General features: G+C 38.2%; 3 protein-coding genes, 1 non-coding gene and 1 pseudogene across 9 annotated transcripts; 2 read left to right on the forward strand and 3 right to left on the reverse strand.

Annotated features, from left to right (window-relative positions):
• The first annotated feature begins 1,891 nt into the window (after nucleotides 1-1,891).
• LOC113914744 (thymosin beta-10) lies at nucleotides 1,892-2,347 on the forward strand. Its single transcript, XM_027580224.2, has one exon. It carries the CDS (start codon nucleotides 1,950-1,952, stop codon nucleotides 2,082-2,084), a length of 135 nt encoding a protein of 44 aa, XP_027436025.1. The 5' UTR covers nucleotides 1,892-1,949; the 3' UTR covers nucleotides 2,085-2,347.
• Nucleotides 2,348-8,187: 5,840 nt separating this feature from the next.
• CCDC81 (coiled-coil domain containing 81) lies at nucleotides 8,188-60,093 on the reverse strand. 6 transcript variants are annotated; one of them, XR_003517455.1, is made up of 18 exons: nucleotides 59,680-60,093; nucleotides 49,259-49,320; nucleotides 47,495-47,651; nucleotides 43,573-43,829; nucleotides 41,053-41,132; nucleotides 38,486-38,607; nucleotides 35,788-35,911; nucleotides 33,045-33,138; nucleotides 32,478-32,624; nucleotides 31,562-31,666; nucleotides 28,960-29,132; nucleotides 27,435-27,513; nucleotides 26,988-27,208; nucleotides 11,336-11,461; nucleotides 10,319-10,401; nucleotides 9,964-10,058; nucleotides 9,817-9,859; nucleotides 8,188-8,910 (listed from the first exon to the last, which is right to left on the reverse strand). XR_003517455.1 is itself a non-coding variant. In XM_027579646.1 (16 exons), exons 1-16 carry the CDS (start codon nucleotides 59,756-59,758, stop codon nucleotides 9,991-9,993), a joined length of 1,977 nt encoding a protein of 658 aa, XP_027435447.1. In that variant the 5' UTR covers nucleotides 59,759-60,093; the 3' UTR covers nucleotides 9,913-9,990. The 6 variants fall into 6 exon arrangements, 3 of the variants coding, with proteins under 3 accessions (XP_027435447.1, XP_027435448.1, XP_027435449.1); XR_003517456.1 differs by having other exon boundaries at nucleotides 8,188-8,940; XR_004819419.1 differs by having other exon boundaries at nucleotides 10,202-10,401.
• Nucleotides 49,407-54,041, forward strand: LOC113914369 (annotated as a pseudogene).
• A 36,733-nt stretch (nucleotides 60,094-96,826) lies between the features above and the next one.
• On the reverse strand, nucleotides 96,827-137,046 carry HIKESHI (heat shock protein nuclear import factor hikeshi). The gene is made up of 5 exons (XM_027580527.1): nucleotides 136,823-137,046; nucleotides 132,474-132,711; nucleotides 105,383-105,534; nucleotides 98,073-98,191; nucleotides 96,827-97,148 (listed from the first exon to the last, which is right to left on the reverse strand). Exons 1-5 carry the CDS (start codon nucleotides 136,850-136,852, stop codon nucleotides 97,094-97,096), a joined length of 594 nt encoding a protein of 197 aa, XP_027436328.1. The 5' UTR covers nucleotides 136,853-137,046; the 3' UTR covers nucleotides 96,827-97,093.
• On the reverse strand, nucleotides 128,962-129,123 carry LOC113915630. Its single transcript, XR_003517774.1, has one exon. It is a non-coding gene; the product is annotated as a U1 spliceosomal RNA (small nuclear RNA).
• Nucleotides 137,047-144,179: the final 7,133 nt, after the last annotated feature.

Consider the following 144,179-nt stretch of genomic DNA (forward strand, 5'->3'; position numbering starts at 1 on the left):
GACCCATAACCAGCAATGAAATTGAAGCAGTAATCAAAACTCTCCTGACAAACAAGAGTCCAGGACCAGATAGCTTCCCAGCGGGATTCTACCAAACATGTAAAGAAGAATTGATACCTATTCTGAAACTGTTTAAAAAAATAGAAATGGAAGGAAAACTTCCAAACTCTTTCTATGATGCCAGCATTACCTTGTTCCCAAAACCAAAGACCCCACCTAAAAAGAGAATTGCAGACCAAAATCCTTGAGGAACATGGATGCCAAAATTCTCACCAAGATACTAGCCAATAGGATCCAACAATACATCAAACGGATTATTCACCACAACCAAGTGGGGTTTTTCCTGGGCTGCAAGTGTGGTTCCACATCACAAATCAATCAATGTGATACACCACATTAATAAAGGAAAGGACAAGAACCACATGATCTTCTCAATAGACACAGAAAAAGCATTTGACAAAATACAGCATCCTTTCTTGATAAAAACTCTTTACAGTAGAGATAGAAGGAACATACCTCAATATCTTAAAAGCCATATATGAAAAATGCACAGGGAATATCATCCTCATTGGAGAAAAAATGAGGACTTTTCCCCTAAGGACAGGAACATGGCAGGGATGTCCACTCTCACCACTGCTGTTCAACATAGTACTGGAAGTCCAAGCCTCAGCAGTCAGACAACAAAAAGAAATAAAAGGAATCTGAATCAACAAAGAAGTCAAACTTTCACTCTTCACAAACAACATGATACTCTATGTAGAAAACCCAAAGGACTCTACCCAAAATTGCTAGAACTGATACAGGAATTCAGCAAAGTGACAGGATATAAAATCAATGCACTGAAGTCACTTGCATTTCTATACACCAACAATGAAGCAGAAGAAAGAGAAATCAAGGAATCAATCCAATTTACAATTGCACCTGAAACCATAAGATACCTAGGAATAAACCTAACCAAAGAGGCAAAGGATCTGTACTCTGAAAACTATAGAACACTTATGAAAGAACTTGAAGAAAACACAAAGAAATGGAAAAACCTTCCATGCTCATGGATTGGAAGAACAAATATTGTTAAAATGTCTATGCCACTCAAAGCAATCTACACATTCAATGCAATTCCTATCAAAACACCATCAGCACTTTTCACAGAGCTGGAACAAACAATCCTAAAATTTGTATGGAACCAGAAAAGACCCTGAATAGCCAGAGGAATGTTGAAAAAGAAAACCAAAGCTGGTGGCATCACAATTCCAGACTTCAAAGTTGTAATCATCAAGACAGTATGGTACTGGCACAAAAATAGACACATAGATCAATAGAACAGAATAGAGAACCCAGAAATGGACCCCCAACTGTATGGTCAACTAATCTTCGACAAAGCAGGAAAGAATATCCAATGGAAAAAAAGACAGTCTTTTCAATAAATGGTGCTGGGAAAATTGGACAGTCACATGTAGAAGAATGAAACTGGACCTTTTTCTTATACCATACACAAAAATAAACTCAAAATAAAAGAAAGATCTAAATGTGAGACAGGAATTCATCAAAATCCTAGAGGAAAACACAGGCAGCAACCTCTTTGACCTTGGCCACAGCAACTTCTTGCTACACACATCTCCAAAGGCAAGGGAAACAAAAGTGAAAATGAACTACTGGGACTTTATCAAGATAAAAAGCTTTTGAACAACAAAGGACACAGTTGACAAACAAAAAGGCAACGTAGGAATGGGAAAAGATATTTGCAAATGTCTTATCAGATAACAGGGTAATATCCAAAATCTATAAAGAACTTGTCAAACTCAACACCCCCCCAAAAAAAAACAAAAACAAAAACAAAAACAAAAAAGTCCAGTCAAGAAATAGGCAGAAGAGGTCTCTTGCTGCAGCGACGCGAGTGGGAGCACCAGGCGCCTGGCTCGGAGCGGAACTCCACGGATCGCTTTAAGAAAATGGCAGACAAGCCAGACATGGGGGAAATCGCCAGCTTCGATAAGGCCAAGCTGAAGAAAACGGAGACGCAGGAGAAGAACACCCTGCCGACCAAAGAGACCATTGAGCAGGAGAAGCGGAGTGAAATTTCCTAAGAACCTAGAGGATTCCCCACCCCTGTCATCTTCGAGACACCCCAGTCGTGATGTGGAGGAAGAAGAGCCACCTGCAAGATGGACACGAGCGACAAGCTGCACTGTGAACCCGGGCACTCCGTGCCGACGCCACCGGCCTGCGGGTCTCTGAGGGGATCCCCCCCCAATCGGACTGCCAAATTCTCCAGTTTGCCCTGGGATATTATAGCAAATTATTTGTATGTTTAATGAAAATAAAACACACCTCGTGGCAAAAAAAAAAAGAAATAGGCAGAAGACATGAACAGACATTTCTCTGAAAAAGGTATACAAATGGCCAACAGACACATGAAAAAATGCTGAACATCAATTGGCATCAGGGAAATGCAAATCAAAATCACAATAGGATACCACCTCACACCAGTCAGAATAGCTAAAATTAACAACTCAGGAAACAACAGATGTTGGTGAGGATGCAGAAACAGGGGAACCCGCTTACACTGTTGGGAATGCAAACTGGTGCAGCCACTCTAAAAACAGTATGGAGGTTCCTCAAGAAGTTAAAAATAGAGCTACCCTATGACCCAGCAATTGCACTACTAGGTATTTATCCAAAGGATACAAACATAGTGAATGGAAGAGGCACATGCACACCAATGTTTATAGCAGCAATGTCCATAATAGCCAAACTATGGAAAGAGCTCAGATGACCATTGACAGATGAATGGATAATGGAGATGTGATACATATAAACAATAGAATATTGCTCAGCCATCCAAAAGAATGAAATCTTGCCATTTGCAATGACATGAATGGAACTAGAGGGTATTATGCTAAGTGAAATAAGTCAGTCAGAGAAAAACAAATACCATATAATTTCACTCATATGTAGAATTTAAGAAACAAAACAGATGAACATAGGGGAAGGGAAGGAAAAATAAAACAAGATGAAAATTGAGAGGGAGGCAAACCATAAGAGACGTTGAACTCCAGGAAACAAACTGAGGGTTGCTGGAGGGGAGTGGGGTGGGGTGGGGGAAGGGATAATTGGGTGATGCGCATTAAGGTAGGCACTTGATATAATGAGCACTGGGTGTTATATGCAACTGATGAATCACCAAATTCTACCTCTGAAACTAAAATAAAAAGAAGAAGAAGAAAGAAAGAAAAAAGTGAGATAGAACTTGATCTTGAACTTCAAGATTTTGCTTGCTCAAAAAAAAAATATCAAAATCAAAATTTTCCTAAGGATTTTAAGAGGAAGCAGTGTTTCAAAACATAATATTCAAAATGTCCAAGATACAATGCAAAATTATTCAACACACAAAGAACCAAGAAAATGTAACTTCTTTACAAGGAAAAAGATAACAAATGCCAACCCAAAATCACCTCAATATTGGAATTCTCAGATGAAGACCTTAAAGCAGATATAACCATAATCCATGAGATTAAAGTAAACACTATGAAATGAATGAAAAGATAGATGTTCACAGGAGAGAAATAGAAACTATTTAAAAAAGGAAATTTTGTAACTGAAAAAATATAATGCAAAATTCATTAGGTTCAACAACAGAACATAGACAATGGAGGAAAGAATCCGTGAATTTGAAGACAAATTAACACAAATTATCCTATCTGAAAAACAGAGAAAAAAGTGAAAATAATAATGAATAAAGCTTTCAAGACCTGTGGGAATATATCAATAGGTTTAACATGCATTTCATTGGATTCTCAAAAGGAGAGAAGTGCAGAACAAAGATGTGAATAATGGACAAAACCTTCCCAAATTTCATAAAATACAAAATTTTAAAATTCAAGAAATTCAATAAACACCAAACATAGTAAACCTCACAGACCACACCAAAGATATATCATAATCAAACTACTGAAACCAAAAATAAAGAAATCTTGAAACAGCCAGATAAAGACACATTACATATAGAGGGACAATGATTCAAAAGGCTGAATTTTTTTATTAACATATAAGGTATTATTTGTTTCAGAGGTACAGGTCTGTGATTCATCAGTCTTAACACAATACACAGCATTCACCACAACACATACTCTCCCCAGTGTCAATCACCCAGCCACTCCATCCTTCCCATCCCCCTCCACTCCAGCAACCCTCAGTTTGTTTCCTGAGATTAAGAGTCTCTTATGGTTTGTCTCCCTCTCTGGTTTCCTCTTGTTTCATGTTTTCCTCTCTTCCCCTATGATCCTCTGCCCTATTTCTCAAATTCCACATATCAGTGAGATCCTTTGATAATTGTCTTTCTCTGATTGACTTATTTTGCTTAGCATAATACCCTCTGGTTCCATCCATGTTGTTGCAAATGGCAAGATTTCATTTTTAGATGGCTGAATAATATTCCATTGTATATATATACCACATCTTCTTTATCCATTCATTTGTCAAAGGACACCTGGGCTCTTTCCATAGTTTGGCTATTGTGGACATTGCTGCTATAAACATTGGGGTGCAGGTGCCCCTTCAGATCACTACATTTGTATTTTTGGGATAATTACCCAGTAGTACAATTGCTGGGTTGTAGGTAACTGTATTTTCAACTTTTTGAGGAACCTCCATATTGCTTTCCAGAGTGGCTGCACCGGCTTGCATTCCTACCAACAGTGTAGGAGGGTTCCCTTTTCTCCACATCCTCACCAACATCTGTCATTTCCTAACTTGTTAATTTTCACCATTCTGACTGGTGTGAGGTGGTATCTCATTGTGGGTTTGATTTGTATTTCCCTGATGCAAGTGATGTTGAACGCTTTGTCATGTGTCTGTTGGCCATTTGGATGCCTTCTTTCAAAAGGCTGAATTTTTCATCAGAAATGATGGAACCAGAAACAGTAGAATAAAGTCCATTCAAAATGCTATTTCCAGCAAAAATGCCCTTCAGGTGTAATAGCAAAATAAAGACACTCTCAGATGAATGAAGACTAAAATATACTGTTATAGACTGAAGTGTAACTCCTCAAAATTTGTATGTTGAAGTCTTAACATCCAGTGCTTCAGAATGTGACTATTTTAGGGCACCTGGGCGGCTCAGTTGGTTAAGCGACTGCCTTCGGCTCAGGTCATGATCCTGGAGTCCCAGGATCGAGTCCTGCATCAGGCTCACTGCTCAGCAGGGAGTCTGCTTCTCCCTCTAATCCTCCCCCCTCTCATGTGCTCTCTCTCTCTCACTCTCTTTCTCAAATAAATAAATAAAATCTTTATAAAAAAAGAATGGGACTATTTTAGACATAAGGCCTTTAAAGAGGTTAAGTTAAATTAAGTTAAAATGAGGGCAGTAGAGTGGGCCCTAATCCAGTAGAACTGATGTACTCATAAGAGGCAAAAATTAGGACACAAGATACAAATTCAAAGGCAAGCAAAAGATAGAAAATAATAAAGAGTAGAAATTAATCACGTTGAGAAGAAAAAGAAGGTAGGGTAGGGGCGTCTGGGTAGTTCAGTTGGTTAAGCGACTGCCTTCGGCTCAGGTCATGATCCTGGGGTCCCAGGATCAAGTCCCACATCAGGCTCCCTGCTCAGCAGGGAGTCTGCTTCTCCCTCTGACCCTCCCCCCTCTCATGCTCTTTCTCTCATTTTCTCTCTCTCATATAAATAAAATCTTAAAAAAAAATGAGGGTAAATTAATGGAACCAAAAGCTGGTTCTTTGAAAGACTAATATATATTTTTTAAAAGTTCTAGCCAGACTGACCAAGAAAAAAAAAAAACAAAAATGAATCCTTATATTGAGAATCAAAGAGGGGATTTCACTACAGACTCCACAGACATTAAAAGGATAAGGGAACACTACTAACAACTGTATGCCCATAAATTCAACAACAGCTGAGAGTCCATGATGCAACCTACCAAAATTGAATTCATCATTTAAACCCTCCCAGCAAAGAAGACTCCAGGCGTGGATGGCTTCATTACTCAATTCAACCAAGTATGTAAGAAAGAAATAATACCAATTATATACAGTATCTTTCAGAAGATAGAAGAAAAGGGAACATTTCTCCCCTCTTTTTATGAGGTCATCATTACCCTGATATCAAAACTTAAGACTCTACAAAATGCAAAAACCAAAACAACATTACAAAATAGGATTAGAACATTACAAAAAAAAAAACCCACATAATAAGCTTTTAACACATGAATTGTAAAATATCCTTCCTTCTCCCCCTCCTATCCTTCCATAATCCTGCAAAACCACACCCAACCAAACCCCTAAGAAAGCCCTCAGACACAGTTATACAGCCTTGACCCAAGGGAAAAATGCCAGTAGCTGCAAGTGTCTTACTACATGCCCTCTGATGCAGGGCTTGATGCACGGAGTGGAATTTGGGCTGAATTTTAGATCCCATTCACCCTGTGGTAGGCTGAATAATGGTCCCCCTAAACACCCATATCCTAACCCCTGGAACATGTGCATGTCACCTCCTATGACAAATAGGATTCTGCAAATGTGATTAAGGATCTTGAGATGGGGAAGTTATCCTGTAGTATCAGGTGAGCCCTAAAGGTAATCAAAACTGTGTTGATAAGAGATAGGCAGGGGGAGATTTGACTAAAGGAGAAGTGAAGGCAGTGTAACAACAGAAGCAGAAAGAGATTTGGAGATGCTACACTGCTAGCTTTGAGGATGGAGGAAGGGCCATGAGTTAAGGAATGTAAAGAAGGGCTCTAGAAGCTAGAAAAGGCAAGGCAAAGGATTCTCCTCTCAGAACTTCTGAGAAACCAGGCTTGCCAACACTTTGACTAGCCCAATGAGACTGATTGCAGATTTCTGACCTCTAGAGCTGTAAGAGAATAAATTTATATTGTTTTAAGCAACTAGGTTTGTGGTAATCTGTTACAGCAGCAACGGAAAACCGGGAACTGGGCACTTAAGTACACAGCCCAATCTGCACGGCTATTCAAGATGGCCTGCATATTGTCCACTGCTTCTTCTTCTATCCACAGACTAGTAAATTAAGACAGAGGCAGCAACTAGTAAGCAATTCTTCTTTCTTAAATTTCTAAGGCCTCCCCCAGCCTGACGTCTAGGCATGGGGGCATATGTTTTGACTCGTTCTATCTCTAGCTCCTTTCTCTCTGGTCCTCAAATGCACTGGAAATAGAAGTTCTGGGACTAAGCTTTTGTTTTTGGAGGGGGGCTGGCAAATAGCTACCCGCTTTTCTTGGGGTGCCTCAGAAGAAGGAAGTTGGCTTATGATGACAAGATAGGGCCTACACATTCCTCAGTCTCCTGGCTGAAGGCCATTGTAATACCATCTTAACCACTAATGAATTCCAGCATACTACACATTACTATGAGAGCACAGTGGAAGGAAGGATTATATTAAAAGTGTGTTTATCAGACTGATTATGATCTATTTACATTAGTGGATTTTTAAATCAATTTTGTTCAGTCTAATCAGAATTTCTAATGAAATAAAATAGAAATTATCAGAATGTATTGCAGATGGATGGGTAAGCATAGCTCTATAAAACCTTAGTCTCAATTATACACACAAGCACGAGTTCTGTGTTGCAATATGAAATATATTTCTTTTACTAAGTCTTAGTCAGAGGGTTTGAAAAATATTGGAATATGAACTTTCAAATAGCTATCCCAACTCTCATCTCACTGTTCTTATGAAGAGTCAAAGAGAAAGACAAAAATGGACATAGTTCTCTAAAACTGAAAGGGCATTTTCAATAAAGTCCTCACTTAACTCACTTTTGATAGCTTGAACTTGTAATGATACTGAAGGAAAGCTATTCAGAGCAAGAATTCTTAACTTATGTCCAGGTGGTCTAGGAAACCTCTGATTGTATGCAAAATGTTGTAGATGAAAATGGACATATTTTTAGGAAAAGGTCCACATTTTATATAAGATACCCAAAAGAGTCCACAAACTTTTGATACATTAATCTTGTCTGGCAGTGCCATAATTCTGGGAATGGCAGAACTTGATGATAGTAATTCAAATTGATTTAGGAAAAGACATTCTGATTGAGTCAGGCCTAATAACAGGGTTGGACTAATACAAGATGAGCGGTTGATATCAGTAAAGAAGATACCAGATTATGAAGACTTTTTCTAAAAAGAGACTGTCCTTTATTATATAAAATCAGTTGTGTTAATGATGGGCTATAATACAGGTTGATTCTTAAAATGGTTGATAGAAAAACATATTTGGTTTCATAACATAACTCATATAACCACGTCTCCATCTTTGTCTTGATAGGCAGGAACATAGGGCCTTGTCATCTCTTGCCATGACCTCTTGTCACTCCTCACCTAGCTATTTCCTATTTATCCTTACAAATTCATTTTAGGCCTCATCTCCTACAAAAGAGTTCCCTCTCCGTGCCAGGCTCAACTAACACAAGAGCTCCACCTTGCTCTTCCATAGCAACCAATGCACAGCACTATTAGGTACTTACCTTGTTACATGGAGATTGTCTAAGTCACATCCCACCTCTGCACCGCACGGTAAGTGCTCTGAAGGCAGACAGGGACTGATGAATCTTAATCTCCGGGTCACCAAAAATTAGCTGGGTGCTTGGCACACAGTAAGAATCAGTACTCGCTACCAATGACAACAAATTATAAGTTCAGTTCCTACAGCATAAACTTATCAAAATTGGCTAAAGTCTTTTTTTCTTTAACAACGCAGTATATATATTTTAAAATATATTAATACAACACTGTTATAGTAATTTGTTAGATATTTGAGACAGAGAAGTACTCCAAGGGTGTAGCAGGTATGGACTTCAGGCAAGTCAGGCAAGTACGGGGGAAAGGCTATGGTTGTAAATCTTGATTGGTGATGACTGGTCCGGCACGCAGTGATCTTCTGAGAAAACGGAAGTGGCAATGTAGGAAGCTTGTGAGGAGAGTTTCCAGACAATTCCAGCATATTTATTTCCATAGAAAAAGACAACATTAGCAACAAAATTTGCTTAACATCAATTTGACTAAATACCTTCCCCTTAACAATTCAGGGCTCCAAACATTCTTATTTTGTATCTGTGGTATAAACGATGTTTTGGATGTCTCACCACATATACTTTCCCCCATTTTCTAAGAAAGATGTGGCAGACAGAAAGTGAATAGTCTAAGAGACTGTATTCCTAGCTTTTGTATTTCAGAAATCTAGACTTCACTTGGCTTTGTTCATTGGTTTACCTGAGGTGGAAGGACAGGGCAGATGGAGCAAAGGTAAAGGATGAAGATAAATGAGTGAGGTTTTTGGGTTAGAATACCCCTGCCTTAAATGAACATTGGTCCTTTAGCAGGAACTTATTCCTTTTCCTCAGCACATGCAGCTTAAATATGAATGCTGGTGAAGCAATGAGAGAAGACAGCGGCACCTGGCAAGTCAGCCAGACTCCCCTCACAGCATACACTTAGCCCAACATAAACCTATAATGGAATGGTTAACTGGAAGGGCACCAAGCTGGGGGGCTCTGTCAGTTAAGCATCTGCCTTCGGCTCAGGTCAGGATCCAGCCCCACATTGTCATCAGGCTCCCTGCTCAGCGGGAGAGAGCTCCCTCTTTCTCTGCCCCTCTACCCCTACCCGGCCCCCATCCCCACCCCTGCTCATACTCTCTCTCAAATAAATAAATTCTTTAAAAAAAGAAAGAAGGGCACCAAGGGAGTGTGATCCCCTGAGGTCCCAACAAAGTCCCAGGTGTGTCTTCAACTAGAAAACTCAGAAAGCATTGCTCTGACCACTTGTGGCAAATAACCTGATTTACCTCTGGAATGATCCATCTCTGGAATGTTCACATAGACAGTTCTCTGGGGAGAGATAGCAAAATTTACCATGATGCATAGTCAGGTATGTAGAAAATATTTATTAGGACACTGTTCATTACAGATGAAGAAAAGACAAAGTTTCTTACACAACATCACGGAGTAGCAGGGCTGGGTCAGCAGCACCTCAGGAGCCAGAATGAGGCTGGGTCCCCCATTCCCAGCCCCCAGTGGCAGCAGGGTTCTGTGGGGACAGGAGGAAGACAGGGGAGACCCTGCCTGCGTGAATGCATTAAGAGGTGAAAAAGCAATCCTCTCCTGAAAGCACCAAAACAGTGCAATAACTTTTTCCCTCTAAAGTAAAAATAGGTAGTTTCACCATCATACCTAAACATTGAAACGATACAAATTTTCCCCAGGAAACCACGAATCCAAACTTTGGGTTTTATACAAACAACCGGGAGCCATGCAGGTACTTGTTGAGTGGCCACAGGTTGCTCTCACCCACACTGGAGGTGCGCCTCTGGCACTGCTTGCAGCGCCGATACTTCTCACACTGGTCCAGAAGGAAGAGCTTGTCTGATGCCCTGCGGAAAGGGGAAGCCGAGCAGTCATCATCAGGCGCTCCCTGAGGCCATGCCAGGGGCTGAGTTTAGAGACCAGCACAGTAGAAGAGACGGAAAGAGAAGTCACACCTGCTCCCTGCCCCCCAGGTGCTCACCACCCACCTGTGACGGCCCACCTGCCGTCCCCCCCACACACACTGCTTCCCACAGCTCAAGCCAGCGGGGCATCTCCTGCTTCCAAACCTCTCTTTATTTGATCACAAAAACTCCTCTGTTAGCTTAAGTCAGGCAGGTGTCTGCTTTCTTCATCTTACAAATGAAAAAAGTAAGACAAAAAGATGAGCCGCCTCTCCAAAGTTAGTGTTAATTCTCAAAGCCATGACTAGATTCCCTAACACTAGATTGTTGATCGATAGCTGGGGGCAGGGGGCACGGATCTAATACATGTCAGGAAGATGTTCTTGGTTGGTTCCATCGCGGGCACCTCAGTTTCCCAGTTGCCGATCTTACACACAACCCCCTGACTCTGCTCTTAAATGACCATTCTGTCAGCCTTGGATGTGTTCAGATGGAAAGTCCCTCTCCCTATTTCCAACTAGTTATTTCCAAGGAGAAGTCCTACCTCCCCCCTACTCCCACCCCACGCCTCCCTACCCTCCACAAAACGACAATAAAGCTAGCCTACACAGAGGCAAACATCGGGGCAGAGATGGCAAGTATGTAACATACAGCACGGCATTCTCCAATCCCATCCTCGTAACAGTCTTCTAATACATCACACAGTAGCTCCTACTGAACCCAGAATTCTCTTCTCCACCAGAGGTGCTAGGCAGCTACAACCAAAGACCTGAAGTTGGCCCTGGAAACCTGTCTGCCATGCCAGGATTTCAGGAAAGTCCACGAGGAGCAGAGGGAGTTTCTCTGCAAAGCCCTGGAGGTTCCAATCGGGAATTACCGCTCAAAAGCCTTCTCCTCCAGGTCCCGCTGCCTCTTCATTGCAGCACTGCTTTCCCAGTCTTCCTGCAAGCTCTGGTTGATTCTGTTCACCCGCTCGAGCTCAGCGTTTCTGTCCGCTGAGTGCCTGGAGAGAAGAGCATGATCTACTTCTGTTCACAATACAGGAAATGGCAGGCACCGACCTTGGGAGCCCCATTCCCATCATGGTAGATTAAACAGAAACATTCTGGTTTTGTTCACTACTCTTTGAAATATACTAAAAGGCATGAACACTGAACAAAGAAAAACACTAAAAACATTATAGCTCTCAAATAGTTTATGGGTCTAGGACCTTTCATCTTCAATCCAGGTTTAAATTAGCAGAATTGAAACCTTTTTCCAGTTAACAAATGCAGCCTTTAAAGCCATTAATTTCCTTTGAGGCTAATTTAACTAAACTGAAGAATCATCTCAAATGGATTTCCTATACTTTAGGTTTCTTTCCTTTTATTCCAGTCTCTCAGCTGTCAGTAATCAGCCCACGAGTTGCTACAGGCATGGTACAAGGCAAAGTAGACAGGAATACAAATGAATGGCTAGAGAGGGGGAAAGAAACAGAAGTGACTGGCAAAGGAAAATGAAATCAAGAAAATACTTAACATTGTGAGGAACATAAAAAAGAGAGAGAGAGAGACTGTTTGGTGAAGGTCATGATATCAAAGAAGTGATTGTAGTGTCTCTCTCTTCAAGTACCATGCCCCAGAATTCCCAATGGTAGGTGTCTCTATTACTGGTCTCCAGATGCTCAGCCACTGCTGTTGTGAATCATCTTAAACCTGGTTCAAATTATTTATATGTGTCTATTTCTTGCCAGACTGAAACTCTTACCTTCAGTTCTCATTAAAGTCCAGAAAGGACTTCACTAAATGTGACCATTGATTTAGCCCACTCTGCAGGGCTCTGTGTTATAGGCAGCAACCGCCACTAGGTGTCAGGACGCTCTGATAAAAATCAGCAATGTACTCTGTGCTGGTTCACTTGTCCTAAAAGAACATGGCCACATTTTCCTCTAATGAGCACTGATTCAACAATTCAGCTAGTGTATAGTCATTACAAAGTTTAAATGAAATAATATAGAGAAAGTGCCAGTGCCTATCACAATGGGAGCTCAATGACTGAATTGTACCTGTTACATATCTATCTATCTATCTATATCTCTTATAACCTTTTTTTCCTTTTCATTGTGTTTTTTAATAGTAAAAACCACATAGGGATGCCTGGATGGCTCAGTCCGGTAAGCGCCTGACTTGGGCTCAGGTCATGATCTCAGGGTCCTGAGATCGAGCCCAGTGGCAGGCTCCATGCACAGCAGGGAGTATGCTTGTCCCTCTGCAGCTCCCCTCTCCCCCTGCCATACTCTCTCTCTCAAGTAAATAAATAAATAAAATCTAAAAAAAAAAAATAGTAAAAATCACATAACATAAAACTGACCATCTTAAACATTTCTAAGTGTAGAGATACATAGTGTTAAGTATATTTACATTGTTGTGCAACCAATATCTAGAACTCTTTCCATCTTGCAAAACTAAAACTCTATACTCATTAAACAACTCCCCATTCCTCCCTCCCCCTAGCTCCTGGTAGCCACCATTCTACTTTGTTTCCATGAATTTGACCACTCTGAATACCTCACAGAAATGGAATCATACAATATTTGTCTTATTATGACTGGCTTATTTAACTTAGCATAATGTCATCAAGGTTCATCCATGCTGTAGCATGTCATAATTTCCTTCTTTCTGAAAGCTGAGTAATGTTCCATTGTATATGTATAACACATTTTGTTTATTCATCCCTCTGTGACAGCTTCCATTTCTTGGCTACTGAATGCTGTTATGAACATGGGAGGGCAAATATCTCAAGATCCTGCTTTCAACTCCACCAAAAAAAAAAAAAAAAAAAAAAACCCTACCTGAACTGATCAATGAATTCAGTAAGGTCACAGGATACAAAATCAATGTACAGAAATCTGTTCCATTTCTATACACTAATAATGAAACAGCAGAAAGAGAAATTAAGAAAAGAGTCCCACTGGGGCACCTGGGTGGCTCAGTCAGTTAAGTGTCCCACTCTTGATCTCAGCTCAGGTCTTAATCTCAGTGTCATGAGTTCAAGCCCCATGTTGGGCTCCACAATGGGCATGGAGCCTACTTTAAAAAAAGAAAAAGGAAACAATCCCATTTTCAATTGCACCAAAAAGAATAAAATACCTAGGAATAAACAACGAAGGAGGTGGAAGATCTGTACTATGAAAATTATAAAACATTGATGAAAGAAATTGAACACAAGGGCTCCTGGGTGGCTCAGTTGGTTAAGTGTTTGCCTTCAGCTCAGGTCATGATTTTAGGGTCCTGAGATGGACCCTGCTTAGTGGGGAGCCTGCTTCTCTCTCTCCCTTTGGCCCCTCCAACCATGCCCTCTCTCTCTCTCAAATAAATAAAATCTTTAAAAAAAGAATGAAAGAAATTGAACACAAACAAATGGAAAGATAGTCCATGCTCATGGATTGGAAAAACAAACATTGTTTAAATGTCCATCCTACCCAAATCAATCTACAGATTTAAAAATGCAATGCCTATCAAAATACCAACAGCATTTTTCACAGAACCAGAACAAACAATGCTAAAATTTGTATGGAAACCACAAAAGACTCTGAATGGCCAAAGCAATCTGGAAAAAGAAAAACAAAGCTGGAGATGTCACAATTTTAGACTTCAAATTATATTACAAAGATGTAGTGATCAAAACAGTACAGTACTCGCACAAGCATACACACGTAGATCAGTGAAAAAGAATAGAGAGCCTAGAAATAAACCCATAACTATATGGTCAACTAATCTTTGACAAAGCAGGAAAGAATATCCAATGGGAAAAAGATAGTCTCTTCAACAAATGGTGTTGGGAAAACTGGACAACAAAATGCAGAAGAATGAAACTGGACCACTTTTGTATACCATACACAAAAATAAACTGCAAATGAATTAAAGACCTAAATGTGAGACTTGAAACTGTAAAATTCTAGAGGAGAGCACAGGCAGTAATTCTCTGACATTGGCTATGACATCTTTCTAGATATATCTCCTGAGGCAAGGGAAACAAAAGCAAAATTAAACTATTGGGACTACATCAAAATAAAATATATATAAAGAACTTATACAACTCAACACCAAAAAAAACACAAATAATCCAAATAAAAAAATGTGCAGAAGACATGAACAGACATTTCTCCAAAGAAGACATACAGATGGCCAACAGACACATGAAAAGATGCTCAACATCACTCACCATCAGGGAAATGCAAATCAAAATCACAATGAGATATCACCTCACACCTGTCAGAATGGCTAAAAATCAAAAACACAAGAAACAAGTGTTGGTGAGGAGGTAGATAAAAAGGAACCCTTGTGCACTGTTGGTGGGAATGCAAACTGGTGCAGCCACTGTGGAAAACAGTATGAAGGTTCCTCAAAAATTAAAAATAGAACTACCCTACAATCCAGTAATCGCATTACTGGGTATTTACCCAAAGAAAACAAAAACACTACTTTGAAGGGATATATGCACCCCTGTGTTTACTGCAGTGTTATTACAATAGCCAAATTTACATTTTACACCCCAAGTGTCCATTGATAGATGAATGGATAAAGAAGATGTGGTGTATATATAGAAGATACATCTTCATATATATATATATATATATATATATATATATATATACACACCCTCACAATGGATATTATTCAGCAATAAAAAAGAATGAAATCATGTCCTTTGTAACAACATGGATGGAGCCAGAGAGTATAATGCTAAGCAAAATAAGCCAGTCAGAGACAGACAAATACCAGACGATTTCACTCGTATGTGGAATTTAAGAAACAAAACAAATGAACAAAGAGAGGAAAAAAGACAAACCAAAATAAACTAAGAATAGACTCTTAGCTACAGAGAACAGATGGTTACCAGAGGGAGGGAGGTGGGGGATGAGTGAAATAGGTAAAGGGTATCTTGATAAGCACTGAGTAATGCATAGAATCTTGAATCACTACATTGTACACCTGAAACTAATATAACACTGTATGTTAACTACACTGGAATGACAATAAAATAAAGTAAGAACTTTTTTAGTTAAAAAAAAAAGATCCTGCTTTCAAATCTTTTGGATATACATATAGAAGTGGAATTAGTGAATCATATGGTAATTCTATTTTTAATTTTTTTGACGAACTGCCATGTTGTTTTCCACAGTGGCTGCACCATTTTACATTCCTACCAACAGTGCACAGGGTTTCTATTTCTCTACATCCTCACCAACACCTATTATTTTCTGCTTTTTGATAGTAGCCATCCTAACCGGTATGAGGTAGTATCTTTCTTTTTTCTTTTCTTCTTTTTTTTTGTTTTTGCTTTTCTTTCTTTTTCCCTTTTACAACATAATTGCATCTTAATGGTTTTGTCTACCAGTGAATAGACAGTTTTCTTCCTTTCTAATTTTTTGAATAGTCTAAAAGAAGTACTTGTTAAATGTGTCATGGCACATGTGGTATAAGAAAAATCTTTAAATATTTTTGATTTAGACATTGCACAGATATTATAATACAAGATAAACGAGAGCACATTTTATCTTTGCACTTGTGAAACCTTATGGCACTGTTCCTCAAACATATGTTTTCTTTTCATAAAGCCCTAGGGGGAAGAAAAGATAGCCATCTTATCTATGTTACAGTGATATATACATCTTAAACAGTAAAAGATGTTCCCCTACATCTGCATAAATGAGTTGCAAGGGGAAGAGTGAAAAGTCTGCTAACTGCTTACTTCATTCAGACTGCCATAGACTTGACATTGCAGGATAGATATGTGATTGGAATTAAGTTATTAAATTGTGTGATATAAACCACAGGTACATTTGCAATCTCGCCATCCTACTTTGCTACCTTTATTCACTGGAGTGGAGAATCCCTGTCTCTCAGGTTCAGATAAGCAAAATTAAATAAAACATGAACTACTTCTTTCCTGGAAGAGGCAAAATCTAGTTAAATGCTAAATGGCGTCTATTCCAAACAGGACAAAGGAGGACAGCTGGTGCTGAAGAAGGCTTACTTGCACACATTGCAGAGTATGGAGGCCATTTGTTAGCCAGGAGCTACCTCATTCTGGTTTTGATGTGCATTTCCCTAATGCTCAGTGATGTTGAGCACCTTCTCAAATGCTTTTTGGCTACTATTGTGTTCTTTGTAAAAGGGGAGTTTTATAAGTCAGTTTAATTTAGATGCCAAGCAAGTAGGAAATTAACTGGGCCTACAGGGGAGGCCACAAGGATTCTCACACGACTGCTGGTGGAAGCAAATTGCCATACATTTTAGAAAGCAACCTGCTGGTATCTGGTAATATTTAAAATGTGCCATACACTTGATCTAGCAGCTCCACTTTTAGGATTTTATCCAACAGAAACAAAAGAACCAGTATAAAGATATATATTAAAAATGTTTAGTGCAAAAATCATTGTAATAGCAAACCATCTGGAAACAAGTGACTCTTGATCAATAGTGCAAAAGTTAAATTATAGTAATCCATGTTGTAGATATTATGCTGTCATTAAAGAATGAGTTTTGTTTCTATGTACTGACCTAAATATAAATTAATGATGCATTATTAGGTTAAAGAAAGACTGGGTGGCAGAGTAACATATACAGTCTCGCAGGTCTTATTTTCATTTACAGAAGGAGAAGGAAAATATATATGTGGATATTGTTTGAATATATTTGTAAAGAGTAGGAAAAAATATAGAAGGCTGGGGGAGATTATTAACCTTTTTTTTTCTTTAAATTTTTTATTGCTATGTTAACCACCATACATTACATCATTAGTTTTTGATGTAGTGTTCCATGATCCATTGTTTGTGCATAACACCCAGTGTTCCACACAGGACGTGCCCTCTTTAATACCCATCACCAGGCTAACCTATCCCCCCACCCCCCCTCCCCTCTAGAACCCTCAGTTGGTTTTTCAGAGTCCATCGTCCCTCATGGTTCGTCTCCCCCTCCGATTTACTCCCCCCTTCATTCTTCCCCTCCTGCTATCTTCTTCTTTTTTTTTTCTTAACATATATTGCATTATTTGTTTCAGAGGTACAGATCTGTGATTCAACAGTCTTGCACAATTCACAGCGCTCACCATAGCACATACCCTCCCTAATGTCTATCACCCAGCCACCCCATCCCTCCCACCCCCTCACCACTCCAGCAACCTTCAGTTTGTTTCCTGAGATTAAGAATTCCTCATATTAGTGAGGTCATATGATACATGTCTTTCTCTGATTGACTTATTTCACTCAGCATAATACCCTCCAGTTCCATCAATGTTGTTGCAAATGACAAGATCTCATTCCTTTTGATGGCTACATAATAGTCCATTGTGTATATATACCACATCTTCTTTATCCATTCATCTGTTCATGGACATCTTGGCTCTTTCCACAGTTTGGCTATGGTGGACATTGCTGCAATAAACATCGGGGTGCACATACCCCTTTGGATCCCTACATTTGTATCTTTGGGGTAAATACCCAGTAGTGCAATTGCTGGGTAGTATGGTAGCTCTATTTTCAACTTTTTGAGGAACCTCCATACTGTTTTCCAGAGTGGCTGCACCAGCTTACATTCCCACCAACAGTGTAAGAGGGTTCCCCTTTCTCCACATCCCCGCCAACATCTGTCATTTCCTGACTTGTTAATTTTAGCCATTCTGACTGGTGTGACGTGGTATCTCTCTGAGGTTTTCATTTGGATTTCCCTGCTGCCAAGCGATGTTGAACACTTTTTCATGTGTCTGTTGGCCATTTGGATGTCTTCTTTGGAAAAATGTCTATTCATGTCTTCTGCCCATTTCTTGATTGGATCATTTGTTCTTTGGGTGTTGAGTTTGATAAGTTCTTTATAGATTTTGGATACTAGCCCTTTATCTGCTATGTCATCTGCAAATATTTTCTCCCATTCTGTCGGTTGTCTTTTGGTTTTGTGGACTGTTTCTTTTGCTGTGCAAAAGCTTTTTATCTTGATGAAATCCCAATAGTTCATTTTTGCCCTTGCTTCCCTTGCCTTTGGCGATGTTTCTAGGAAGAAGTTGCTGCGGCTGAGGTCGAAGAGGTTGCTGCCTGTGTTCTCCTTTAGGATGTTGATGGACTCCTGTCTCACGTTTAGGTCTTTCAACCATTTGGAGTCTATTTTTGTGTGTGGTGTAAGGAAATGGTCCAGTTTCATTCTTCTGCATGTGGCTGTCCAATTTGCCCAACACAATTTGTTGAAGAGACTGTCTTTTTGCCATTGGACATTCTTTCCTGCTTTGTCAAAGATGAGTTGACCATAGAGTTGAGGGTCCATTTCTGGGCTCTCTATTCTGTTCCATTGATCAATGTGTCTGTTTTTGTGCCAGTACCATACTGTCTTGATGATGACAGCTTTGTAATAGAGCTGGAAGTCCGGAATTGTGATGCCGCCAGCTTTGGTTTTCTTTTTCAACATTCCTCTGGCTATTCGGGGTCTCTTCTGGTTCCATACAAATTTTAGGATTATTTCTTCCATTTCTTTGAAAAAAAGTGGATGGTATTTTGATGGGGATTGCATTGAATGTGTAGATTGCTCTAGGTAGCATTGACATCTTCACAATGTTTGTTCTTCTAATCCATGAGCATGGAACGTTTTTCCATTTCTTTGTGTCTTCCTCAATTTCTTTCATGAGTATTTTATAGTTTTATGAGTAGAGATTCTTTGCCTCTTTGGTTAGATTTATTCCTAGATATCTTATGGTTTTGGGTGCAATTGTAAATAGGATTGACTCCTTAATTTCTCTCTCTTCTGTCTTGCTGTTGGTGTATAGGAATGCCACTGATTTATGTGCATTGATTTTATATCCTGCCACTTTCCTGAATTCCTGTATGAGTTCTAGCAGTTTTGGGGTGGAGTGTTTTGGGTTTTTGACATAAAGTATATCATCTGCAAAGAGTGAGAGTTTGACTTCCTCCTTGCCGATTTGGATGCCTTTGATTTCTTTTTGTTGTCTGATTGCTATGTTGAATAGCAGCGGTGATAGTGGACATCCCTGCCACATTCCTGAACTTAGTGGGAAAGCTCTCAGTTTTTCCCCATTGAGAATGATATTGGCTGTGGGTTTTTCATAGATGGCTTTTATGATATTGAGGTATGTACCCTCTATCCCTATCCTCTGAAGAGTTTTGATCAAGAAAGGATGCTGTACTTTGTCAAATGCTTTTTCTGCATTATTGAGAGGATCATATGATTCTTCTTCTTTCTTTTGTTAATATATTGTATCACGTTGATTGATTTGCAGATGTTGAACCAACCTTGCAGCCCAGGGATAAATCCCACTTGGTCGTGGTGAATAATCCTTTTAACGTACTGTTGGATCCTATTGGCTAGTATTTTGGTGAGAATTTTTGCATCCATGTTCATCAAGGATATTCGTCTGTAATTCTCCTTTTTGATGGGGTCTTTGTCTCGTTTTGGGATCAAGGTAATGGTGGCCTCATAAAATCAGTTTGGAAGTTTTCCTTCCATTTCTATTTTTTGGAACAGTTTCAGGAGAATAGGTATTAATTCTTCTTTAAATGTTTGGTAGAATTTCCCTGGGAAGCCATCTGGCCCTGGACTTTTGTTTCTTGGCAGATTTTTGATGACTGCTTCAATTTCCTTAGGGGTTATAGGTCTGTTCAGGTTTTCTATTTCTTCCTGGTTCAATTTTGGTAGTTGATACATCTCTAGGAATGCACCCATTTCTTCCAGGTTATCTAATTTGCTGGCATAGAGTTGCTCATAATATGTTCTTATAATTGTTTGTATTTCTTGGGTGTTGGTTGTGATCTCTCCTCTTTCATTCATGATTTTGTTGATTTGGGTCATTTCTCTTTTCTTTTGGATAAGTCTGGCCAGGGGTTTATCAATCTTGGTAATTCTTTCAAAGAACCAGCTCCTAGTTTCGTTGATCTGTTCTACTGTTCTTTTGGTTTCTACTTCATTGATTTCTGCTCTGATCTTTATTATTTCTCTTCTGCTGGGTTTAGGCTTTCTTTGCTGTTTTTTCTCCAGCTCCTTTAGGTGTAGGGTTAGGTTGTGTATTTGAGACCTTTCTTGTTTCTTGAGAAAGGCTTGTATTGCTATATACTTTCCTCTTAGGACTGCCTCTGCTGCATCCCAAAGATTTTGAACAATTGTGTTTTCATTTTCTTTGGTTTCCATGAATTTTTAAAATTCCTCCTTAATTTCCTGGTTGACCCATTCATTCTTTAGTAGGATGCTCTTTAGCCTCCATGTATTTGAGTTCTTTCCGACTTTCCTCTTGTGATTGAGTTCCAGTTTCAAAGCATTGTGGTCTGAAAATATGAAGGGAATAATCCCAATCTTTTGGTACCAATTGAGACCTGATTTGTGACCTAGAATGTGATCTATTCTGGAGAATGTTCCATGGGCACTAGAGAAGAATGTGTATTCCATTGCTTTGGGATGGAATGTTCTGAAAACGTCTGTGAAGTCCATTTGGTCCAATGTGTCATTTAAAGTCTTTATTTCCTTGTTGATCTTTTGCTTAGATGATCTGTCCATTTCAGTCAGGGGGGTGTTAAAGTCCCCCACTATTATTGTATTGCTGTCAATGTGTTTCTTTGCTTTTGTTATTAATTGCCTTATATAATTGGCTGCTCCCATGTTCGGGGCATAGAAATTTACAATTGTTAGATCTTCTTGTTGGATAGACCCTTTAAGTAGGATATAGTGTCCTTCCTCATCTCTTATTACAGTCTTTGGTTTAAAATCTAATTTGTCTGATATAAGGATTGCCACCCCAGCTTTCTTTTGGTGTCCATTCGCATGGTAAATTGTTTTTCACCCCCTCACTTTCAATCTGGGGGTGTCTTTGGGTCTAAAATGAGTCTCTTGCAGACAGCATATTGATGGGTCTTGTTTTTTAATCCAATCTGATAGCCTGTGTTTTTTGATTGGGGCATTGAGCCCATTTACATTCAGGGTAACTATTGAAAGATATGAATTTAGTGCCATTGTATTGCCTATAAGGTGACTGTTACTGTATATTGTCTCTGTTCCTTTCTGGTCTATGTTGCTTTTAGGCTCTCTCTTTGCTTAGAGGACCCCTTTCAATATTTCTTGTAGGGCTGGTTTCATATTTGTAAATTCCTTTAATTTTTTGTTTGTCCTGGAAGCTTTTTATCTCTCCTTCTATTTTCAATGACAGCCTAGCTGGATATAGTATTCTTGGCTGCATATTTTTCTCGTTTAGTGCTCTGAAGATATCATGCCAGTCCTTTCTGGCCTGCCAGGTCTCTGTGGATAGGTCTGTTGCCAATCTAATGTTTCTACCATTGTAGGTTACATATCTCTTCTCCCGAGCTGCTTTCAGGATTTTCTCTTTGTCTCTGAGACTCGTAAGTTTTACTATTAGATGTTGGGGTGTTGACGTATTTTTATTGATTTTGAGAGGGGTTCTCTGTGCCTCCTGGATTTTGATGCCTGTTTCCTTCCCCACATTAGGGAAGTTCTCTGCTATAATTTGCTCCAATATACCTTCTGCCCCCCTCTCTCTTTCTTCTTCTTCTGGGATCCCAATTATTCTAATGTTGTTTTGTCTTATCTTATCGCTTATCTCTCGAATTCTGCCCTCGTGGTCCAGTAGTTGTTTCTCTCTCTTTTTCTCAGCTTCTTTATTTTCCATCATTTGGTCTTCTATATCGCTAATTCTCTCTTCTGCCTCATTTATCCTAGCAGTTAGTGCCCCCATTTTTGATTGCACCTCATTAATAGCCTTTTTGATTTCGACTTGGTTAGATTTTAGTTCTTTTATTTCTCCAGGAAGGGTTTCTCTAATAACTTCCATGCTTTTTTCAAGCCCAGCTAAAATCATCATTCTGAACTCTAGGTGCGACATCATACTATTGTCCATATTGAGTAGGTCCCTGGCAGACGGTACTACCTCTTGTTCTTTTTGTTGAAGTGATTTTTTTCATCTTGTCATTTTGTCCAGAGGAGAATAGATGAATGAGAGAACAAAATGCTAACAGGTTAACCACATTCCCAGAAAATATACTCTAAACAAATCAGAAAAGATGTGAAACCAGGGGGAAAGAAAGGGAAAGACAGAAAAAAGAAAGAGAAAAAAAAAGGAAAAAGATAAAGATAAAAACAAACAAAAACAGAACAAAACAGAAAAAACAATATGATCAAATATGATCAGGCTAGTGCACAGATCAGTGCCACGCACTAGATTTTGGATGTATTTTGGTCTGTTAGAAGAAAGTGCCTCCTAAAATTTTAAAGAAAGAAAGACTTATATATGTACAAAATAAGGGTTGATACAATGAAGGGATGGAATATGACTGTAAAGATGAAAATTATAAAAAATTTTAAAAAAGGAATTGATAAGGTGCTTGAAAAAAGAAAGAAGATGATTAAAAAAGAAAGAAAGAAAGAAAGACAGAAAGACAGAAAGACAGAAAGACAGAAAGACAGAAAGACAGAAAGAAAGAAAGAAAGAAAGAAAGAAAGAAAGAAAGAAAGAAAGAAAGAAAGAAAAAGAAAGAAAAAAAAGGGGAGAGAATGTGATCAGGCAGGAGACTAGAACAAAGCCATACACTACAGATTTAGGGTATATTTTGATCTGTTAGAAGAAACTGTATCTCAAAATTTTAAAGAGAGAACAACTTATATATATATGCCAAAAATAAGGGTAACTACTATGGAGGGATAGAATATGACTAAAAATGAAAAATAAAAATGTTTTTTTAAAAAAGGGATTGGCAAGATGTTGTTTGAAAAAGGGAAAAAGAAAAATTCAAAAAAAAAGACAGTTAAAAAAATTAACTTTGAAAGACTAAAGAATCACAGTAAAAAAGCCATGAATTCTATGTGCAGTATTCCCCTTTGCTGGAGTTCTGCTGTTCTCATTGATCGGTAAACTTGGTCTTGGCTGGCTGTTCTTGCTGATCTTCTGGGGGAGGGGCCTGTTGCCGCGGTTCCCAAATGTCTTTGCCGGAGGCAGAATTGCCCCGCCCTTGCCGGTCTGGGCTAAGCAATCTGCTTGGGTTTGCTCTCGGGAGCTTTTGTTCCCTGCAAGCTCTCGGTACAGCTTTGGAGGACGAGAGTGAAAATGGCGGCCTCCCAATCTCCGCCTGTGAGGAGCCAAGAACTCAGGGCCCCGCTCCTCAGTGCGCCCCCAGAGAAAAGCAGTCAGTCACTCCCGTCTCCCTGGTCTCCGGCCGCACTCCGTGCTCACCCAGCCTGTGATCGAGCGTTTCTATCTCTGGCACCCTACTCGGTGTGGAGTCTCCAAACCCAGCAGATCCCTGCGGGGCGCTCCCGCGTCGCTCTTCCCTGGGGAGGAAGGGGGGGTCTCCCTGGGTCTGCCACTTGTTGGGTCCCTGCTGGAGGAGCAGTGGCCCAACTGTCACCGATCACAGTTTATGGCAATCGTGAGCTGAGAGCCCGCGCCTCGGCTCCGTCTCTGCAGCCGGCTTCCCAGCTCTGATATCTGGGAGCTCTGCTGCACTCAGTCACCCCCGGTCTTTCTGTGACCCCGAGGGTCCTGAGACCACACTGTCCTGCGAGGGTTCCACCCCCCACTTAGCCACTGGAGCAACGTCCCTCAGCGGAGCCGACTTCTAAAAGTTCCGATTTTGTGCTCCGCGGCTCCATCACTTGCCAGAAGCGGCCGACGGAGGCCCCCTCCCCCACTGTCTATCCTCCCGAATATCGCCTCGGAGTCACTTCTCCACACGTCCTACCTTCCAGAAAGTGGTCATTTTTCTGTTCAGAGAGTTGCTATTCTTTTTTTCGATCTCCTGTTGAGTTCATAGGTATTCAGAATGGTTTGATCCCTATTCAGCTGAATTCCTACTCCTGGTCTACAGCTGGTCTCCTACTCCTCCGCCATCTTGCTCCGCCCCCCCTAACCTTTTTTTAATGTCTCCACCAATTGACTTATTTTAATGAACATGAATTGTTCTATTTTTTATAAACAAAAGCAGAAAAATTTAAAGAAAAACAATATTTTAGCAGCCCTGTTTAGATCACACTGACCCAGTTATCCCCTCTGAAAGTGACCCTGTACTTGCCACAGGAGGACCTAAGATGACATCTTGAGATGGACCAGAGATGGGGAAGTTGGAAAAGAGAAGATAAAGTAAGAGGGGCGCCTGGGTGGCTCAGCACATTAAGCATCATCCTAAGCCTTCAGCTTAGGTCATGATCCCAGGGTTCTGGGATCGAGCCCTACATTGGGCTCTTTGCTCAGCAGGAAGCCTGTTTCTCCTTCTCCCTCTGCCTCTGCCCCCCAACCCTCCCCCAACTTGTGTTCTCTGGCTCTATCTCTCTGTCAAATAAATAAAATCTTTTTTAAAAAAGAGAGAGAGAAAATAAGTAAGAGAACCTGGAATAAGTAGTAAAGGATATAGAAATGGAAGAGAAGGATCTGACCCATACAGAAAAGGGGGGGTCTGTGACCGGAACCAAGACCACAGCTCATATTTGTTCAGAGCTTTGCAGTTTCCAAAAGTGTTCTCAAATACATACTCTCATATCCTTCTCAGAGTAAGGATAGGTAGGGGGGTATATTATCCTTACTTTTCATGTGAGGAAATGAGGGCTCAAAGATCCCACGTATGTTTTGGCCCACGTCATACAGCTTGGGAATGACAAGAGTTTAGCATCACTCATCATCAGAGAAATGAAAATCAAAACCACAATGAGATATCACTTTATACCAGTTCGAATGACTAAAATCAAAATGACAAGAAACAAGTGTTGGTGAGGATGTGGATAAAAAGGAAAACTTCATGCAGTGTAGATGAGAATGGAAATTTGTGCAGCCACTGTGGAAAACAGTATGGAGGTTCCTCAAAAAATTAAAACTAGAACTATCATATGATCCAATAATTCTACATTTGGGTATTTACCCAAAGAAAATGAAAACACTAAATCAAAAAGATATCTGCACCACTACATTTATTGCAGCATTGTTTACAATAGCCAAGATAGGGAAGCAACCTAAGTATCTATCAATAGACAAATGGGTAAGAAAAACGTGGTATATATCCATATGTATATATAAACACACACGCATGCACACCATGGAATATTACAGTGCCACAAAAAAGGACGAAATTGTGCCATTTGAGACATGGATGGACCTAAAGTGTTTTATGCTAAGTGAAATAAGTCAGACTGAGAAAGACAAATGCCATGTGAATCTTAAAAAAAAAAAACAAACAAACAAAAAGCAGAATCAACAGAGAACAAACTGAAAGGTTGCCAGAAGGGAGAGGCATGGAGGGTCAGGGAAAATGGGTGAAGGGGAGTGGGACATATAGGCTTCCAGTTATGGAATGAATAAGTCATTGCAATAAAAGGCACAACATAAGGAATACGGTCAATGATACTGTAAGAGCAATGTAACAGAATAGATGGTTGCTACACTTGTGGTGAACATAGCATAATGTATAAACTCATCAAATCAAAAAGAAAGAAAGAAACTGGGTGTCTGGTGTTTGAATTTAAAGATATTTGCACTGATATAGCATCCAGTCCTGCCCTGCCCACCCTGCCCCCTCACCCCCCTCACCCCCGTCACCCCTCTCACCCGCCTCACCCCCCCTCACCCACCTCACCCGCCTCACCCCCGTCACCCCCCTCACCCCTCTCACCCGCCTCACCCGCCTCACCCCCGTCACCCCCTCACCCGCCTCACCCGCCTCACCTGCCTCACCCCCGTCACCCCCCTCACCCGCCTCACCCGCCTCACCTGCCTCACCCCCGTCACCCCCCTCACCCGCCTCACCCCCCTCACCCGCCTCACCCGCCTCACCCCCTCACCCGCCTCACTCCCCTCACCCCCCGTCACCCCCCTCACCCCCCTCACCGGCCTCACCCGCCTCACCCGCCTCACCCCCGTCACCCCCCTCACCCGCCATGATAAGTACAGCTCACTACATCAACAGTTCTTTGAAGGAAGGGGGCTCATTGGAAGTGAGAAGGAGCTCAAATTTCACGTCAGTGAAATATGATAGTTCAAATTGAGGGGCACTTGGATGACTCAGCTGGTTAAGCATCTGCCTTCAGTTCAGGTCATGGTCCCAGGGTCCTGGGATCAAGCCCTGCATCGGGCTCCCTGCTCGGTGGGAAGTCTGCTTCTCCTTCTCCCTCTGCCTCCCCGCCCTCCCCACCGGCTTGTGCCACAACAGCATGGTTGTGGCTCACACTGTATTTCCAATGGATAGTATGGATCTGGACACCTCTTTAAGAAGTTGTACTGTAAACGGAAGGAAAAATATGGAGAGGTACCTGGAGGGAGAGGTAGGATCAGGTCTGGCTGGTTGGGTTTTTTTAAACAATAACTTTTCTTCATAGGGTGAAGTGTAAGGACAAAATAAGATGAAGGATTTGATAAGCTTAGAACAATATTTTGCACACAGTTACTCCTCACTGTGCTCACTATTATTATTGCTTCTGTGCTGTTGTAGGAGAAAGAAAGAAAATGGGAAGTTGGAGAGGGGAGCAAGAGAGGAGGAGGAGGAAGAAAGATCTGGGGTCTCTTACTCTTTTTGTGTCCTCCGAAGCATCTGCAAGTCCCGCTTCTGTTCCACCAGCTGCTGCAGGATGGTTCTCCTCTTGTGGCCGGCAGCAGCCTCCAGCTGGTGCTTCATGTAATTCTGTTCTCGCTTGCGCTTTTCCACCATCAGCTCACCCTCATCCTTACCAAAGATGGGCTCACAAGAGTCTGGCTCAAACATGGGCAGTTGCAGGGGTTTGTTCTTTATCTGAAACAGAGACACACATCGTGCAGACCAGAATTATACCAGGCAATAAACTGTACGCACGACACCGTAGCACAGTAAAATACCAGTCCCTTAGAGGAAAGAACAGGGCCCCCAAAACCGCCAAATGGGTAACATAAGGCTACTCATAACATGACAGTTCTTATACATATTTTTAGAATGCTAATGAAGCACTGCATAATTTTAAAAATAACAATTGTCCCCTTACCTGCGCATCCAAAGCTCTCTTATAACACTGTGTTTCTTCCATCTTATCTTTTATATACTGGGCTCTTTGTGCAGCAAGTCTGGCAGTTAAGAATAAGAGAAGGTGGAGGGCACAGTGTGTTACTGTCTCTGGTAATAGAGACTAACATCACTAAAACCTATTTCCTAAGTATCAGTAGGAGTGAGAGACTGGTAAATAAAAAGTGATACTTCCTTCTAGAGCTTTCATTTTAATGGAAGGAGCAAAGAAATGAAGAAAGGAGTAACAGATCCATAGGCTAGTGGACAATGTGTTGAATACAGGACAGACAGGACAGGTGTGAGCAAGGGATTGACCGGTTTGTCCAAATTCACTACGACTAAAACAGGTACCCCTCCACCCCTCGTGTTTTATTTTTTTTCTTTTCTTTTTTTTTTTTTAAAGATTTTTATTTTATTTATTTGAGAGAGAGAGAATGAGAGATAGAGAGCACGAGAGGGAAGAGGGTCAGAGGGAGAAGCAGACTCCCCGCCGAGCAGGGAGCCCGATGCGGGACTCGATCCCAGGACTCCAGGATCATGACCTGAACCGAAGGCAGTCGCTTAACCAACTGAGCCACCCAGGCGCCCCACCCCTCGTGTTTAAAAAAAAAAAAAATCTAGACAGGAAAGCAGGAAGTGTCTATTCATTCTATAAAATGATTCACCATAAGATTCCTTTTTAAGAAAAGTGATCTTTCCTATTATAAATTATGATTCTGCTGTTTGCAACCCACAGGGAACCCACATGATCCATAAAGCGAGTATAATGGAACAGATATATTTTATAGAAAAATAATCTTTTGGTCACAAAAACTAGCTTACTATTTGTTTTAGGAGTCTCTCTCCTACTGCAATAGCCTCTTTAATTGCTCTCCTGACCTCAGTAGTAGAAGTGTGACCCCCTGGGGCATGTTTGAACTCTGACCCTACCCCAGGCCTCAGACGACCCAAGCAAGACCAATCAGATTCTCATTCCTGAAAATTTGTAATTGAGACTAACATTCATCCAAGTTTGAGCTGGAAAAAAGATGATGTCAACCAAGGAGCTGTAGGTGTGAGCAGAAGGAAAGCACTTCTTACATGACTTTTTAGTCCCTGGTTCTAGTCCCCTTCGTCCCCCATACACTCCTGCCCCTGGCTTCCGTGGGACACGCCTACTTACAACAAAACCCCAGCTTTGCTTTGAGATCAACTGGGAATAGCTGAGAATGCTGCTTGTTCAAGACAAGTCCCTTCCTCCAGCTGCCAGTATTAGTGATCACAAAACAATACAAAATGATACTCTATCATTAATTATAGATCGCTAATCATTACTCTAATGGTCATAATAATAACAGCTTTTTCATGTTTCTAATGAAATGTCATGCTGTGGTACTGGTGGCTAGCTGGGCTGGTTTGCTCAGTCAGTACCAGTCGGTTACAGCTGTGCTAATCAATCCCACATGGAAATAAGCTTCACATGAAAATTCTGAACCCATTTTTCAGGGCCTGTCAGCTAGACTCACTCCTCTGTGAGTTGCACTTGTTCTAGGCGGTCCATCAACTCTCTGTTTTGTCTTTGCTTTATTTCCTTTTCCCGTCTGTAATCCATTTGTTTCAGGAGACTTTGGGAATATTCTTCTTGTTTAAAAGCATTAATCTCAGGACTGAGTGGCCGTTTATCAAACAGGAAAGATTTCTGGAATGAAGAAGAAGCAATGCATTTTACTTTAAAATACCAAAAAGAACAAAGAATAAAAGTGGTAATTCAGAACACTAAAATCAATTATTAATTTATACTATTTGCCCAGTCCTCAACACACTGACCAGCTAGTGTTGAGGCAACCCACAGAATAATGGGAGTGTGCTCAAGGATGAATCAGCAGAACAGACAAAATCCCATATCTGAGAGAAAGATGAAAAAGAATGTCATGGAGGAGATCCTGAGCTAGCACCACACACAGATGGAAAGAAGGCGTTCTGAGTGAGCAAAAGCATGAGCAAGGACTGAGCAGATGTGGGAAGAGGGAGAACTGAATACCCACTCTGGGCCTGGCCATTCTAGACACTGACAGAGATCCGCAGAGAGCCTGGTTCATGGAGCCTGCCTTCTGGTACAGGAGACAGGGAACAAGTGAACATACATCAGATAATTTAAGGTAGTGATTAAGTGATATGAATTCTTTACCATAGCAAATGGGTGGGAACAGAGCTAAAGTGGTTGGTTATTAGGGAAGGCTTTTCAGTAAAGTTGACTGAATCACCTCCACTGCAAATATCAGGTAATCTGTGACCCATACAGAAGGAACAGAAAGTGCAAAGGCACTAGATGAAAACAAGTTAGGCATGTATAATGAGCAGAAAGAAGGTCTACATGGCTGAAGCACAATGAGCAAGGGGAAAGTAGCAGGTAAGCTCAAAGAGGAAGGCAGGGCCATATAGACCTCATAGGTCAAGATAAGAGTTTAGATTTTATTTTAACTCAGTGGGAGACCATTAGAGGTTTTAGATTTTTTTTTAAGATTTTATTTATTTATTTGACAGACAGAGAGAGAGAGACAGCAAGAGAGGGAACACAAGCAGGGGGAGTGTGAGGGAGAAGCTGGCTCCCCGCCGAGAAGGGAGTCCGATCCCAGGACCCTGGGATCATGACCTGAGCCGAAGGCAGACACTTAACGACTGAGCCACTCAGGCGCCCCCCATTACAGGTTTTAAACAGGAGAATGATAGGGCACCTGGGTGGCTCAGTCAGTTAAACAGGAGAATGATATGTTTGGGTTAAGTTTTAAAAATATCACTTGACTGCGGTGTGGAGAATAGACTGTAAAGGGGAAGAAGGCAAGCAGCAAACCTAATTAGGGAAGTATTTCAGAAGCTGAGCTTTATAATATGGTTTGTACTAGGGTGGTAGCATTGAAGATGAAGGGATGTGAAAAGATTGGGTACATTTGGGCGGTAAAGGCAACTGTGCTGGAGGATGGTTGGATGGGGGAGACAAAGAAGGAGCAATCTGGGATCACTCCTTGGTTTGGGTTTGTGCAACTGTCTGTCTGGTGATGCCACTTACTGAAATGGGGAGGCTAAGAGAAGAACAGGTGAGGAGAGGGATCAAAAGTTCTGTTTTGGTCTTTTTAAGACGTCTGCAGATATATCAAAGAGGATACACAAAGTAGGCAGTAATAAACATAGTCTGGAACTTTTATGTAAGAAGAGAAAAGAATCAGGCCTAAATCTCAAAAGTATCATGTCTCCTACCTCCCTCCCTGCCAGCCCTGCCTGGAAGGTTCTCCTTCCATTCCCTCCTTTACCTAACTGGTATATACAAGGAATCTCCCCAGATCTCTGGTCTGGTCAAGTGACTCTTTGCTCACAAACTGCCCTCTTCAAAGATTTATCATAACATTCATTATACCACACTCAGGACTTTAAACCTGTTTCCTCCAGTAGCCTAAGACCTCTTTCAAGAGGGACCTTGACTTATTCATCTTTGTATTCCTAGCCACGAGCATGGTGGCCAGCACATAGGAGTTCAATAGATGTTTGGTGATAAATAAAGTATATTTTATTAGAGTTATGTCCAGAGTGTCAGACCACCTAGACAGTGGTGTGAAGGGAGAAAGATTCAGGCAAATTAAAGGTAGGCACACAGTGATTGAAAACATTAAATCCATGGTGAAGCAGATGGCTCACCTCTATCTAAGCAGCTGGCTGTTCAAACTTCAATGCACCTACAAATCTCAGGAGGATCTTATTCAAATGTAGATTCCCACTCTGGAGGGATGGGGCCCTAGATTCTGCCTTTCCAGCAAGTTCCCAGGTAATGCTGGCTCTCCAGATCTGTGGTTCCTGGGGCATTACTTTAGTACACTGCCCCCCACCCACCCACCCCAGGGCCTGGCTGAGATTTACTATCATTAACAAGTGTCATAGTATCTAATAGGGACTGTATTGTAAATGTGAAGAGTTTGGACACAGATGCTGGATAACTCCTAACCCAGAACAAGGCTTCAACCTTGCACAACCCACATTTCACCTCTTAAACAATGGCACAGCCTGCAGTACAGAGAATGGATCCAAATATTCACAGATGAGGCAGGTATTGGCAATAGAAATTTTGGAAAGACTCACATAAAATTCAGGTTTCTCATTCTTGTGGATTCTTATAGCTTCAGCAACTCCAAGATTGTAGGCAGCATTTTTCTGATTTTGTTCTCTATTAGCCAGACTTCTCATCTTTGAAAAAAACATCACATATTGACATAAAGCCTTTAAAATTTTAATTCTATTACATTATAATAATCCAACCAAGGTAGAAACTTGCCTTTTGGAGGCAATGGTACTCTCTGATGTCTTCATAGATTTATAAAAGTGGGTTGGGGAAGGTTTTTTTATTTCCTGTTTTGGAGCTTTAGGCAGCACCTCTATGGGAATCATAAGAGGCAATGGAAGATTTCATAAGTAGTTACCCGATATCACAAATGCAAGAAAGAGCAGTGGGGTCAATTATTGGAGACCACAGAAATCTGGATAGAGAAATGTGAACATGCCATTCTCTCTTTGCTTGGCTTAGGTCATGAATTTAAAGGGAAAAGCCTTGATTATATCTTATTAGAAAGCACAAGCAAAACCACATAAATCTAGGAATTCTACCTTTAAAATACAATCCTTGGGGGTGGGGGAGAGGGAGAAATCAGTGACAGGTGCAAACATTCAGCTGCTTGGATGTTCATCCCAGTGTTGCTCATTATTAGTGAAAACTTGGATACAACCTAAGTTTTAATCCAGCAGTAAGTAAATGATTAAATATGTTATAGTACAGACATATTTAAGGGAGTTTGTTTGTTTGTTTTTAAGGAGGCTCCATGCCCAGCTTGGAGCCCAATATGGGGCTTGAACTCAGAGATCAAGACCTGAGCTGAAATCAAGAGTCAGACACTCAACCAACTGAGCCACCCAGGCACCTAATGGAGCATATTAAATGGCACTTTATAATCATGTTCTACTGTCCCATGTTAAGCACTCTTTAATCGAGGTATTGAACTACCTGGTGTTTTAAGAGAGCCTCTTGATCCTTCAGGATTTGATACTGCTGAATGAGTCGCTCATCTTCTATTTCTCTCCTCTTCGTCTCCTCACTGTAGTACAATGGGGAATTGCACTGTGCTCGTTGCAAACACACATAACACATTTCCTACAACACCAGGTTTGAAGACAAATTATTGCCTTTTACTTTTTTCCTTCACAATCCCTTTACTAGCTCTCCAAAGATTGAGTATGTCAAGCAACATACTTTATAAAAGGACGTATTAATGACAATTAGCAAAATGAGATTTGTAGAGTGGGCCCCACAAATATTCAAGAGGATTTACTGAACTCTCATTTGATCAGAAGTATTTATAGCAACTGAAAATTAGAAAGATATCCCAACCCTACTTCTGTTAACCCTAGCAGATTTTGACTAGTAGATAGATTTATCACAGTCCAGTTTTGGGTCCTAAGTACATAAGCCATATCTATACAATGAAAAAAGAGCAATTCCCATAACTCTCATTGAGAAACAGAAGTCAGAGGAAGATTCTGATTGGATTGTGTTTGTTTGAAGACACTGTACCTGTCCTGCCTTATTATGATCCTGGCAAGCGGGGACTGGAGAAAGTTGAGGCTTCATTTCACTGTCATTTTTCAAACAACCTGGAGATGATAAGCTATAAAAATAGTGCAACATTAATTAATGTTTAAACAGTCTGACATGAGCAATGATAATTTTACAGGCAGGTATAAATATAAGAGAAAGAAAAATATCTTAGTGGTTTTTTTTTCCCAGAGAATCTATATGTATAGAGTTTAAGAACCCATGCTTCATATCAAATAAACTTGGGTTTGAAATCCAGCTTTTTTGCTTACAAGCTGACTGCCATTAGGCAAGCTGGGTCATCTTGCAAAGTCTCAGTTACCAATTCTGTGAAACTGGGATAAAATATATTCATTCTATAAAACGTTTTGTGCTTACTACATGCACTGTTTTAGGCATGGGAGATGCAGTGAAGAACAAAACATACAAAAAAAGAAAGAAAAAGAAATCCTGGTCCTAATGAAATTAACATTCTGATAGGATCTGATAGCCAGTTAAGAAACAAGATAAATGAATGAATTCAATAGTATGTGTGATGGTGATAAATGCCTTGCAGTGCTAGAGGGATGGAGTATTAAACCATAAGCAGAATGCCCAGGAAAGTTCCACCAAGAAGGTGACATTTGAATAAGGTGAGGGAGAAAAAATAATCAGATTATCTGATGGGAAAAGCATTCCAGGCAGAGTGAATGAGTGCAAAGTCCTTGATGTGGGAGTATGCCTATGCTCAATGTGGCCAGAGGGAGATGAGATCGTGGACAAAAAGCAGGAGAGAGATCAGGCAGGATCTTGAAGACCATGGCAAGGATTTTGGCTTTTACCCTGGATAAGTGTGGGAATCCATTGGAGGGTACAATGTCCAGTATTAACAAAACTCTGGAGAAAATAGCACTCCCTCATATTCCTGCTACTGGGAAGATAATTTGATACAACCTTCCTGAGAATAATTGATAACATGTATCAAAGACATGAAAAATGGGCTCATCTCTTATCTTGAAAATTTTACATTAAAGTTTTTATCCTACAGAATATTCAAATGTGTGCAGAGACTTATGTGTATCAGTATAACAGGATCATTTATAATATTTAAAAAACTAAAAATCATCCAAATATACACAAGCAGATTGGTCAGACAAAAAGTTAAATCAATGAAATGATGTGCAATTATTTGTTTATGTCCTGAGATGTTTAAAGCCATGGGGAAATGTTTACCAATTATTGTTGAGTATAACAAAGCTTCATATGATATGATCTCAGTTGTACTTAAAATGTGTGTATGGGTTTCAAGTAAAAGTACATGTATATATTGTATATGCATTAAACTGAAGAATATACCCCATAATGTTAACAGAAAGTTTCCTCTATGGGGTTATGACCGATTTTTTTGGTATCTCTTGCTTTTCTCATTTTTTAAAAATTTCTGTGATAAACATGTATTACTTTAATAATCAGCACAAAAACCACTTTTTGGTCCATACCAATAGGAAGCCTTCACTAATAATCCCTAACAATCAATTACTCCCTCCTCTTTGCAGTTTCTGTACATTCTTTTGTCTTTGTCATGTGTGTTACTTCTTTAGCATCAGTCTCCCTAAAAGACTCTTGCATGAAAGCAAGTTTTTATGTCTTTTATACGTTGTAGAGCTCTGTATCTTCAGTGTCTAGAATAATGCCAGGCATGCAGTGGTGCTCAGTGTCTGTTGGACTGAACTAAATTCCAAAGATCAAGACATTTAATTCTCAATTCTCTTTCATAATGGTGAGATTATTTAAAACAAGTGTGCCTAGGGTTTTGAACATGACCTTAGTATCCCAGAAAGTGCATAAATCACACATGTGATAGCTGATACATTGCGACACATTAATAAATTCAAAGTTGAAAGCACAGTGCAAAGTACATAGTAGAAGCTCAATAAATACTTGCATACAGTTGACTGACTGGAGGTCTTAAAAAGTGTCCTACTCAAAGAGAAAAAAAGAAAACAGAAATCTTTTGACATAACATTGTTAGAAGACATGGCCATGATGTGTAATGTATTCATTCATTCAAAGAATGTTTATTAAGTGCCAACCATGTTTAGCAAAGCTAATTTGATCTAAATAAGAAACTGTGTCATATTGTTATATCCAAGCACTGAGAAAACAACAAGAGAGATCTCAGAAAACAACAAAGGGGATCTCAGAAAACAAGAAAGGGGTTTCCTGGGGGGGCTCAGTTGTTTAAACATCTGCCTTCAGCTCAGGCCATGATCCCAGGGTCCTGGGATAGAGCCCTACATCCTTGCTCAGTGGGGATTCTGCTTCTCCCTCTCCCTCTGCTCCCCCTGCTTGTGCACTCTCTCGTGTTCTCTCTCTCTTGCTCTCTCGCTCTCTCTGACAAATAAATAAAATCTTTAAAAAAAAGAAAAGGAAAGAGAAAACAAGGGAAGTTTTCCCAAATCCACAAAGAGATTTAGATGTTCCCTCCTCTGTGCTATTTTGTTTCCACCTCTGTCACAGCATGTATCCTACTGAACCATGATTTATCACTGTATGTATATCTGGCTTTCCCACTAGATTGTGAGCCCTGACTGAATCTATTATCCCAATCACCTAACAGGTAGAATGTACTCAAGACTACCGGAAGAAGGAATGAATGGACACTCATTTAAATTCCCTGCATCAAGATATAACTCAAAAATACATTTAGTAACATACAACAGATAAAATACCAATTCATTACCTTTCAGGGTTCATAATCTTCCAGCTACTCCCATTCCGCTCTAACTTATTCAGCAAGTTGATGCTTGTCATTTTGGGAGAGGAGATAGCTTGTTTATCTCGAAGTCTCTTGGGCGATAAGATCTCTGTAGAATGAATGAAACCAAGTTTCCTTCCAACTTTAAATGGGTGGTTTTATACTTAACTGATTTTTAAAACTCATTATTTTACCAGGAAAAATTTTTATTTAAGAAACACCTTAAATTATTGTCCCTTGCCCTAGTGTAGTTAAAACAAATATTTTTGCTGTGTACTTCTTACGTGCAAAGCAAGTCTTTGCCATTAAAGATCTTTCAATAGATATACAGACAGTTCCCTTAACGATGGGGTTTGACTTATGATTTTTTTGACTTTATGTTGGTGCAAAAGTGATATGCATCCAATGGAAACTGTACTTTGAATTTTGAACTGTCATCTTTCCCCAGACTAGTGATATGTGGCACAATACTCCCTTGGGATGCTGGGCAACACAGCAAGCTGCAGACGCTAGTCAGCCACACAATCACAAGAGCAAACAAGCAATGCATTGACAACTACTCTGTACCCAGACAACCAGTCTGTTTTTCCCTTTCAGTGGTCAATAAATTACATGAGATAGTCAATACTTTATAAAATAGGCTTTGTGTTGGATGATTTTGCCCAACTGTAGGCTAGATGGCACATTTAAGATAGGCTAGCTATACTATTCAGTAGGTTATGTGTATTAATATGATAGTTTCAACTTATAATGGGTTAATCTGGACATAACCCCCTCACTAAACTGGGGAAGATCTATAGCTGGATAGAAAAATAAGATATAAAGAAAAAACATGAGAGCTCTCATTTGTGGAGGTCTTATTACCTATCAACAATGCTAAGTGCTTTACATACACTGCATAAATAGCAACTCAGGACAATGACGAAAAATGTCTATATCCCAAATGATGATGCCATCTTTAAGGGTCTGCCATGTTCAGAGAAGAAAGAAGACACTTCAGAGTCCAGTGATGACAGAAGTGTTTGTGGAGGAAGTGAGACGTAAAAAGGATGCTGAGAAGTGAGTAGGATTGGGAGAGACTGTAAGGAAAGGAAGGACATTGTAGGCAGGAGAAAAAGAGAACAAAAGCATGAAAGCAGGGAAGGGCAAGACATGTTAGAAGAATATGAACAGTTTTGCTCAGAGAAGGAGTCTCTAGTGACAGATGAGGCTAAAAACACAAAAGCATGTGAATATTAGGCTAAAAGTTTACATGTAGTTGTGTAGACCCCAAGTTGCAAAACTAATACCCACAAACCAGTGTTTACCCACTGATATGTTTTGTTTGGCCCGATCAGCATTTTTTGCTTCACTGTCAATTCGTGTGTTGCCCACAAAGCAACAGTCCCTCAGAGGAAGTCTTCAGAGGGTAGTATGGAAACTCCTAAGGATTTCTAGGACCCTTTCAAAACGTCTTTGAAGTCCTAGGACTTTCATCATGCGCTTCAACCAAGTCAGCACATCATAACAGATTAAGTAAAGACATAGACATAAAAATCCAACTATCTTCTATTAAAGCCAAATATCAAAGATGTAAAATTACCATTCTCCATTTTTCATAAAAATTATCATCTATGCTAACATATTGCCCTATCATGTTACCTCGAACCCCCTTCATGCATTTACATTATCTGCCTGGACCCCATAGGCATCTGAATTTTGGCCTCTTTAAGTAATGGGGAGCCAGCAAAGAGATCATAGTCTAAAAGCCTGAGAGTCAGCAAGTGGTCAAGATGAGATACAAGATTCCAGGAATAGAAGATATTTGTTAGATGTTGTGGTTGGGGGTGGGAGGGATGGAGTGGCTGGGTGATGGACAGTGAGGAGGGTATGTGTTGTGGTGAGCGCTGTGTATTGTGTAAGACTGATGAATCACAGACGTCTACCCCTGAAACAAATAATACATAATAAATAATAATAATAAATAAAATAATAACAGTAATATTTAAAAAGAGATTATCCTACTCTTCCTACAGTTTTAAAGGCTAAAAAAAAACAGAAACAGATGTGGAATTCTAGCAAATACTTTTCAGAAACTAGATTTGGGTGATTTACTTTTCTTATTGATGAACTGTATAATTTTAATACATTTCCTAATGCCAAACGATCTCTACATTGCTAAAATAAACCTTGTTTGGCTACCATAAAAAAAAATTGCTACTTGAAAAAATCCTGAGGCTTATGAGATTTAATTAACATATATAAAATATCAGCATGGTCATAGTATTTAGCAGATATTCTGTAATTATTAGCCACAACCAATTTACTTTCTTTTGGATTAAGAAATATTTAAATGTTTACCATATATGCTACATTGTACAATTACATTTATGTAATTTTTTAGTAATGTTGTTTTAGAACTTTCCTATATTTCTAGAATAAAGAAATATAACTTTTTAGGAATTATATTAACATAGGTAGTTTTTCCTCGATGAATGTTTATGAAAGAGATTATAGGATTTATATATTAAAAATAAATAACTTTAAAAACCATGATCTAAAAAAAGAAGATATTTGTTAGAAAGAATAATACAGTGATTATTCATGAATCTAACTTTATTTGGGGCATAGAAGTCACTAAGCAGTGTGGCTGGACTCATAATCAGTAAAGCATGACAGATGATACCCAGAATCATTGGCCTACCTCTGATGCCTTCTTCTTTGTCTGGCTGGTCTTTTAATTTGTACTTCCTTTGTCTATTCTTTCTACCTTCTTCTACAATGGTCTCCATAGGTGGTTTGTTCTCCATCTCCTTGAGCTCAATCCTAGAAATAAGCCACGATATTTACTGCACTGTACCTGAATAGGTGACCATGTGAACTTTCAATCCTGAGAAGCAACCCAGCTAGCTCTCTGATTCTGAAGTAAGCCCATTTCCCTCAAGGGGACAAGTGCTTTGATTTGCTGAGGCTAAGTCTGAGAGCTGATCAAGACTTTCCCCCTCAATACTGGGGGGCTCAAAAGCAGCTCTTATACAGACAACTTGTGGGATTTAAGCTTTTGGGTTTGGTTTCAGTTTGAATTTGTCTTTTCTAGTTCTGTAATCAGATGCCATTAGGAGTGATAGAGTGAAAGGCAGCTATTGGATGGCTTGAAGGCAAAGATTCATAGGCTGGTAGGCAGAGTATGTCTGGAAATAACCATTCCACTCCTCTTTCTCCTCCCCACATCCCCATCCCTTCCCCAGGCAAAAGTGAGGGACTTACAAAGGCATAATGGGGGAATGGGTTTGTTCAGTTGGTGTGTGTAATTGTAGATTTTCTGTGGTCTCAAGTATGGAGTGCTGGGTTAGAGTTACAAGCAGGAGAGAGGAAAATGGGGGAGAAGTGGTACTTCCAGTAAATTCAGGGGCCAAACTTCACATAAATAAAACATCTATAACTGTTTTGACTATTTGAGTCCTCATGCCCATGTCTAGACTCTCTCATTGACAGGAAAGCCTGTCAATCTCTGGTCTTGATTCACTGCAATTATTTCCCTCCTGGATTGCTGAAGCCAAAATATGTCCTAGCAGGGCAGCCGAATTTGCCTTCAAAATATAATCAAAATAAAATTATTTGAATCCATTGATTTCTTTTTAATGAGGAAGGCAACATGGTGCGATGGAAAGAACAGTGGAGCAGTGAGGAGCCATAGTTTTATTTCTGACTTGGCCAGTCAGTTGTTTGGTCATTTCATCTACAAGATGAAGGGGTTGGACTAACTAATCTCTAATGCTTATTCTGGTCCTCACACTGATTTTGCTGAGGTATATGTCATACAGTCCTTCCATCAACAATCCAGTGAACACAAGAGGATGTCCACACTCAAAAACCATGGGAAAATAATGCTCTGGGAAGCTGGTTGTTATTCCCCAAACTTCATCCACCTGAAATGCATAGTAGTTAAAGGCACAGCAATTAAGACTAAGAACATGATTAAGGGGGCGCCTGGGTGGCTCAGTTGGTTAAGCGACTGCCTTCAGCTCAGGTCATGATCTTGGAGTCCCGGGATCGAGTCCCACATCGGGCTCCCTGCTTGGCGGGGAGTCTGCTTCTCCATCTGACCCTCTTCCCTCTTGTGCTCTCTCTCATTCTCTCTCTATCAAATAAATAAATAAAATATTTAAAAAAAAAAAAAGAACATGATTAAGGGCATATGATGAGTGAGTGATAGCCACTCACTGCAAATAAAACCCAAGTCTCCTGACTCCTATTCCAGTGCTCTTAACACAGTATCATGTTGTTTGACTTGTTAAAAGGAAAAAAAAGAATTAAAATTATAATTAATTTTGGACCTCTATAAAATGGATAAAATTATAATACATATCTCAAATAGTTGTAGTGAAGATTAAGTACAATAATATTGAGAAAGTGCTTAACAGTATCTGACATCTACAGTAGTAAGTGTTCTACTATTATTATATTATTATTATCATTATCATTATTATAATCATTGTTAGCAGCAGCCACTAGTAACGCCCATGGCACTCTTGAGACAAAGTTGTTCCTTTATTCCACCTGTCTCTCTAACTGCTTGAGAGGTAAAAACCAGAGCTTAGACAGGAAGTGCGCTAGACTGCAGAAAGAGGAAGCTAGGTCAGAGAAGTGACAGAAGGTAGAAGAAAACTTAGCAGATGAGAAGAAGTGCACTAATACTGCAGAGACTAAAGTTGATGGGAGGTAGTATCAGAATTTCCAGGGAACTAAGAGTAGTTTAAAAAATGAATAGTCTAGATGGACCTAGAAGGTACAACGCTAAGTAAAATAAGTCAGACAGAGAAAGACAAATACCATATGATTTCACTCATATGTGGAACTTACGAGTTCCACAAACAAACAAAGAAAATAAGAGACAAACAAAAAAGCAGACTCTTAAATACAGAGAATAAACTGGTGGTTTCCAGAAGGGAGGTGGGTGGGGGGATGGTCAGACAGAGGGGATTAAGAGTACAGTTATCAGGATGAGCACCAAGTGATGTTTAGAATCGTTAAATCATCAGAAAAAAACTAAAAAAAAAGAAGGAATAGTCTAACTGCCCATTGTTTTCTATCTTAACTACGGAAAGTATGCATTAAATTCTTCTTTGCTGGAGCACTGAGAGAGAGAGAGAGAGAGAGAGAACACTAAAAGGAACATAAGCTAGAAGAGGTGAGAAACATGGCCGAATCACATTAGTAAATCAACAAGGATTGCTGTACCTGGAGGAACCTGTGGAGCAAAGCACTGACCTTGGAAATGCAAGCACACTGTTGGGTCGCTTCCCTAAGATCTCTCTGCTAGACAACACGGAGTCCACAGTGTCCGGCCTCTGAAGGACAGAGACAGAAAAGGGTTACACCTGTGGCAGTGGTCCAGGACAGACAAATCTAAGCTATAGGCTGTCTCAGAGGCAAGGATACCATGGTACTCTCTATTGTTATTTTTTCGAATGCTTAAAGTCTAGAGCTTAAAATCCAATGAAGAATTAGCTCATGTATCACCTGGGTAGTCCCATACCAATGCCACTGATGCTGTCTTTTCTCAAACCATTTCTTCTTTGGAAATTGCCTTCAGAGTTTATGGCTTCCTTTACACATCCTTAAGGGGAGAGCCAACTTAATAGAAACTATCAGGAAAATGAGCAAGCATGCTAATTTCACTCTTGACCCAATTAACTCTAAAACTGGGTGGTTAAGAGAAGGGCTTGAAGTCAGATGGATTCATGTTCACATCCGTATTACTGTTAACAGTTATGTAGCCTTAGATCCTGGGCATATGGGGATAACAATAGGATCTGATTCATGGGATTTTTATGAGATACTATATGTAAGTGGCTGGCACAGAATAAGCACTCAACAAATGGCAACTATTATAATTATTACTACATTATATAGTAATCACAATATTACATTATACTAGTATAGAATAATATACAAAATTATTTTGGGATTAATGACATGGTTTACAAAAGGCTTTGAAGGGAATTTCCAAAAAGGTTTTAAATATGTTTCCAGCAAAAGCAGCATCATTGAAATAAACCCACAGCTTCCCAAGAGAACCATTCTGCAGGACAGCACTCAGGTTTAAGTTATGGGATATTTAGGGGAAAAACAACCACTCTCACCATTTTACAGCAATTTCCTAAAATGTGTTTTATAGATGTTAACAAGTATTGGATTAACCTAAAGTTCCCGGATTCATGATTCAGGCAGCTAAAGTGGCTTCTTTGTAGCCAGACTTCTCAGACCCTTTAACAGGTCTGTGTGCTTTGTGCCTCTGTCCATGAGGGTGATACACTTGTTTATAGATGATTAACTCTTTGACAAAAAGGCTAGAAGTCCTCCATCTGCTTTGGCCTCCATCCTCTTTTCATAGGCTCTCTCTCCAGACTACTTCCAGAAAACGCTCCTTAAAAGTTATGTCTTAGAGTACAGCAGGCCAATTAAAATGCTCTCCTCTTTTATAAACACATTATTAAAGCTACAAAGTTCCGTAGAATCACTGAAGATTAGAGACGGGCAAATGCTTTGACCTTGCTTCTGGTTGGTTTTCATGGAAAAGAGAGAGTTATACCTGTGTGTGTTTCCACTTTACACACACAGGGTCGGTTCCCCTCTTTAAAATCTTGCGTGAAGCCAGATTGTGGAGAAAACAACCAAAACCTCATTATGCACAGCTCTTAAAGTCCCCACCCCAGAGCGCCATGAAAGAAGAAATTAGAGGGTAAAATTTGACCATATTTATAGAGTTTCATTTTATAGCCTTTTCACTTAAAAATCAGGCTTTTGCTCTATGGGACACAGGATTATATAACATTCTATGATAATCTAATTCACTTATACCAACTTTGTTCATTCCCAGATGTGTACTTAGGGCACATTAAGCATTCAGTTAGTCCCATTGATTGACTAGTTCACTAGCTCCTTAAACTCTGTTATGTCCAACTTAGCATGAAGGTCATACAAGTTACTGAATAGTTAACAATGATGGGGTCAGTTATGAAATTTGTTCCACAATATGGCAAATTAAAAGTTAAAGATACATTTCCATGACTCGATTTATTGTAGGCTTTCATTAAAATACTATAACCAGCAAAAAAAAAAAAAAAAAAAGAGTAGAAATTCTGGTTCTACCACTTATTAGCACCCTGATTTCAGTCTTCCCACATAATCTGACCCTCATTTTTCTCATTTATAAAATCAGGATGATAATAATGCCAGTCTGATAAAGTTTTGCACCTCAAATGAAATAATACATGTGGAAGAATTTTTAAACCATAAGGTACTATAAAATATTCAGAATTATGAGTTTCTATTACTATTTATATTTTTCAGTTGGCATTGACTCAAAAATTAGTTTAAAGTTTCTTTGCCCTTCTAACCTTTTTGTCAAAGAGTTAATCATCTATAAAAAAGCACTTCTTTTCACTTGGGGTAAGTGCCATTTAAAATACGTCAACCTGAATTTTTCTTTTTTTTTTCTTAAAGATTTATTTATTTTAGAGAGAGAGAGTGTGCATGCGAGCAGGAGGAAAAGCAGAGGGAGAGAGAGAATCTCAAACAGACTCCCCTTTGAGCATGGAGCCCAATGTGAGGCTCGATCTCATGACCCTGAGATCACGACCTGTGCTGAAATCAAGAGTCAGTCGCTTAACCAACTGAGCTACCCAGGCACACCTCAACCTGAATTTTTCTTAATAATTAATGACACACAGTTAATTCAAAGCTATGATTGGGAGAGGGGTTTAGAGAAGGGAAACATTAATTTACATTTGCTAGGGCTTTTGCCAAAGCCCCACTTCCATCCATTGAACAAAGGAAGTCCTTATAAAATCTCATCTTCACTTTGTTGCCTCTAATCACAAGGACCCCGATTCCTTTGAAAGTAAATTCCACATTTGGTCTGATGGAAATGGATCGTGATAAAAAAAGCAATGTCTCCTTCACACATCCTTCCACTGTATCCCTGCTAAATGGACCCTCCAGGGATATCATGACAAAATTAAGTGGAACAACTGGGATATCACCTAGAGGAGAAAAAGACAGGGTAGGGGGAAAAGAAGTGGAAATTACAACAAGGACATATCGTATACACTCACAAATAATTATTTAATTCTCAGTACTGAAAAATAGAATTGTCCATGTGCCCTTAGTTGTACCCTATCAATAGATAGTAATAGGCGCAATTTTCCCTAAAAGTATATTTTTTGCTCAAAATAAGAACAATTAGCTTTCTAAGCAGTACTCCAGACAAGCTTTTGGTTTTATCTTGGAGACACAGTAATAAATAACTGCATCTCTTCAGCAGACGGTTTTCTGAAGTTTTCAGCCCTCTTATCTCTCAGGACATACTGTCACAATATTTGCCTATCTCCTCCAGTTATCAAACCGTTTTTAAATGTTTATAAATATCTATAAATGCCAACTGTTTTGAAAAGAGAGTCATCTTCAATAGAAGTTACCTTCAAATGAAAGTGTTTCTTATCGGAGGGTATCCAACTGGATAACTTGCTTTTCCTCCCTAATAAGTCCATAAATTATATTGCAGAGGAAAATGGTTATACATAGCATAAAAATAAGCACAGGGTCTATTCCACTAGAACAGACTGCCAGTCAGAAAAGGGGGTAAATAACAAAAATGATCAGGAAGATAAATCCAAAAAGAGGCAGTAAACAAGATCCACTAATAGAGGAACAGGATAGGAAGAAGATAAGAACATTCTAAACATTCATTCAGCAAGCATTACTTTACAGCTTTTCAAGTGTCCAATAGTTCTGGCTGATGAGGATTAATATCTCTACAAGACACAAACTTCCCTATATCAGTCCATAGTCTTCTGCACAATTTAATGGTGATTCTATACCACCTTCTTCCATTTTATTTTTTATTTTTTGTAAATTTCTTAAAAGAAAATGCTCTATTGCCTGCTTCTAGATTGTCCCCTCCCATTCGTCCAATGCATCTCTTCAGTCTGTCTTCCAGCCCACTTATCTCAGTAAGGACAGTATCAACTCATGATAGACAAGCAAATGGATACATTGTAAATCTTACTCTCATGACCTCTCTGTAACTCCTGTTGACCATGCCCTCTCTTTGCTCTTGTATCCATGGCACTATTCTTGGTTCTCCAATTTCCTCTTCCTTGGTCTCCTTTGCTGACTTCCTTCCTCTTCTACTTCTGTTAAGATGGTGTTTTATTGCTGCGTTGTTGTTTGTTTTTTTTAAACAAGACTTTGTCCTTGTCTGTCTCTTCCCCTTACTTCATATCCTCTCCTAAGTAAATTTATCCAAATCTTGACCTCTAGTCTCCATCCCTCTCCTGAGCTTTGGATTATCTCCACCTAATTATCCCTACAGGAATTTCAAATTTAACATGTCCAAAAGTGAACTCATTATTTTACCTGCCACCCCAACCTGCCTTCCCCCTTCTTTCCCTATGGCATTAATGACAAGAATGTACATCTATTTTCCAAGAAATCTGAGTCATGCTAAATACCTCCCTTCTTCTTGCTACCTACAACTCTCAACCGGCAGCCAAATCCCATCAGTTCTCCATATGAAATATGTCATAAATTGACTCCTTCATCTTCCTCCTGATTACCAATGCCTTTATTCAGGCTTTTACCATATTTCACCAAACTACTGAAATTAAAGATTTTATTTATTTATTTGAGAGATAGAAAGCACGAGCAGGAGGGGAGGGGTAGAGGGAGAGGGAGAAGCAGACTCCCTGCTGAGCAGGGAGCCCGATGCAGGGCTTGATTTCAGAGTCCTGGGATCATGACCTGAACCGAAGGCACTTAACCAACTGAGCCACCCAGGCACCCTGAAACTACTATAACTAAAAGAGCTATCTTCCTAAACTAAAAACTGTACTAGTACATACAATTCCCTGCTCAAAAACTTTCAGTGGCTCCTCATTGCCTGTAGGATGAATTCCAAAGTCCTTACTGCCCTCACAATTTGACTGCTACCAACCATTTTTGTCTTACCTCCCTCCACTCACCTCCACAATCATATGCCCTGGTCATACAGAAGTACCCATTACTCCCTTAATAGGCTTTACTCTTTCTTTTATTCTTGAATTGTTCATACTGTTCCTGAAATATTTTCCATAGCTTCTCTGCCAACAAAGTCCTATCAAGACCTTTAAGACCTCCCGCTATATGTCATCTTCCTAACCCTCCTTGAGCAAAGTTAGGCATGCTCTCCTCTCAGCTCCCCTAGCACTTGATCCAGTTCTGATCAATGCTGCTTTCACAGCATTTAATCATGTTGCAACATTTGCTTATATATTTATTTCCCATGCTAAATTCTGAGCTCTTCAAAGCAAGGATCACATCTTGACAATCTTTAAGGATCAGTGTAATGTTTAATTAGTTACCTGGTTAATTAATGATGAAGAATCATAACTCCAAAGCTAAACTCTAGGCAGAATTGTTCTTGTGAATTAACTCAAGCACATATATTTAATTCTGAAATTTCTTCAAACTTATAAAAAAAATAATTAATTCTTCAACCTTGTAAAAAAAAATTAACTATGGATCTAAACTACTTTTTTGGAGTATACTATGAGATCCAAGATGGAAAGCTAATTCTAAGGAGCAAATGTTTTTGTCAAAAAAAAAAAAAGTTGGCTATATTTTTACTTTATTTGGTAGGTTTTTGATGAATTAGGATATTATATGTCCATAAAACTCTAGGTAAAAACATCTGAAAAGTCAATCAAATCTACCATACAGATTATATGCATAATGAAGTCTAAAGTATAATTTGTTGGTATTTGTTTTTCCAATCTTTCATTTTTTGGTGGGAAGTTACTCTGAAAATTAACTTTCAGGAAAGTTCACATAAAGACAAATTTTAGCCTTTTCACTTGCTGACTTTGGGGGTAGACTGTCTCTCTTTATCCATGTATGAGTCTGATGCAGTAGGGGATAATAAGGAAGGTCAAAAGGAACACAGCCCAGAAATTGGGAAGGAAGCCCCCAAAGGGCAGGTGTCACTAAGTCCACACACCAAAGCTGGAATGTAAGCAAGCATCCTGTGTCAGGTGTCATGCCTGTTTTGTTTACCACTACATCTCAAACTCCTGGAACAAAGCCTGACACATAGTTGGGCCTCAGAAAATATTTGTGGAAAGAGGGAAGAAAGGAAGGCAGAGGGAAGGAGGGTAGAAGGAAAAAAGATTTTAGGGTGTGAGAGGTATACAAGGTGTTCGTTGGAATTGTCTATGGAATTACTAAGCTTCTCACTTTTAAATTTTAATAATTTAGATTACATATGATAGAAACAGTTAGTGATCTTTTTCATAGCTAATATGGACTATAATTCTAACCAGAAACCCTAATTAACTTTTTCAGTATAGCCATTTTAACTTCTGAGGGCTAAAAAAATGAATAAAGTCTGCACAACTCTGTAATGTGGCATTTATATAAATTTGTCTTGATGTTGATGTCACATCAAGTCTTCCCATGCCTGCCTCTTAAGCCACTGAGGTTTAAAATGGCCTTCAGGAAGACTGTATATCATTTCCTGCATTGGCCCCCCACTCTTCCAAAGGGATCATGTGACAAGAGAGCTCCTCAAATCAGAAACTGGTAACGTAGCAAATGAACAGACTTTGCCCTTTCATTTTCATCCCCAGCCCAGTTACTTTCTGAGAAGGTCTTAAATGTTGAAGATACTTACCAGGAATATATATTTTGTTTTGCTTGAGTCCATGAATCTGTACTAATTTCTCCGCCATGATAAATATGGGCCTCTGAATCAGAATAAACTTGTTGTTTCCCACCTCAAGTTTTTGTCTCATGAAAGTGAAAATTCCAAGTCCTGGGATCTGAACCCCCTGAAAGAAAAAATGAGGGGGAAAAAAAGAGTAACAACCAGAATTCACTGAAGGGGTAAGGAAAAATAACCCTTAGTACCATTATCCAAAAAACATGGAAAGAATTAAGCATTAAAACAGTCAATGATCCCCTACAATCTCCTACAGCTATAGCACATTATGACTCTAAGTTTCCATATAAATATAAATGTAATATATTGATCTCCAATGCTTCTGACATCAGATCGCCCATCTTCATTATCATTCAAGGGCTGTGAGGACTAAGAAAACTTGTATAGGTGCCATAGCTACTTTTAATCTATTTTTAAGATTCCTCTTATCCTGGGCACCTGGGTGGCTCAATTGGTTAAGCATCTGTCTTTGGCTCAGGTCATGACCCCAGGGTCCTCCGATGGAGCCCCACATTGGGCTCCCTGCTCATCTGCTTCTCCCTCTCCATCTCCCTCTCCACCACCCCCCCATGCTGCCCTCATGCTCTCTCACATTCACTCTCTCTCAAATAAATAAATAAAATCCTTAAAAAAAAAAGAGTCCTCTTGTCCTAAATTGTGTGAAATTCTAAATTTTAATCATTTGCCATTAGAGAGAGGGAATTTAAGAGGCCACAAGAATCTCTGCTTTCTCATTCCATCTTTTAGGTTTTGTCTCTCATTTAAAATCAGACAATCCAGCATCCAAGGCATATGCTGCAGTGTAGTGATCTTGGCTGATGGGTAAAAGCAAATGCTTTTGGCTCTCAAACTGGGTCTCTGTCTCCCTGGAAATATCATACCTCAAGGGTTACAAATGCCTACAGGCACCATGAAAGAATGCAAGGGAGTGAAGGTAGCCAACCAGAGAATACAGTGGCTAGAAAGTACAAATCCCATTCAAAGGCGAGAGCCCATTGTTGGCTCCAGCCAAGTGTCATCATGCAGGAATGGAAAACTGGTATTGTTAAGTCTGCTGATTTTTCAAGAAAAGAGAGAAACAGATGCAAAACTTTATATAGACTCCCCAAATTTTAGGTGGTGATGACTAATTCAAATTATCAGACCAAACCAAAGTTTGAAGGATGAATTTGGCCCAAGGGCTGTTATATTGGGACCTCTGAGTAGCATATAAGTTCCACAATTTCCCAGCTCCCCCCAAACTCCTCAAATATCTGTTCAGTTCTATGGCATCCAAACTCAAGGCTGGGCACAGTTTCTCATTTTTGGCAAGATGAGTTCAGTCCCTGATTGTCTTCTTGTATTTAAGTTAAAACCCATTCCCTGCAAGGAGGCAAAACAGGAAGCAGTATATCCTTCTATAACTATGCCAGGAACTATCAGATCACAGATAAACAGAATTCATCTAGCTCCTCTACACATAGCCAGGCTAGTCAGTGATCTGCTTGGTATCAACTAGAAGAGCAGAACTTTTACGAATTCATTACCTAAAAATTAAATCCATGTTTGTTAAATCTACTATCCATAAGTCGTAAGTGGGAGCATCATAAAATTACAGGACTGGAAGTTAAATTGGATGGCCCTAAAGTCTGCTATCTTGTTCACAGCAAACTTATACAAGACTAAGGAGGAAAAGTCCTTTGGACTCTTGCATTAAACTTAAAGTATAAATCTTACCTTGTGTAGGGATAATTGCCGTTCCACAAATTCTGACACGTTTGCCCAGATAGTAGAGACTTCTAAAATTCAAAGGAAATAAAAAATAATTTATTTAAGCACTCATGCAATAGAATCTAGTGCTAGTAAATAAAAAAGTAAATATGAAATGCAGAATCAAATAATGGTAATTCCTAATTAATTTAGAATTAACAGAAAGTAAGGTCATTCCCCAAAGTTAACTTTCCTAGTAACTAAAGCTCACCCTTTTAAGTTCCAAAAATGTACTTAATAATAATAATAACAATAAATTTTTGAATAAAATCTTTCTAGGATAAAAAGAACTGTATCACATATTTGCTTTTATTCTATAAAGGAAATTCTATAAATTCTATAAAACTGTGACAGAGTTCCTTTTATCCTATAAATAGAACTAGCCAAGTAGAATCTAGACTTTTTATAAGTTTTTATTTAAATTTCAGTTACTTAACATAGAATGTAATGTTAGTTTCTGGTGTACAATTTAGTGGTTAACACTTCCATACAACGCCTGGTGCTCATCACAAGTTCGACCCTTAATCCCCATCACCTATTTCACCCTAGCCTTTTCTTTTCTTTTTTTAATTAACATATAATGTATTATTTGTTTCAGGAGTACAGGTCTGTGATTCATCAGTCTTACAGAATAAACAGCGCTCATCAAAACACATACCCTCCCTAATGTCAATCACCAACCACTTCATCCCACCCCCCTCCACTCCAGCAACCCTCGGTTTGTTTCCTAAGATTAAGAGTCTTTTATGGTTTGTCTCCCTCTCTGGTTTCTTCCCTAGCAAATCATCTTCTTTACCAATTCATCTGTCGATGGACATCTAGGCTTTTCCCATAGTTTGGCTATTGTGGACATTGCAAATTTTAGGATTATTTGTTCCAGCTCTGTGAAAAAAGTTGATGGTACTTTGATAGGGATTGCACTGAATGTGTAGATTGCTCTAGGTAGCATTGACATCTTCACAATATTTGTTCTTCCAATCCATGAGCATGGAACGTTTTTCCATTTCTTTGTGTCTTCCTCAATTTCTTTCATGAGTACTCTATAGTTATCTGAGTACAGATCCTTTGCCTCTTTGGTTAGATTTATTCCTAGGTATCTTATGGTTTTTGGTGCAACTGTAAATGGGATCGACTTCTTAATTGCTCTTTGTTCTGTCTTGTTGTTGGTGTATAGAAAGGCAACTGATTTCTGTGCATTGATTTTATATCCTGCCACTTTACCGAATTCCTGTATGAATTCTAGCAATTTTGGGATGGAGTCCTTCGGGTTTTCCACATAAAGTATCATATCATCTGCAAAGAGTGAGAATTTAACTACTTCTTTGCTGATTCAGATGCCTTTTCTTTCTTTTTGTTATCTGATTGCTGAGGCTAGGATGTCTAGTACTATGTTGAACAGCAGTGGTGATAGTGGACATCCCTGCCATGTTCCTGACCTTAGGGGAAAAGCTCTCAGTTTTTCCCTGTTGAGAATGATATTTGCTGTGGGTTTTTCATAGATGGCTTTTATGATATTGAGGTATGTACCCTCCATCCCTATACTGTGAGGAATTTTAATCAAGAAAGGATGCTGTACTTTGTCAAATGCTTTTTCTATATCTATTGAGAGTATCATATGGTTCTTGTCCTTTCTTTTATTAATGTAGTGTATCACACCGATTGATTTGCAAATGTTGAACCAAACTTGTAGCTCAGGAATAAATCTCACTTGTTCATGGTGAATAATCCTTTTAATGTACTGTTGGATCCTATTGGCTAGTATTTTGGTGAGAATTTTTGCATCCATGTTCATCAGGGATATTGGTCTGTAATTCTCCTTTTTGGTGGGGTCTTTGGTTTTGGGATCAAGGTAAAGGCTGCCTCATAACATGAGTTTGGAAGTTTTCCTTCCATTTCTATTTTTCGGAATAGTTTCAGAAGAATAGAATTCTTCTTTAAATGTGGTAGAATTCCCCTGGGAAGCCATTTGGCCCTGGGCTCTTGTTTGTTGGGAGATTTTTGATTACTGCTTCAATTTCCTTGCTGGTTATGGGTCTGTTCAGGTTTTCTATTTCTTCCTGGTTTAGTTTTGGTAGCTTATAGGTCTCTAGGAATGCATTCATTTCTTCCAGATTGTCTAATTCATTGGCATATAGTTGCTCATAATATGTTCTTATAATTGTATTTCTTCGGTGTTGGTTGTGATCTCTCCTCTTTCATTATTATTTTATTTATTTGGGTCCTTTCTCTTTTCTTTTTATAAGTCTGGCCACAGGTCTATCAATCATATTATTTCTTTCAAGGAATGAGCTCCTAGCTTCATTGAACTGTTTACTGTTCCTTTGGCTTCTATTTCATTGATTTCTGCTCTACTCTTTATTATTTCTCTTCTCTTACTGGGTTTAGGCTTTATTTGCTGTTCTTTCTCCAGCTCCTTTAGGTGTAGGGTTAGGTTGTGTATTTGAGACCTTTCTTGTTTCTTAAGAAAGACTTGCATCGCTGTATTCTTCCCCCTTAGGACAGCCTTTGCCACAACCCAAAGATTTTGTTGTGTTTTCATTTTCACTTGTTTCCATGAAGTTTTTTAATTCTTCTTTAATTTCCTGGTTGACCCATTCATTCTTTACTAGGATGCTTTTCAGCCTCCATGTATTTGAGTTCTTTCCAACTTTCCTCTTATGATTGAGCTCGAGTTTCAAAGCATTGTGGTCTGAAAATATGCAGTCTTTTGGTACTGGTTGAGACCTGATTTGTGACCCAGGATGTGATCTATTCTGGGGAATGTTCCATGTGCACCAGAGAAGAATGTGTATTCTGTAGCTTTGGGATGGAATGTTCTGAATATATCTGTGAAGGCCATCTGGTCCAGTGTGTCATTTAAAGCCCTTATTTCCTCATTGATCTTTTGCTTAGATGATCTGTCCATTTCTGTGAGGGGGCTATTAAAGTCCCCTACTGGACTTTATTGTATTGTTGTTGTATTGCTGTTGTATTGTATTGTTGTTGATGTGTTTCTTTGATTTTGTTATTAATTGGATTATGTAATTTGCTGCTCCCGTGTTAGGGGCAGAAATATTTACAGTTGTTAGATCTTCTTGTTGGATAGACCCTTTAAGTAGGATATAGTGTCCTTCCTCATCTCTTATTACAGTCTTTGGTTTAAAATCTAATTTGTGTGATATAAGGATTGCCAGCCCAGCTTTCTTTTGATGTCCATTAGCATGATAAACGGTTTTCCACCCCCTCACTTTAAATCTGGAGGTGTTTTTGAGTCTAAAATGAGTCTCTTGCAGACAGCATATCGATGGGTCTTGCTTCTTTATCCAATTTGATATCCTGTGTCTTTTGATTGGGGCATTTAGCCCATTTACATTCAGGGTAACTATTGAAGATATGAATTTAGTGCCATTGTATTGCCTGTAAGGTGACTGTTACTGTATATTGTCTCTGTTCCTTTCTGGTCTATGTTATTTTTGGGCTCTCTCTTTGCTTAGAGCAACCCTTTCAATATTTTTTGTAGGGCTGGTTTGGTGATTGCAAATTCTTTTCGTTTCTGTTTGTCCTGGAAGCTTTGTATCTCTTCATTTTCAATGACAGCCTTACCCTAGCCTTTTCTTAATGACCCATTCAAAAAGCATTTCTGGAGTGTCTACTCTGTGCCATCTGATAAATATAAACCTTCATTCATATACCATTCTATAACACAGGAATAAAGTCAAGCACCATTGAGGCAGGAAAGGCTGTTGTCTGTACATTAACTGTCTCCATACTTCTGTATTTGCTTAATTCTTTTTTCTTGGTGCGGGGGGGCTCTTTAATAAGAGATTTTGTGTATGTTTATGTGTGTGTGTGTGTGTGTGTGTGTGTGTGTGTGTGTGTGTGTGTGATCTTTCTCCACAACCCTGCCCAGATGATAAACTCCATGACAGCAGGGACCTAAGTTGTTTGGTGCACTAAATCTTTGTGTACTATCAACAGTGAGTAGCATGTAGTAGCCTTCAATATTTTTTAAATGTCTTATGTCTATAGAACATCATTACTAAATCTATAAAACAACATATTCTTTTTCTAATTGAGATTCAATTGACACAATATTATATTAGTTTCAGGTGTACACCATGATTCGATATTTGTCTATATTGCAAAATGATCACCATATTTTTGCTTAATTTTTGACTTGCTTTTCATTCTCATTTGTTAATGTTAGACTACCACCTGTCACCACTCTCTGCTGCTAGTGCTCTGCAGAACCCCTGCCTAATCCTAATTTACTGCTCTGACTTGCTGTTTTTGATTTCAACAGATATACTAATATTATCTCTAAAACAATAATTTTTAACCACAGACATTAGGGTAGGGACCCAAGGTCTTGAATCAGTGCATAGACTTCTCACTATCTGCTTTGAATGATCAGAGAGAGGTCTTCTATGTTTTTCTTGTTCTGAGCTGTGTTCCCCACCCCCCCAAAAAAAAACTGTGGAAGAAAAATAAGTAGTTGCCAATAACTAGTGTTAAATATGGGATATGAAGTTATACTCTAGGTATAACCAATATTTAGAAATACAGAGACTTGGTGGTGGCCACTGCAGAATGGACTTTGCTGGCTCATGCGCCTCACTCCCCTTCCTCCGCAACTGAGTCTGACAAACCCAATATGGCTTAGAGTGAGAAATTTGATAAATCAAAATTGAAGAAGACAGAAACTCAGGAGAAAAATCCACTGCCTTCCAAAGAAATGACTGAACAGGAAAAGCAAGCAGGCGAATCTTAATGAGGCGTGCACAGCCAACATGCATGGTATATTCCACAAGCATTGCCTTCTTACTTCTTTTAGCTGTTTAACTTTGTCAGATGCAAAGAAGTTGGATCAAGTTTAAATGGCTGTGCTGCCCTTTTTCACATCAAAGAATTCAGAACTACTGACAACGAAAACCACACTTGCCTCTCCCATCTGCCTATCTGGCTGGAGGGGAAGGAAAAGAACTTGCATGTTGGTAAAGGAAGAAGCTGGGTGGGAGGACAGTGAAATCTAGAGTAAAAATGAAGCTGGTCCAAAGTGTCCTGCAGGCTGTAAAATGCAGTTTAACCAGAGTGACAATTTTTTGTTCAATTTTAATTATTGAAATGCATAATTTTTAATATACAAATAAAAAATTTTTAGACTTGGAAAAAAAAAAGAAACACTGAAAATTAAGTCTGTGTTGACATCTCCATTCCAAACCCAATGATGTGTGTGTATTAAAGATACTTTCCAGGGGCACCTGTGTGGCTCAGTCAGTTGAGCATCTGACTCTTGATTTCAGCTCAGGTCGTGATCCCATGGTTCTGGGATCCAGTTCCATGTTGGGCTCTGTGCTCAGTGTGGAATCTGCTTGAGATTCTCTCTCCTTCTGCCCCTCACCCAGCCCATGCTCTTGTTCTCTCTCTCAAATAAATAAATAAAATCTTAAAAAAAAAAAAAGATACTTTCCATTGAGGAACTCTTTGCAAATCAAGAGTGTTATGTTTTATTTTTTTAAAGATTTTATTTATTTATTTGACAGAGAGAGAGAGAGAGAGAGCACAAGTAGGCAGAGAGGCAGGCAGAGGGAGAGGGAGAAGCAGACTCTCCACTGAGCAGGGAGCCCGACATGGGGCTCGATCCCAGGATCCTGGGATTACGACCTGAGCCGAAGGCAGCTGCTTAACCAACTAAACCACCCAGGTGCCCCTAGAGTGTTATGTTTTAATTCTCAAAATAAAAGATCAAGAACAGTGACATTTACCAGTTTGCCACTTTGGGATATGGATGCAGCTGGTGACAAAAGACAAATTCTCTCCCCACTTTGGAAACTGCTTGATTTATTTGTATAACTTTTATTTCTTTTTTTTCCTTTTTTTAAAATTTAAATTCAATTAATCAACATATAATGTATTGTTTGTTTCAGGGGTATAGGTCTGTGATTCATCAGTCTTATACAATACCCAGTGTTCATTACAACACACACCCTCCCCAGTTACCCCATCCCTCCACACCCTTCCAGCAACCCTCAGTTTGCTTCATATGATTAAAAGTCTCTTATGGGGCACCTGGGTGGCTCAGATGGTTAAGCATCTGCCTTCGGCTCAGGTCATGATCCCAGAGTCCTGGGATCAAGTCCCACATCGGGCTCCCTGCTCCTTGGGAGCCTGCTTCTCCCTCTGCCTCTCTCTGTCTCTCATGAATAAATAAATAAAATCTTTAAAAAAAAAATAAAAGTCTCTTATGGTTTGTCTCCCTCTCTGGTTTCATCTTGTTTCATTTTTTCCTCTCTTTCCCCTATGATCCTCTGCCTTGTTTCTTAAATTCCACATGTCAATGAGATCATATAATTGTCTCTCTCTGATTGACTTATTTCACTTAACATAATATAAAACTTTTATTTCTAATGGCTTAAACCACTACTTAAGGCAGGGAAATTGCAATCTTTAATTCCAGTATATCAGGATTATAAATATTTTTATTAATATGCCAGAGAAGGAATAGGTAGGCAATGAGAAGTAGCAGTGATTCTCATGGGCATCTGGGAACAAGTTGGGTGACAGAAATTCACTCACCCACCAAAGAAAACTCGGGTTGCATGCTACAGTGAGCCAAGTGACAAGATTACAACCAAGTGTTTCCTCTTCTCTGCTCCATCCTACTGTATTCCCCACTCTTTCCCACCACCATAGACAAAAGAATTCTACTTCTGGTTGCTAAGAACTAAGAAGGTCTTACAACCAATCCCAATTGTATACTGAGTCAAAATTTTCATCATGACCAAAAATGTCATTAATTTACTAATAATACAGAATCTCCATACCCAGATTTACATGGAGACCTTTCAAATTAAGTCAAAACTATTAAGTCTTTCACCTAGACTCATGATAGGCAGCTCAAATTTCAGGAAAACAATCTATACCAAAAGGAAATGATTTAATTAGAGCCAGGAGAAACTATATAGCTTGCAACCAAACCCTAATGAAAAGACTTGACTGAGCTTAACTGGAAATTTGAGGATCATCTTTCTTCATTTGGATGATATATTCAAGTCATGTTATTTTACTCTATACAATCTAACAGGCAAAGTTATATAAGAGCAGAGTTTATTATTCTAAACCGAAATTTGCTATTTCTTACTGAAGAAAAAAAGAAAAGCTGCACATCATTCCCTTTAGGAAGCTTTAAGGTCCTGCACTTCAATTGGAATAGACAGATTTGAAAATCTTACAAACTATGATTTTTAACTTTAATTTTTCTGACATCCCAAAGTCAGAGAGGGTATCACTAAATCTCAAAACAAAAAGAATTGTAATCCAGTCTAAGAAGCAAGTTAAAGAATATGCTAATTTTACATTTTAGAGAAAGGTATAATACCAAGAATCACTATTATAAAGAAATAATCCCTAGACATACCTTCTATACTCAGTTCAACCATCATTTGACCTCAAATTCTAAACATTTTATGCATTCAAAACCATATTTTTAAACACAACACCAAGTAGCAGGAATACTGTATTTTATATATGATCATTATAAAAAAGAACTAAGTGTCCATTATGTAAATTATAGAATACATGCTTGAAATAGATATTAATACCAAATATAAAAGATAAGCTCCCTGACTTCGTAAGACATCTTCTAAAATTAAAATACCAACACACAAACAAAGTAAAATATTCAAGAATGATTTGAACAAAGAAACATATTCCCAGAGCATAGTGCAGTGAAAAGATCAGTGTGTTGCACTGAAGACCTACAGCCTTCCTGCCTCCAAAGATTGCTAGCTTTGTAGTCTTCAAAAGTTTGACCGAGTTCACATCCATAAAATGATGACAGGACCTTCTAAGTACCATAACTACATAATACTTAATTTCAGTGAAACATATGGAAGTAACAGGACTCAATATATACAATGATGTAAAGTTAATTTATGTGTTTTGCTGAGATTGGAAGTTTATCCTCATCTCCTTCACAATGGGTCATTTGTGAACGTTAATAAGTAGTTACTTGACTTCTGTTTCTGTCCTTCAACCAATAAAGCTCTTGCTGAGGTCCCCAATGGTCTCCTTGTCAAAAGATTCAATAGATATGTTTAATTTTCACCTCTCTGACCTCTCAGTCATATCTAACACTGATGACCACTCTCTCCTCCTTTAAACACCTCTCCTGTTGGCTTTTGTGACAACTACAGTCTCTTGGGTTTTCTTCCTATCTGTCTAGCCATTTCTTCTCAGTCTCCTTTGTAAGCTCATCTTTCTCAACTCAGCCATTAAATGTTGGAATTTTTGGGCACCTGGTTGGCTCAGTTGGTTAAGCGTCTGCCAACAGCTCAGGTCATGATCCCAGGGTCCTGGGATCGAGTCCCACATGGGGCCCCCCGCTCAGTAGGGAGTCTGCTTCTCCCTCTGCCCCTTCTCTTCCCTCCCACCCCGCTCATGCTCTCTCTCTCGCTCTCTCTCTCTCAAATGGGTAAATAAATAAATAAATAAATAAATAAATAAATAAATAAATAAATAAAATGAATGTTGGAATTTTCAAAGGTACAGCCCTCGGCCTTCATTCTTCACTCCAGACTCTTCTTAAGCAGTCACACCCATGCCCAGGGCTTTAATGACCACCAAAATGCTGATGACCCCCAAGTGTTTTTTTTAGAAGCCCAGATGCCCTCCCCATTTTCAGGTTCTGGACCTGTGTATCCAACTGCCTCTTTGGATATCTCACAGAGACTCTTCACGTGCTCAAAACCAGCATCTTCCTCCCCTTAAATCTTGCCTGTATCCAGGGTTTCAATCACAATGACTGGCACAATCATCTATTCAATTATATAAGCCAGGAACTCAATTCATCCTCGAGACTTCCTTTCTCTCCCACCTTCCTATCCAGTTCACCACCACAATCTGTAGATTTTACCTCTAAATAGCCTTTCAATCTGTCTACTTCTCTCCACTTTTACTGCTACCAATTTAGACCAAGCTACTATTCACTCTCACTTATGGTACTGTTCTAGGCATCCTTGACCCTCCAATTCATTCTCCACTTGGCAACCAAAGCAATCTTTTTCAAAACACAGACTTGATCACATCATTCAACTCCTCCTTTAGCTCCATGCAAAACACTTAATGGCCTTCAATCAGGTTTAAAATAAAGGCCACTATCCTTAATATGATTTACAAGGCCCTGCATCACCTGACCTGTTTCTCCAGGCTCCTTTAGAACACACTCACTCCTACACTTACAAAGCAGCCATTTTTACTTTCCTTCAATTCCTCAAGTCACCCCTTTCATCAACACACTCTTGTTTTTTCATCAACACACTTTCATCAAACACTATTGTTTTTTCCTCTGCCAAAAACACTGTTGCCTCCCCTCCACTCCCTACCATACTGATCCATCTCATCTATTTAACTGCAACTCATTCTTCACGTTAGCTCAAATCTCTTCTTCAGCAAATCTTGACACACATCCCCATCCTCGCCCTCAGTAAAAGTTCCCAGTGTACCATGCACCTCCTTCTTAGTAGCACTTACTAATTGTAAATTAATATTTATTTCTGTGATTATTTGGTTAATGTGTATCTCTTCCCCACTAGACTATAAATTCCAAGGTTTTTGCTCACCATCAGTTCTCTGGTACCCAACACATAGAAGGTTCTCAAAATCACTCATAAATAAATTATATATAAATTTATAAATATGACAAATATTTTTAATCCATAAAACCATTATATTTAATGCTTCTTTTAGAATTATTGTAACAGGAAAAAATAGGAGTGATGCAGGGGAAAGAAAAGAGGCATCTATTCCTATTTATTTTTGTCTTCTTCAGTCATTTGGTTAAAGCATAGGCAACGTCCCTAAATTACAAGACTTGATAGTAACAATAGTTTCCATTTCTAGAAAACCAAGGGCTCCCATTGCTTACAGACATCTCAGTGTCACTTTAGGGGGACTCTTCTAAGAAACTATGCTTTTGATCAAGTCTAGTAAGATTTCTATAAGAAGCCGCCGGGTCTTCTTCCAACCACCCAGTTCCTTTTATGATCATCTCACTTAACACAACCCCAAAACATCAAGGGCAACCAAGGTAACCTTTTCTTTGCATGAAGTCTGAGAAGGAGCCATTTGGGGTGGTTGTTTTTAGCTAACATTTATTGAGCTCTTACTTTGTGCTAGTACCCAAGTTAATACATTATCTCCTTTAATCAAAATCCTCAGCTGGCCCCTTTATTGATTCCCATTAAGGCAGTCAATAAAGAAACTGTCTCTGGGCATCCAACGTGAGCCTGCTGTGATTACCAGCTGGTTGCCAAGACAAAATGGCCACTCCAGAGGATAGGGAAGATTTTCCACTTCCCCACAAGCGGGTTAAGATCCAGCCCCCAGGGCCCTCGCCCCACATCGCTTACCCTCCTGGCTCAGTGACAGCAGCGTGGGCAGCACCTGCCTGCCCAGGTCTTGCACGGAAGGGACAATGGTGTCCAACATCGCAGGTCTCCAGTTGGCTAGGTGCTCAGTCTTCGATGGGTCTCTTCTTTCTTTATATGGAGTTTGTACAAAAGTGAATTTCCCACCCTTCAATCCCCTCTCCTCAGAGCTTTGGATGTGCCTTAAAAACAAAAATTACCAAATCTTGATTTTTTTTCTTAAACGCTCTTTCTTGCTGTCCCTCCCACCATGTGCTGGCTCTGCCTGAGTGGCTCCCGCCGCAGGAACCCTGAGAGCTGTCCCGCACCAGTATGCAAATCCAAGCCCTCGGGGCCACCGAGAGGCCCAGTGAGAGGGTAAGCGGGAGCCAAGAGCTGGCAAGGAGGACTAAGGGAGGGAAGGCCAGCCGCAGGGAGGGCGAGGTTTGTTGCTAGGACGCGACAAAGGCTTCCTACGTTGCTAGGGTGTCAAAGTAAGGCCTTGGCCCCGCCTCCTATGATGGGTCGGGCGGGGCCCCACGTTGCCCGGGTGATTCCCGAGCTCCCAACAGCGAGTTGGGGAGTAACTTCACGTTTTTATCTTTGTTTTTTCTTTCCCTTCTTCCCCTGGGCAGCGAAGAGACTTGCTCGTTTTTTTAAGCACTTTGGACCAATTTGGGAATACCTTTTAACCCTGGCGGTGGACATTTGAGTCTCTGGATCTGTGTGAGGGTTGCAGTTTGAACTGGACCTTGTTTCTCGCATTTGGTTTTCTTGGGCTCTCTTCTGAGGAAATGGAGAGCTGGAGGACTGGGAGAGAAACTGACGTTTCTCTAATGGCAGTCATTTTTTAATTCCCTGTACACTGCACGAATGTCATCCTACAGACTTGTTTTAATACTCTCCCCTCTGCTGATAATGAATTATCCCAAAGTGAACACATACCTAAGCCCCACCCAGGTCAAGAAATAGAACCCTTACATCCATCCCTCACTACTCAAGATTAGCCAAGCTACCCTATCTCTCTGAGGTTCTCTACAAAAACTGAGAGTTAATAAAACAAAAGTCACACAAAGAGTTTTCCCAGAGTGTGTCCCACAGAATACTAACTTCTTATGGTATAAATAAATGATAAGTGCAAAAAGGAAGGGAGGGAGAGGAAGGAAGCCCTGTCACCACAGAAACACCTCATTCCTCCTCCAGGCATTACTCCAACAAACATGATAAATTTGTTTTGCCTGTGTTTGAACTTTTGGAATCATATAGCATGTATTATTTTGTGTGTGGCTCTGTCATTCAACTGTGAGATTCTCCATGGCTTCTGTAGTAGCAATTTGTTCATCTTCACTGTTGCATATTATTCCTGTGCATGAATATGGCACAATGTATTTATCCATTCCACTGTGGAGGGAATATTTGAGTTATTTCCATTTGGGGGCCAATAGGAACAATGTTGCTGCAAACATTCTTGAGCAAAACTTTTGATGTACATACATACTCATTTCTGATGTATAAACAATTAGGAGATTACTGGGTCATGGGAAATGCAGATTTTAACACATAATGCCAAGCAGATTTCCAAAGTGACTGTTGCAATGGTGGTGGGAGGGAGAAACTTCTGGCACTTCATGTGAACAGAAACTAGGGATGCCAGACGGCCTGCAATGTACAGGACAGTCCTATACAATGAAGACTATTCCACATTCTGTACTATGTTGAAATATTTCAACAGACTTCCATATAAGAAAAAAAAAAGGCTGCTTATGAACCTAGAAAAAAACCCACTTTAAGTGCAAATACAAAGAAGTTTCTGCTTAATTTCAATATCACTTAATTTCCTAGAAACTCAAAATCCAAGTAAACCGGGGAATTATGCCTTTTTTTTCAGGATTTAAGATTATGCCTTTTTTTCATGACTTAAGAAGAATTCTTTACTATTTAGGAAAACTATAATCATTATGATGGATGAGTCTCATGGCTGTTAAGTAGCCAACACACTTGAGCCAGACTGCATTTTAGCTGTAGCATTCATAGTGATTCTTCCGGTTCATATAAGCATGTGGCAACTTCATTTGCCTTCCAGCATAGTCATGCCTCAACATGTAATAGCAAAATATATATTAAAATATACATTACTTACATTATACTAGAGTTCAGACTTTATATTCTTTTTTTTTTTAAGTAGGCTCCATGCTGGGCATGGAGCCCAATGCAGGGCTTGAACTCACAAACCTGAGGCTGAGACCTGAGCTGAGATCAAGAGTTAGATGCTTAACCTACCAAGCCACCCAGGTGCCCCCTTTATATTCATTTTTAAATGGTATGGGTAAATAAGCTGAATTATCCATAAACCTCACTTCAGGATAGTAACAAGGCATTCAGGCAAAATATTTGTTATAAAAAGGAATCATCGTGTCTAATAGGCCTGAGAACCTCTGTGCTATAAAAGACAAGCTCTATAACTCAGCTTTCCTTTCTCTACCTTCTACTAAGAAGCTCAGAACTAGGTTTTAGGCCTTGCATAAGCTAGTTTCTTGGAAAAATAATTTCCTCCCACTCTCTCTTTTACCACCTGCCTCCTGTCCTTAGTCTATGATGGTGTTTAGTCTTCAAGCACTTACCTTTGCAGAATAGGCTGTCTTAAATTCTCTGGGGGAAATAAGGGAGGACTGTTGAATGGAGCAGCGGCAAACAATGGGCAAACTCTTGTGACAGTTACCCTGACAATTGCTGAGCAAGCTAATTTTTAGTGGTCATATAAGCATTGTTATTCAATCTTAAGATAATGAAATTGAAAAAATATATATATTTTTTAGAATAATAGATTAGATTGACTTAAACATGATGATGATACTTCTAGTCTCCAGAAAAGCTGTCTTCAGTTTCAAAAAATGGTTATGAATGACTGCTGATTAGTGAATTACAGATGACCAAAGAAGGATCTACAAATGATGAAGGCAAAGACCATTCTTTCAACATCTTTTCCTTTTACCAAAGGTATCTTGACAAAAGAGGCTGTGGAGACACACGTAACCCAGTGTTTACTAGCAACTTGAATGAGCTATAAACATGTATCCTGAAAAGAAATACCCTTTAGTTGATAACAAAGCTCAAGCAAACATTGCAATTCCACTGCTTAGAATGTGCTCTTTGGATACACCTGCATGATACAGATATATATATATGAAACATTGTTTGTAATGCTAATTATTAGAATTAACCTAAGATAATCATCACAGGGAACTAGTTAAATCATAAATTGTACTTTGGAATACATGTTGAAGAGTTTGCTTAAAAGAAAGCTGTTCATTTATGTGCTGATATTTTAAAAGTTTCAAGATGTATTAAGTGAAAACTTATTGCAGAATAGTATTGATAATATGATACTATTGTTTCAAGTATACATATACATGATTATAAATTCATAGAATATTTGAGGAAAGATATATAAAAATATTAATAGTGGTTATTTTTGGATAGTGTGGAATTGTGTGTGGAGAAGGAGGAGTTCAGAGAACTTTTAGGTTAACTTTTCTCCTTTATTTACTGTTTACCAAGAGCATGGATTATCTTAGTAGTAATATTTTAAAGATAATTTGCCAAAGAAAGAGAAACAGAAGACAGAGAGAGGTAAAAGCAGAATGCAGGGATTTATGAAAACACTGAAGGAAACAAACAGGGCCAAAATTTTCCAAAGTACTTTAATATACATATACTTTTCTGCAAGCTTCAACTCACCTTGCAAAACCCAAATTGAATGGGCAGTCACTTTTACCCAGACCCCAAAGCATACACAATATTCAGTGGCTTGTATTAAAGGCAACTTGGAAACCTATTAAAAAAGAAAACATTTGTGGGGTGCCTGGGTGGCTCAGTAGTTAAGCATCTGCCTTCGGCTTGGGTCATGATCCCAGGGTCCTGGGACTGAGTCCCGCATCGGGCTCCCTGCTACGGGGGAAGTGTGCTTCTCCCTCTCCCACTCCCCCTGCTTGTGTTCCCTCTCTTGCTGTCTCTCTCTCTGTCAAATAAATAAATAAAATCTTAAAATAAGATAAAATAAAATAAAACATTTGTAATATTCTTGTTTTAATATTACACAACACAGAATAAAAATTTTCAAACCCACATCTATTAAGTATCTAATATGTGTCAAGCACTTTGCTAGTTGGTAAGAGGAATACAGCAGAAGAAAATCCCTACACCATTCATTCGCCATTTAACAAATATTTATTGAAGAAAGTTCTAAAATCAGTATTGGGTTCCTAAGTCAATGTGTAAATTGAAAATTCAGTAAGTGAGCAAAATTACTCTAGAAATACCTTCTTAGGAAGACACCATGTTAGAGACCCAGATAGCATCTCTTGGTTCATAGACCCAAAACAGCCAGTTTTTCTCTCCACTTTTGGATCAGATCACTTTCCTGTGAGAATGTAATGAAGCAATTGGCTTATGATGAGGAAAGAAGTCTTGTCTGAAAAATTTAACCAAATAGTAGAATTGCACTCAGCACAGTGAGATGCCATGATAGGTACTCAGGAACTAAGATAGACTGAAAATATACCAGATGCATATCTCCAATCCCTTGCTTACTCAAGGGCTTATGCAGAAATGGACTTGTGGTGGCTTTCTACCACATTAACTTAGCTAAGATGGAACTGCATTTCCCAGAATTCCCTTCCCTGTATGGCTCTAGGATAAGGTTAGTAAAAAGAGAAATTTGTGTGAGATTTGAAAGGCAGAAGTAAAGGTGAAGACATTTTTATGTTCTGAAGATCCTTGTAGGGCCAGACACTGATCTCCTGGCTCACCATGTAAGCATGGGCCAGCAGCCTGGCCTGCACTCTCCAGCTCCCACCAGATCGCCTCCTTCAGCTCCTCTGAATCCTCAAGTAGGTGCATGTTCAACAGTGTGGCCAAAGGCATCACCTTATCCTATAGATCAGATGTATCACTGAAGTTAGATACAATGAGAGACAAATACAAGTCCCAATTTGTTCTCACAGGTTCTAGTTTGTCCTCATGGATTCCAGCTTATCCTCACCAATCCCAATCATTTTTTTATTCTCCCCCATTTCATGACCATCTTTCCTTCCTGACTGTTGTTCCTGCTGACTTCAGGCCCAACACCAGACACAGACTGCTTCAGAAGCCCCTACAATTATGTAAGGGCTAACGCCCATGGCAATCCCATATTCTTCATCATTCATAGGGCTTCTGATTCTGCTTCCTAAGTAAACTCTAACTGATACAGGACTAGTGGTTAGTTGTTAGAGAATTTAAATTATTCTTTTTCAGCTTTACTTAGACTTGAAGTCATATAAATTGTGCACTGCAACTCTATTATAAAGATACATTAACACTCAGGTTAGAGGTATGAAGACAATAGAATGGGATTACAAGGAGAGAAACATTACTGATAACTGAGATGATTTGTCTGAATGCTAAGCAAAGAGGTTTGAGCTTTATTTGGAAGTTGTAGATGGTTCCTAAAGGCCTTGGACTAAGACGATGACCTGATCACTCAAAGAGTATTATATTCTCCAGTACTGTATTAGGATGAGGTTCATATTTCACCACATGATATAAATAATCTGTATTTCAGATGGCAACTAAAATCAGAGAAATTTCTGAGGGAGCTGAAGGAAATCTACCAGATTAAAAGGATAAGTGCTAGCCACTGGAAGGCTGGCCACAGGATGATTAATGTCACTGACAATGACAGCTGTTTATAGACTTCTGAGAGATGAAACAGCAAAGACACAATACAATTGAAAAAAGGTAAATTAGCTACTGTGACAAATGAGAATATTTTGAGAATAAGTTATCAAATGATCACCCAAAAAGGAAATATAGCAAAACTCATCAAATCAGACTACTTGAAAACAGAGCATTTCAAGTAATAGATTGCACACTGTCACCAGTCTGCCTGGACTATCTACAGGATAAAAGTCATACAATAGGGCTTCCCATGTTTAATAGATGTGACCTCAATGAATAATAAATATGATAATAATACCCATGTATATAACATTATCTATTTGTGAATAGAAAGTTGATATTTATGCTATAATCATTTGCCCCGCCCCTTATAAACATTTTGTGACTTTTTTCTATTTCACATGTGCTAAAATGGAAAATTGGCATGAGCTAACACCTAATATTAGCATAAATACTTTGTATGGCTGAAAAAACTATATTTCTGAGCTTCAATTTTTCATTGATAAAAATAGGAATAATAATGATAATACTAATAGAGGAAATTCCTATATTTTAAAAGAAAAAATGGGAAAAACTAAAATAAGAAAGATTTTTTGGCTTCCAAAAATCCTAAACTTGCCATTACTTGTCCAATTTCACTATTATATTATACCATTCTATATAGGCAAAACAAAATGTGTATTCTACAGACAAAGCAATACTTCTTGATTTTTTTTAAATGAAGACTACTGATCAAAGCAAATTCTGAAAAGAATTGAAATGTAGATGATTTTAGGCAATGTGTGATAAGGTAATTAGCCAACTCACCTCACACAAAGATTAATTTAAAATGGATTGTAGAACTAAATCTAAAAGTAAAAACTATAAAGCCTCCAGAAGCTTTTAAAACATGTTTTCAAAAATAAGAGAGAAATCTTGTGATATTTGGGTTAAGCATATATTTCTTAGGACACAAAAAGCATAAATTATTGAAGTTAAAAATGTGATAAATGGGACTTTATCAAAATTTAAAAGTTTTGCTGTTCAAAAGACATCATTAAGAAATGAAAAAGAGGGGCACCTGGGTGGCTCAGTCATTAAGTGTCTGCCTTCGGCTCAGGTCATGATCCCAGGGTCCTGGAATCGAGCCCCGAATTGGGCTCCCTGCTCAGCGGGAAGTCTGCTTCTCCCTCTCCCACTCCCCCTGCTTGTGTTCCCTCTATCACTGTGTCTTTCTCTGTCAAATAAATAAATAAAATATTTAAAAAAAAAAAGAAATGAAAAAGAAAGACACAGAACAGGAAAAAATATTCATATTACATACATCTGGCAACTGGTATATAGAATATAAAATTTTTTCTCAATTTTTTATTTAAATTCCAGTTAGTTAACAAGCAGTGTAATATTAGCTTCAGGTGTAGAATTTAGTGATTCAGCACTTCCATACAACACCTGGTGCTCATCACAACAAGTGCACTCCTTAACCCCATCACCTGTTTAACCCATCCCCCTCACCCACCTCCCCTCTGGTAACCATCAGTTTGTTCTCTATAGTTAAGGATACTATACTCAGGAAATATCACTCAAAATCAAAAAGAAGATTTTTTAAATTTCTCAGATAAATAAAATCCAAGAGAAAAGATGAGAATGTACTTCAGATTAAAGAAAAAACGATCCCAGATGTAACATGAAAATGCAGGAAAGAATGAACAGCTCTAGGTATGGGCAGCAACAATAACTATATCATCTGAGGTTTACAGCATGTAGAAATAAAATATATGACAAGAAAATCAAAGTAATTCATCAGATAACAAAGGAGTCCCTGAGAAATAGGAAAACAATGAGTTAAGTCCAACTGTTACCGCAGCTTACTGCCTGGAGGAAGTTTTCAGGACACAATGCTGAGAAGGGAGAGAGCCACAGAGAGAGAGAGTTCCAGAGATTCTCAGAGAGTCTCCTGAAAAACAATAGAATTAGTAGACAAAGACATTAAAACAGTTATGATTTTAGTATTTCATACATTCAAGAAGATAGAACATGGTAATTAGTGACAGTAAAGGATTTTTTTTTTTTAGTGAAGGTATTTTTTTTAAAGATTTTATTTATTTATTTGACAGAGAGAGAGATAGCGAGAGCAGGAACACAGCAGGGGGAATGGGGGTGGGAGAATCAGACTTCCTGCTGAGCAGGGAGCCTGATGAGGGGCTCAATCCCAGGACCCTGGGATAATGACTGAGCCACCCAGGTGTCCTTAGTGAAGGTATTTTTTTAAAGACCCAAAAAACTTCTAGAAATGAAAATTATAATGCCTGAGATGAAAAATACATTGGATGGGATTAGTGGCAGAAGAAAGACTGGTGAACTTGAAGACATAGCAATCAAAAAAAATTCCATAATGAAGTATAGAGAGAAAAAAGACTGAAAAAAAAAAAAAAGAATGGACAGAGGGGCACCTAGGTGGCTCAGTCAGTTAAGCATCAGGCATAGAGAAAGTAAAAAAAAAAAAAAAAATACATCAACAAAATAAGAATATTAACAGAGATAGAAAATCTAAAAAGAAACCAAACAGAGGGGGCACTTGGGAGGCTCAGTCAGTTAAGCATCTGCCTTTGGCTCGGGTCATGGTTCCAAGGGTCCTGGGACGGAGCCCTGCATTGGGCTCCCTGCTCAGCAGGGAGCTTGCTTCTCCCTCTCCTCTCCACTCTTGCTCTCTCTATCTCTGTCTCTCTCTCATAAATAAAATCTTTAATAAATAAATAAATAAGTTAAAAAAAAACAAAAAACAAAAAGAAGTTCTGCATCTAAGACATACAGTAACTGAAATGAAAAATTCACTACAGGGATTCAATAGTAGCTTTAAACAGGCAGAAGAAACAGTGAACATGAAGATAGAACAATAGAAACCATTGAGTCTGAGGGACAGAAAGAAAAAGATTGAAGGAAAATAGAGCCTATATGACCTGTAGGACACCTTCAAGCAGACTGACATATGCATTGTGGGTGTCCCAGAAAGGAATGAAAAAGTAAAAAGGGAAGAGAGAAGATGTGAAAAATAATGGCTGAGAACTTCCCATATTTGATGAAAGACACAAATATAAACATCTATGAAGCTCAACAAACTCCGGGTGAGATGAACTTGAAGAGACTCACACTGAGACACAATATAGTCAAACTTTTGAAAGACAAAGAGAAAGAGAATATTGAAGGTAGCAAAAGAGAAGTGATAAATCATATCCAAGGGATTCCCAACGAGATTATTAGCAAAGTTCTCATCAGAAACTTAGGAGACCAAAAGGTAATAGGCCAATATATTCAAAGCACTAAAAGAAAAAAAAATCCAAGCAAGAATCTTATATCCAGGAAAATGGTCCTTCAATAGTGAGGGAGAAATTAAGATATTCCAAATAAACAAAAGTTGAGGAAGTTCATTACATAGGGACCTGCCTTTCAAAAGACTCAGCTCACTAATATTATGGTGGTAGGGGCGCCTGGGTGGCTCAGTCAGTTGAGCATCTCAGTCTTGATTTTGGCTCAGGTAATGATCTCAGGGTCATGAGATCGAGCCCTGAGTAGGGCTCCATGCTCAGCACAGAGTCTGCTTGAAATTCTCTCTCTCCTCTCTCTCTGCCCCTCCTCTCCCTGCCATGCACTCCCTCTCTCTCTTAATAAATAAATAAATAAATAAATAAATAAATAAATAAATAAATGAAATCTTTTTAAAAAGACCAAAATGTGAGAATGAAACCATAAAAATCCTAGAAGGAGAACTCAGGCAGTCACTTCTCCAACATTGGCTGTAGCAATGTTTTTCTAGATAGGTTTTCGGAGGCAAGGAAAACAAAAGCAAAAATAAACTACTGGGACCACATCAAAATAAAAATCTCCTGCACAGCAAAGGAAATACTCAACAAAACCAAAAGGTAACATAGAGAATGGAAGAATATACTTGCAAACGACATATCTAATAAAGGGTTAGTATCCAAACTATATAAAGAACTTATACAACTCAATACCCAAAAAACAAATAATCCAATATAAAAATGGGCAGACGTGAACAGACATTTTTTCCAAAGAGGACATACATATAGCAGACACATGAAAAGATACTCAACGTCATGGAGCATCAGGGAAATGCAAATCAAAAGTACAATAAGGTGGGGCACCTAGGTGGCTCAGTCGATTAAGCATCTGCCTTCAGCTCAGGTCATGATCTTGGAATCCTGGGATCGAGCCCTGCATCAGGCTCCATGCTCAGTGGAGAGCCTGTTTCTCCTTCTCCGTCTGCCTCTCTCCCCACTCATGCTCTGTCTCTCACTTACTCTATTTCAAATAAATAAATAAAATCTTAAAAAAAAAACTACAATAAGGTATCACCTCACACCTGTCAAAAGGGCTAAAATCAACAACATAAAAAACAACAGGTGTTGGCGAGGATGTGAAGAAAAAAGAACCCTCATGCACTGTTGGTGGGAATGCAAACTGGTGCAACCACTGTGGAAAACTGCATAGAGTTTCATCAGAAAGCTAAATATAGAACTATGCTATGATTCAGCAATCACACTACTGGGTATTTACCCAAAGAATACGAAGACACTAATTCAAAGGTTTATAGTAGCATTGTTTACAATACCCAAATTATGAAAACAGCTCAAGAGTCCATCTATTGATGAATGTCTAAAAAAGATGTGGTAGGGGCACCTGGGTGGCTCAGTCGATTAAGCATCTGCCTTCGGCTCAGGTCATGATCCTGGAGTCCTGGAATCAAGGCCCACGTTGGGCTCTCTGCTCAGTGGGAGCCTGCTTCTCCCTCTCCCTGCCGCTCCCCCTGCTTCTACTCTCTCTCTGTCAGATAAATAAATAAATAATAAAATAAAAATAAAAAAATAAAAAGATGTTTTATATATATATGATATTAGAATATTATTCAGACATAAAAAAGAATGAAACCTTGCCATTTGCAACAACATGGATGGAAGTGGAATATAATGCTAAGTGAAATAAGTCAGTCAGAGAAAGACAAATACCATATGATGTCATTTATATGTGGAATTTAAGAAACAAAACAAATGAGCAAAGGTAAAAGAGAGAGAGAGACAAACCAAGAAACAGACTCTTAAATACAGAGAACAAAATGATGGTTTCCAGGGGGGAAGTGGGTGCAGGATGGGTGATATAGGTGATGGGGATAAAGGAGTACACTTATCATGATGAGCACTGTGTAATGTACAGAATATCGAATCATGATATTGTACACCTGAAACTAATATAACACTGTATGCCAACTATACAAGAATTAAAATATTTAGAAAAGAAAAGAACAGGCCCATATGGTTTTAATGGTGAATTCTTCCAAATAATTAAGGCAAAAACAATACCAAATTTACACAAACTCTTTCAGAGAATAGGAAAAAAGAGGGAACACTTCTAATCTCAGTTTTCAAAAACAGCAAAACACTGATAACTAAAACCTAAAAAAGAAAAATAAACTACAAAAAAGAAAAATCACAAGCCAGTATCTCCCTTGGGGGGAAAAAAAAACAAAACAGGAGCGCCTGGGTGGCTCAGTCAGTTGGGCATCCGATCCTTGGTTTTGGCTCAGGTCATGATCTCAGGGTTGTGAGATTCAGCCCCCTGTCAAGCTTCATGCTCAGGGCAGAGTCTGCTTGAAATTCTCTCCCCCCTTCCCCTTTCCTCTGCTCCTCCCCCACAAAAAGTAAATTTAAAAATAAAATATTTTAAATAAATAAATAAAACCAGTATCTCCCTTGAATATTGGTGTAAAAATCCTAATAAAATATCAAATAAATAGGATTCCAGGGATATAAAAAAATTCATAATACATCATATACAAGAGTGGCTTATTCCAGGAATAAAAGGATAGTTTAACATTTAAAAATTCCATCAGTGTGATTAACAACATTAACAGAATAAAGAAATGGAGGGAAAGCACAATCATCAAAATAGGTGAAGAAAGCACATTTGATAAAACTAAACATGCTTTCACGGTTTTAGAAAAAAAATCCTCAACAAAGTAGAAATGGAAAATATCCTTGATCTTTAAAAAAGATTACCTAGTAATAAACTCTATAGCTACATCATTAGCAATGGTGAAATAGTCACAGCTTTCTCCCCAAAGTCACAGACAGGATGAGGATATCCACTACTGTTTATTCACCATTGTGCTGGAGGCCCCAGACAATGCTATAAAACTGGAAAGAAAAATAAAAGATATAAGATTCAAAACAAAAAGTAAAATGTTTTTCATTTATATATTACATGAATGTAAAGACAGAAATCCAAAAACATAACAACTATTAGAATCAATAAGCTCTCTAGATATAAGGTCAAGATATGAAAATCATAATTCTATATACTAGCAAGAAACAATTAGAAAATTAATTATTTAAATATTCCTCACAGTAGAATAAAAATACCAAATATCTAGGAATAAATTTAAGAAAATTTACATAAGGTTAATATTGAAAACTAAAAAATACTGAAAGTTCATACTATAGAGAGTAATTAAAGATGACCCAAATCAATGGAGGAGGTATATCATGCTTATGAAGCAAAAAACTGAATATGGATAAGATGTCAATTTCTTCCAATTTGATGTATAGATTCAATGCAAACCCAATCAAAAGCTCAGCAGGAATATTTGGTGGATACTGGCAGGTTGAATCCCATATATATATGGGATGGATATATATATATATATAAAATAGCCAGTACAGTCTTAAGAAAATAGTTGGAAGGCATATTATCAGAGTTCAAGTCTTACTATAAAGCTACACAATTAAGACAGTGGCCTATTGGTGCAAGGATAGACAAAAAGAACAATGTAACAAAACAAAGTCCAGAAATACACCTCTACATACAGACTTGCTCGATTTATGACAAAAGTATCACTACAATTCAGCAGGGAAATGATAGTCTCTTTCATTAAATGGTGCTTCAAAAATTGCATATTCATATGTGAAAAACAATAAACCCTACCTCACATCAGACCCAAAAATTAATTCAAGGTGGGTCATAGACCTAAATGTAAAAGCTAAAAAATAAATCTCTACAAGAAAACAAAGGAAAGTAACTTCACTACTTTGGGGTAGGCAAAGATTTCTTAAACATGACAGAAAAAGTGCTAACCTTAACAAAGTCGATAAATTTGACTTCAACAAATTAAGAACTTCTATTATCAAAATACATCAGTAGGAAATTGAATAGGCAAATCAGAAACTGGGAGAATATATTTGTATTACATATGTCTGATCTATCTGATAAAGGATTGTATCCATAATATATGAAGAACTCTTTAGATGAATAAGAAAGTTTTTAAAGTGGGCAAAATTCTTGAACAAGTACTTGTCAAAAAAGGAAGCTAAACATACATCTACCTTATGATGCAGCAATTCCACTTCTAAGTATATCCTCCCCAAAATAACATATTGAGTACGTATGTCTATAAAAATTTGTTCAAGAATTTTTACAGCAGCTTTATTCCTAATAGCCAAAAACTGCCAACAATCTAAACATCCATTAACAGGTAAATGGATAAACAAATTGTGACATATTCATACAATGAAACATAACACAACAATTAAAAAAAGAATAAACTACTGAAATACACAACATAGATAAATTTCCAAAATATTATGATGAGTAAAACAAATGCAAGAGTACAAACCACAGATGACATTTGTATGAAACTCAAGAACCAGCAAGCTAATTTATGTGACAGGAATCAGAAAACTTACTTATGGGAGATGGGGTATCAACTGGGAGGTAATACAAGAGACTTTCCTTGGGGGCTAAAGATGTCCTATATCTTGACCTGGGTGGTAGTTACACAAGTATATACATCTGTAAAAATATATACATGCTTAAGGTTTATCTTACTATATGCAAATTAGACTCTAATTTTAAAAAAGTATGGAACAGCAGTACACATATTATTTAGCACATTGCATTCACAAGCTCTGTGCACCACACTCTTTGGAATCGAGCATTTAAAAATTAAAACTTTCTAACCCATTAGAAACACCATATAGAATAGTGGCTAAGAGTTTGCGTTTAAGAATCAATTCTTCAACAAAAATTTGTTGAGCTCATTATGTGCCAGGCTGTATTATGTACAGTGGTATAATAAACAGTAAGTAACATAGCCAAGAGCCCACCGTCACAGAGATCATAGTCTAGTGGAAGACACAAATAACAAAATATAAACACTGTAGGTATTACAAAGAAAAATAAGGCAGGACAACTGGACACAGAGTGAGGAGGCTACTTACAAAGTCTTCTCTGAGATGACATTTGAACAGAGAGCTGAATGACGTAAAGAAGCCAGACATGGGAATATTTAATGGAAGAGTAGGTCCTAGGCCTTTAATTTTCTATTCTGGAAACCTTGGGCAAACTATTTGATTTCCCTGAGTCTTAGTTTTATCATCAGTAAAATAAGGATCATAATAACTCCATGTTACACTAAGGATTGAAAGAGATAACAAATGTAAAGTGCTAACACAGTATTTGACATATCAAATGGAGACAATAAATAATTGCTTAAATCACTGAATAAGATACAAACAGAATGAATGCATCAGGACTATAGGGGATAGGCTTTTTCTTATTCTTCTATATACGCAGTGTAGGTGTTCTATAAGCATTTGGGGTTCTGTGTATTTGAATACAACACCTGTTTTTCAATGAGTCTCTTCCAAGATAGCTCTAGCACAGAAAAAGAAAAGATGGGAAAATGAGGAAGCTAGAAAACAAGAATTGGCTACAGAAAGCAGAGGGAATACCAGGGGATAGATTCAGAGTAGTTATTCTAAACAGCTCACTTTTCCAAGTTCAGGTCATGGGATGCAGAATTGAGATGAGTCAGATAACAAGCTGAACAATTAAATAGTTGAATCTAAACTAATGGACACATATCGGACACCTTTGTTCATCCTGTTTCCTCTTCCTAAAATACTCTCCATTCCCAACCCACCTCCTGTGATTCCCCTCAGCTGTTACTAGAAACCTTGGCCTCCCTATCTGTACAGGTTGCCTAGGTGTCTCTCATCTGGGCTATCATTTCTCACCTCCAATAGGAACTCACTATTTCTTGAATGAATGTTACATGAAAGCACTTTGTAAACAGCGAGTGTTTGGGAACATCCCCAGAATCCACAGAATACTATTTATACAGAAAGTACCCTCTGGTGGTGAAAGAGGGTGACTATACTTCTATGTCACTAAGATATGCTTTCCATACTCTGAGCTTTCAGAAAGCTTTAAAGATCATGTTAAACACACACAAAAGCTATGATGACTTGTATGTAGATGTACCTGTTGCCAAAAAATACTTTTCCTTGAATGAATGTTTCCTGCTCTTTTACCTACTCCCATTTTTTTTACCCTCTTCCCCATTATCTCCCATCCTCGCTTTTCAATCCCCTTCTCCTACATTTCAGGTGGTCTATTAAAAACACAGTTCTGGTTGGCATTTATTTTTTGACTACCTTAGGAGCATCCAGATTTCCTTTTGAAATTCACATATCCAGACTGTATGTAATCTTGGTGGGGCAGTAATTCCTGGTGACCACATTCCATTACTGAAGCTGAAGGAAACAGATCCTTGCCCTCCTTGACTCAGTAGGGCCAGGGGCCAGGCATGTGACCCAAGTGTAGTTATCAGATGCTCTTTCTTGGATTCAGACTGTTGAATCAGTGACAGAAACAATAGCAAAGTCTGGAAGATGTGCACTGCAGGGATGGTGTGCCCTCCTCACTATTCTGCTTTATGATAAGTGCCAGGATTCCTAATGCCCAGCGCTCCACAACCCCCTTGATTCCTGCCCATTTCCAAGTCTTAGTTTCCAAGTTCCCATTACTCTGTATGCTTCCTAACCATCTTCCAATAATTCCCTTCTCCTTAAGATAGCTCAAGTCAATATCTGTAGTCTTGTCTGCCCTACAACTTTGTAAAACACTAAAAGCCAGACTAGTGTGGTGGCATACAATGAGGCTATACATCTTCCCATCCCATATCAGAGAATAAACTTGAGCATTAAGGAGAAACACTTAAATCCTAGCTTTAGTTAGTCAGGTGGCTTAAGCAGAGCCATGTGCAATTAATGTGAGGGTCCTTTGAAATGAAAACCAGAAAAAGAAAGGGGCAAATGCCAGTAGGAAGATTAGACATTTCTAATGTAGATTAGATTGCGTAGTCCTAGAATAGAAATTAGTCCTCATAAGAGCATACTAATTTGAGGTATTTTAGGAGAAAACCACCTGCAGCTGGGAACCACTCAACAGATTCCCCTTGCTCTCCCCCACTTTACAGAACCTCTCCGCCTGCAGAGAAAAAATGGGGGAGAAAAGAAGGACCACGTGTATACATCTAATGAGTAGATCACGCAAGAGAATTTATGAGACACAAAAGAAACTAGGGGTTAAAATTTCTTTATTCTGTGGACTGAAGAGTGGCTTGTTCAAAAGACAAAGAAACAAGGTGAATCTCTCCTGAGATATTCTGTTCCTTTATGGCTTATGCAGTTAGGTCTAGCTCTGCTCTAGGGAGTTAACTAGACCAAAAGCCTAATGCCTGCTCCCTGGCTATGGACTCCATATGACTGAAAAGTAAGTTGACCTGTTAGTTAAGAACAACGTAAAGTTCTATAAAGGTCTAATGTGTACTCAGAGAAAAGAGTGTATTTGGTATAGGGAAACAGAACCCTACTCCATGACTGCTAACAGCTTATCAAGTCTTTCTTTCATGGATCATGCCTTTGGTATATCTAAAAAGTCATTGCCACACCTAAGGTCATTGAGATTTTCTCCTATGTTGTCTTCTAGGAATTTCATAGTTTCATACTTTGTATTTAGGTCTATTATCCATTTTAGGTTAATTTTTGTGATGGGTATAAAGTCTGTGTCTAGATTCTTTTTTGAGTGAATGAGGAGTTGTTTTAGCACCATTTGTTGAAGAAACTATCTTTGCTTCATTGTATTGCCTTTGCTCCTTTGCCAAACATCACTTGACTGTATTTCTGTGGGTCTGTTTCTGGACTCTCTGTTCTGCCTCACTATCTATTTGTCAATTCTTTTGCCAATACCACACTGTCTTGATTACTATAGCTTTATAGTAAGTGTTGGAGTTGGACACTATCAGTCCACCAACTTTGTTCTCTTTTGACATTGAATTGGCTCTTCTGGGTCTTTTGCCTCTTCATATGGACTTTAGAATCAGTTTGTTGATATCCACAAAGTTACTTGCTGGTATTTTAATGGGATTGCATTAAATCAATAAATCAAGTTAGGACGAACTGACATCTTGACAACATTGTGTCGTCCTATCCATGAACATCCTATTTTCATACTATTCCCTTTTCTTGTCTTATTGCATTAACTAGGACTTCCAGTACAATTGAAAAGGAGTGGTGAGAGATATCCTTGTCTTGTTCCTAATCTTAGCAGGAAAGCTTCTAGTTTTTTTACCATTAAGTATGATGTTAACTGTAGGGTTTTTGTAGGTGTTCTTTATCAAGTTGAGGATGTTACCCTCTACTCCTAGTTTGCTGAGAATTATTATTATGAATGGATGTTGAATTTTGTCAAATTTTTTTCTATACCTATTGAAATGATTATGTGATTTTTCTTCTTTAACCTATTGATGTGATGGATTACATCATTTGATTTTCAAATATTGAACCAGCCTTAAATACCTGGCTTAAATCCCACATGGTCATGGCATATAATTCTTTTTATACATTGTTGAATTCATTCACTAATATTTTTTTGAGGATTTTTGCATCTGTGTTCAGGAGGGATGTTGATCTGCAGTTTCTTGTCTTGTAATGTCTTTGTCTGGTGTTAGGATGATGCTGGCATCAAAATGAGTTAGGACTTATTCCCCCTGCTTCTATTTTCTGGAAGAGACTACAGATAATCAGTATAATTTCTTCATTAAATATTCTATTGCAGGGTGCCTGGATGGCTCAGTCATTAAGCATCTGCCTTCCGCTTAGGTCATGATCCCGGGATCCTGGGATTGAGCCCCACATCAGGCTCTCTGCTCAGTGGGAAGCCTGCTTCTCCCTCTCCCACTCCCCCTGCTTGTGTTCCCTCTCTTCCTGTCTCTCTGTCAAATAAATAAATAAAGTCTTAAAAAAAAAAAATTCTGTTGCAGACCTCACCAGTGAACTCAGTAGGCCTGGTGTTTTCTGTTTTGGAAGATTATTAATAATTTACTTTCTTTAATAGATATAGACCCATATAGATTGTCTATTCTTCCTTTTTTCTCCAAATTGACTCCCAAGTTTTGAAGGACTTTTATCTACCACTATCTTTTCCATTTTTCTCAAACCCCAAGTACACATACCATATGAAGGAAATAAAATTCCAAACAAGAAATATATATTATAGTTGTTCTAAGCAGCCTCATTATTTATGCAATTTTCCTTTAAATATACAATACATACCTAGTATTCTAATAGTTATCAGTCATTTCAGCATTCAAAAGAAGGCCCAAAGGTATGACAATTTGTTTGTTCTTTGAAGCTGGTATATGATGGTAGGTCACTTCATCAGTGAGTGACCCTGGCTGATACCCCACCTGGTAGATTTTAATAATTTGATTTCTGATAGTGAACACTTAGTATATGAGTTTTATGTAAATTAACTCATTTGTACCTTACAACAAGCCTCTAAGGTAGATACCATTGTCACTTCATTTTAGAGATGAGAAAACTAAGACAGAGAGGCAAAGTAAGTTGATAAAATCACATCAGTAAGTAAATGGTAAAGCCAGGTTTTGAACCCCAGTTATGTGGCTCTAGAGGCCATTACCTTGACCACTTTAAATGATTCAGTTTTATTGTCCTCTATGCATCCTTGCAAAAACAAAAAGCAAAGCAAAACAAAACAAAACAAAAAACATAAAACAGAAACAAAAATACAACTTTGTGTCTTTGGGAAAAGAAAGCTAACTGCTAGTGCTACTGTGATCTAAGAAAACTGGGGCTCCTGATTGGAAAAATATTAGGTTTTTATCAATTAAATACAGAAAAGTTGAATCTGGTGATGGCTCAGATGTCTAATACATATTAGTCCACATGGGTTCTAAATGGAAAAAAAGGAACAGTAGGTCCTGAAACCGTTTCAGTAAGTGTTTGAGCCAGAACATGTATAAGCAAATTTTATTTCACATTTAAAACTTACTGTCTGACAGCGGCAATTAAATTTCTCTTTCATCTCTGCATTTGCCAAAGGGAAATTAAAATGGAGTTCTATAGTCAAATATGCTAGAAAAATATCAAGTTAAACAAATTTAAATAGGTTTCTTTACTGAGGGTTTTGCAGAGACTTCAGTATGTAAATACATAGTAACATGAATTTTAAGAGGTGGGAAGATTATGCTATGTTTCTTAAACTATTTGATCATAGAAGCTTTTCTTCACAGCATCTAGCAGACTTAGTGTTTTATGGTATGCATATTAAAAACATATTATGCCAGGGCACCTGGGTGGCTCAGTTGGTTAAGTGACTGCCTTCGGCTTGGGTCATGATCCTGGAGTCCCGGGATCAAGTCCCACATCGGGCTCCCTGCTCAGCAGGGAGTCTGCTTCTCCCTCTGACCCTCCTCCCTCTCATGCTCTCTGTCTCTCATTCTCTCTCTCACAAATAAATAAAATCTTAAAAAAATTTTTAAACATATTATGCCATATTCAATAAATTCATATTCCATATGATACTCATATATCATATTCAAAAAACTGGGAATAAACTGAGGTCTTGGAAAGTATCATTCCCTAGTGAAAACAAAGCCCAAAACATCTCTCATACCTCAATTTCTTCCTTTGTGGATCCTTCTGAAACTCTAAAGTTGGAAGCTACTAGGGAAGCTTAATCAGGAAAGCATTCACATCTCCACAAAGCATACTGCCTTCATATCTTGTTCACCCTTTCAAAAAAAAAAAACAAAAAACTATTGAGCATCTACTATTTGCTAACAATTAAAAAGACAGTTCCTGACCTCAAGAAGTTGACGGTCTATCCGGTTAAAAAGACAAGTAAATAGGCACTAATAATTTAGCATGATTAGATGCCGCAGAATGCTATAGGAGAAAAGAAAAGACTTTCTAGTCTTGAGGAGTTAAAGGCAGCTTCTCAGGGAAAGTGAGATCAAAGCTGAGGCCTAAGGAGGGATTATAGGAACAAAGGGAATGGAAGAAGAGCATATCATACAGAACAGAAAAACACATGCAAAGACCCCTTCAAACCATACACACACGGAATATGAGCAAGTTGGGGTGGGGAAGATGAGTATTAGGAGATAAAGCTGAAGAGGTAAGGGGGATCTGTAATGATTCCCTACTTCATTCTGAAATCGAGAAATTGAAGTATATTAAGCTAGGAATTGAGATGATCAGATTTACATATTATATAGATCACTCCAACGGCAGTGTGGCAAACAGGTTACAGGAAGGAAGGATTCAAAGCAGCAGAGAGACTCTTTAAAAGACTCTCTCCAGGAAGGACTAAACCTTTCCTATTCAAAATGTCATCAGTGCAACAGCAGAAGCAATGGCAGCACCACCTGGAAGCCCAGAAATGCTGGCCCATCCCAGGCCTACTGAATCAGAATCTACATTTATAAGGGCCCCAGAAGATTTGTTGGTACAGGAAAATTTGAGAGGCACTGGCCTAAACTGCACAGTAGATGCAAAAATAAAGAAGTAAACACATTTAAGGGCGCCTGGATGGCTCAGTTGGTTGGGCGACTGCCTTCGGCTCAGGTCATGATCCTGGAGTCCCAGGATCGAGTTCCGCATCGGGCTCCCTGCTCAGCAGGGAGTCTGCTTCTCCCTCTGACCCTACCTCCACTCATGTGCTCTCTCTCTCTTTCTCTTTCTCAAATAAATAAATAAAATCTTTAAAAAAACCTATTTAAAAGAAGTAAACACATTTAAGAACTATTTGGAGGAAGACATGATAGTACTTAGCATAACCATTGACTGGATAGGGCAGGGAGAAAAGAGAAATCAGTAAGGTAAAGAAGCCTGATAGAAATTAATGCAATTTCCTAAGATAAGGGACACTGAGAACAGAGAGAGGAAAGAGATGAGTTCTGTTTTGTATACAGTTGATCCTTGAACAACATGGGTTTTAACTGTGCAGACCATTTATATATGGATTTTTAAAAATAAATACAATACAGTGCTGTAAATCTAATTTCCTGATTATTTTTTCTTATGATTGTCTTAGTAACATTTTCTTTTCTCTAGCTTACTTTATTCTAAGAATATAGTATATAATACACATAACATACAAAATATGTGTTAGTCAACTGTTGACAGTACAGTTTCCAGCCAATAGTAGGCTATTAGTGGCTAAGTTTTTGGAGAGTCAAAATTTATAAGTTTTTGACTTTTATTTGACTGGGGGTAGGGGGGCTTGATGCCACTAACCCCTGCATTATTCAAGGGTCAGTTAAAAATCAGTACATTTTTAAGTTCCTATAGGACATGAAGCTTTTCTGGAAACAGCTGGAAGTAAAACTCTGTAGTTGAAAAAAGAGATCTGGAGTCATCAGAATGTGTTGAAATAGATTAGATCACTCTAGAGCTGCACTTTTTAATACGGTAGCCTCTAGCTTCATGTGAGGACATGAAATGGGATTACTGTAACTGAGAAACTGATTTTTAAAATTTTATTTATTTTTAATTTAAATTTAAAAGTTGGGGCCCCTGGGTGGCACAGTCGGTTAAGCAACCAACTCTTGGTTTTGTCTTGGGTCATGATCTCAGGGTCATGAGATCGAGTCCTGAGTCGGGCTCCTTGCTCAGTGGGGAGTCTGCTTCTCCCTCTGCCTGCCACTCTCCCTCTCCCCCTGTCAAATAAATAAATAAAAATCTTTAAAAACAAAAATAAAATAAAATAAAAGATTTTATTTGACAGAGAGAGACACAGCAAGAGAGGGAACACAAGCAGGGGGAATGGGAGAGGGAGAAACAGGCTTCCCATGGAGCAGGGAGCCCAATGCGGGGCCCGATTCCAGGACCCTGAGATCATGACCTGAGCCAAAGGCAGAATGCTTAACGACTGAACCACCCAGGCACCCCTATAAATAAAATCTTTAAAAAAAATAAAAATAAAAATAAAGGGAACATTGATACAGGCAGAATCCCTGAGAAGTTAAATCAGGATGGGCTTTGGAATGAAGACGAGTCTTGGACAGCTAGAGAGAGAGAGCACTCCATCCCCAGTGACAGGAAGAATGGAGAAAAGGATAGGTACAGATGTTGGGCTGCAGAAAGTGGCAAACATTCCCATCTGATAACGTCTACTTTCTCAGAAAGTGACCGGTTGTCAGCTGATGAGAGGGATGTAATGAGTAGGAAATATATAAAGAGATCAGGAGAATTTTAAAAATTGTCATGGGACTTCTGGTGTCCTTTTAGGGATGCAGAAACCTGGACAAAGAGATGCTGCCAAACTTACCATAAGCAAACAAACAACAAATTCAGAACTTTCTTTAATCCATCCAGGTGTTGAGGTTGCCCGGTAACCAACAGAGAGACAAGACATGACACTGGCTTATCTAGACAAAGCTGAACAAGAAGAGAAGTTCAGCTAAGATGATTGGTTAGAAAGGGTGAAGCCTCTGGAGCTGCAAACACAGGAAGTCTCAACACTCTTATGAGCTTTTCCTCCATGAACCAACTGGGTGGTCACACAAAAGATTTGGAGAACACTGGAAAGGCTCCTTATTGTGAAGAACTTGGGAGAGGAACAGTAGCCCTTACTGGAGGACTTGCTGCAATAGCTTGCTAGGACTCTCCACTCCTATCTTTGAGGGAACAAAAGCCTTAATTTGTGGCAGACAAAAACTGTCACTCTTAGGGCACTTGTAAAGAGAGGGCCAAGAGAAGAGAACAGGAGGGAAAAAAAAATCTATCCCAGGTACAGAGGCAGAAAAATGTGTTGGGCTTAGAACTATGCTAGTGGAGGCAGGAGCACTGAGAAAACCCACACCCCCAAGAGCCAGGGATAGTGACTGCCTAAGAGTGAGTCTTAATTAGAACAGAGAACATCTCCACCCCAACTCCCAATCCCCACTGTCAGTTAACTAGCATCAAGCAATAATTAACTTGTAAGACTTTCTCTGAGGTGCAACAGAAACTGAAAATCTAAATGTGAGAGCGGAGAAAAGTAAACCTCTGGTGAACTACCCCTACCCCAAAATACAAAGTACAGTTAGACAAATTTTAAGCCTGTGGTACACTAACAGTAATCTCAAACCCAGCCCAACTACTAACTCTATACTAAAGGCCTAGTAGAAGGACAGGTGTGCTTATTTCCAGGCACACAAATTATTTATCTCAGTCTCTATGCTACAGATGTCTGGCTTTCAAAAAATAATAATAATAATAATAAAGAATACAAAAGGTCCAGAAAAAAAACAATACCTTCCTACAACAGTACCTTCCTAATAGACAAAGTAATCATCAGAATTAGAGTTAGATGAATGGATAAAGAAAATGCGATATATATATATATATATATATATATATATATATATATATATATATATATATATATATATAATGGAATATTACACAGCCATCAAAAAAGAAATCTTGGGTGCCTGGGTGGCTCAGTTGGTTAAGCGACTGCCTTTCATGATCCTGGAGTCCTGGGATCGAGTCCCGCATCGGGCTCCCTGCTCAGCAGGGAGTCTGCTTCTCCCTCTGACCCTCCCCCCTCTCATGCTCTCTCTCTGTATCTCATTCTCTCTCAAATAAATAAATAAATAAATATAATCTTTTAAAAAAAAGAAATCTTGCCACTTGCAATGATGTGGAAAGAACTAGAGGGTATTATGCTAAGCGAAATAAGTCAATCACAGAAAGACAATTATCATATGATCTCACTGATATGTGGAATTTAAGAAACAAGGGAGAAGATCATAGGGGAAGAGACGAAAAAATGAAACAAGATGAAACCAGAGGGAGAGACAAACCATAAGAGATTTTAATCTTAGGAAACAAACTGAGGGTTGCTGGAGGGAAGGGGGGTGGAGGGATGGGGTAACTGGGTGATGGTCACTGAGGACTGTATGTGTTGTATTGAGCACTGGGTATTATGTAAGACTGATGAATCACAGACCTATACCCCTGAAACAAATAATACATGTTAATTTAAAAAAAAAGAACTAGAGTCAGATATGACATATATGTTGGAACTGATAGGGAATTAAAAATAAGTATGTTAAGGGTGTGGGGATGGGTTACCCTGGTGATGGGTATTAAAGAGGGCACATTCTGCATGGAGCACTGGGTGTTATGCACAATGAATCATGGAACACTACATCACAAACTAATGATGTAATGTATGGTGATTAACATAACAATAAAAAAATAAGTATGTTAAGTCTCCAATGGAAGAGATGGATAACATATAAGATCAGATAGATAATTTCAACAAAGGAATGGAAACTATAGAAAAAAAATGAATGAAATACTAGAAAGGAGCCCTGGGTGGCACAGTTGGTTAAGCATCCAACTTTTGTCTTTGGCTCAGGTTGTGATATCAGGGTTGTGAGACTGAGCTGCACGTTGGGCTCCATGCTCAGTAGAGAGCCTGCTTGAGATTCTCTCTCCCTCTCCCTCTGCGCCCACCCTCCACTCACGCAAACACTTTCTCTCCCTAAAATAAATAAATCTTTAAAAAAGAAAATACTAGACAAGAAAAGACCCCCGAATAGCCAGAGGAATGTTGAAAAAGAAAAGCAAAGCTGGTGGCATTACAATTCCGGACTTCAAGCTCTATTACAAAGCTGTCATCATCAAGACAGTATGGTACTGGCACAAAAACAGGCACATAGATCAATGGAACAGAAGAGAGAGCCCAGAAATGGACCCTCAACTCTATGGTCAACCAATCTTCAACAAAGCAGGAAAGAATGTCCAATGGAAAAAAGAAAGTCTCTTCAACAAATGGTGTTGGGAAAATTGAACAGCCACATGCAGAAGAATGAAACTGGACCATTTCCTTACACCACACAAAAAAACAGACTCAAAATGGTTGAAAGACCTAAGTGTGACACAGGAATCCATCAAAATCCTAGAGGAGAACACAGGTAGGAACCTCTTCGACCTCAGCCACAGCAACTTCTTAGACACATCACCAAAGGCAAGGGAAGCAAGGGCAAAACTACTGGGACTTCTTCAAGATAAAAAGCTTTTGCTCGGGCGCCTGGGTGGCTCAGTTGGTTGAGCGACTGCCTTCGGCTCAGGTCATGATCCTGGAGTCCCGGGATCAAGTCCCACATCGGGCTCCCTGCTCAGCAGTGAGTCTGCTTCTCCCTCAGACCTTCCCCCCTCTCATGCTCTATCTCATTCTCTCTCTCAAATAAATAAATAAAATCTTTAAAAAAAAAAAAAAGCTTTTGCTCAGCAAAGGAAACAGTCAACAAAACCAGACAACAGACAGAATGGGAAAAGATATTTGCAAATGACATATCAGATAAAGGGCTAGTATCCAAAATCTATAAAGAACTTATCAAACTCAACACCCAAAGAAGAAATAATCCAATCAAGAAATAGGCAGAAGACATGAACAGACATTTCTGCAAAGAAGACATCCAAATGGCCAACAGACACATGAAAAACTGCTCAACATCGCTCAGCATCAGGGAAATACAAATCCTCAATGAGATACCACCTCACACCGGTCAGAATGGCTAAAATTAACAAGTCAAGAAACAACAGATGTTGGCGAGGATGTAGAGAAAAGGGGAACCCTCCTACACTGTTGGTGGGAATGCAAGTTGGTGCAGCCACTCTGGAAAATAGTATGGAGGTTCCTCAAAAAGTTGGAAATAGGGCACCTGGGTGGCTCAGTCGTTAAGCGTCTGCCTTCGGCTCAGGTCATGATCCCAGGGTCCTGGGATCGAGTCCCTCATCGGGCTCCCTGCTGGGCAGGAAGCCCGCTTCTCCCTCTCCCACTCCCCCTGCTTGTGTTCCTGCTCTCGCCATGTCTCTGTCAAATAAATAAATAAAATCTTTAAAAAAAAAAAAAGTTGAAAATAGAGCTACCCTACGATCCAGCAATTGCACTACTGGGTATTTACCCCAAAGATACAAATGTAGTGATCCAAAGGGGTATGTGCACCCCAATGTTTATAGCAGCAATGTCCACAATAGCCAAACTACGGAAAGAGCCAAGATGTCCATCAACAGATGAATGGATAAAGATGTGATACACACACACACACACACACACACACACACACACACACACACACACACAAAATGGAATATTATGCAGCCATCAAAAAAACAAAATCTTGCCATTTGCAATGATGTGATGGAACTAGAGGGTATTATGCTAAGCGAAATAAATCAATCAGAGAAAGACAAGTATCATGATCTCACTGATATGAGGAATTCAAGAAACAAGACAGAGGATCATGGGAAGGGAGGAAAAAATGAAACAAGATGAAACCAGAGAGGGAGACAAACCATAAAAGACTCTTAATCTTAGGAAACAAACTGAGGGTTGCTGGAGTGGTGGGGGATGGGAGGGATGGGGTGGCTGGGTCATGGACATTGGGGAGGGTATGTGCTATGGTCAGCGCTGTGAATTGTGTAAGACTGATGAATCATAGACCAGTACCTCTGAAACAAATAATACATTGTATGTTAAAAAAAAAAAAAAAAAAAGAGGATAGTAGGAAGGGAGATATGATGGGGGAGAAATTGGAGGGGGAGACGAACCATGAAAGACTATGGACTCTGAGAAACAAACTCAGGGTTTTAGAGGGGAGGGGGTGGGGGAATGGGTTAGCCAGGTGATGCGTATTAAGGAGGGTGCGTATTGCATGGAGCACTGGGTGTTATATGCAAACAATGATTCATGGGACACTACATCAAAAACTAATGATGTAATGTATGGTGACTAACATAACATAATAAAATAAAATAAAATAATTAATTTTTAAAAAAAGAAAATACTAGAAATTTAAAACTCAGTCATAGAGACGAATGCCTTCACCAGCTTATTAGTAGACTTAACAAGCCAAGGAAAAATTTAGTGTACTTGAATATAGGTCTGTCGAAAATAACCAAACTGAAACACAAAGAGAGAAAAACGTGAAAATAAACAGAAAAGAGCTGTGAGACATTATCAGTGGTCTAACACACACATAACTAGAATCATAGAAAGAACAAGACAGGGGTGCCTCGGTGGCTCAGTTGTTAAGCATCTGCCTTTGGCTCAGGTCATGGTCCCAGGGTCCTGGGATGGAGTCCCACATTGGGCTCCCTGCTCAGCGGGGAGTTTGCTTCTCCCTCTGCCTGCCGCTCCTACCTGTGCTCTCTCTCTCTCTGACAAATAAATAAATAAAATCTTAAAAAAAAAAAAAAGAACGAGACAAAAAATTGAAAGATAATACTGACCAAGAATTTTCCAAAATTAATTACAGACATCAAATCACAGATCCAAGAAGCTCAGAAAACACTAAGCAGGACTAAAAAAAACAAAATAAAAAATGACTTAGGCAAATCATTTGCAAACCATTGAAAACAAAAGACAAGGGAAAACTTTAAAAGCAGCCAGAGGATAAAATAATGGTTGTGGTGAATGAGATAAAAGTTTATCAAAAAATATAAGTTAGAGATTGTGGTTACAGGTTTTCTTATGCAACATTCACTGGCCTTTTACAAAAAAAAAAGGCACATATATTGGACTTATTCAGAATTCAGGTTGGATAGGTCATAGAAGGTGATAGAAAAGGAATGGGACAAGGGTACTGAGATACTGAATATGCCAAATAATCAGTTGAAGTAAAAAAAAGTCTGAAAACATCTAACTCTACAGGCTACAATGTAATGCAAAATATTATCCCACTATACTTTCAAGAAACAATATTTTTAGTGAAATTAATTTTTTATTTCCTTTTAATGTTGAGCAAGAAAGGATGCAATACATGGTAAATTGTGAAGAAGGATAACATTCTGTGGTTTTCCCAAAGACTAATTAGAGATTAGATTGATTTCAATATTTAAGTAATGAAAGAATCTTTTAAAGCATACAAAAATTGGTAAGCAGCAGACACGACAATTCTGTCAACACTGTAAGGCGCTTTAAACATAGCCACCATTGAAATAATAGTCCTTCTCTCCATTTCCATTAATGCAGGCCAGAGATAAGTAAGGAAGTTAAAGTACATAAGCCTAACCAATTTCACATGCTTTTAGTCTAGATTTAATACCTGATGACTACTGTAATGATCACAGGAAAAACCCTGAAATCAATATGAACTAGCTTCAATAACAAAACCAATCTCAGTTAAGAAAAATAGAATCTATAAAGAGAAAAGGGCACATAATGAAACCAAAGGAGATATCCTCAAATGTCACCAACAAATGTTCATAATTCCATGACCTGATGCATTATTAAGATACCACTGAAAATCTAAACTAAGACTAAAATAATACCCAAAAAAATATGCTAAAGACCACCACTCTAACTTATGCAATAAATGTATTGTCTATAAATGTTGTCTTTTTGAACTATGGATATTTTCTTGGAGTACTGAGAATTTAAACAGAAACTCCAACTTGCCAAACATATATACATGATTCTCAAGAGAGAAACTGTATCAAACCTTAACATGCAAAACAAATCATCTAAGCTCATACAGACCTATATATTCTAAGACCTCAAACAAACTGGTATAACATTAACCTTACCTGGGTTCATGTGTTCTAAAGACCACTGACTTTTTCTTCCTCCAAATTTGTATTTAAATTCCAGCTAGTTAACATACAGTGTATTAGTTTCAGGTGTAGAATTTTGTGATTCATCACTTACATACAACACTCTAAAGACCACTGACTGTTTCAACAATGTTTCCCTGCCAAGATAATCCAAGACTAACTCCAGCTCCCAAAACCCCCTCCCAATTCTTCCCATTTGAGATGCCCTACTGTTCCCTTAGTGTACACTCTCCCTTGCTACAGCACCCTAATAAACCTAACTTTGAGTAAGAGTTTATGCTTAGTGGTCTTTGTATTATAGACCTTAATAGGTTTTAGGTTCCCCTGAGATCCTTGGTATCGCGGTGTGGACCATCAGCTGGATAGCAGTGTGCACGTCTGAACCCCCTTTAGCTTCCCCTTGTTCAGAGTCAATCTTGAGCTGAAATTACATTCCAGTTATTTCAATGAGTTCTTCAGTGTTGAGTTTTGGGTCTTGTTCAGGGAAAAAATTCCCCTGGGACTCCTTGGCTAGCTAATTAGATATTTAATCATTTTCCTTGGTAAAGGTCTGAAAAATCTTTGATTTACCATTGGCCATTTTGCCTGTCTATTGTCTATAGTACTGCTGCATGTCCAAAAAAGAAGTTCATAGAGGACAGTTAAAGATCCATTAAATCTGTCTTCCAAACTTCCCTCTGAAGGACTCATGAATTCATGAGGTTTTAATAATCTGGCATCATTTAGGCAAACTTCTTAAAATTTAACCTTTTTAAGACCATATAAGAATGCTCTTTAGTCTTGTCTGTGTGAAATACTGGCTTTAGGAAAGATACTCTCTTAATATTCCACTTGCCAGGAGGCTGTTGAGCAATGACCCTAGAGACTCACACAAGCAAAACTTTCCCTTTCATTTGCAAACACTTGAGCTACCTCTTGGCAGAATTCTGACCTCTATTTTCTCATTTTGCACATACCTTTCTCAATGACAAATTCACCAAAGGCAATCTGGAATTACAAGTGGCCACTTAGGGAAATTTCTGACATGAACAAAATTGTTTATTCGATGAATCAGATAATAAGGGATTTTTTAAAAATCTACAGAAGCTCCTGTGCTAATTGGTTTATATTAAATACCCACATAAATTTAAAGAAATAATTCAAGAAACTCCAAAAAGGGGGAAAATATCTCCTAATTCTTTACATTTTTGGTTCTTCTAAGGAAAAACATGTTACATCTGCAGCTCTGAAAAAAGGATTTTAACTGTCATTAGTTAAGCCAATAGTTATGAGAAAAAAGAAAAGCAAAGCAGAGCTTTTAGCCATAATTTAAAGTCCTTTAAATTTGATTTATGAACACAGGTTTATAAATTACATTAGAAAATTTTCATTTAATATTCTTGAAATATAGATGCTTCTTGTACAAACTTGAGTTAATATCACTTCTCTCCCTTACCTTACCACAATGTAAAAATATTCTAGTTAGCGGGTGCCAGGATTGGCTCAGTTGGTTAAGGGGCTGAGGTCATGGTCTCAGCGTCCTGGGATGGAGCCCCACGTTGAGCTCCCTCCTCAGCAGGGAGTCTGCTTCTCCCTCTGCCCCTCCCGCCTCATGCCTGTTCTCTCTCTCTCTCAAAAAAATAAATAAAATCTTAAAGAAATATATTCTAGTTGGTACAAGCTTAGGGCTTTTTCCTCCCATAGTTTAAAGTGTCTATTATATTTATTATATAGGTTTATTACTCATACATTTATATCATTTATATTATTTATAAATTTATTATACAGGTTATATGGGTTAACATTGTTTCCACAAGTCATTTAAATTACAAAAAACTAAAATGTGTCTAACAAAATGAAATTGTATAATAGAAGTCTTTTTAGAGATTTTAAATTTATGGAATTCTTATGCTACAACCAAAAGGACTTCCTCCAGCAGCTTAATTTGTGATTTCCAGAGTGTTAGTTAACTTTAAGAATATAAATATGTATTTAATAAATAATCTTTAACAACTAGGCAATATAATTTTGCCAAACGTGCTCTTATTTATAAATTTTATTTATTTATTTATTTATATGAGAGAGAGTACACAAGCAGTGGGGGTGGGGGGGAAGAGCAGAGGGGGAGGGAAAAGGAGAGGGAAAGAATATCAAGCAGATTCGGCACAAAGCAGAGTCGGGAGCAGGGCTCAATCCCACGAACCTGAGATCATGACCTGAGCCAAAATCAAGAGTCAGATGCCCAACCGAGCCACCCAGGTACCCCACATGTGCTTTTATTTAATAAATGGAGTAGAGGCCTTTAAGATTATGTTCATTTTGAAGGAATATAAAAGAATTTGTGTAGGAGGGATGCGCAGGTCATAATCCCAGGCTTGTAAATACGTTCATTACATTTAACCAACTTTGTCAAAAGTTTTAACACATTCATTGATCCTTTCCAAACTATTACTTGTACCTCATTATAAACCCAGATGAATAAAGTTTACCCCTCAAACCTTCTACACTTTCTCTACACTCTTAAATTTGTCGTTCAAAAAAGTACTCTTTTATAACCTCACACAACCAGACACTTTTTAAGGCAAAATAATTTTTTTTATCTAGGTAGAAAAAGTGTTCATTACTATTCTACATGTACATCCTCTTACCTATACAAATTCTTCTGTTTTTTTTTTTTTTTAAGATTTTATTTATTTGTCAGAGAGAGAGCACAAGCAGGGGGAGTGGCAGGCAGAGGGAAAAGCAGGCTTCCCGCTGAGCAGGGAGCCTGATGTGAGACTTGATCCCAGCATCCTGGGATCATGACCTGAACTGAAGGCAGATGCTCAACTGACCAAGCCACCCAGGCGTCCCCCTTACAAAAATTCTTCACGACAGGCTCGTGAAGCTGTTACTAGGTGTTGTTACAAAAAAATTAAATGAGTAAAACTATAATTTGGATTTTCTTTCTGGTAAAACAACAAAGCTATCACCGTGCTGAGATCAATGAGGCTTCTTTTAACACTAAATATTCTATGAGCACTTTGATATACACTTAAATCATTTTTGAAAAAAGCTACCCACTTTTGAAAAGATTAAAGTTCCTGATAATCCTAGTCACCTATTCTCTCATCTTTTATGCTTGTGCACCAAAATTAGCAAAAGTAGGCAATGGACAACTGGATATCCACCTGCAAAAGTGTGAACTTGGAGTCCTACCCAACACCATTCATAAATATTAACTCAAAATGGATCAGAGACCTAAATGAAGAGCTGAAACTATACAACTCTTAAAAGAAAACATAGGAATAAATCATTACAACCATGGGTAAGTCCTTGGTTTCTTCAATGACACCAAAAGCATAAATGACAAAAAAAAAAAAGATAAATTGGTCTATATCAAAACTAAAAACTTCTGTGTTGCAACTAATATTCTCATCGAGAAAATGAAGACAATCCATAGAATGGGAGGTGATATTTGCAAATCATATATCTGATAAGGGATTTGTGTCCAGAATATGTAACAGTAAGAAAACAACCCAATTAAAAAATGGGCAAGGAATTTGAATATTTTTTTCAGAGAACATAAACAAATGGCCAGTAAGCACATAAAAATACTCAACACCATTAGTCATTAGAAAATTGCAAATCAAAACCAAAATGAGATATCACTTCATACCCACTTGAACGGCCACAATCAAGAGACAATAACCAGCGTTGACAGGATGTAGAGAAATCAAAACCTTCATACATTGCTCATGGGAATGTAAAATGGTACAAATGCTCTGGAAAACAGTCCAGCAGCTCTTTAAAAAGGTAAACAGTTACCATATAATCCAGTAACTCCACTTTTTTTTTTCACTCCACTCTTCTATACCCAAGAGAAATGAAAGCATAAATCCACATAAGAATTTGTAGATGAGGGTGCCTACATGGCTCAACTGGTTAAGCATCTGCCTTCAGCTCAGGTCCCAATCTCAGCATCCTGGGATCGAGCCACATGTTCGGCTCTCTGCTCAGTGGGGAGCCTGCTTCTCCCTCTGCCTCTGCCCTTTGTGTGCTCTCTCTCTCTCAAATAAACAAAATCTTAGAAAAGAAAAAAATCTGTAGATGAATGTTAAAGGCAGCATTGTTCATAGTAGCCAAAAAATGGAAGGGGGGATGTCCATCGACTGATGTATAGATTAAAATGTATATATTTATACAATGGAATAATATTAGGAAAGATAGCAATAAAAAGGAAAGAAGTACTGATATCCTGTAACATGAATGAATCTACTGATGGGTATGGAACTTCTAGGGAATATGAAAATGTTCTAAAGTTAGATTGATGGTGGTTGCACAAACATGTACACTGAATTGTACACTTTGAGCGAATGTGATGGTATGTGAATTATATCTCAATAAAGCTCTTTTTTTAAATAGGCAAATGCTGAAAGTAGATGTGTACACAAAGTTATGGAAAGAAATAGAGGAGACACAGAATGAAAAGTTATTTGATCATTTTAACATGTAGTTATAAATCTAAAAATGATAATGTCTTACAACTATGGAGCTAAGAAGACAGCCACTCTCTCTTCAACCAAATCATTTGCTGTCAGTTTTCAATTAATTCTTCAAGAATTTGCATTTTGTTGATATAAGAACCAGAAAGTAATGATAAGGTAGACCCTATTAGAGATGTATCTGAAATCTAAAATCAACTTTTACAAGATGGACATGTTCCAGGTTCATACATAACAACTGAGTTACATTTAGAAGACAATGCCCTTATCAGGTACGTATGTCATCAAATCTATGAAAATATGAAACATAGTTTGCTACTTTCTCATTATTTAAAATTCTAATAAAGTTGTTTACCATCCTTTTACTTGTTCAAGTGACTTAGAAGCATTTACAAAAAAAGATCCATGGGGCACAGATGGTCAATGGTGTTACTCTTTTTCCTAGTATACTGAATATAGATATTGGCTGAGATTATTTCTTGCCTTTGGATATTTTTGACTCACGTTCATATCTTGTCTCCTCTGACATCTCTTTATGATTTTGCCTTTCCCAAATTCAGGCATAATAAAACAGTTAAGATGTCTTTTTTGCATGAACTCTTTGGGTTTCCTTCACTTTATAGAAGAATAATAGGAAAAATTAAGTTTAATTGACATTCTCCAAATTTTAATTAATTCAAAACTATAAAGTTTTTAAAAATCAAAAGAAAAAACTTGGAAAATCAAGAGTTCAGTCTTCCTAGATTAAATTATGCATAAGTAAAATGTGTTAATAAAAATGTTTCAGGGTGTCTTGGTCCATTCTAGCTGCTGTAACAAAATACCAGAGTCTAGGTAGCTTATTATCAACAAAAATTTGTTTCTCACAGTTCTGGAGGCTGGAAGCCCAAGATCAGGGTGCCCAGTGTGGTCAGGTGAAAGCCCTCTTGCAAGTCACAGACTTTTCCATGTATCCTCACACAGTGGATGGGGCAAAGGAGCTCTTCAGGGTCTCTTTTATAAGGGCATTAATCTTATGACCTAATCATTTGCCAAAGGCCCTAGTACCATCACACTGGGCTTTAGGATTTCAACATATAAATTTTGTGGGAACATACACATTCAGACCATAGCAAATGACTGTGTACATTTCAGGTAAAAAGAAATATGCTTACATAAAGACTGATACAAGAACTGTCTCTAAAAAAAATATACTTTATGGGATAAATTACAGGCCTAGAAAACTGTCACTGTCCATAATACCTTTGTCGTCTAATAATAATAATAACTTACAATAATCTTATAATTGTGCTATACCTCAACAGTGAATTCAACTCTCCTCCATTCTACAAAAACATCAATGTTCGTAACATCCTCAGTCTTCGGCAAATATAGTCTTCTGGAAGAGACATCAGAGAAATGAAAATTGCCTTCAATGAAAAATAAGCTTATCAGATACTATAACTAGCATGGCAGTGAAAGTCCAAGACAATGATTCCTGGATTCATGTTTCCCAACTAATTGACAAGTATCTTCTCCAAACAGCTGGACAACCACTCCATCAGGAGACTTTCAGCGAGTGATTCTCAGGGATTCTCCAGAAGCCATTATATTTTTCTTTCCTTCCAATTTTTAATTTAAATTCTAGTTAGTTAACATACAGTTTAACATTGGTTTCAGGAGCAGAATTTAGGGATTCATCACTTACATATAACACCCAGGGCTCATAACAAGTGTCCTCCTTACAGAAGCCGTTATCTTTGAAGGAAAACTGCTAATCAAACCCTTAAGTCAAGCAGATGACAACAGAAAATGAACTGCTTCTGCCCAAGGCAAAAAACATGATTAATTTTCTGATACCTTTTCTCTTTTCCCTTCTTTTGCTTCCTATAGTTTGGCACCTCCTAGAGATAACCCTAAAGGTTTCTCAATATATTCCTACACATTTAAGGATTTTATTCTTACATATTTAAGGATCTTATTCTTAATCCTCTGTGGTCTTTTTTCGCCACCTTAAAAAATGCAAAATTTTTCCATTTTCTAGACCACAGCTACTCTTTGAAACTGTCAAATTCCACTGTAAAAAATGTAATATCTATTCCTTAAAACTCCTGAGGCCAATTTCTTCCCAAAGTTCTCTTCTGATATTTGAATTTTCCTCTTAATCGGTAGCCGCAGCCTTCATTCTTGTAAAAACTGAAAAGTTTACTCCAAGTCAACAAAATGCTTCTGCTATAATCATAACAGCATTGTCAGCAGAACCAGATTCAGCAGGGAACAAATGCTATTCTCACCGCACTAGTCATTTTCTCCAAAGATCTTCCAAACTTCTATACAGGAACTAAACTCCACTAACAATGTGCTCAGCTGAAGGAAACAATTATTGGCTCATTTCTGTTGTGATAAATATCATTTATATCCCTACTCTTATCTCTAACTCACCAGGGATTACTTAGGTCTACACCAGGCTCTTGCCTACCTCCTAAACCCAAACCTATCTTGTGTACAGAATAATTGTTAAGAAATTTTCAGATATTTAAAGCCCTTTTCTATTCAGGGTAGCATGTTTCCTTGGAAGGATAACCAGAGACTTCCAAAATGAAGCAGGAATTGGCTACACAGGAGAGTTTTCAAAAGTGTTAACTAACTCTCTTGAATACAACTAGAAAAGGTGGTTCAAATTTTGACTCATGCTGTGGAAGCCCAACAAACCAGTTTAAGTTCACTACCCAGGATTGTCATGGGCAATGACATAGTCTTCTATTTCCTTGTGGCAAGCCAAAGGGCAGTTTCATTTATTATATTATATATAAAGGTGTATAAAAATCACTAGACAGGTACAGTAGTCCTTCACTAAGCTAAAGAAAGAAGCTACCTGACTCTACAGAATAGACCCACCTGGACTTTGGGATATGTTTTTGTAGCTTGGGTTTTGTAACCTAGGCTCCTGGCTTTGCATTCTAGAATACTCATTTTGCCTCTGATAATTTTATTACAGTTGGCAGATGCTTTCTGTTCTGAGCCTTAAATGCTGTTGTGTAGCCACTGCCAAGTCACATGATTTAACAACAATCAACTATTATTAACATGAAGACCTGAGACTAAGTAAGAACTACCATTGGATACTTGCTACTCAATTATAACCCAGTAAAGAGCAATACTAATCTGGCTTGATCACAACTCCAGAAGATAATGGTCTATCCTTCTACACAGGCTGAAGAAAGACCAGAAGAGAATTGAGAATTGAAAGAGAAACTACAATTTGCAAAAATGTACAGCTTGCAAAATGCCTAAGTCTACCAAACTTTGACAACACAAGACATTGCCTAAGCTCGGGGCGTCTGGGTGGCTCAGTCATTAAGCGTCTGCTTTCGGCTCAGATCATGATCCCAGGGTCCTGGGATCAAGCCCCACATCGGGCTCCCTACTACGCAGAAAGTCTGCTTCTCCCTCTCCCACTCCCCCTGCTTGTGTTCCCTCTCTCTCTGTGTCTCTCTCTGTTAAATAAATAAAATCTTTAAAAAAAAAAAATTGCCTAAGCTCAAACTCTTACTGCTAGTTCAATCAGATACATATTTCAAGATAAAACCACAAACTGATGTAATGATAATTCTGCATAGGCTCATGTGTCCTAATGACACTAACTGTACCAGCAACTATCTAGTTTCCAAATTTTCATCAATCCTTACCAAAATGTTTCAAAACTAACCAGAGGCCCCAAACTCCTATATGTACCCTTCCTTTGGAGACACCCCACAGTTCCTCTGGTATTTGTACTTGCTTGGTGCAGCAAGCTAATAAGCCTAGTTTTGATTACTTGGTGGGTTTTGGTCAATGGATGTTACTAGTATAAATGAATCAAGTGCTCCCTTCTGAATGAGACACAATGGCTTCAACTTAATAGGCAAAGGTACTAAATCCTATATTCTACACACAAATGCCTCACAACATTACCAGTATTAAATAAAACCTTATCAGTATTAACCATGGCAATTTTGTTAAACAAATAATAATGTATGAATTTGCAGATATATAACTGACAGCCAACCTGTTAATGGAAAAACTTGTAATCTTAAGAAATACTAACTGAAAATAACTTCCCTGTATATAAAAATGTATATTCGATATGTTTTCCAAAAGGCCCCCAAATTTTGATATAGCTGATTTTAAGTTAACTACTCTAGCAAACCACTATAAAAATAAAAAATTATAAATGCAATGGCAGGTGGCACACTATTGTTGTGAATATGCTTTATTTTTAAGTAAAAAAGGAATCCTAGCCAAAACAAAGTGTTTTGCCTCTGAATATTTTAAGCTTAAGAGAAAAACTCATTAATAAGGAACATACTTTCATTTTTCCATATTTTTAATTTTTTATAAAGATTTTCATTAAGCAGTTTTTAAACTTAGGCTTCATGATCCTTTTGACTTCGCACTTTTAAATGGAGGCATTTCTCTTCAAAACATGACAAATTTCAGAATCCATTAAAAATTATTTTATTCAAATTATGTTTTCCAAAAGAGAGGGTTCTGTGCTAGTCGTCTTTGAAAGTTTTCATACCTACAAAAGAAAAAAACATATTTATAAGAAAATTAAATCTTTCATAATCTACCAAATGACTTCTCAAACAGCAAACAACCTTAAATGTCACTTCTAAAAAGCTAAGATAAAAAATCAAAAAAAGCTAAAAAGTTAATCTGGAAGTTTAGTTATTCTTATAAAAGGACAGCAAGCATTGTGATTTAAGTATGACTGGCTTGTACCAGAGAGCACAAATCATAACAAATTTTATTAATTTTTTATCTTCTACAAGCCTGACAGCTAGACCTAAGAAAAAAAAATCAAATCTCACGCCTCCCTCATTTCACAGATGAGTAGACGAGAGGAATTTGCTCAAGGTCATATACTTACATTTTAACAAAGCTCAAACCTAATACCTTTCAGAGCTATCCATGCTACACCATACTACCACTGCTCAACAAATTCTCATATATCCCCCACCACTGGGATATTCAAAGTGAAAAGAATACCTATAAAACAGAATCATGGGAAAGCTAGGGAAATAAATTTTACTAATCATTTAAGTACAAGGTACAGTATAAATCATCCTGATGCCTGATGCATATCTACTTTAGACCAAACTTTCTAAACTTACAAAAAAATACTGCTTTATATTTCAACACTCATATATGGTTACTTATAAATAAAAATATTAAAAAATTTACAGCCTTAACTGTGGTCCCTACACATAGGCAATTGTATTTTCTTGTCTTTATAAATTCAAAATGGCTACTACATAACAATATTGAGGGTAAGAACATTCCTTGATGTGAACTCCATAGTATACTTTTTAATGGCATGCCACTGTTCAATGTTTAATGGCATGCTGATGTTCACAATAAAAGAATATGTTTAGATGTCACCAGCAAAAAATATATATGGTCACTAAAAGCCTTAATATTAGAGATACAAAATGTCCCATACCATTTCAGAACCACATTTGCTGGAATGAACATTTCAGATGGACTTGGTGTCATCTGGGCCTGAGAGACAGCAAATGATGAAGCAAAATTGTAGAAGTTGTCCAACATCTTTTGTGTGAACTGGAAAGTTAATAATGAATAGATTAATGAATTATACTGAATATTCCACTTAGACCTTAACATTTTTAATTAAAAATGTTCCTGCAGTATACTTGGTTTTAAGGACTGTGAGTTCTAAAACAGTCTAATACTGCAAGTTAAAGAAAGTCATAAAATGACACTGTGACACAAAATCTTAACAACCCGCCTTTAGTACTTTCTTCGTATCTCAAAGAATTTGTGGTTTTTAACAATTTTAATTTCCTAACATATTCATTTTGGAAAAAGAAAAGGAAAAACTGTTTTTCCTGAAAAAATATCTTCTTTTACCTCTACCTCTATATCTACTATGCCCCCCCTACTCAAATCCCACCCTCCTCAAATCAAGCTTTCTCATATAAAATAGTAAGAAGTCTTTTTCTTGCCAGAAAGAAAGATAAAAGCCTAAATATAATGAGAAGAAATGCCTTAATAGCTTTTATCTTTTTGCTTAATAATATCAAGGTAGTTTAATCCAGGACACTACCATTAAGTTACTTGGACTAATATCCAGAGTTCAGTAAAATCACTAACTAAAAAATCAGTATCAGGAGGAACAAAAATCAACAGCAACCCTTAACACTAACAACAAAATTTTAAAATGTAACTTTTATTTAAAAGATTCAATTCGGAGGGACACCTGGGTGTCTCAGTCGGTTAAGTGTCCACCTTCGCCTCAGGTCATGATCCTAGGTTCCTGGGATAGAGTCCCGCATCGGGCTCCCTGCTCAGCGGGGAGCCTACTTCTCCCTCTGCCTGCTGTTCCCCCATTTGTGCGCTCTCGCTCTCTCTCTTTGACAAATAAAAATCTTTTAAAAGATCCAATTCAGAACAGAAACAAAGTCTGTAAATACCTAGGAAAATATTTCAAGACTGTCTTGAGAGATAGGAAAGAAAACAAACTAACAGACCTATATACCACATTCAGTGAAAAGATACATGTTCATAGATGGGAAGACATAATGTAATGAAAACAATTCTCCCCAAATTAAACCTATAAATCCAATGTTATTTCCAACAAAATGCAATAAGATTTTTCATGAAACTCAATAAGCTGATATTAAAATTATTATGGAGAACATGTAAGCTTATTTTGATGAGTAAGAGGAGGAACTTGGCTTAGCAGATATTAAGACTTTTACTGGCAAAGAGATAGGCAAATAAACTAACTGGAAATAGAAGAGAGAGACCAGAAACAAGTCTAAACATATGTGACAACATGATATATAACAAAGATACTATTAAATCAGAGTTAAAAAAAAAAAGACTAGCTTTCAGGTAAAGCTTTAATAACTCTGAGAACATAACACCTTCACACATCAGGATAAGATAGGAAGGACTTCTCCAATGCAAAAAAAAAAAAAAAATCATAAAAGAAACAACTGATAAGACTGTCAACACAAAAATATAATGTCTGCATGCAAAAGATAACCAAAAACAATATTAAAAGACAAGCAACATGCTAGGAGAATTATAACATCTAGAACAAATGATTATTACCCAGAATACATAAAGGCCTCTTCCCAGAAAGCTAAAATTAAAAAGTGCCAAATAATACAATAGAAAATTGGGCAAAATATATAAACAGTCAATTCCAATTACAAAAAAATACACATGAGGTCAAAATGAGAAAAGATGTTCAACTTCACCAGTGGCCAAGAAATGCAAACCAAAATAATAGTGATACTCAAATTTCACCCATCAGTTAGGCAAAAATTTAAGGTCTTAAAACAAATATTAGTGAGAATATCTTAATATGGACATGAAAAGACTGTCTCATTCATACAATGACGTACTATACAACAATTAAAATAGACTAGATTTATTCCATGTATCAACACAAATAAGTCTTAAAAATAATGCTGAGTGAACAACACCAAGTTGTAAAAATTTGTACAGTATACCATTTATAATCATTTTAAAAACATACCAAGGGGTAAGTCAACAAGAATGGAAAATAGAGGAAACAAAAAAAGGACTGCAACAGAGAAGAGAAATAAATGGAATTTCTACAATAATGGTTAAAGAAAAGAATACCTTGACCACAGTTGTGCAACAGACCCAGAAAATAATCAGTCCACAGAAGAACAAAAAAGAGTTTCGAAGAACAAAGAAGAGTTTCAAGAGGGATGTTTCCAAAACAAATTTAAAATTGCTTTTTAAAAATATACTGAATAGGAATTCATACTTGGGAGAGTTTGGGCATAAATTAGACATGGAAAAAGAAATCCATGCAAAGGAAAAAATGAAGCATTTATTACCCAAGAAAAATAAAAAGTCATACAAGAAAGGAAATGTAATCATAGTACTACACCTGGCTCAGTTCTGAAAAATATTTACCTGATCATAATATTGAAAACTCTGGATATTAATTTAGTCAAAATCTATTATAAAAAGGTGTGGGGGTGCCTGGCTGGCTCAGTCGGTAGAACATGCAACTCCAGGTTGTAAGTTCAAGCCTCACAATGGGTGTAGAGATTATTTAAAAATAAAATCTTTTAGGGGCACCTGGGTGGTGCAGTCAGTTAGGCGTCTGACTCTTGGTTTCAGCTCAGGTTGTGATCTCGGGGTCATGGCATTGAGCTCCATATCAGGCTCTGCACTCGGCATGCATGAGATTCTCTCTCTCTCCCCTTTCCCTCTGCCCCTCTCCACCACACATACTCTCTCTCTCTCTCTAAAATAAATACCTAAATCTTTTAAAAAAATAAAAATAAAATCTTAAAAACAAAAGGTGGGAAGAAGAGACAATTCTGTATGCTGGAAAGCAGAGGAGTGAGAGTGCTAAATCACATTAGGTATTGGAAAGTTGATGGAAAACACCTACAACAAATAAACTGGTTAAGATTAAGCAAGTTTTTTTCTGACACATGGAAGTAAATACAGGAAGAAATAGGTAAAGGAAAAAAAATGAGGGAGAGGTTGAAAGTGACTGCTTTTGAGGAGCAGAATAAGAGCAGAATATAAGAAGTATAACAGGACAACTGTTTTGCATGTAAAACCATCTGATGTTTAAGCCATGTACATGTACTATTAATAAAAACGAAATGAAATAAGAGTAACCAAGAGTATATATTAGAAACATGTTTAAACAAATAATGCTATACATATTTTGTGGATATATATGAATGTTTTTTAAAGTACTAACATAGGGGGCACCTGGGTGGCTCAGCCTTAAGTGTCTGCCTTCGGCTCAGGTCATGATCCCAGAGTCCTGGGATCAAGTCCTGCGTCAGGCTCCCTGCTCAGCAGGAAGCCTGCTTCTCCCTCTCCCACTCCCCCTGTTTGTGTTCCTTCTCTCGCTGTCTCTCTCTGTCAAATAAGTAAATAAAATCTTAAAAAAAAAAAAAGGTTTATTAAAGTACTAACATAGGATGACCGGGGGAAGAACTGGAAGAAGAGAAACAGTGAGGCCAGCAAGGTGTATCAGAAATACTTTTTCTTTTTTTAATTAGTAGCAAATATGGCAAATATCAGTTAAATCTAGGCAGAAGACACTCAGAAGTCTTCATATATATTGCATTAATAAAGAGAGCTCCACAAGGATAACTATTATTTTGTCTACCTAGTTTTATTTATTTGTGCTTAGAAAACTCCTGGCACACAGTAGGCATACAATAAATACTGGTGGAATGTACTTTCCTAGATATGTAAAATATTTCATAATAAAATGTTTAATAAAAAATACATATGCTTTATTTTAAAAGCTCAAATAATTTATAAATATATAAAGTAAAAAGTCTCCTTGCCCCTTTACAGGGATAACATCACTTTGGTATGTATTTTTCAGACATTTTTCTAATACAGTCATTATGGGATACTATTAACTACTGCTTTACAATTTGCTCTTTTCAGTACAGCAGTTTATTTTTTTAATTACTGGGGGAAAAAAAAAAACATTAAGACCCAGACTCTGTCATTCTTAATTCAGCCTGTTCTCAAGAGATCATGTGACAAGTCTGACTTTAAATTCATGGCCACAACCCTCAAGAGTATGCTGCCCAGCAAACTCGTAAGGGGTTCCCAGTCCATTCACCCTCCTCCTCCCCCAGAGGACTTATTTAATAATCTTTTTTTTTTTAATTTCCAATACTCCTTTCCCCTCAATCGTAGCTGATGACTTTGGAAGTCATCAGCTGTTCCTGTTTCACTGAGCAAAGAGAAGGTATCAAGAGAGAACGTGCATAAGTTCTCATCACATTTATCAACCTCCTGCATCTGTATCCATATAGCCATTACTATGAATACTGTCCATTATCCGATCTACTGTGCTCTCATTTCCTATTCAAGGAGTTCAGCAATTCTCCCTACTCTTCTGCATCATCAGTTTTTCTTTAATGCTTCATTCTCATCAAGCATGTAGTATCTCCCATTAAAAATAGTAAAAACAAAAAAAATTCCTTGTCCCCACTGCCTCAAGCAACCAAACCATTTATCTGCTATCCTCTGTAACTACACTCATCAAGTCATCTATATTCACTGTTTCCACTTCCTCCTCTCCAGCTCACCCCAAACTCCCCTTCTACTCTCTGAACTCTCATCTAACTTTTTAATGACTTCCATCTTGCTGAATCCAGTGGCTACTTCTTAGCCTTCATCTTGACATCAGCAGTGTGATACTACTGAGGCTTCTTCCTTCTTAAAAACCAGTCTTTGCTTGGCTTCCAAAACACCACTTTTTGGGTCTCCTTCTACTTCAGGCTGCTCTTTTTCTTTCTCTTCATCTCTGAAGCTTCTCAAATTTGAAATGGCCCCGAGGTCAGTCACTTGCCAACTTTTCCATTTAGTTACTTCTCTAGTAATCATACACCCTTCAAAACTTTAGATACTATCTTTACACTGATGACTCCCATATTTTATCCATATCCCAGACCTATCTCTTGAACTCTACACTTGTCATCTCCAGCTGGATGTCTAAGAGGCATCCCAAACATAGTACAACCAAAATCCAACTCCTGATTCCACTCCCAGCCCATACTTGCTCTTTTCACAATATTCCTGTGTTCAAGTTCCTCAAGCCAACATCCCTGGGCTATAAGTGATGTCTCTCTTTAATCTCAGACCTTTCATGTGATGCACATCATGAAACACTATCGGCTCCATCTTCACATTTTCTCCAGAAATCAACTACAGGCATACCTCGGACATACTGCAGTTCAGTTCCAGACCACTGCAATAAAGTGAGTCAAATGAATTTTTGGGTTTCCTAGTGCACATAAAAATTTTGTTTACACTATACTGTAGTCTATTAGGTGGGTAAAGAGCATTATGTCTTTAAAAAAATATACATACCTTCATTAAAAATACTTTATTGCTAAAAAATGCTAAACATCTGTGCTTTCAACGAGTCGTAATCTTTTTGCTGGTGGAGGGTCTTGCCTTGATGTTGATGGCTGCTGACTGATCAGGGTGATAGTTTCTGAAGGTTGGGGTGGCTGTGGCAATTTCTTAAAATAAGACAACAATGAAATTTGCCTCATGGATTGACTCCTCCTTTCACTTAAATCCTTAGAGGCCATTGTAGAGTTATTAGTTGGCCTAATTTTAATATTGTTGTTAACAATATTTCTCAGGAAATAGGGAGGCCCAAGGAGAGGGAAAAAGACACGGGAATAGTTGGTAGGTGGAGCAATCAGAAAATACACTTAGCAGTTAAGTTCTTCATCTTATACGGGCACAGTTTGTGGTGTCCCAAAACAATTACAACAGTAACATTAAAGATCACTGATAACAGATCACCATAACAAATACAATAATGAAAGAGTTTGAAATGTTCCAAGAATTACCAAAATGTGACACAGAGACACAAAGTGGCAAAATGCTGCTGGAAAAATGGCGCCAACAGATTTGCTCCATTCGGGGTTGCCACAAACCTTCGGTATGTAAAAAACACAATACCTGCCACATGCAGTAAAGTGAAGCGCAATAAAACGAGGTATGCCAGTACTTTTAATCACCTTCACTTCCACCTCCCAAACATCCCTGGTTCAAGTCATTATCACCTGTCATCTAGATGTTCACAAGAGCCTCCTAACTGAGCCTCTTCCTTCCCACTGCAGTGTCTGTCCAAAAATGCAAAAGTGATCCTTTTAAAATATAAGTTAGATCCTATTACTCTTCTGCTCAAAACTCTCTTATTTCTTCTCTTCCAAACAGAATTTGAGTCAAAGTCCTTATAGGGACACCTGGGTGGCTCAGTCAGTCAAGCAACTGCCTTCGGCTCAGGTCATGATCCCAGGGTCCTGGGATCGAGCCCCACATCGGGCTCCCTGCTCAGTGGGGAGGCTGCTTCTCCCTCACCCTCTGCCCCTTGTTCTGCTTGTGCTCTCGTGTGCCCGTGCTCTCTCTCTAGTAAATAAATAAAACCTTAAAAAAATAAATAAATCAAAGTCCTTATAAAAGCCAATGAGGTACCATATGATTTTATCCTATAGCCCCCTCCCCAATTATCTCCCATCTTTCACCCTTGCTCACTCTACTCTAGTCACAAAGACCTTCATATTATTCTTCAAACAACAGATTTCTACCTCAGGGCCTTTGCATTAGTTACACCTCTGCCTCCACCATTCTCCTGTTCAGGCCTTTGCCATACAGAGGTTAAAAGTCAACTATCATGGAATTATGCCACTTTAAGTTCCATGAAGACAAGGATCTTGCTTAAGCAGATCACAACTGTAAACCCACAGCCTAGCATACTAACTGTGGGAGGAAAAAAGAAAAAGCTAATATTTAATCTCATTTTTAAATCACTTTGAGCTATTTCATCACTATAAAAACAAGTCTCATCAAAGCATTTACAAATTTTAAAATACCTATAGAAGAAAGCAGGCAAGCCAAATTATCCATGGAAGCTAGTAACTTACACCATACATGTTTTTACCTTCATTTTTACAAGTTTTCTACCACCAGGCTAATTAAAGTATAGATCTGGACGGTGCCTAGGTGGCACAGTCGGTAAGACACTTACCCTTCAGCTCAGGTCATGATCCTGGAGTCCTGGGATCAAGCCCCACATCCGGCTCCTTGCTCAGCTGGGAGCCTGCTTCTCCCTCCGCCCCTCCCCCCTGCTCGTGCACGCTCTCTCTCTCTCTCAAATAAATAAAATCTTAAAAAAAAATGAAGTACAGAATTTGGTTTTAAAGTATTTTTAGAAAATAATTTGTATTGCATTACCTGAGTGAATGAGTCAACTGAGGATACAGCAGCATTGCCTACTGGAGTCTGCTGAGCCAAACTGTCCAATAATTCCACTGAAATTCCAATCTGAGCAACAGATGGAGTTCGGACAATATTCATGGCTCCAAAAGGGTGTTGGCTTCCTTCTCCTGAAAAAAATTAACATGTACCACAAATTTCAAATTTAACTTGTAGCCATACAAATTCCTTTGTAAATATGTGAAAAGATTCTGATCTACACGCACTAAAAAGTTGTTATATGAACATCTCTTTTCAAAAAAATGTAAAAGGCTAGGTTTTATCACATTAACAAAGAGTAAGAAAACTAAAATTTTCCCCACCAGAACAACAGCTGTTACTTCTCAAACATTAAAATTACTGTGGGTAGTGGGCGCCTGGGTGGCTCAGTTGGTTAAGCGACTGCCTTCGGCTCAGGTCATGATCCTGGAGTCCCGGGATCGAGTCCCACATCGGGCTCCCTGCTCAGCGGGGAGTCCGCTTCTCCCTCTGACCCTCTTCCCTCTCATGCTCTCTCTCATGCTCACTCTCTCAAATAAATAAATAAAATCTTTAAAAAAAAAATTACTGTGGGTAGAAAGGGAAAGTAACAGAATGAGAAAAATAAATGAATAAGCATTAATTACATTTAAAAATTCTCAAAGCTAACTCCAAAGGAAGGATATTCTTTAAGTTTTACAATTAGTTTTAGCATTTTCTTATCATTCCACTAAAGAAAGATCTTAAATTACCATTATTACTGATAAATGACATGGCATATTTTACTAAATGTCATGGATCACCCCATATAACACTTGATGTTATATCATCAAACAGGCAATAAAGAAGCTTATCATAGGGGCGCCTGGATGGCTCATTCGTTAAGCATCTGCCTTCGGGTCAGGTCATGACCTCAGGGTCCTGGGATTGAGCCCAGCATCGGGCTCTCTGCTCAGCGGGAAGCCTGCTTCTCCCTCTCCCACTCCCCCTGCTTGTGCTCCCTCTCTCACTTTGTCTCTGTCAAATAAATAAAAATCTTAAAAAAAAAAAAGCTTAGCATAGGAAATGCTTAGTAACTTTGTCCCTTTCAAAATCAATGTGTCGTTAAGTATACACCCGAGCCTATAAATGCCATCTAACTTCTATGGGGAAAATAGAGGCCAATTTCTTTAATCCACATTAAGACAATCAGAAAAGTTAGCCTGAAGAAAAAAAAATCATACAATAGATTTTTGGTTATCTGCTGTTTTCATAGGACTTTAAAGTGTTTAATCAAATACTGAAGAACAAAAATCTGGAGCAACACATATTCCTAATAACTAAAACACGCCTTACAAATATCAAAACTCTCCTTAAAATTTCAAGCATATGAATAAAAACTTACAATGTATTCTTCTGTGATTTAAAAATACACACACACACCTCTCACTAAATAGGACTAACTTAAAATAGTCTTAAATTTTTAAATTAACTGTTTTATTAAATTTCCACGTATTAATAAATTTTCCAGACTTGTTATTTCTATCATTGCGGTCAGAGAACATACTTTGTATGATTTCAGTCTTTAAATATATCAAGACTTGTTTCACAGTAGCCTAATATATGGTCTATCCAAGAAAATGCTCCATGTGCACTTGAGAACGTATCCTGCTGTTGGGTAGAATGTTCTGTGTTAAGTCTGTTAGGCCTAGGTGGTTTATAGTGTTCAAGTTTATTTCCTTGATGACCTTCTGTCCAGTCATTCTAATCATTACTGAAAGTAGGATATCAAAGTTTCCAAGAGTTATTGTTGAACTATTTTCTCCCTTCAATTCTGCCAAGCCTTGCTTCTGTATTTTGAGGTTCTGTTGGTAGGTGCAAACAAGTTTATAACTGTTATTAACTTTCTGATAGATTGACCCTTTTATCATTATATAATGTCTTTATCTCTCATAATAATTTTTGTCATACATCTATTTAGTCTGATTTTAGTCCATCCACTCAAACTTTTAGTTACTGTTTGCACATATCTTTTTTCATCCTTTACTTTCAACCACTTTGTGTCTCAATCAATAGCTGGATCATGTTTTCTTTAATCCATTCTGCAAATTTCTGCCTTTTAATTTTGTGTTAAATAGATACTTGCTAGTGTACCATTTTAATTCTCTTACCATTTCTTTTACTATATATTTTTTGTTATCCCCTTAATTGTTGCAGTAGGGATTAGCATAAACATCTTAATTATAACAACCTAGTTTGGATTAATGCCAACTTAATATCAGTAGTACATAAAAACTTTGCTATGTAATTTCTCTCCCTATGTGTTGTCATAAATTATTTCTTTATACATAGCATGCCCATAAACATAGGTTTACAGTTTCCATTTTTTTAAGATTTTATTTGAAAGAGAGAGCAGAGCAAGTGAGAGAGAGAAAGAGAGAGCAGGAGTGAAGGGAGGAGCAGAGGGAGAAGCAGACTCCCCACTGAGCAAGCAGGGAGCCCAATGCAGAGCTTGATTTCAGGATCCTGGGATCATGACTTGAGCCAAAGGCAGAGACGCTTAACCGACTGAGCCACACAGGCACCCTACAGTTTCCATTTTATGAAGTTGTCTTTTATATCAAATGGGGGGGAAAGAGTTACAAACAAAATGTACTATACTGATTTTTATGATTAACTAGTTACCTTTACCTGTGTTCCTTTTTCCTTCATGGGAATTCAAATTACTGTCTCGTGACCTCTTTTTTCAGCCTGAAGGACTCTCTTTAGTATCTTCTGTAGGCTAAGTCTTTGAGTAATGACTCTCACAGTTTATCTGAGAATGTCTTCATTTTTTTTTTAAGATTTTGAGAGAGAGGGCACACACGCATGTGGGGGGAGGGGCAGAGTGAGAGATTCTCAAGCAGACTCTGAGCTAAGCGTGGAGCTCAATGCAGGGCTGGATCTCACGACCCTGAGATCATGACCTGAGCTGAAACCAAGAATCAGACATTTAAATGACTGAGCCACCCAGGTACCCTTCTCCTTCCTGATGGATACTTTCGATAAGAGAATTGAGTTTTTCTTCCAGTGCTTTATACCATTCCACTGCCTTTGGACTTCATTGTTAATGGAAACCAGCTGTTAATCTAAGAATCCTTGTTATTTGATGAGTTGCTTCTCTTGCCATTTTCTCTTTGACAGTTTGATTATGATATGTCTTGGTATGGAGCTTATCCTACGTGGAGTTTACTGAACTTAAGTGTGTAATGTTTTTCATCAAATTCAGAAAGTTTTAGGGCATTATTTCTTCAAATATTCTTTCCACCCCATCTCTCTCCTCCTTCTGGGACTCCTACTGCATATGTTGGTATACTTGGCAGTATCTCAGAGATTGTTCATTTTTCTTCTTTCTTCTTTCAGCTTTTAAAAGTAGGTATTTCAATGGACCTTTCTTCAAGTTCACAGATTCTTTCCTCAGCCTACTCAAATCTATCAAAGTCCTCTAGTGAACTCCATTTGCTACTGTACTTTTCAGCTCTATCATTTGTTTAGTTCCTTTTTATAATTTCTCTATTAATATTTTCTATTTGATGGCACATCATTCTCCTGGTTTCCTTTAACTCTCAGTAAATCCAATGTTAATCCTAGGGACAATTTCTGTTCATTTCTTCTCTGAAAGGGCCTTACATTCTTATTTCTTTGCATGCTTCCTAACTTTTTATTGAAAACTGGATGCTGAATATTATAATGCAGCAAATCTAGAAATCAGATGTTTCCCCCTCCTCAGGGTTTATTGTTAGTATTTGTTGTTTCCTTAATAACTTTTCTGAACCAATACTTTGAAGTCTGTATTTTTTGTCACGTGCAACCGGTGACATTTCTATTAGCTTAGTGGTCAGCTACTGATTGGAAAAACATTTCCTTAAAGGCCTGGAACCCAAAAATTCTCCCAGTCTTTGCAGGTGGGTTGTGTTTGGGACATCCCTTTAATACTAGCTAGGTAGTTTTCAACTTAGTCTTCACTTCCTGCTTACGCAGAGCCCCCAAAGTCAGCCAGAAGTGAAAACTTAGAACCTTCTTAGTTCTTTCCTGAGCATGTGCACAGCCCTGACTGTATACTGTCTTTGAGTTTCCAAAAATTTCCAGGTCCAAGAACTCAAAGCCCTTATTCCCCAAAGTATCTTATTCTGGGGTGCTTGGGTGGCTCAGTCAGTTAAGCTTCTGCCTTTGGCTCAGGTCATGATCTAAGGGTCCTGGGATCGAGTTCTACATTGGACTCCCTGCTCAGCGGGGGACTCTGCTTTTCCCTCTGCCCCTCCCCCGTGCTCGTGCACTCTCTCTCTCTCTCCCTCTCAAACAAATAATCTTAAAAAAAAAAAAACCTACAAAGTGTCTTATTCCCAGCCTTTCCTCCCAAGCTTTGTAATCAATTTTTGCCCCAATCATTGTCAGTGCGTCAGGCAGCAGTGACACATACATCTGCAGGTAAATATTTTTGACAAACACTCACAGGTTGTCACTTTACTGAGATAAAGGAAAGTCTTTTCAATTAATCTTCAAGGGAACTACCAGAGAAACCTAAACAAATTAGTGTCGACCCTTGAACAACACAGGTTTGAACTATGTGAGTCCACTTATACACATATTTTTTTATAGTACAATACTGTAAATGTCTTTCCTTACGGTTTTAATAATATTTTCTTTTCTCGAGCTTATTTTGTCTCTTATTATACATATGGTATATGTAACACATTTAACATACAAAATACACATTACATACATAACTTTTATGTTTTCAGTAAGGCTTCCAGTCAACAGTAGACCATTAGCAGTTATGTTTTTGGGGAGTCAAAAGTTATATGCAGACTTTCAACTGCACAGGAGATTGGTGCCCCAACCCCATGTTGTTCAAGGGTCAACTGTAATTATAATTTGTTGTGAATGAGGTCCATTCTGCTCCCTCTGGTACCAGTACCAAGAACATGAGCTATTATTTCCAAGGCTACCACTGAACAAAGGAACAAGGGATGGGTCCAAGGTAAGTTAAAATGTTACAAAGCTCACTGTTCTTACCAAGATTTAGTGGTTTTCTTAATTAAATGCTTCCCTGGTTACTACAAAGTTTTGGTTAGTTTCCAGAGTCCTGAAAAAGATTCCGACGTTTTTGCCAGTTTTTGTTGCTGTTGTTACTTTTATGGAGAGATGGACACTTGTGAAGTTCCTTACTCCATCAAAACTTTGTTTTAAACCTAGAATTATGCTAAGTCCAGAAAATGTACTGCTATTTTTCTATATAACCGGCTTCAATGACCTCAATCAAGGAAAAATGTTCAATACAACCTTTTATTTCCTTAATTAACTACTCAGGGAGTGATCTGCCCAAGCATCTCTAACCCCTTCTTTTATCAAATGCAAGCTCCGAGCAAATACCTAAGTAAAACTGGCTAAGGCCCACTGTAAGAGATGGGACTACAGAAATATTCTGACTTCATTTTAAAGGTCTCTGGGACTAAGACAACTTAAAAGAAAAAAAAGATTCAAATCTTCAGCAATCTTCGTATTTCAAAGGGATCCACTGTTCAATTGTTTTTTTAAAGATTTTATTTATTTATTCATGAGAGACAGAGAGAGAGAGAGAGAGAGAGAGAGAGAGGCAGAGGGAGAAGCAGGCTCCCCACTGAGCAGGGAGCCCGATGCGGGACTCGATCCCAGGACCCTGGGATCATGACCTGAGCCGAAGGCAGACGCTTAACCATCTGAGCCACCCAGGCGCCCCCCACTGTTCAATTAAATCATTCTTTCAGTCACTCTTATTTTCAAAATGGGTTTGACACAGTAGGTAATAACCTTCAAGTACAAAGTTTCTTGTTTGTAAACCATAAAATACTGGGAAGAAACCCTGGAACATAATATAGAAACTTAGTGGTTAATTTTGGATCTGAATTCATGACAGCAAAAGTAAAAAGAAAAACATGATCGGGGCACCTGGGTGGCTCAGTTGTTAAGCATCTGCCTTTGGCTCAGGTCATGATCCCAGGGTGCTAGATCGAGCCCCACATCGGGCTCCCCGCTCGGCGGGAAGCCTGCTTCTCCCTCTCCCACTCCCCCTGCTTGTGTTCCTGCTCTTGCTATCTCTCTCAAATAAATAAAATCTTTAAAAAAAAAGAAAGAAAAATATGATCAATTACATTGAGTCTTAGTGTGAAAAAATTAAACAAAAACAGAGAAAGTAAAACATCTGACCTGGTCTTGAAGAAACAAATTCAAATAATTCCTCAATAAACATTCTAAGAGTAAAAGCAGCAGAAAATCTTTCAAAGGTGTTCCTCAAAGGGTCCCTCCTCAATGCAAGTCAAGAACCTAACATAAGGCATACCTCAGAGGAAGAAATCCTACAAACTAGTCTTTTACTGCTGGTACACAAGGAAAAGCAGTCTTCATCACTTACTGTCTGGTCTAATGGACTTTTTAAAAATATATGCATTTTAAGTCATTTTAGAAAAAAAATTTCAGAAGAAGATAGTGAAAAACAACTTTATTAGAATTTTTAGTAAGTACTGAAGTTCAATAAATCCAAATATTCATTGCACATTTCCCAGGTTTTTAAGTTATAAAGAGCCAAAATGAGCCACATTCTCTGAATACCACTGTTCATTGTCATGAATAAATGTGGAATATATCCATCATATAAATCTCACTCTTGTTTTTTAACACATCTTCTAATAGCTTCTAACTTATTACTTCTGGTTCTTTTTCTAGCAACTGCATTAACAAAATTCAATACTTCAAACCCTGAAATTTTGAAAAATTTTAATGGCTCAAAATTTGGACAGGCATCTTCTTTGACCCATAATTTGCAAAACACTGTCATTTTTAGATTTATAAAATTATTTAGAACAATCCAATTAATCTGTTTCATTTCTACACCTATTGCCTTTTAATCGCCTTTGTTTACACACACCCATTTTCAGCAATGTCCACTTAGAAGCTGTATCCAGTCAATCTTAAAGCAAAAACATGAAAGAATACCAGCATAAAGATGGTGTCTCCAATCTCCAATCTCCTTTCCCCTTCCTGAAAGATGACATAATCTTTTAAACAATGCAATATGAAGACTCTAGGATAATGCAATGGTAACTAAGGAGCACAGGCTAAATTTGGCCCACAACCTATTTTCATATGACCTGTGAGCTAAGAATACTTTTTACATTTTTAAAGGGTTATTTAAAAAATATGCTACAGAGACCATATGTGGCCCACAAAGCTTAAAATATATACTATCTTACCCTTTACAAAAACCCATGCCAGGGGCACCTAGGTGGCTCAGTTAGTTAAGCGTCTGCTTTCAGCTCAGGTCATGATCCCAGGATCAAGCCCCACATCAGGCTCCCTGCTCAGTGGGGAGTGTGCTTCTCGCTCTCTTTTTGACACTCCCCCCACTCTCCGCTCATGCTCGCTCTCTCTCATATAAAATACTTTAAAAAAAAAAAAAAGTTTGCCAACCTCTGCTCTAAGCTCGTCATTCTTCCATTTTCTTATTATTTCAAACTTTTTTTTTTTTGCATGGTTTAGAGCAATTGATGAGTAATGATGAAATAATTCCTTGGATGAAATAGCAAAATGTTTCACAATATAGGAAAAATAAGATAACTAGTATCATCAAATGCATCTGAGATTTGTAAGATGGTCCAGTAGACCTATATGGTAATTGATTGCAAGATAGAATGACTTTTAAAAATATACAAGCAAGGGGCGCCTGGGTGGCTCAGTTGTTAAGCATCTGCCTTTGGCTCAGGTCATGATCCCAGGGTCCTGGGATCGAGCCCTGCATCAGGCTTCCTCTCAGCAGGAAGACTGCTTCTCCCTCTCCCACTCCCCCTGCTTGTGTTCCCTCTCTCCCTGTATCTCTGTCAAATAAATAAAATCTTAAAAAAATAATAAAAATATAAAAATAAATAAAAATATACAAGCAAATGTTCTCTTAATTCTTTAGAAGACTTCTACAAAAGAATAAAACTCATGAAATATCAGTCTTTCTAAGAGTTATGAATGATCCCCCCAAAAGAAACTAAAAAACCTAAAAGTGAGTCCACTGGTGAAGATATTGAACGTGTGCATGGCAGGGATGACTAAAGAAAACACTTATGACAAAAATAAGTAATTCACCATAAACTGGCATTTGAACACGACATATGCTAAAAAGCTACATAAAACAACTTAATTATGCCTGCATAAAAGCCTTCTTGGTATTGAATTACAAATCAAATATATATTTCTAAAACCTCTTTACTTCATTTCTATTGAAAGCCTGATAAGCCTGAAATTACATTTTTTACTCATGCATAGTTCAAGAGCAATGTAACTATCAAAGGTTTATCAATAATAAATATTTTAAACCAGATAAAGTTGATTATGTATCTGACATTACAATGTCTTGAATTTGAATGTCTAAAATGTATTTAAACAAGCAATATTTACCAAGTATCTAAAAGTCCATCACTGTGCTCTATACATTCTAAAGAACATACAGTATAAGATACAAACAGCCCCTACTCTCAAGGAGCTTACATTCTAATGGGAATAGTAACAGTTCCAGTTCCAGTTAAGTAACAGTAACAGTTACTTAACCTTTCTGAACAGGCTTCATTTTCTTCATAAGATCTTTCCTAATCTGTCTTTCTATGATTTTATAAAAAAATACTATTCCTTGAGTACCAACTATATGCCAGGCACTATTATATATTTTGTACTCATTATCTCTAATGCTTGCAAAAACACTTGTACTATAGGTATTATTAAATCCATTTTACCTGAAATCCCCTCTAAGATGAAATAACTTGGTCAAGACTACACAGCTAGTAACTGGGATTCAAAATAGGTCTATCAAGATCTAAAGCTGATGCTCATTCTAGTTCATTATCCTATCTGTTTATTCCAAATTCCATGATATGAACTCTTCACTGATTTGTATGCATTACTTACTTCACAATAAGCCATTCAAGAAAGCCAGCCAAGAAATGTCAGGAAGTAAAAGGTTCCTTCCATTCTGGCTCACTAGCTCTGTTTCATATGAATAGACTGAGTAGCATCTCGAACTCTTGTTGTCCTTCCTAATCCCCTTAACAAGCTCAACCCAATTTTAAAACAAAAACTAGAATAAGTTTAAAAGCTTCTTCCTGGCAACTGAGTTAAATGAAATTAGAGACTATATATGTCATGTGCAGAGAAAGCCAAAGTGATGACATTAAAATATGGCAGCAAGCCCAAAAAGAAAAGAGAATTATGAAGAAGAAATTCAAATGATGATTTATAATAAACTCTAATTTTAACATTTCTTAAAAATTTCTCTTGGGTGCTAAGCCTTTTTATATGGTTATTTTTAATGACACTGTCAGACAAAGAAAAGCTGAGCAGCTGTGCCAGATTAAAGACTAAAGACAATTAAATATACTAACAATCCTAGATGAAGGAATAATGCCTGTTATGAATGGCATTATTAAGAAAACTGGCAAAACTTTATGTATACTGTATATTAGACAAGAGTATTATATTAATACTAAGTTTGCTGAATTTGATAACTATACTATGATTATATAAGAGAGTATCTTTGTTCTAGGAAATACACTCTGATGTATTTAGGAATCAAGGAACATAATGTTTACAACTTAGTCTCAAAGTTTCAGGAAAAAAAAACATATCCACACACGCACATTTATAGATCTTGGAGAATGATAAATAAAATGTAGCAAAACTGATGAACGTGGGAGAATATAAGAATTCTTCATACTATTCTTGTCATTTTTCTCTAATTTTAAAATTATTTCTAAATAAGTAAGTAAATAAAATTATTTCAAAATAAAGTTGTTTTAAATCCCTAATGCAAAAGAGAATTTTTAAATATCTGAATGGGGATACTTTTAGAATTTCATTCCAAACTAATACTACCTCACAGTAGGGCCAGGATAAAAAAAAAAAAGAAGAAAAAGAAGAAGAAAAGAGAGAGGGGAAAGAAAGAAAGAAGGCAAAACCCTTCTATAACCCTTCTATACAAGGTGCCCAATTTACTCTGAAGGCCTAAATCATTAAAATATTACCTTTTTTCCTAACAAGAGTATTCTACAAAACTCTACTACATTCAATACTCTATTTTATTCATATAAATATATGATCTCTTCTTTATACCACAGGTGATTTGAACAACTATTTCTTATTCGTCTATTAAGTACAATCACATGTTAAAGTGCTATAGACACAATAAAAAATACTTGTCAAGTTCCACGTAAGTTTTATTATATCTGACCTAATGTCCTACTCCCCCACCTGCTATTCCAATCTTGGCCTCTTCTGTTTCCCATTCTCCATATAATTCTCCACTGCAGATGTCACTGGAATTCTCCCTGACTGAGGCACTGAACCATTTCCTCACTGTCTCGTGAAACACTTTACAAATAGTTAACCTACAGAGAAAAGGAAGGTTTTAAGTTGAACTCTATGTGTATGAGAGTATGTGGATGTGGCTTAAACAAACTCTTCAAATAGTATATGATCTCCACAAATATTTACCTTTGACAGACATATGTATATAAGTATGCATAAATGTGCATAATATAAATTCTTTCAGTTACATACTTTTGGTAAGAAAAACTGCTTCCACCTTCCAAATTCAGAATTAAAATTTTAAACCTTTATTTAAAAGATAGTGTACTCATGTTCCTTATATATTGTGAACAAAACTTCTTAAAGTTAACATTACATGGCATCTCATTATTCACACTTATTACAGGTTTTAACAGATGTTTAAGTCATTATAAATGGATACGAGCACATACTATATGAATGCTGAGTTTTCTTAGTATCCTTACAGTTTAATGATCCTACTAAGACTAGATAACACTTTCAAAATTCAAGACAATTTAAGAAAAAAATTCAAAAAGCACTGTAAAATCTGACAATATTAATATAGAACTAGAAAGAAATACTTTACGTGGAAAATGGGATTTCCAATGAAATGGACACACATCAAAAACATAAAATAAAAATAGCCTATCTCCCAAAAGACTTCATTGAGAAAATTAATGATGAAGTCTACTGAAAAAACTTCCAATATTCCACTATATGTTAACTAACTAGAATTTTTAAAAAAATTTGGAGGGAAAACAAAAAAAAAAATTTCACTGCAACCTGGACTTGATCATGAAATACTTTTCTCAACCAGATTAAGTCAAAGCAAAGGTGAGTAAATAATCCTGTTTGCCTCTTCTATTCAACTCTGAAAAATGTGAAAATTCTGAACTCTGGGGAAAATATACAGAGTACTGACAACAGACCTTTGGGCTTCCAATTATCCAGATCGGACTCACATGCTATTAAGAGTTGCAATGTTGGGGACGCCTGGGTGGCTCAGTTGGTTAAGCATCTGCCTTCGGCTCAGGTCATGATCCCAGGGTCCTGGGATCAAGTCCCACATCAGGCTCCTTGCTCAGTGGGGAGCCTGCTTCTCCCTCTGCCTGCCGCTCTCCCCTGTTCGTGCTCTCTCTCTCTGACAAATAAACAAATCTTCAAAAAAAAAAAAAAAAAGAGTTGCAATGCTGAACTGTGGTATGAAGATGATAAAAATGGGAGATAAATATCTTTAATTCAAAATAAATCACCAAGGGGCACCTGAGTGGCTCAATTAAGCAACTGACTTGGGTTCAGGTCCTGATCTCATGGGTCGAGGGACTGAGCCCCACTCAGCGGGAGTCTTCTTGGATATTCTCTTCCTCTGCCCTTTCCTGCCCACCCCCCCCAAGTAAATAATGCCTTTAAAAAAAAAAAATCACCAAAATGTGATTTTTGCCATAGGGTTTTTGTCATTATATTCAGAATTTCAAATCAGACCAACATAGCAAGGAAAACTGGAGATGAAGCCCTATAAAAATGGCAAGATCCAGTTTCATAGTTGTCAAATTATAGATGTTTACTTTGTTAATATTAATTTATGGTACACAGTGAAAAGTTAACAATCCATATCATAATCCCCAGAGGAAGCACTAAGAAACTAATACACCAAGAGGCACCTGGGTGGCTCCATTGGGTAAGAATCTGCCTTCGGCTCAGGTCATGATCTTGGGCTCCTAGGATCAAGCCCCACATCGGGCTCCTTGCTCAGTGGGGAGTCTGCTTCTCCCCCTTCCTTTGCCCCTCCCCACCACTCATGCTCTCTCCCCCACCAATAAATAAATAAAATCTTTTTTTTTAAAAGATTTTATTTATTTAGTTGACAGAGAGAAAGACAGCAAGAGCAGGAACACAAGCAGGGGGAGTGGGAGAGGGAGAAGCAGGCTTCCTGGCGAGCCGGGAGCCCGATATGGGGCTTGATCTCAGGACCCTGGGATCATGACCTGAGCCGAAGGCAGATGCTTAACGACTGAGCCACCCAGGTGCCCCAATAAATAAAATCTTAAAAAAAAAAAGAAACCAATACACCTTTGCAAAAAACCAACAGAAGAAATATGGATTTTAAAAAAGAAAACTCCAAAGAGCAAGGTAAAAATTTAAACCTAGCATATCTATAACATTAAATATTAATGGACTATGCATCTCATTTTAAAGGCAGAGAATGTAAGAACAAGTTTTTAAAAAGCAGCACCTAACTATATACTCTTTACAAGGGATGCACAGATTTATGTCAAAAAGTAAAAAATGTAGGAAAAAATATAGCATGTGAACACTAACCGTGAGAAAGCCAGAAAAGTTATATAAATTTTAGACAAAGTAGACTTCAAAATAGTAGCATTACCAGAGATAAAGGGCATTTTATATAGATGAAAGGGCCAATTCACCAATCTTATACACTCATAAAACAGAAGAAGAGAGAACAATTGTTATGTCCTTTATTTCTTTTTCTTGTCTCACTGCACTCTACTACCTGTATTCAACATTGTGCTTTAAGTAAGGGCAATGCATTAAGGCAATAAAAAGAAATAAAAGGTGTCAAAATTGGAAGGAAAGAAGTAAAAAGTCTTTTTCAAAGGTATCATCTATATAGAAAATCCTGGGCAGCACTAGAATAAGGGAGTTTAGCAAGATAGTCAATATATGTTACCCTTTCCTTCATCCATCAGGATACAAAGTCAATATACAAAAATCAGTTGTGTGACAATGTGAAATGCTGTTGAGTATGAGGAGCAACAGAAACTCATTCCTTGTTGGTGGGAATGTAAACACACACAGCCACTTTGGAAGAGAGTTTAGCAGCTTCTTACAAAACTAAACATACTCTTACCGTAAGATCCAGCAATCACGCTCCTTGGTATTTATGCAAGAGATGGAAACTTCAGCACACACAAAAACCTACACATGGATGTTTAAAGCAGCTTTATTCATAACTGCCAAAAATTGAAAGCAACCAAGATGTCCCTCAGTAGGTAAATGGATAAACTGTGGTATATCCAGACAATGGATTATCATTCAGCACTACAAAGAAATGAGCTATCAAGTGAAAGAAGCCAATCTGAAAAGGCTACATACTGTATGATGCCAACTACATGACGCTGAGGAAAGGCAAAATCAGAAAGACAATGTAAGTTCAGTGGCTGCCCGGGATTGGGAATTAGGGGGAGTGTGAGATGGGGAAGATGAATAAGCAGATTTTTAAGGCAATGAAATATTCTGTGTGAAAGTATAACTATAGATACCAGTCACTAAACATTTATCCAAACCCAAAGAATGTACAACACCAAGAGCGAACCCTAACGTAAACTGGACCTTGAGTGATTATGATGTGTCTAAGTTCATCCTTGGTTAAAAAAAAAAAAAAAAAAACCATTCTGGTGAATGATGTTAAAATGGGGGAGGCTATGCCTGTGTGGGGACAGGGTATATGGGAAATCGGTGTACCTTTTCTCAATTTTGTATAAATCTAAAACTGCTCTAAAAAAAATAGTCTTTTAAAAAAAATCAGTTGTACTTCCATATACTAGCAATAAAACAACTGAAAATTTATAGGATGTTCAGAGACTTATAAAAAAAAAAAAAGCCAAGGGGCGTCTCAGTGGCTCAGTCATTAAGCGTCTGCTTTCAGCTTGGGTCATGATCCCAGGGTCCTGGGATCGAACCCCACATCGGGCTCTCTGCTCAGTGGGAGGCCTGCTTCTCCCTCTCCCACTCCCCCTGCTTGTGTTCCTCCTCTCCCTACCTCTGTCAAACAAATAAAATCTTAAAAAAAAAAGCCAAAAGGTCTAACAAGGAATAAGTAATTATTATACTTATCCATAACTTATCAACATAATGTAATACTATACTATCATTTAAAACAAGTAAAAAAAAAAAAAGAACCATATCCTCTACACATCAGTGTTTCTGAGAGCCTTTTAACTCATGTCACCTTATCCCTTTAAAGAAACATAAAAATCTCATCTTCTATTACCAGTCCAGCCCATCTGAAGATCAGAATGTGTCTGTTTCTCACTTTATTTGGTTACTAAGGAAAAAAGGATGGAAAAGAAGGAAAAACTAAACACTTAATACTTTTGGAACACATCAAAATTTCATAACCCATTATGAAATACTACTAAATAAAAATGGCAGAAAACAGTAGTTACAGGCATAGGAACTATATATATACATGTAAGACAATGGAAATTTGAATGTATTTTTCTCCTTAAATTTACTTTGGGAGAAGAAAAGACTTACTACCTTTGGAACAGTGAACTAAAAATCTGAGTATCTAGATCCTAATTCCTCCTCTATTTTAGAAACACTATAAAATTTCTAAATCTCAAGATTCTCAACAGTAAAATTAAGGAGTAGATTAATTTTTTTTTTAAGTAGACTCCATGCCCAGCGTGGGTCACAATGAGGGGCTTGAACTCACAACCCTGAGATTAAGACCTGAGCTGAGATCGAGAGTCAGACGCTTAACTGACTGAGCCACATAAATGCCCCAGATTAAATTATTTTTAGGGCCTTCCATTCTAATACCCCATGGCTTACTCTGTTACTATACTTGTAAAGGATATGTTCTATTAGTTTTTTTATGTAGTACTGAGTACACTGTACCTTTATCACAACTCTCTAAAAACTGCCATGAAAAATCATGATCCATTATCCACATTGAGTACCCTTTCTCCAGGCCTCCTATACCATTTGTTTTAAAGGCCATTTTAATCCAGGAATTCAGTTGCACTTCTAGGAGTTTCTCCTACAGAAATACAGTGCTAGAAAATATGTACAAAGATATCTGTAAGAATATTTATTGTAGCATTGGTAGTAAAACAATTTAAAACAATGGAACCAACCCATTATTTCCATCAATTGAGAATTAAACAAATGATGGTACTGCCATACAACATTCAACTGCTTCAAAGAGGCTAATCTACACATAATACCTAAAAGTTAACAGACGCTCTTCTCTGAGCAAAATATTGTAACTTCTCTGAAATCCAGCCTCTTAAGAACCAGACACTAATAATACCCCCTTCTAAGCTTTCATGTGTATTAACTATTTAAACACATCAAAGCCTAGTACAATGCACTACACAAGCAGATATTCAATATATGTAACCCTTTCCTTTATCCTTCAAACATTATAAAATCTTCCTAACTGGATTCTCTGGCTCTAATCTCAACAGATTCTCCAAGCCATTCTGGACAATAATTTTCCCAAAATATCATTTTAAATAGTATCACTCTTTTGCTCAAACACTTGCCTACCAGAAAAAATTTAAACCCCATATAGCTTAACCATTACACAACAGCTCTACTTTACTTTTAAAACCTTAGCCCCTCCATACCTCTCAAATAGGAGCTTATCATGCCACCCTTAAAAGTCTGCCCCCTCACTGCCATTTGGAGATGCAGTGCATATTACCTTTATGACTCTGATCATTTCTTTAAAAAAAAAAAAGATTTTATTAATTTATTTGAGAGAGAGAATGAGAGACAGAGAGCACGAGAGGGAAGAGGGTCAGAGGGAGAAGCAGACTCCCTGCTGAGCAAGGAGCCCGATGTGGGACTCGATCCCGGGACTCCAGGATCATGACCTGAGCCAAAGGCAGTCGCTTAACCAACTGAGCCACCCAGGCGCCCTATGACTCTGATCATTTCCAAATGCATTTCTCATCCTTCCACTGCCATCCCATCCAAATCTATTCATACTTCAAATACCTACCGCGGACTAATCTTCCATAAATCCATTTTAAGTATCTCAGTTTACTAATCTGTTTCCTTTGAACACTGCCTTGAAGTGATTTGAATATTCACACACACACACACACACACACACACACACAAACTAACAGAACAGTCATCAACTTGAGACTCTAAGAGTGAAGTAGATTTTCAATAATTAGTTGAGGAATGGGATATACAACAAAGTACAAACTACATAAGCAGGTACTTTTCTGTTAATTTATCGAACAGAAATGCCTAAAGTAATTCCTGGTATATTTTCCAAACTTTCACAATGTAAACAGACAACTTGAAAATTGTACAGAATTATTGACTATGTATTCCCTATCAGGTCCTTTTCATCTCTGCGACCTATTATAACTGGAATTCTGTACCTCTCAATCCCTTTTATCCATTCTGCACATCCCTTCACCCACTTCTTCTCTGGTAACCACCAGTTTGTTCTCTATATTTAAGAATCCATTTTGTTTGTTCAGTTGTGTGCTTTAAGATTCCACATATTAGTGAAATCATATGGTATTTGTCTCAGTCTTACTTCACTTAGCAGAATATCCTCTAGCTTCATCCATGTTTCGCAAATGGCAAGATAATCATTTTTTTTATAGCTGAGCATTATTCCATTGTGTGTGCGTAGACACACATCTTTACCTATGGATGAACACTTGGGTTGCTTCCATAAGAAGCTTCTAGATGAAAAGCACAGCATAAGGAATATAGTCAGTAATGTAGTAACACTGTATGGTAACAGATGGTGACTGCACTTATCATGGTGAGTACTGTGTGTAGAATTGTGAAATCAATTATGTTGTACACCTAAAACTAGTACAGTATTCAATAAAAAGAAAAAGAAGAATACAAGATAGTCCCTGAAAAAGGAATTGAGAGCCACAGTGTGAAATGGGAAACAAAAGGAGCAGCAGCTATCTTAAAACCTAGACATCTACAAAGTAGTCAGCCGGCTACCGGCAAGTGATAGAACAGCGGAGCACAAAATTCGAACTTTAGAAGTCTGCTCTGCTGAGGGACATCGCTCCAGTGGCTAAGCGGGGGGTGGAACCCTCGCTGGGACAGTGTGGTCTCAGGACCCTCGGGGTCACAGAAAGACTGGGGGTGCCTGAGTGCAGCAGAGCTCCTGGGTATCAGAGCGGGGAAGCCGGCTGCAGAGACAGAGCCGAGGAGTGGGCTCTCAGCTCTGGGTTGCCATAAACCGTGATCCGCGGCACAGTCGGACCACTGCTCTTCCAGTAGGGACCCAACAAGCAGCAGATCCGGGGAGACTCCCCTTCCTCCCCCAGGAGGCACAGAAGTACACCGCAGGAATCTGCTGGGTTTGAGACTCCAAATGGGGTCGTGTGCCTGAGATAGAAACGCTCGGTCACAGGATGGGTGAGCACGGGAGTGCAGCCGGAGACCAGGGAGACAGGAGTGATTGACTGCTTTTCTCTGAGGGCGCACTGAGTAGTGGGGCCCCAAGCTTTTGGCTCCAGGGCCAGAGATTGGGAGGCTGCCAATTTCATTCTCATCCTTTAAAGCTGCTCGGAAAGCCTGCAGGGAACAAAAGCCACAAAGAGCAAACCCAAGCAGATTACTTAGCCTGGCCCCTGGCAAGGGCGATGCAATTCCACCAGGGGCAAAGACATTTGAGAATCAACCCAACAGGCCCCTCCCCCAGAAGATCAGCAAGAACATCCAGCCAAGACCATGTTTACCCATCAATGAGAACGGCAAAATCCAAGTACTAGGAGAACACAGCACATAGAATTCATGGCTTTTCAAAAGATGGAAAAGAGCCCAGATGTCCATCAACTGATGAATGGATAAAGAAGGTGTGGTATACACACACACACACACACACACACACACACACACACACAATGGAATATTACTCAGCCATCAAAAAAAACGAAATCTTGCCATTTGCTACGACATGGATGGAACTAGAGTGTATTATGCTAAGCGAAATAAGTCAATCAGAGAAAGACAATTATCATAGGATCTCACTGATAATGTGGAATTTAAGAAACAAGGCAGAGGATCATAGGGGAAGAGAGGAAAAAAATGAAACAAGAAGAAACCAGAGAGGGAGACAAACCATAAGAGACTCTTAATCTCAGGAAACAAAAAGGGTTGCTGGAGTGGTGGGGGGTGGGAGGGATGGGGGCGGCTAGGTGATGGATACTGGGGAGGGTATGTGCTATGGTGAGCAGTGGGTGTTGTGTAAGACTGATGAATCACAGACCTGTATCCATTAAACAAATAATACATTATATGTTAATACAAAAAATAATAATAAAAATAATTCTGATACTTTAGACATCCAAACAGTGCTTTTCCAAACTTGCTAGTAAAAAAAACAAAATATTTTAACAGCATTTTATCATTTGCTTAATGTTGATACGCACTAAGTCTCTAAACATTTAAGCTGCTTTATTTTTCTTTAATAAAACATTGTGCTTTACCCATCACAAATACTGCCTTGAAAATGTTTTAATGGATAAAATTATCAATAGCCATGTTATAATGGAAATGATGACAGATCATTTATTTTTAAAAAGGCAGGAAAATAAAGAACTAATCTTATTATCATAATGGATCCATTTTCTTGTATTGAATCAGGTATTACTCTGGGATTGAGTTTTAGACTATTTTACCTAACTCCACAACAGAAAACATATGAGTTATTATTGTCCCAGTTATAGCAATTGGATTAACGCATTTTTGACTGTTGAATATTCTCCAAATTCGATGAAATAACACAATAAGGAAATGTCTGGGTTCTTATGGCCCCAAATGCCACCCTCACCCCAAGCTCCAACCTGTTGGGTAACACAAGAGAAAAGGGAAAAAACAGCCAAAGACAATGCAAAAAGGATATAAGAAAACACACACCTCACTGTTCCCAAAGCCATGTCCTGCAAGGAATACAGTGATGATCACAAATAAAAAGAAACACAAAATGTTGGCAAAGTTGGGGCAAAGAGAAGAGAGAAAAAGCTGGGTATTAAATTGACAATATAATTGGTATGTCTCCAAAACAAACAATGGGGCCTGGTCTACTGGCTGCTGGCTAATATTTACCTTAATCAATGCAAATGAGTCTGCGTACAAAATAAACCTGCACTTTCCAACTATGCAAACGGTTAACAGTTAGCTGGCTACTAGCCTATTGCTATACAAACAAAACCTACCACTTTACATTTGAGGCACTGCTATCATGTCCCAGAGGCTCCTCAAACCCAAACCAAAAATATCACCTCTTCCCCTCAATTAGCTGCTCCTCTTTCTATATTGTTAAATATTCACCAGTATCCATCTAATCTTCTAGCAGGTCTTCAAACTAGTTATTGTTTAAAAAAAAAAATAGTATCTATTTCCATTTCTTTGTCTTTTTAAATCAATATATAAATACTCATTTAGGTATGGTCGTATTTTAAAATGGAGCACTTTAGGAGCCCCCATATGAATATCAAAGTGAACATGCTTGATAATGGATGCAGAAAAATGTGCCATTACTTTGTCTTTTCAACAAATGGTGCTAGAACAGTTGGCTATCCATTTGGGAAAAAAAAATTGAACTTCAATCTATACCTTGTACTAAATACAAAACTAATTCAAACTGATCCCAGATAGAAGTATAAAATCTAAAACTAAAAAACGAAGAGAAAACCTTGTTGACCTTGGATTAGGCAAAGACCTCTTATTCTTAGGCTCAGTACCAAAAGCACAATCCATAAAAGAACAAATTGAAAAACTGGACTTTATCAAAATTAAAACCTTCTGCTCTATCAAAGACGCTGTTAAGAGTAAAGACAAGTCAAAGACTGGGGAAAAAACATTTTCAAATCACATATCTAATAAAGAACTTGTATCGAGAATATATACAGAACTCTCAGGGTGCCTGGGTGGCTCAGTCGTTAAGCATCTGCCTTCGGCTCAGGTCATGATCCCAGGGTCCTTGATCGAGCCCCACATCAGGCTCCCTGCTCTCCGGGGAAGCCTGCTTCTCCCTCTCCCACTCCCCCTGCTTGTGTTCCCTCTCTGGCTGTCTCTCTGTCAAATAAACAAAATCTTAAAAAAAAAAAAAAAAGAGAGAGAGAGAAAACTCTCAAAACTCAGTAATAAAACAACCCAGTAAAAAAAAAAAAGACTTAAACAGACATTTCAACAAGGAACATATATAGATATGCAAATAAGTACATGAAAAAGTGCTCAACATCCATAGTCACTAGGGAAATGCAAATTTAAAACACAGTATATACCTCTACACACCTATTAGAATGCCTAAAACTGACCAAACCAAGTGCTGACAAGGATGTGGAGAAATGAACATTCATACACGGCTGGTTGAATGTAAAATGGAACAACTGTATTGGAAAATGGATTCGCAATTTTTTTAAAAAGTTAAACATACAAGTACCATATGATCCAGCCATTCCACTCCTAGACATTTACCCAAGAGAAAGGAGGGCATGTGTCCACACAAAGACTTATATACAAATGTTTATATATCAGTTTTATTTTTATGAATGAAAACCCTTAAACAATCCAAATATCCATCAACAGGTAAATGGATGAACAAATAACGGCACATTCATACAATGGAATACTACCCAGAAATAAAAAGGAACAAACTACTGATATATACTACAACATGGATGACTCTAAAATAACTCAGCTGAATAAAAGCTAGGCAAAAAAGCATACTGCATGCTTTAATTTATATAAAACTCTAGATATGCAAACTATTTTTTAGTGAAACAAACTAGGAGACAAGCGGAAGGATTACAAAGGAGCACTAGGAAACTTCAGGGGAGTGTGTATACATGTATCAAAATTCATCAAACTGCACCCTTTAAAATGTGCAATTTATTTTATGTCAATTATATCTCAATAAATTATTAAAATTGTTAACAAAAAGTAAATTTTCTGTTCTTTAGAAGATTTCTTAAGAAAGGATTAAAACTACAAAATATCAGCACTTGCCTAAAAAAGAAAATGAAAAATTAAAATTAGGGGGCACCTGGGTGGCTCAGTAGGTGGAGCACGTGACTCTTGATGTTGGGGTTGTAAGTTCAAGTCCCACGTTGGATGCAGAGATTACTTTAAAAAAAACAATCTTAGGGGCGCCTGGGTGGCTCAGTTAAGTGTCTGCCTTCGGCTCAGGTCATGATCTCAGAGTCCTGGAATGTAGCTCCGTGTGGGTCTCTCTGATTAGCAGGGAGTCTGCTTCTCCCTCTCATTCTCCCTCTGTGTTCTCCCCTTCTCTCTCTCAAATAAATAAATAAAATCTTTTTAAAAAAATTAAAATCTTAAAAAAAATTTTTTTAATTAGGTCCAATGGATTCTGAGGGTATACCAATGGTTAGAACACACCAAACATAAAACAAATACATACACACACATCACCATGATTTTATAATCCTTTAAAAAAATTTATGACTTTAGGAGAATGTTAGGGAATCAATTCATTTTTTGAACATTGGGATATGAAGAGGAACAATCAAGCACTGTTATGCCTTTCCTATGACCTTACCTCTGGGTAACCAAATAGTATATTCGAGGGTCTCTTTATAGCTAATAAATGAAACAACAATTAGAATGTGTTCATTTGAACCCCTACTGAATCAACAAATGTAGGTATGGCATATATACAGCTGCTAATTTCACAAAAAGAGATAACCATATATATACTTCCTGATCAAAGAACATACCATTGTCTATAATAATCCCACCAAATTTTTTCTCAAAATAAACTCAAATGAAGTCTGATCAAATCTCTAAGTCCAACTAATTTACTGGAAATAGAGGACAGAGAATACATTTTTACCTTTAATTTTTATGAAAGATGCTTGGGACATCAACCAGTTGCAATGTACAATGTTGACTGAAAGTACTTACAACTTTAAAATATATAAACAAAAAACTCAGATCACTGGAAATCTGAACGCTAATTAGACATTCAATTCCCTATTAAGGAATTATTGTTTGTTTTTAGATGTGATAACATAGTTATGTTTAAAAAAGCAGAGAGAAAAAAAAAGACCTTGTCTTTTAAAGACACATACTAATGTATTTATAAATTACAAGTTATGATTCTGGAATCTGTTTCCAAATAATACAAGGATGGAGAAGTGAGTGGGAATACAAAAGAAATAACACTGGGGCGCCTGGGTGGCTCAGTCGGTTAAGCACCTGACTCGATTTTGGCTCAGGTCATGATCTCAGGGTCGTGAGCCCCGCCTTGGGCTCCACAATAGCTCAAAGTCTCCTTGAGATTCTCTCTCCCTCTGCCCCTCCCCCCACTTGTCCGTACGCTCGCTCTAAAATAAATAAATAATAGGGTGGCTCAGTCAGTTAAGCCTCTGCCTTCGGCTCAGGTCATAATCTCAAGGTCCTGGAATGGAGCCCCGCGTCAGGCTCCCTCCTTCTTCCTCTCCCTCTGCCTCTACCCGTACCCCCAACCCCTGCTCTTTCTCTCTAATAAATAAAATCTTAAAAATAAAAAATAAGATACCTTGTTGAATTTACTTTCTAACTATTTTATGTATATCGATATAAAAATCCTAAATAAATAGGTCACATTTCTTCTCTTATGTTGTCCTTTTTGGTTAGAAATATAAACTGGGTAACCATCTTCTTTTATTCTCTAAAAGTTTATATAGATATCAACAATTTGTTTCATAAAGGTTTAGTTGAATTTTTAAAACCCTCTGGGCCTGGCAGCTACATGTTGAAGGGAGGATTCCTACACATAACAATGTTTTATCTTTTGACTTGTAATTACGTAGCACTGTAGGATGCATACTGATTATCTGCCATTTACTGCAACTTGCTTCATGACTTGGTATGTGATCAAATTTCATAAATGTTCTATGTACTTAAAAATGTCTATGATCTAGGGCGTCTGGGTGGTTCTGTCGGTTGAGCGTCTATCTTCAGCTCAGGTCATGATCCCAGGGTCCTGGATTGGGTCCCACGCTGGGTTCCCTGCTCAGCAGGGGAGCTTGCTTCTCCCTCTCCCTCTGCCTGCTGCTTCCCCTGCTTGTGCGTACGCTGTCAAATAAATAAAAATCTTAAAAAATAAAATAATTTTAAAAATGTATATGATCTAACAATTAGGTGCAGGGTTCTATAACTGTCCATTGGCTCAAACTTGTTAACTCTTTTATTCAAATCTTCCATTTTACTAATATTTACTTAGTATATTATCAAAAGGTAAATAAAATATTAACAGCATTTATCATTCTAAATGTCAATTTTTAAATATATATTGAAGTTATACATACACACAAATGCATGACTTATCTTTTCCTAGAAATATTTTAGTTTTCCTAATGGATTATTTCATTCCTACTGAATGAATTTCTTAATCCCTAATAATGTTTTTGTCTTAGTCTAAATTTTCATAAAATTAATATACCTATGACAGCTATTTTTTTTTTTTGTAGGGGAAAGCACAAATGCAGTCCCCCACTACCACAAATTATGCAGTCGAGTTTCCCACATTTGGGGAAATCGCAGGAGTCAGAAATCCAGAGTACAATGGATAAGCCTCACCCTGGGAAAACCACCTTCGTGATCATGGTATCTCCCCTGCCAGTAAGTATGACAGCTATGTTTTGGTTGCTTGTGTTAAAATGTTTTATTAGAGCCATTAATCATAAGCAGCAATGTAATTATTTATTTGCTCTCTTTAAAGAAATCCTATCCTGGGGTCTCCATGTTTTCTCTGGCAAGTGTACTCTGTTTACATTTCTCCTGGTAACTGATAAGAGTTAAAATTATTTTCACCATCTTATTTTATTTTTAATATACTATGCCTATATACTATGACTTTACTTTTCCTTTCTTTAACTTTTCCTTAAACTTTTAACAAGATTACCTGAAAGTAGAATTAGTATTATTACTTAAAAAAAAAAAGAATTAGTATTATTATTCTTTTTCTAAAGAATAAGACCTCAGAAAGCTTTAATCAGTACCCATCCTGTCTTATGCATTATTTTCTAGGACAATATTTAATTCCTGTGCATTTAAGTTATTTATTGTATTGTTTTATACAATCAGGTTGCCAGATTAGGCTACATGTTTACCAATTCTTTTCTTTTTTAAGATTTGTTTATTTATTTGGACAGAGAGAGCACAAGAAGAGGGAGAGGGAAAAGCAGGCTCCCCGGGGAATGGGGAGTCCAATGCGGGGCTCAATCCCAGAACCCTGGGATCATGACCTGAGCTGAAGGCAGACACTTAATCAACTGAGCCATCCAGGTGTCCCATGTTTACCAATTCTTTAACTTTGCATCTTGCATGCTCTTCTACATCCTGGGTCCAATTTCCTCTTATAAAGTAGAGCTACCTTCAGTAGTTCTTTCAGTAATGGTCTATGAGTAGTAAACTTTCCATCTCCATCTGCAAAATACATTTATTTCTCCATCACTTTAGAATAACAGTTTTGAGAGTTATTTTATTTTTCCTTGGCACTTTTAAGATATTAATCTATTGGTTTTGGCCTCTATTCATCCTCATGGTAGTAAGTATGCTAAACTAACTGCCATCCAGTTATAATTGACTTGTCTTTCTCTCTGGTTCCTTTATTACTTTCTCTTTACATTAAATGCCCAGAAATTTCACTAGAATGTACTGAATTGTCCATTTATATTCCTTCTACTTATAGATTATTTATTTTTAGGCACAGTCACATAAAAGAGAAAAAGTGATTTAAGAATGACTATTTTCTTAATTCTCCCAGAGAGTATTCAAAACTAACTCCATGCTAAAGGTATGAGACACTAATTCACTACATTTAGTGGATGACCTAGGGTAGTGGTTCTCAAACTTGAGCATGCAAAACACCTGGGGAACTGGAATCTACCCACGGTTTAAGAATCACTGTCTTGGGGGGCGCCTGGGTGGCTCAGATGGTTAAGCGTCTGCTTTCAGCTCAGGTCATGATCCAGGGTCCTGGGATCAAGTCCTGCATTGGGCTCCCTGCTCAGTGGGGAGCCTGTTTCCCCCTCTGCCTGCCACTCTCCCTGCTTGTGCTAATAAATAAATAAAATCTTAAAAAAAAAAAAAAAAGAATCACCGTCTGGGGGCACCTGGGTGGCTCAGCTGGTTGAGTGTCTGCCCTCGGCTCAGGTCATGATCCAGCTCAAGCCACGATCCCGTGGTCCTAGGATCAAGCCCCATGTCAGGCTCCCTGCTCAGTGGGGAGTCTTCTCCCTCTCCCCTTGACTCTCCCCCGGCTTGTGCTCACTCTGTCTTGCTCACTTTCTCTCTCTCAAATAAATAAATAAAATCTTGGGGTGCCTGGGTGGCTCAGTCGTTAGGCGTCTGCCTTCGGCTCAGGTCATGATCCCAGGGTCCTGGGATCGAGCCCCACATGGGGCTCCCTGCTCTGTGGGAAGCCCGCTTCTCCCCCTCCCACTCCCCCTGCTTGTGTTCCCTCTCTCGCTGTCTCTCTCTGTCAAATAAATAAATAAAATCTTTTAAATAAATAAATAAATAAATAAATAAAATCTTGAAAAAGAATCACTGTCTTAGGGATTGGGATAATTTATCTCATGGAACCCCAGTTGATAAGGACCACAGGGATTTGTCCTGCTTCTTAAATCTAGAGATTAATATTTCTCATCAATTCTAAACAGAATTTAGCAGAACTGCTCCAGTTCATTCTTCACACAGCCCTCAGGCTAAAAACAAAGCTTGTTCATATCACCTCCCCTACCCAAAATTGTTTACTGGCTCCTCTACACCTATAAGAGCAGTTCTTTATGGGGGGTAGGGGGGATACATGGATGGGCTTTAAAGTACATGCAAACTTTTGAGTATTTACATTATGTTACACTTATTTTTTGTAATACCACCAATAGGTCTGTGAGATCACTTAGGTAAGTACATTAAAAATTGCTGACTTAAATTCAAATGAGTCAGTATGGCACATAAAGCTTTTCCTGATCCATGCCTGCCTAACCTACCCTTGTACCATCCTATACACACCATGCTTTCAAAATTTCTTCACTGTACACATACTACCTCCACCTAGAAAAGAATGCCCAATAGGCCTCTAACAGGCCTAATTAACTACTCCCCAAGAGGTCCAATATCACCTCCTCCAGGAAACCTTCTCAACCCACTTGAGAGTTAGTTGCTCCCCTTTCTATTCTCTCTCAGCATCTTGTACAAACATCCACGATTACATTTCACCCTTTGAATTAGTGGTCTACAAAACTATCATCCTTTATAAGAATGAGTTATCTCCAGTAACTAAGAACTTAATCATTATCTTTAAATCCTCATAGTAGATACATTATTATGTCTGTTTTCATGTAGATTTTCAAGGGAACCAGAGATTCAATGGGAGTAAACGGCACCTAATCTAGTTTTGTTCTCACATTTCTCCACAAAATACTTCAAAGCATCAATGCAATGATTATGCCCCTACAAGGTCTGACGCCTACACTGTCAATACAACTAAGAGAAAAACATCGAAGGGATAATCAAATCTAAGAATTCAAAAACACTGGAGGGGTAATCAAATCTGAGAGTTCAAAAACTTTCATTTAAAAAAAAAAGGACTCTCATTTTAATTCCTATACAAGTCTACTTGCTTTATCTGTTTATTTAATACACAAAAGTGCATACTACAAATTCTGAGAAGATTCCTTGTCACTATTTGTTAGAACACCCAATAAAATCCTTTTACAAAAGTATACAAAATCTGTACACAAAAGTAAATGGCTCTTTCCAGGGACAGAAGGTGGAAATGTGAGAAGCTGAAGACATCTTTCGCTTATTACTTTTCAAATATATCAGTTTATCATCTGAATTTTTTTCATAATATATCACTTTAGAAACGAGCAAAACATAATGGAAAGTTTAAAAAAAAAAAAGCCATATCCTATGTCATGCTATTAAGAAAACAGCTTAATTATGTAATCATTTTAATATTATTTCTTACCAGATTTAAGACCTGAAATTTTGAAGATGGCACTTGGTTTCCCATTTGTGACAAATCCTAGGAGTTGCCATACAGGCATTCCATTTGAATCAGGATAGGAAAAGTAGACAGATCCTCCCATTCCCTCAGGAAATGGGACTGTTCCCAGCATAAAAACCACAACATGGTTGATACTTTCATAATCAGGCAAGTCAAAAACAAATTTATCTTCTGCCACTTGCTGTGCAGCTGTTTGCACCTAGAAAATAAGAAACTCGACTTAGTTCAATGGTTTGATGTTTCTATAACCCTTATAGTATTCCTGTAAGCTGTTATCAAGTATAGTCAATTATAGTCATTATACCCAGTATAACCTTGGGTTAATCTGATAGTCTATATGGAATTTCCAAATATACCAGTGTTAAATTTAAAAAGAAAATCCAAATATATATATATTCAGCCTTAAAATGATCATTTAATGAATGCAACTTTTAAAAAAATAGAACTAAATTATTTCAGAAGTGCCCTGAAAGGAATTTACTTATATAAGTAAATCACTACAGCTTCAGAATATTAAAAAAAATGAAAGGTTGTGCAAAATACACCACCAAATCCTTATCCTCAGTATGCAAAGTAGAGGAAATTAAAATGGGTAAGCAGTCCAGAAAGAATTTGTTAATCCTCATTGTTTGCAGATTCCATATTTATTAATTTGCTCACTCACTAAAATTTATTTGTAAGCACAAAATCAATATTCATTGCACTCTGGTGGTCATTCATGGACATGTTCATGAGCAGAGCAGCAAAAATTTTGAGTTGCCTAATGCACAGGTTCCCAGCTGAGGTGGAGAAAAGTTAGCTATGCCTTCTTTCTTTCAGCTCTCATGCTGTACACAGCTGTTTTTCCCAGTTAATTTAGTGCCATGTTTGTTTGTATTTTGTGCTTTTTGTTGGTGATTCTGATATTTAAAATGGCCAAGCGGAAATGCTGGCTAATATTCCTAAGTCTGAAATGGTTATGTGCCTTACTGAGAAAATATGCTATATAAGTTTCATTCAGAAATGAGTTATGGTGTTATTGGCTGTTAAGTTCGATGTTTATGAATCAACAACACATAATTAAATAAGAGTCTTTAAACAGAAACATACAGACAACAAGGTTATGTAATGATAGGCTGATAAAAACTGTCATCAGAGGCTTGAAAAAACCTAACTCTGTATTTCCCCTAAGGGCAACGAGTCAGTATTTACCAATTGAGGAACTGAGTGTTCACAATGACTTCACAGAACCGAACTACTGTGAATAATGAGAATCAACTGTATATAAAAAGCAAAAATCCTACCTTGAATGTGCAAAGTGGGAACCTGTAAAAGTTTCCTCTTGACTCATTTCATAATCTAATTTTCTCTGCTAGAATTGAATGTCAGTTTCTAGAATGAGATCTTATTTTGAAGTTTGAGAAGTTTGAGAAATCGACTTCCAAAGAGAAAATTCCTTTTATCCACTTTCAGAAAATTAATGATTAATTGCTATATCACAACCATTAGCAAAAATAAGTATTAATTCTGAGGCCACTCAGGTCAAAAGGCTGTCAAGAGTTTACATGATACACAGTTTTTTGGTTTTCTTTTTAATTGCTATTGCCCCTCTATTCACCAAAACACCAAATCTGAATTACTACCAGTATTTTAAGACTCTAAATGGTCAAATCTTATTACCTAGAATACAACTTCTTTTCCTTTGCTAATAGTTGCTGTTGTTACTAAAATGCTTACTTTTTTTTTATAATATCCTAGCTACTACTATAAAAAAACTTGAAAAATTCATAGCTATGCATATGAATTGTCCTAAATTTATTCCCAAGAGACCAAGAATGAATGTTCTTAAAATCAAGTTCTAATTCTCTCATCTAAAGTTTTCCAACCTCATTAAAAACTGCCCAGTTTAAAGAGAATAAAACAAAAGAACATAAATATAAAACCAAACTGCCTGTATTAGTATTAAATTCAATTTCACCAGTTTGGGGCATGCACATAATCTTAAAAAAACATATTAAAATGATGGTATTCAGGGGGCCTGTGGGGCTCAGTTGGTTAAGCGACTGCCTTCGGCTCTGGTTATGAGCCTGGAGTCCCGGGGTGGAGTCCCGCATCAGGCTCCCTGCTCGGCAGGGAGTCTGCTTCTCCCTCTGACCATCTTCCCTCTCGTGTTCTCTCTCTCTCATTCTCTCTCTCAAATAAATAAAATCTTAAAAAATAAATAAAAAATAAAATAAAATAAGATGGTATTCACAAGCCATGAAATAACCATCAGGCAAAATAAATATCTGTTAAACATCAACTCTACCAAGCACCAGACATTCTATAAATCTGTATTATGACACACTAATCCTTAACCTTAGGGAAAAAGATAACTCTTTTATTTAAGAAAAAACCTTCAAGCAATGAAACTGAGTTCATAACTTTAGGTAAGTGGACTTCTCTAGTTAGAGAATAATGAAGTTTTGGATGTCTCCAGGTCTACTTGCCCTTCATTTTGATGAACATGTTCTCTGGTTAACAGAGTCAGACACCTCCTAAAAGTCTTATCTTTAAGAAACTCTACTGGATATCTATCACAGAGGTTAGATGTTAGGTAAGTAGACACAGGTATTGCTGTAATTAAATTTCCACATTAGCTGACAACATGAGATACATGGAATCCATATGGTCTTTTCTTTAAAAAACACACAGGGGCACCTGGCTGGCCCGGTTGTAAAGTATGACCCTTGATCTCGGGGTCGTGAGTTCAATCCCCACGTTGGGCGTAGAGATTACTTAAAAATAAAAAACTAAAAATAAAATAAAACACACACACAGGGGCGCCTGGGTGGCTCAGTCGTTAGGCGTCTGCCTTCGGCTCAGGTCATGATCCCAGGGTCCTGGGATCGAGCCCCGCATCGGGCTCCCTACTCGGCGGGAGGCCTGCTTCTCCCTCTCTCCCTCTCTCTGCTTGTGTTCCCTCTCTCACTGTGCCTCTCTGCTTGTGTTCCCTCTCTGTGTCTCTCTGTCAAATAAATAAATAAAATCTTTAAAAAAAAAAAAAAAACACACACATTTTAAATGTCATTCATTAATGACACTCACTCATCCGAGTCCCACACTTTAGCCCAGGCTGGTCCTTTCATTTTCCCTGCGAACAGCAGGATCAATTCAGTTATCTCACCAATATTACCAATTACCACCATCACCAAAGTGGCCTCCCAGTCATTCAAGAGACAAACCTTCTGAGGCTAGTCATCTCCAATTTCTTTGTGGTTTCTTAGAACTGTGTACAGAATACATTACCAAAAGTTGATGAAAAATTTAATTCAACAAATGGGCTGCAAAATTTAACAAAGCAAGCAGATAAAAGAAAAAGAACTCTGGGTGAAAGGAGTTAAGTCTAAAAAGGATTTCTGGGTGGTTTCTAAGGAGGCAAGCAAGATTCATTCTCTAAATTATTCCTGAACAATTACAGGTGCTGATCTCATTTAACTCTAATAATCTGGCTAGGCAGATTATCTCTTTTGACCAATAAAGATTTTCGCAGCTCCTACCCTTCTGGGGTATCTCAACACTCACACTTTAGGCGTTTCTATCAGCCAACTTCCAATTACTTTAAGCATATTTTTTTTTAAGATTTTTTATTTATTTATTTGAGAGAGAGAGAGTGAGAGACAGCACGAGAGGGAAGAGGGTCAGAGGGAGAAGCAGACTCCCAACTGAGCACGGAGCCCGATGTGGGACTCGATCCCAGGACTCCAGGATCATGACCTGAGCCAAAGGCAGTCGCTTAACCAACTGAGCCACCCAGGCGCCCTAAGCATATTTTTTACTGGGGTCCAAGGACTCCAAAGGTACACACTGCCCCAGCACCTTAACCTTTTAGAAACAGTATGTTACAGACTCGATTCAAATGTCAGGTTTACCTCTAAGTTACTGTATGAGCTCAGGCAAGTATTTAAACTGACGATTGAGCTTAAGTTCATCAACTACAAAATAAAAATTAAAATAACCATCTCACGAGTTAGGAGGGTTAAATTTGAGATGCTAAATAAGAGCTACCTAGAAGGCTCAAATTATCAGAAATGGACAAAAGGCGTGCAATGCCAGGCATACAGATAATGCACACTCGATAAATAGCAGCTAATGTGGCTACTATTCAAATGATTGAAAAGAGCCGAGGGCAGAGGAGAACGAACACCCCAGCACCCACTCTACACCCTCACATTTAGCTGGAAAGTACACTTGCGGGGGTGTTCCCCGCATCTCCTGCACCCAAGCACCCTCCCCTTCCCGAAGCCTCGCCCTCCTGCCCCCTTCCTGATACCACCCGGCCCCATCCTCACCAGCCTCCCTGCCACCAAACAGCCAAACATGGCGGCGACTCCGCTCAGCCGGCAGGGACCCGAAGCTGGCGCCTAAAAGTCCTGGGGCTACTGCCCTAGTTGAGCACAAGAACCTTCCAGAACATGGGGGAGGACGCCAGCCCCTCCACTACATAGCGACTAGGCCAGCGGCACGAACGCCTTCTACAGCTGCGACCTCTGACCCCACTTCCTAACCAGCACGCCTCTCAGGCAGCGAGTACTTCCGGGGCTTACACAAGCCTCCCCAACTAAGGGAGAAAGTCAAGCCAGAGCCAGTATAAGACTACAAGTCCCAGACTGCCCTGCGCCGGCTTCCGGGAGGAGAGTCAAGAGGCCCTTTCGGGATTGACTGTCCAATTCCCAGATTTTCAAATTCGGTGCCAGTAGGTGTTTCTCACATTTGTGTAACATTTTAGAGATTACAGTGCGCTTTACAATAATCACTTCACTAGGTCTTGGCAAAAACCTTATGAGGTCTGCGAGGAAATTACCCAGAGTGACCAGCTCCCAATCTTTACACAGCACAAAATATTGGAGCCCGAATCCAAGTCCCGATCCAAATCCAGGGTTCTTTGTCCTACGTGGTATCTCAAAAGTACTAATTTTTAACCAGCCGTTTAGTGCTTACTGACAACTTTATTGTAGTTCTTTTCAGCTTCACTTAACTCCCCCATTTATTTTCTGTAAGCAAGGTATTATAACAACTTTATAACTTTGTGCTTTAATGTCTCCATTTGCAAAATAAGAAAAATAATTAATTGTAGCTATCTTATAGGGTTGCTGAGAGGATAAAATGAATTAGTGTGTATAAAACAGAATAGAGTGGCAGCAGTTAATTTATAGGGGTTTTAAATGTCTTATTTTTTTTTCTATATGCATTTGCAGTAAAGGTTCATAGGAAATAAAAAACAATAGCCCAAAGAACTGGCATCAACTACTGATTGACACCAATACTCATGCTCCTTTCACAGCTTTAATTATCTTCCTAGATAGAAAGGTAAGATATCCCCTCCCCAACAGTTTCTGCCCTGATTGAAATATATGAGTTTAGGGCACCAGTCATCAGCAGGTCTGTCCTTCCAAACCCAGGTTATATATAGAGGATCAAAAAGTTTGTAACAATCCTCTGGCCTCCACTCTGGTTCCATAAACTGTGATCATTTATATTATTTCAGATATTCCTTTTAGATAGCCAATCCAAAGGTGAAGAGATAGATGTTTCTATCGATGTCTCCAACTTTCTACCTAAAAAGTCCTAGAACCTTCAAAATAGAAAGACCATTTATAATAATATCACTTCATGAGGGGCAGATACACTGCCTGGGTTCAAAGCCCATCTCTGTCATTTAGTACAGCCATTTCTCATTTTCCCCATCTGTAAAATGGGATAATAATAGTATCTGCATCAAAAGGTTGTTATGAAGGTTCTTGCATGAAAAGTACTAAATAGTAGCCAGAATATAGCTTAATAAAATGTTGGCATTTAGCATTATTACCTCTCCTGACAGATTTTCTGTGTCTTCATAGAAATAAAAATAAATACATTGAAAAAAAAATAAATATATTGGTCTTTGCCTATAGTTCCTGACACAGGACACTGAAACCCTTGTAAATTCCCAAGTGATAAGAGCACTAGGAGCATCTTTTATTCTAATGAGGTGGCTCTGGGTAGACTCCTGGTTGGGGGCCGGTCACCAGAAAGACCGAGCCATGATTAGAAGCTTGGAATTTTCAGCCCCACCCCCCAACTCCAGAGAAGGAAGGACTGGAAATGGAGTTAATACTGGATCATGCCTATGTGAGGAAACCTCCATAAAACGCCAATAGTAAGGAGGGTGATGCACCCCAACTCCATAAGGACAGAAGCTCCGGCACCTGGGACCCTCCCAGACTTTGTCCTTTGTATCTCTCCATCTGGCTGTTAATCTGTATCCTTTATCATATCCTTTAACAAACTGGTAAACATAAGTAAGTGTTCCCCAGACTTCTGTGAGCAAATAATTGAATCCAAGGGGGAGGAGGTCATGGGAACCTCCAGTTTGTAGCCATGTCAAACAGAAGTTGTGGGTAACCTGGACCTATTACTGGCAATTGGCATCTGAAGTGGGGGGCAGTCTCATGGGACTGAGTCTTATGGGACTTAACCTGTGGGATCTGATGCTATCTCCAGGTAGTATTAGGATTGAGTTAAATTGTAGGACACCCAGCTCGTGTCACAGAATTGTTTGGGGCGGGGGGAACCCACATATTTGGTGTCAGAAGTGTTGTGAGTGTGGTAGTAGTGTGAGAATGAAGGAGAAACAGAAGAAAGACCAAATTTTTTTCTTTACATACCCTTACTATGCATTTGATGGTCTGAACAACTCATACTTTTCAATCTTTTTGTGCTTACACAACTTGTTTTACCTACCTATAATATTCACTTGGCAACTTATACAAACTCCCAGTTGTCTCAAAATATTTTTTTAAGATTTTATTTATTTATTTGAGGGAGAGAAAGTGAGCAAATGAGAGAGAGAGAGAGAGCACCAGTGGAGGGAGGTGCAGAGGGAAAGGGAGAAGCAGACTCCATGCTGAGCAGGGAGCCTGATGCGGGGCTCAATCCTGGGATCATGACCTGAGCAAAAGGCAGGATGCTTAACCGACTAAGCCACGCAGGTGCCCCAAAATATTTTCTTCAGGAATCTTTCCATGGTCTACCTGATAATTAGTCACACATTATCTTACAATTTTACTTAATGGTTTGAGAGCTGGCTAGCTTAGAAATTATTTTTATGAACAAAAGTTGCTGTATATTAATTATCTCAGTCTTTGTTATGTGGGATTTCAGACTTTTCTCCATTTTGCTGGTGAATAGTCTAGTTCTAACATTGGACAAAGAATTAGAAGCAGTGGGTTTAATATCTTTCCTCCAGACTATAAAAGCCAGCCTTCTATTCACCAAACTCCATTATTTCTACATACAATAGTTCTTTGTAACTAGAGGCCAGAACTAGGGGCCCCTGGGTGGCTCAGTCGGTTAAGCATCTGGTTTTTTTTTTTTTTAAAGATTTTATTTATTTATTTGAGACAGAGAGAATGAGAGAGAGAGAGCACATGAGAGGGGGGAGGGTCAGAGGGAGAAGCAGACTCCCCACTGAGCGGGGAGCCCGATGCGGGACTCGATCCAGGGACTCCAGGATCATGACCTGAGCCGAAGGCAGTCGCTTAACCAACTGAGCCACCCAGGCGCCCTCGGTTAAGCATCTGACTTCAGCTCAGGTCATGGTCTTGGGGTCCTGGGATGGAGGCCGGCCTTGGGCTCCCCGCTCAGTGGGGAGTCTGCTTGTCCCTCTCCTGGGACTCCTCTCCTAGCTTATGCTCTCTCTCTCTCAAGTAAATAAATAAAATCTTAAAAAAAAAAAAGGACAACTCACAGAATGGGAGAAAATACTTGCAAATTATATGTCTGATAAAGGAGTCATATCCAAAATACATAAGGAATTCTTACAGCTCAAAAAATTTTTTTAAAAATTTTTTTAGGGCGCCTGGTTGGCTCAGTTGGTTAAGGGACTGCCTTCGGCTCAGGTCATGATCCTGGAGTCCCGGGGTCGAGTCCCACATCGGGCTCCCTGCTCAGCGGGGAGTCTGCTTCTCCCTCTGACCCTCCCCCCCTCATGTGCACTCTCTCTCTCTCATTCTCTCTCTCTTTCAAATAAATAAATAAATCTTTAAAAATTTTTTTTAAAAAGCAGTTTTAAAATGGACAAAGGCTCTTATATTAGTTTCCTAGAGCTGTCAAAACAAATTACCAACAACTAAGTGGCTTAAAGCAGCAGAAATGTTCATATAAAAACTTATACATAAATGTTTATAGCAGCATTATTCATTATAGCCAAAAGGTGGAAACAGTGGAATGTCCAATAATGGATGAATGGATAAACAAATGTGGTATATGCATACAACAGAATATTATTCAGCCATGAAAAAGTGAAGTACTGATATATGCTACAATATGGATGTACCTTGAAAACATTATATTAAGTGAAAAAAGCCACAAAGGTTATATATTATGTGACCCATCTGTATGAAATATTCAGGATAGAGAAATCTATAGAGACTCCAAGTAGATTAGTGTTTGCTTAGGACTGGGTGGGTGGGGATGTGGAGATAGGGATGATAGGTAGCTAAAGAATACAGTTTTTCACTCTTTTTTACCAACTTAGCCATTTCTTAAGTATACACGACAGTAGTGTTATCTATATGCACCTTGTTGCAACAGATCTCTAGAATTTTTTTATCTTGCAAAACTGAAACTCTATGCCTGTTAAACAATTTCCATATTCCCCTCCCCCCAGACTTCTTGAGGTGATGGAGATGATCTAAAATTGACTGTAGTGATAGTTGCTTGTATATTGAATATACTAAAAACCATTGAATTATATCTTAAATAGGTAAATTGTATGGTATGTGAATTATATTTCAATAAAACCGTTTTTAAAATCAGTACCATTTGGGGCGCCTGGGTGGCTCAGTCGTTAAGCTTCTGCCTTCGGCTCAGGTCATGGTCCCAGGGCCCTGGGATCAGGCCCCGCATCGGGCTCCCTGCTTGATGGGAAGCCTGCTTCTCCCTCTCCCACTCCCCCTGCTTGTGTTCCCTCTCTCGCTGTGTCTCTCTCTGTCAAATTAAAAAAAAAAAAAAACTTGAAAAAATTTTAAAAAATAAAATCAGTACCGTTTATAATAGCATCAAAAAAATTTATGTAAAAGTGCCTGTGAGCAAGTGGGCCATCCTGGAATGGGATAGAGGAATTACATGAAAGCCTTCCTGCCCCTAGCTCCACAATACTGCTTTCAAGGCTCATATCCCCCAGGTAGAAGACTGGAAGATCCTTCTCAGGAAAAACTGAACACTCCAGAGATACCGTTATCTTGAAATCTTTGTTGACAAAACTGATAGGCTGCCTAATCCTACCGTAGTGAAACATTCCATTTAACAGCTCTCCCCATTTTTTTTTTTTTAAAGATGTTATTTATTTGACAGAGAGAGCACAAGCAGAGAGAGAGAGAGGGAGAAGCAGGTTCCCTGCTGGTCAAGGAGCCTGATGTAGGACTCGATCCCAGGATCCTGGGATCATGACCTGGGCCAAAGGCAGCCGCTTAACTGACTGAGCCACCCAGGCGTCCCTCTCCCCATATTTTTTGCTTATAAATAGAACATGCCACTAAGGATCACCAGACATTTGAGGAAAACCACTATCAAGAAAGAGAGTGACTGGGGAGGAGAGTAGGGGGATGGGGTAACTGGGTGATGGACATTGGGGAGTGTATGTGTTGTAATGAGCACTGGGTATTATTATAAGACTGATGAATCACAGACCCGTACCCCTGAAACAAATAATACATTATATGTTAATTAATTGAATTTAAATTTAAAAAAAAAGAGAGTGACCAAAGTAAAGAAGTGGGGGAGGAATTCAGTAAATACAAAAACAATACAAGATGCAGAAAAAATTAATAAAACCCTATGGTGTTATCCAGAGAGAGAGAGAGAGAAAAATAGAGAGATTGTACTATTAAAATAAAAATAGAATGCTATAAAAGTAGAAAATCAAAGAACAAGAAAGAACCCATGAAATTTAAAAATATGAGAACTGAAGAGACAGTTTTTAGTTTTGTTGTAAGAGAAGGTCAAGGAACTATCTCAGAGAAGAAAGCAAAAAGAAAGAAATGGGAATCAGGAGAGAATACAATTAGAAGATCAATACAGGTCCAATATGGGAGAATAAAGAAAACATTGGACAATAAATTTCAAAGAAATACTATTTTTAAAAATTTCCTGGGGCACCTGGCTGGCTCAGTTGAAAGAACATGCAACTCTTGATCTCGGGATCCTGAGTTCAAGCCCCACCTTGGGTATCACAATTACTAAAAACATAAATAAAAAAGAAACTTAAAGGGCGCCTGGGTGGCTCAGATGGTTGAGCGTCTGCCTTCAGCTCGGGTCATGATCCCAGGGTCCTGGGATCGAGTCCCACATCAGGCTCCCTGCTCCTTGGGAGCCTGCTTCTCCCTCTGCTTCTCTCTCTCTGTCTCTCATGAATAAATAAATAAAATCTTTAAAAAAAAAATTAAAAAAAAAGAAACTTAAAAAAAAAAATCCTGAACTGAAGGACATGGGTCTCCAGAAAGAAGAGGCTCATTGAATGCCCAGCAATACAAATCAAGACCCACCAAGGCTCATCCTTATGAATTTTCAGAATACTGAAACTAGGGCGCATGGGTGGCTCAGTTGGTTAAGCGACTGCCTTCGGCTCAGGTCATGATCTTGGAGTCCCGGGATCGAGTCCCACATCGGGCTCCCTGCTCAGGAGGGAGTCTGCTTCTCCCTCTGACCCTCTTCCCTCTCGTGCTCTCTATTTCTCATTCTCTCTCTCTCAAATAAATAAATAAAATCTTAAAAAAAAAAAAAAGAATACTGAAACTAAATAGATTCCATAAAGCTAAAAGAGAAAGTTACATACAATGACTGGGAACCAAAGTGAATTGACCTCGGTACAGCAACAGTGAAAGCCAGAAGACAAAGGAAAAATGCCTTCAAAATTCTGAGCATAAATTATTTCCTGTCTCAAATTCAATATCCAATCAAAATTCCACTGAAGTAAAGGATAGAATAGATATTTTCAGACCTGCAAAGTTTCCAAAAAAAAAAAAAACACCTCCTTATTCTCAGGAAATTACTGGATGTGCTCCTCCCAGTAAAAACCAATAAAGAGGGGCACCTGGTGGCTCAGTTGGTTAGACATCCGACTCTTGATCTCAGCTCAGGTCTTGATCTCGGGGTCATGAGTTCAAGCACCATGTTGGGCTCCATGCTGGGCATAGAGCCTACTTAATTAAAAAAAAAAAAGACAATAAAGAAGAAGACATGAAATGAGATTCAGAGTATAGGATAGTCAACTAAGGGGAGTGATAAAGAGAATTTCAAAGGTGATGGCAAAAAGAAGTCCCAGGACATATGCAGAGAGCTATAATCCAGTGAGCCTGTAGAGGGATTTGTTTTTTCAGGGGGAAAAATGGAATAGATTACTATTTGATACTTTTGACATGAAAAATTATACAGAGAGGTGTTTTATGGAGCTGGTGTGGTGGATGGATGAAGACTTGGCCTCAGTCAGATAGTCAAACTAAAATGGAAAAAGAGGCCATTATTTAGGCCAATAGAAATAAAATTGTACAATAAGGTGACATAGCACAAAACAATATGTACATGGATGTATTGTTCCCTATGGCTGCTGTAAGAAATTGCCACAAATTTAGTGGCTTAAAAGAACACGCATTCTTTTACTGTTCTAGA

The sequence above is a fragment of the Zalophus californianus genome, chromosome 11, assembly GCF_009762305.2.
Source record: "Zalophus californianus isolate mZalCal1 chromosome 11, mZalCal1.pri.v2, whole genome shotgun sequence".
Taxonomy (NCBI): domain Eukaryota; kingdom Metazoa; phylum Chordata; class Mammalia; order Carnivora; family Otariidae; genus Zalophus; species Zalophus californianus.

Bases quoted from the DNA above. Each gene is read 5' to 3' on its own strand.
- LOC113914744 (XM_027580224.2), top strand. From the start codon at position 1,950: ATGGCAGACAAGCCAGACATGGGGGAAATCGCCAGCTTCGATAAGGCC.
- CCDC81 (XM_027579646.1), bottom strand. From the start codon at position 59,758: ATGTTGGACACCATTGTCCCTTCCGTGCAAGACCTGGGCAGGCAGGTG. The intron at 33,139-35,787 runs GTAATGAATTGG...CTATTTTTATAG, and splicing joins AAGATTATGAACCCTGAAAG to CTTATCATCTCCAGGTTGTT. The intron at 11,462-26,987 runs GTAAGAGACCCC...TCTTCTCTCCAG, and splicing joins CTTCGGAGGACACAAAAAGA to GCACTCAGCGGACAGAAACG.
- HIKESHI (XM_027580527.1), bottom strand. From the start codon at position 136,852: ATGTTTGGCTGTTTGGTGGCAGGGAGGCTG. The intron at 98,192-105,382 runs GTAATGCAATAC...TTAACTTTCCAG, and splicing joins CAGTTGACTCATTCACTCAG to TTCACACAAAAGATGTTGGA. The intron at 97,149-98,072 runs GTATGGGACATT...TTTCTTTTGTAG, and splicing joins GCAAATGTGGTTCTGAAATG to GTATGAAAACTTTCAAAGAC.